Genomic DNA, 116,059 nt, shown 5'->3' with positions numbered 1-116,059 from the left:
GAGGTTGTGGACGGACATATAAGGTCCGTATAGATTCGTGGCTATTCGTTCTTCTCCGTATCAATTCGTTCTTCTCCGTATCAGACGTACTTATTCGTACTAAGCCGTGCTTATACCGTAGCAGACCGTAGTGTATCCGTAGTGCCTCTATCCTGATTCGTGTCGATCCGTATCAAACCGTGTCGGTCCGTAACAATCCGTGTCTCTCCCGGCGCTTTTGGTGATAAATCCGTCGAACTCCGTACTCATACCGTTATGTGTCCGTACTGGAACCGTAGCGAACTACGGAATTTCACTTTTCCATAGTAATCCGTGAACAATTCGAACATAGCTCTTCCATGGCATTATCCGTGAATATGTGACCGGGGCATATTTTTTAAGAACAAATGGCCCGGACAAAAAATAGGATATTAAATGAACAAAGGGCAATAACTCAAAACAAGTAAGCAGAGTAACAATTCATGTGCACTGCACTTTGTGTCATAAAAGAAGCATGCATACCAAGTTTGAAGTCCATCTGATTTATGTTCCGGGCAAGCCTAAGGGACGCAAAACATAACAAAGGGCAATAATACATTTATAACAACTTGACTTTGTCTTAATTAGATCTACATGTCATAGCATTCTCCGAATTATGATATTTTCGAATTTTCAAAATACATAAAAAATGACAACCCTATACCTTTGTTGACACCTAATTTTAGCGACATGCATTAACTTGGAAGAATCGATAGAGCGATTTACCGTATACCTCTAAAAAGGTGGCTCTATCGTTTACCAGGCGTGATAAGGACGCATGTAAAACCAAACCCACAAAAGAGATTTTAAAAGTCCGGAGAAAATAATAGATGCGTTAGCGATATTCTTGCATAAAATTTTACGGCTGATTTGGTTATTCAGCGTTCCGTTACAGGTTTGAGTAAAGAAACCGGTTCCGTCATACAGTTCACGTGTCAATGCGATGTAATTTGGTACGATGAAAAAACTTGGTCCGTCATTGCAGTAAGCGCTTTTACACTAGCCTCAAGGTTACGAAACTTTTTTCTGAGTTCTGTCTCAAATCTCAGAATTTTCATGAGAATTTCTTATAACAACTCGCATCGTGTCACCTTTATTAAAACGTGCACAGCGGAAATTTATCTATCTATTTTCTGAACATGCATTCTTTCTTCTCCGTAATTTTTATGCAAGAATATTACTCAAGAAATAATTCACGAAAGTGAAAATTAAGAAATTTTGGTAAAAAACACACAGCACATACCTTAACCGTGAATATCTGTTTTCCGTCTTGGAATACTTATAAGGTTTAAGAAGAAGGTATTTATATAAGACAAATACTCACATACAGTGATTGTAAATTTAAATAAGTTCGATGATTGTTATCAGTTTATGCTTACATCTTGCTTTTTTCAAGTACTTGAAAAAATATTTATGAGTTTAAAAAACTAGATTGAGTGTACGTTGTTGCACAATATATCAACTTCTGGAGTATAAGCTTTAATGCGTGATTTCCTTGAAAGAGCAATAAATGAGTCGTCGGTATTTACATATATAGTTGATTATTTACATATAGCAATTTAATATGTCATATTTTATAGTTTTTATGTATAAAATATTTTGAGCAAGATAACATTAACGCGTGTGTGTGTTTTCTTTTTCATTTTTTTTCCAGAGACTCACTTCAAAATAGAAAAGTTCTGAAGCACCTACTCCAATATAAAGTTTATAGTATGTAATTTACTCAATCTAAATAAGGTATACAAAAGCAATATTTTACTCTGAAATATCTCTTCTATGAATTAATTTGAAATATATCAAACTTTTTTTGCCATGCATTAAATCTGCTAAAAAAATTTCATGTATAATTCTACGTTACAACAGGGTCTTTCTAATAGAATGAAAATTACGGAAACGTATAGCGACCACCCCTATATGATATACGAGTATATCAAACGACATTTTTTCATAGTTTTATAATATGTTTGTTATATGTAAATATGATTTGAGGAAAGAAATACATATTTAAAAAGATGTAAGTGTATTATTTTTCTGTGTGGGATTTTTCTGTCCTCGTTATCAAATATAAACTGTAAAATATGTTATATTATAATAAAAAAAAACTCAAATATATATAGCTAATACATATAAATGAACAGAAAAAAACTCACATAAATTTTTATCCAGCAATATTAACAGCAGATTAAGTAAAAATATATATTCAATATCAAATAACAATTAAAATATTGGTCAAATATATATCATGTGTTAAATAAATTGTCTAAAATTCTGTTTTACTGACATTCAGAGGCGGTAGATATTACTAGATCAAGTAAGTTTGTAAAAATTGGTTAGGTATATAATATGTATTAAATAAACTGTCAAAAATTCTGTTTTAACTAACATATAGGGGTGGTCGCTATACGTTTCCGTAGAGAAATACCCTGGCTACAACTACAATTCTATTGAGTGATTTTACTTAGACATTTTGGTGATTTCACTTTCATAAATCTTTTCGTAAAATGAGCATGAGATTATTTCACTACGAAAAGCGCTGAATAATGAATGTTTACTCTCCTGTTTTATTTGGATTTTTTTTATAATTTAGTGTCATGCTTGTGTTTTTATTACATATCCAATGTTTACTTGTATTTTATAACTGCCTTTCACTTTTGTTTTATATCGGTATTATTTGCATGAATATATTTTGGGTTCGTGTTATTTGTTTAACCATCGAAATTCGGTTTATATAAATGCATTTCGGAATAACGGCGATTTTCACATTCATACTGCCATATGCGAAACAAAGTCATTCGCATATTGAAAGACCAGTTTACGTGTTTTTCAGTCTATCAGTAACGGGTTAAAACCCGGAAGCGACACGTGTTTCAATAAAAATACTTCTTGTGCAAAATTACAGAATTTTACAGCCGAACATTTTTTAAAAATATATGATGCTATGCGGGACAAATAAGTAGTACCAAAACGGTAACAGACGTATGGATATACATTTCTAAAATCTGTGTTAATTAATCTTATCTACATGGGCAAAGAATATTGGTAAAGGGACAAACATTTTGGTACATCTGGAAGACATATGAATAATGGTCAATTTGTTCATGTTCAAAATCGATTCTTGTACGAATACTCCCTCAATATTTAAATATACCTCCGCCATCTAATCATTCCCTCTCTATTTGCATAGCGCTTTGATTTTTTATTGTTTATTGTCGGAGTTGAAAGTAAAACTAATCTCTAGATTTTATCTAACTTATTTAATCTAAGTTGAGTAAAAGGCTATCATAATAAATAGAAAAAAAGTTGTTTAAAGCGTACCAGGTGTGTCATTTCTTAAAAGTATAGCGATTGTTTATTTTAGTTTAGAGTGTATACTTAGCTTTATAGCAAGAAAGATTAACATTAACTTTGGTTTTCGTTTAGTACTTTAAATGTGAGATTTAATTTATTTTTTACATTCCTTGAGTACATTTCATTATGATATGAAGGTCTGAAACAATTAAGCTTAAACTGGTGACAATTCAAAATATAAATTTTGTACATTTAATTCTCCTCTTAAATAACTTTTGATCATTTCCATAGCATCGTGTTCTTTTTTCATTTATTTATTTGCTTCTTACTTCAATTATACATGTAAATATAAGGAATTCAGTTCTGTGTTATTTGCATAATTGTTGATTAAGTTATTTTGTTGTATCTATGAATATTACTCATATTACTTTCCTTTACAAAGAATCAGTTGTCGTCTGTGGAATTCGTGTACAGTAGTGTAATCAGTATAACTTATTTATCATTATATATCTATATATAATCACACATTTTCTATCGATTTTATTCGATTCAAGACTAAATGAATGAATAAAAAACTTACCTTCTTCCCCGTTTTCAATAATTTTATAACACTATCTGCAAATTTACATAGAAAAGACAGAAACACAATAAGTGATCTTGAGTACTTATTAAAGTACAGTCAAACGTGTATTAAGCGACCGGGCAAGGGAAACACCAAAAACGGTCGCTTAATGAAACGGTCTCTTAAGACAGTCAGCATGATATAAAAGTCAAAATTTATAAATGACATCTTTTTTATTCGATGGGATTGTTTTTCAACTTCATTTTTATATAAATGTTGAATAATAAGTACGCTCCGATAATCTAAACGGATGCAAATGTAAAAAAACGTTCTGATATTTATTTGACAAAATCAGTTTTGATCCATTACGTACATGTTTGACGATTTTTTCCAGAATTTTATAACTCCTTGTCTCCAACACGAAAAACCCTATTAGTGAAGATGTTTTTCTGTTGTGCATTTTTTCATTAGGAAAATAAACAAACTACATCTATTTGTTACGATTAATTTAATGGCTGATCAAGTTCAAGGTCAATTCAATGCAGTCTAAATGTCAACAAGCGAAGCGTATACACCATCTCAGTATGGGCGGAGCGTTGCATTGTTTATCCGATATTATTGGGATAATACACGTCACGCGTATACTTAACTTCATTTGCATACGCTAAAACGGTATGGGAAATAGAGTTTTTCACACGTTTTTGTTGTTGTGTTTTGATTGCTGAACTTGTGACATAACGAGGTGGCGTTCTCTAAAAACACAATTACTTGACAGGTAAAAAAGGTCGTTTAATGAAAAAGATTTGATGTCAATTAGGTGACTAATTAGCGGTCGCTGGTCGCGTTGAGCAAAAGTCGCTTAATACATTAAAGATATAGAGAGAAAATGATCGGGGGAATTTAAAGTGGTCGTTTAAGACAAAAGTCGCTTAATACACGTGGTCGCATGGGCAAGTTAGACTGTATTTAAGAAATTCATAAACAATAAAACAACATAGCAAAATATGTACAATATTAAGTTTTAGAAAAGAAATTCTTGCGTAGAAAGGCGAACGAAGGTTTAAATTTACGAACCGAATAATTAAATCTTGTGACATGACTGTTGTTGCACCAGCGGGTGGACAAAATGTACACGAAAAATACATAAAAAAGAATCGCGGAGTTGGACGTACATTTACGCATGAAAAGCACTAATTCATCTTTTTTGAGCATTATCATCAGACCTCTGCGGATGTAAATGCACGAAAAATAGGTGCATTGGCGTGACATTTGTCAGACAAAATCTGTTGTTAGGCAAATCTTGTACCGTTTATATGACAATGATATTGCTGGAATTTAAAAAACGAAAATATCAATCTAAAATCATTCAAAGGCGTTTTAACGGAATCATGGATACATTAAAAATTATTAATGAAAAAAGTTATTCTTCAAAAACAGCGAGAGTTCCTTTGACGAATAAGGAAACGCAAAGCGATATCTTACAAACTGGCGCCACGTTACCAGCTTCAGTTGTATCACCGGCAGAATGTCTAGACAGGGAATCAACAAAAAGAACGCAGCCAGGATATCTTATTGGGGTTCTTTTAAATTATCAACAATGAAGGAAAATTCTCAAAATCCTGGCATTTTTTCCAAATAGGGACCGAACACTTCTGATTTGGTACTCCATCGTTAGAGGAATACAACCTAAAGGTTTTTTTTAGATGATTAAAGGTGATCGATATGTATTGCAGCGGTGCCATTCTGACGACATCGAACTAAATCAAAAATTAGATTTGACACCATACAAAACACGTCATTATTTTTTTGCGGGGGAAATGACGTCAGGTTCCAGGAAAACGCCCTGATCGTCACATTTTTCAAAACTGTTAGAGCTCACTCCTCTATTCAACATTTCACAAATGAAAGTGCACTCTGCACTTTCGCCGCGACTCGACGCTATGTTACGTTATACAACAAAAATGTAAGGGACATCTGTATTTAAAACAGGTGCTGAACTTTCAGACGCATTTTCATCGTTCGTTTATGGTGATGGACATAGTGAACATATTTCGTAGAGATGGGTACATCACAATAATATGGATCCAAAAACACTTGTGCAGCAATAAATCGGTGCGTATACATCGTAAAAGGGAAACTTGAATCATTGCTAAATGGAGAAATGCAGCCGAGATACAATGGAAAAAAAAACTCAGGTGCAGGGCCATCCGAGATACAGAACAATTATAATTTAAACAGACATGAAAAGGTTCACAACTTTTAGACCTAGGTTCCCTGACCAAACTTCATGGAGTGAGACTTTCACTTAATAATACTATATACCCAGAACCGGAAGTGTATTTGCGTACGACAGAAGACCCGAAAGTTTGAAAATTGTTATTATGGACAGAATAGCGTCAGAAATAAATAGGAATTAGGAAATATCCGACAGGCACTCAAATTTTTTAAAATCAACAATTTGAAACATACAATGTATTTATAGCGATTTTAAACTTATATATCAATTCATAATTATGTTACGATTTTTATTTGTATTCCACAATTGATATTTTTAATATATGTTTAAAATACGCCGAAAAATTATCGATTTGTAGTAAAAGAACGAAAATTGAATAACACTATTTGCCATCTGGGTAATCAAATTGTTACTTTTGAACAATTCATCCATACATTAAATACGGGATGATGAATATAATTTCAAAGTACTAAATAATGTTCACGCTCCAATAAAATCAAATTTTCCAGATAATTTTAAATTGTTCAGTTCTAAGTTTTGAAAAACGAGTTTACATATTGCACACCTATATGTTAATCACTTAATGCCTAAAATAGACGAAAATAAAATACAATCTATTTAAACAAATTAAATTTCGCCGGATATTTTCCTTTATGAGACATTTCTTTTGATGATACCCGATGAATTAAATATAAACAATTTCATAAAAAGTTGTCAAGTGATCATTATCCGATAGGTATTCAATTGCAAACCTTTTCTTTTATCAACGAAAGCATGTAGTACCCGATTGATTAATGATTTGATAAACATAATTATTCACAGATTCGATTAAATATAGATGTTTTTAAAAAGTGATCTTCAATGAAATTGATTTTTCAGGCAGACCTTGCTTTATCCGATCTTGAATTAGTCGAGCACATAATAAATCCGAATGAATCCCTTAGCTCATTTTACTCAATTTTAAATACTATCTTGAAAAAGCATGCACCAATAAAAGAAAAACGTATCAAACGTGAACACCGCCCGGAATGGTTTACTGATGAGATAAAATATCTTATACATGAACGCGATTACTATCATAAAGTAGGGAAACATGAACAATACAAATTGCTCAGAAATAAAATAACATCAATGATTAAAAAAAGTAAAAGAGATTTCTTTAACAATGCTATTAAAATAACAAAGACCCGGCATTTTTATGGAAAAAGGACGTTTCAAATCTAAATAAAAAAGGTTGTATTACAATGCCAGACAGACTAGTGACAGGTAATAAAGAAATTTACGGAACTGTTAATATTATAAATGAATTAAATAAGTATTTTGTCAATATCTCGAATGTCATACATAAAACAAAGTTTTCAAATACAAATTTTTCAAAATTGAAAGAACTTTAGACCAAAAGCTAATACATCATGAATTTTAATATTGAATTAATTACACCGTTTGAAGTAAAAAACTTATTATTGAAAAACTGAATATTAAAAAATCTACAGGATTAGATGGAATTGGACCAAACATCATCAAATATTGTGGAGATTATATTACACCAATAATTGCATCAATTATCAATAATAGTATTAAATCTAATATTTTCCCAGATGATTTAAAAAGAGCTCGAGTTATACCTATTTTTAAATCGGGGGATAAGAATGAAGCAAATAACTATCGACCGATATCAATTTTGTTAACTATATCCAAAATATTTGAGCGCCATATTGCCAAACAAATACACTTATTCTTTGAAAAAACGAACATTATTCATAATAAACAATCAGGATTTCGTAAAAACCATTCATGTAATACTGCACTCATAAGTTTAATAGATACTTGGTTAAAAGATGTTGACAGTGGAAAAATTATAGGGACTGTATTCTTAGACTTAAAGAAAGCCTTTGATTTGGTTGACCATAAATACTTTTGCATAAACTTAAACTGTATCATTTTTCTGAAAATGCCGTTAAGTTTTTTATATCATATCATATCTTTCTAACAGAATAAAACTAATTAAGATAGGTGATCTACAATCTCAGACAATGAAAATAATTTCCGGTGTTCCACAAGGCTCAATATTAGGACCTTTATTATTTCTAATATACATAAATGACATAGCTTTCAAACATTTTGGGAAAATATACACTGGAATACTCTCTAGAAGACTTAACTTTTTTGTAAATGTCTATGGAATTATCAATGAGGAACAGGCAGGTTTTAGGGAAGGTATTCTACTGTTGACAATGCTTTTATTTTGCAATCTATTGTAAGTAAACAGTTACAAAAAAAATCGTGGTAAATTGTATGTTAGGCATGATTGATTTTAAGAAAGCCTTTGATATGGTTAATAGAGATAAGCTTTGGAAAGTTCTGTGTAAAAATGGAATTGAAGGAAAATTATATAGGGCAATAAAATCTATTTATCATTCAGTTAAATCTTGTGTTAGAACTTCAGAAGGTATGACAAACTATTTTTATTGTGACAATGGACTTAAGCAAGGCTGTTTGATTTCTCCAACACTTTTCATTATCTATATAAATGAACTCATCATAAATTTGAAAAATAGTGAAATAAAAGGAGTTCAGTTATTTCCGGAAAAATACAGAAATTCTGTCTCTACTTTTTGCAGATGATTTAGCCCTTATAAACGAAACAGTTGTAGGTTTACAAAGATTGCTTAATAAACTTAAACTTTTTTGTGATGAAAGTGGCTTAGAGGTGAATATTGAAAAAACCAAGATATTAGTATTTAAAAAGGGAGGTAGACTTTCTAATAAAGAGAAATGGTATTATGATGGTAAACTATTGGAAACTGTTTCTAAATTTTCATATGTTGGTGTAACAATGTCAAGACAGATGTCAATATTTAAAATGGCTGATGAACAAGCCATTAAAGGAAAAAGAGTTCTTATTTCTATTTTATCAAATCTTTTACAATATGGTCAGCTTAAAAAACATGTATATTTTAATATATTTGATACTAAAATAGTTCCAATATTATGCTATGGATCTGAATTATGGGGGTCGATTGAACATAAAAGTATAGAAACCGTACATAATTATGCATGTAAAAGATACATGTGTGTTAAACAATCAACTGCAAATGCATCAGTTTTAGGAGATTGTGGCCGTTATCCATTGTACATAACTACTGCATCAAGAGTTTTAGTATATGGTTAAAGATATTAAGTTTACCAAATGATCGATATGTCAACAATGTTATAATATGTTACTTATATATGATAGGAATGGAATGAAAAATTGGGCTACTAACATTAAACAACAACTTTATACAAATGGTTTTGGATATGTTTGGAATAATCAGGGAGTTGATAATAAGAAATTGTTCCTAAAAATATTTACAGATAGAATGAGAGATCAATATAGGCAGAACTGGCAAGAAAAAATAAATCAAAGTAAAAGTTAGATTCATATCGTTTGTATAAATCTGAATTTATCCATGAGACATATTTATCTGTTGTTTTAATTCGTAAATTTAGAAATGCACTTGCAAAATTACGTACTTCATCACATGATTTAAATATTGAAAGAGGTAGATATAGACAAGAAGAGAGATCTAAGCGTATGTGTAATTTATGTAAAGTTTCAGTAGAAACAGAATATCATTGTGTAATGATATGTACGGCTTATAAAAATTTAAGATCAAAATACTTACCAAGTTAATATTTTGTTAATCCAAATATTCATAAATTTAATATCTTAATGAGTTGTCAGGCTGAAAATATTATAGAAAATTTGGCAAAGTTTGTGTTCCATTGCCTTTGAAGAAAGAAAAGATTATTAAGTGTTAGAACATGTACGAGTATACATAAATTATGATAAACACCACTAGATGTTTCAACATAATGACTATATTCCATTGTATGAAATTGTATTGCTATGTTTATGTTGTTTTGGGCTAGAGGCCTTGAATCAATAAACTATTTGTCATTGTCATTGTCATTGACATAGCTTTCATTGGTAATGATATGAAAATTGATTTATACGCAGACGATTCTACTCTTTATGAGTCCGGAGAAAATATATCAAAAGTAGAAATAAAACTTCAAGATCATTTAAATAACATTGACAAATGGTGCAAAATAAATAATATGGCCTTAAATCCAGATAAATCAAAATGTATGGTAATAGGAACAAGACAAAAAGTAAATATTATGAGAAAATTAATTCTTAAGATAAATGAAATAGCTCTTGAAAATGTAACTGATCAAAAAGTCTTGGGTATTTGCATAGATAACAACTTAAAATGGCACTTGCAAATGACAATGTTTGTAAAAAAACTTAACGGAAAAATTGCCTTATTGAAAAAATATATCGTATTTTTTGCACTTTGATATGAAATTATTGTTTTACAATGCATATATATTGCCCATTATGGACTATTGTTGTATTATATGGGGTAAAGGAAACACAAACTACATAAATAATGTTTGTAAGTTACAAAAACGAGTTGCTAAAATCATTTTACAGCAACCTCAAAGATCTCCGTCAACAAATCTATTCGAAACTCTTATTTGGTTACCGTTCCTTGACAGATGTAAATACCACACGGCGGTGCTTGTTTTTAAAACTTTAAATAACATGGCACCGACGTATATGACAGAACTGATGACTTTATCCGACAACAAAATATATTACTTAAGATCTAGGTCATGGAAAGATATTGTATTATGGACAAGACCTAAAACAAATTATATTAAAGACACATTTTCTTATTATGGCATGAACATTTGGAACAATATACCTTTAAATATTCGTAATGTTAATAACCTTAAATGTTTTAAAGAAAAATACAAAGCATATCTTGATGTTCATATGAATGAATGAGTGAGTGAATGAATGAATGAATGAATAAATAACAGAATAAAACTAATTAAGATAGGTGATCTACAATCTCAGACAATGAAAATAATTTCCGGTGTTCCACAAGGCTCAATATTAGGACCTTTATTATTTCTAATATACATAAATGACATAGCTTTCAAACATTTTGGGAAAAATATACACTGGAATACTCTCTAGAAGACTTAACTTTTTTGTAAATGTCTATGGAATTATCAATGAGGAACAGGCAGGTTTTAGGGAAGGGTATTCTACTGTTGACAATGCTTTTATTTTGCAATCTATTGTAAGTAAACAGTTACAAAAAAATCGTGGTAAATTGTATGTAGGCATGATTGATTTTAAAAAAGCCTTTGATATGGTTAATAGAGATAAGCTTTGGAAAGTTCTGTGTAAAAATGGAATTGAAGGAAAATTATATAGGGCAATAAAATCTATTTATCATTCAGTTAAATCTTGTGTTAGAACTTCAGAAGGTATGACAAACTATTTTTATTGTGACAATGGACTTAAGCAAGGCTGTTTGATTTCTCCAACACTTTTCATTATCTATAATATAATGAACTCATCATAAATTTGAAAAATAGTGAAATAAAAGGAGTTCAGTTATTTCCGGAAAATACAGAAATTCTGTCTCTACTTTTTGCAGATGATTTAGCCCTTATAAACGAAACAGTTGTAGGTTTACAAAGATTGCTTAATAAACTTAAACTTTTTTGTGATGAAAGTGGCTTAGAGGTGAATATTGAAAAAACCAAGATATTAGTATTTAAAAAGGGAGGTAGACTTTCTAATAAAGAGAAATGGTATTATGATGGTAAACTATTGGAAACTGTTTCTAAATTTTCATATGTTGGTGTAACAATGTCAAGACAGATGTCAATATTTAAAATGGCTGATGAACAAGCCATTAAAGGAAAAAGAGTTCTTATTTCTATTTTATCAAATCTTTACAAATATGGTCAGCTTAAAAAACATGTATATTTTAATATATTTGATACTAAAATAGTTCCAATATTATGCTATGGATCTGAATTATGGGGGTCGATTGAACATATTGTTGTCAGGCTGAAAATATTATAGAAAATTTGGCAAAGTTTGTGTTCCATGCCTTTGAAGAAAGAAAAAGATTATTATGTGTTAGAACATGAATAAATATGATAAACACCACTAGATAGTAAAAAGATTTTGTTTAACATAATGATATAATGTACTATATTCCATTGTATGAAATTGTATTGCTATGTTTATGTTGTTTTGGGCTAGAGGCCTTGAATCAATAAACTATTTGTCATTGTCATTGTCATTGACATAGCTTTCATTGGTAATGATATGAAAATTGATTTATACGCAGACGATTCTACTCTTTATGAGTCCGGAGAAAATATATCAAAAGTAGAAATAAAACTTCAAGATCATTTAAATAACATTGACAAATGGTGCAAAATAAATAATATGGCCTTAAATCCAGATAAATCAAAATGTATGGTAATAGGAACAAGACAAAAAGTAAATATTATGAGAAAATTAATTCTTAAGATAAATGAAATAGCTCTTGAAAATGTAACTGATCAAAAAGTCTTGGGTATTTGCATAGATAACAACTTAAAATGGCACTTGCAAATTGACAATGTTTGTAAAAAACTTAACGGAAAAATTGCCTTATTGAAAAAAATATCGTATTTTTTGCACTTTGATATGAAATTATTGTTTTACAATGCATATATATTGCCCATTATGGACTATTGTTGTATTATATGGGGTAAAGGAAACACAAACTACATAAATAATGTTTGTAAGTTACAAAAACGAGTTGCTAAAATCATTTTACAGCAACCTCAAAGATCTCCGTCAACAAATCTATTCGAAACTCTTAATTGGTTACCGTTCCTTGACAGATGTAAATACCACACGGCGGTGCTTGTTTTTAAAACTTTAAATAACATGGCACCGACGTATATGACAGAACTGATGACTTTATCCGACAACAAAATATATTACTTAAGATCTAGGTCACGGAAAGATATTGTATTATGGACAAGACCTAAAACAAATTATATTAAAGACACATTTTCTTATTATGGCATGAACATTTGGAACAATATACCTTTAAATATTCGTAATGTTAATAACCTTAAATGTTTTAAAGAAAAATACAAAGCATATCTTGATGTTCATATGAATGAATGAGTGAGTGAATGAATGAATGAATGAATGAATGAATAAATATATGAACGAACGAATGAACGAACGAACAAATGATGCAATATACATATATGTTTAAACAAAAATTGTTGAGTGCCTGTCGAAAGTATATGAGTTGTATTATTCTAAAAATTACATATTATACATTCATTTTTCTACCTATGCATGTCCTGTTGTTGTTGTTGTTGTTGTTGTTGTTTTCTTTTTCAGAAGGCCACTTTGGAAAAAATATATGATTGTTATTGTATGTTCTTAATGTGTAACCTTCTTTAAATAAAGATATTATTATTATTATTATTATTATTATTATTATTATTATTATTATTATTATTATTATTATTATAAACGTTAATACTTAAGATTTGATGTCTTGAAGTATAACGATTTGTATTTGTAGGTCACAAGTGCGAGAAATATTCAAAGGATAAATTCCGTGCTTGTTTGTTTTTTTCTGATGATAACACGTGGTCTTTTTGTTATATCTCAGCGGTCGATCCACCTAACGGACATTCCTGGAAAACTGTCCAGTAATAACCAATTTCTCCATAAGTGACCGACTTCTAATTCGGTAATTCAGTAGAGTCAATATCCGAGTCCATCTGTCTGTGTCACGGAGAATTTACGCATCGTAAACGACCAATAATTCGATGCTCGATGTAAACAAAGTAATACAAGTAAAATGGTTTCCTGCGGTGAACATTTTAATGATATAAAGATATTTCATTTAACTATTTTCAACATTATTTTTTTGGGGGGGGGGGGGGGTAAATAAACGTTTGTATCAGGAATATAGTTGACAATAATCGATCAATATAGAAGAAGGTCTTTGGAAACTGGTGACCGTTGAAGACCGGAGAAGGTCGAACATATAACAATTATTTCTTTTTAAGAAAATGATTAAATAGGCCTCCCATTTTATGAATAATTTTGAGCAAAAAAAACAAATAAAGTAAACACACAAGTTCACGCAGAAAATATCTCTATTTATTATGGCAGATGCCACTACGAATATTTTAATTTTGTAGATTTTCAGTATAAACAATTTATTGTTTGTAAAATTTGAGATAGATATTAAAGAAACATTGATAACTATCAAACACATCTTTCAAGTTTGTCCACCTTAAACGGTAAAATAATTATAGAAAATTAGTAATATCTCGTAATAGTTTTTTGTTCTCAATTAGGTATAATTCGGACTAATACCCTACAGGTAAATCCGTAAAGTACCGGCAAACGGTATTTAGCTGGGTTTTCGAAAAAGTCAATTAACCAATCATATACGGTTTACAGATCACGTGCTCCTCCATGTACCGAAAACAGGTCACGTGCTCCTCCATACGCGTACCAATACCCTGCGGTCTCATGACCGCAGGGAATAATTGAAATACTGCCGACTAGGTTTTACTGAGTGTTTGGTGTGGTTAATAAATAGTGTTACATCTATCGACACTTAAAAAATGAAACTTTATCAGAAATTAGCAACCTGAAAAAAAGACACTGATAACAATATTAAGTGGTAAATATAGCAGACTCAGTTCGGTAAGGTATGTTGTGAGATATTATAAAAGATGAAAAATCTCTTACGCCTCCTTGCAACGACTTACTCAGTATGTTATCCCCAAAACTCAAAATATAACAATATTGCAAATATGTAAGGGGAATAGCTGTACATTTACGTTTTTTACTATACACCTGATTTTGTGAACATAAAAAATAACCGTCTTATGCAGTATTAAATCATACAGACTAAAAGTATCAGACTCAATTAAAAGAGAACAAAGTCCCAATAAATATTTCCTATTATTTGTTATTATGCTCATTCTAAATTCTCCACATTTGTTAAAAATGAACGATTTTAAAGTTTATTAAGTACGCGTGGATTGTATGCTTTAATTTTATTGTGATAAACTTCTTCAAGTGAGATTGTAAACTATATTTTACAAACTATAATAAGTGTTGAGACGCCTCAGTCTAGAGTATTCTTATTGAGCCAAGTAGGTATTTTAAGTATCATAAAGATTTCGATTTTATTATACCAAATAAATTTTGATGATTTGTTACAGCGGTAAGTAATAAAATCAAAATAGATTTTGTTCATATATATGTATATGTTTTTGTATTATTTTATAATTTGAAGGCGACCTTTCTTTCCACGGCGTCTCTATAGTCCATCTTTTCTGGTTACTAATTGTTTTTGTGTTCATTTCTTATTATTTATTCACCATAAGGGAGTTTCAACAGTATTACCCACATTTATTTATATTATCAGGTTGTAATCATATTCGGCATCATCAAAAACATTATCAGCAAGCATCACAGCAACATCGGTGTAATCTTTAAAGTCTTCACTTTCAAATCACCAGTTATCATTTTTATTAATATCAGCTTCGGTTTGCAGAAACATCCGTAACAATCAGCACAAAGTTCAGATAATATGTTAAGCTAATTAAAACTATACACTGCCCATCTATGAGTAAAATACTTTATGATTCATTGCAAAACATAACAAGAAAAGCATTGATGCAAAGCATCAAAGGGCGTCCAAGCAAGAAATGCAGCAAGTGAAGATGAACTAGTACACATATGATGACAAGATATTCTTATAAACTACCAGAAATGTATACCACTTATGAATGAGCGGACGAAAGACATTGTTCATTATGAACTTTGATTGGCATGCTAGAGATTAGAATATTACTTGTTATTTCTTTATGATCGTGGTTATTAATAGCAACGGATATACATGTATGCAATCATTTATAATCCATATGTGTAACGCATGATCAACACGTACCACACATTTGTCCCTTATTATGTACATGTTATCGCTATTAGCGAAGACTCCCTTAAGGTATCTGTTCACACTTTAAGTTAGTAAAAATATGACACTGGTTATATTACCATGTTGATCATGTTGAGCATAATTGTTTATTATACAATAATTGTAATATCTATTAATTTTCATTTTAAAAAAAAATACAAATTTTATGAATATTGTTTTCTTTTATTCTTTTTTGTGTTTATGTGCTATTTTAATACTGAGTTTTTACTACTCTTTTTTATTAAAATTGTAAAATAAATTTTAAGAATTCAATTGTCATATTGACCGACGATTATAAGTCAAAGCTTAACTGGAAAAAGTCAGTAAATTATGGTTTATCTTTCAATATATAATATTGTTTATTCTTAAACCATGTACATGTACATTGTATTTTTCTTTATCATTTTTTAAATTATCGATCAATTGAATAATTCATAAAATCTAATTTGTAACTTTGAATAATTCCTCGGCATCTTTACTAAACACGGATAACAAATTGAATAATTAAATAAAATGTTTCAAAGTTGATAATGTCATTTTAATACCATAAAAAATGTACCTTTTTCTCAATTATTGTACATATCACGGATTTATATTACATATAAATCCGTGTACATATTTATTGTTTTTATCTCATATAGATAAAATGAAACATGCTATTGTTGTTTTTTTCTAATTGTAACGATATCAAACATCTACTCCAAAACCGGGAGAGACCGGACAATATAACGTGTGGTACTATTCGCCGGTCACTAGTAAATCCTGGTCAAAATAGACCGGGAGAGACCGGCATTTACCGATAGTAGTGATAAAAAGATATATCTATAAATAGGTTTTTGGAATATTTAGGTCATCAACTGATCATTCTAGGATACATGTACAACAATAACATACCATGACATGATAACCGACTGTGTACTACAAAATGATAAATAAAAAACCCCGAAGAGCGCGATTTATTGACGGAAAAGGTTATTTCATTTGTAAATGTTTGCATTGCGAAAATTCATTGTAACATATCGCGACATTTCATTCTTATTTAATAATCAAGCACCCTCATACCGATCGGAATTTTCGGCTTTTATTATGACCGACTAAAACGCTCGAGAAGTTGCTGTCGCCCTTTCACAAAATCTGATCTCATTCCATAAGAGCGCCGCGCTTCGGCGCGGACGCCAATTAACATTTAGGGGATCCTTACTGAATATGTTTTAGTTGAAAAAGAGAATGTACAAACTATATTTTGATTGTTGCGTTCCAAATAGCTGGTCCTGTTGATTTGGCCCTTTCTCTACACAATTCTACCATTTTTTAATAGAACAGCTTCCTGGATACGCTTACACATCCGGACCTCAATAAGTTCACATATCCGGAATTCTATGAAAATCGGCTACATTTTGTAGAGTATTTAGAAAAAAGTAAAGAGTTCAGTCACCTAGCACTATCCTTTTAATTTAAGATTACTTTAAAATGAGTGCTGGTGAGGCATTCAAAGTTGACTTTCCTGTAGGGTTCCTTCAATATGCAGTGGAATTTTGCTCTGCCATGGCATGTAACAAAAGCAGATTAATTTCCTTTAAAATAACCAAACATAACTGCTAAACCCTTTTCTAAATCTCTCAAAATGTTATTGTCAACTGTTCAATATTTCGTCTAAAAACTGTAAACTCTTAAGATGCTAGCCATTGTTTTCTCGTTTAGGGCACACGCATTCTTTTTCTTAGGGACCATACGCCGCTTTTCATGGAATGGCACTACTGTGTCACATTGAAGGTTCAATGATAATCGCCGTATGAACGCATCTGCGGATGTCTCTAAATTTAAAATTTCACCATTTTTGTCTTCAAATGTTGAATTCTGCTTTGGCCGGTAGGGGTATGGACGGTAACTTGCACTTTCCAGTACCGTCCATGAACAGACTCAATCAAACCGAGCCTGCAACATTTTTTAATTTTGTCGTGTTTGGCTTTCTTGAGGGATTCTGTATTCTCTTTCTTTTTTGACAAAATTGCTACCGAGTCAGGAATATTTATAACGCTCGAGGGTATTTTCTCCAGGTAAATATATTTGTATGTTAGTTTGATCTGTTTCAATATGCCCATTCATTAAGCCAATGTTCATGACACACTTGGATTAAGGTTTCAGCTTCCTAGCTTCTGCTTAAAAAACTATTGAAGATATAAATTGATGATATGCATATTTTAAGATTTCCCAATGGCCTTTTCTAGTCAGTTTATCTTCTCATTTATTTACGTCTGCAACTTTTTAAGTTGATCAAACACCACAAAATATGTTTCTGCCTCTACTGTGTCTAATGTTTTTCCACCTTTATTGTTGCTGTCGAATATACTCTACTTGTAATATTTAAATAATTTTTAAAACCGCTTGTTTTGTTTTATAAATATTTTAACATTTTGTTACAATAAATAAACTGTTATAGTTATCCGCTAAAAGGCAAACATGAGGGTGAAAATCAATAAATCAGTTTAATAGTGAGAGGTTACCGAGTAATTTATGTCTTTTTAAAGAAATTGAAGTTGATTATATGAATGCTTGGTGTGTTTTATTCAAGAATATTATTAACATGTGACGATTAATGATAACACAACACGCATTGCCTTAGCCTTACACCAATTTATTTACATCGCAATAATTATCTGTTTGATTTCTGTCCATTAGTCCAAATACGCTCTCCGAGAACAGTTTTCAACTTTTAGCATGTTTCCCCGTACCTTCATGAGATTTTTGTAAAAAGCTAAATTATTTGACCTTTATGTAGCAAAATAAAATAAATTTGAGGAATATTTGCCATTAATTTACACGTTTAATTTAGTTACAGTGAAAAGTAACTTTTAGTTAAAACGTACTAAGAAGTACACATTTATTAATGCTTGTCTATTAAACCTTAGATATATATCAATAACTATGTCTATGTGGAACTAGCTGTTTTGTCAGCACAATAACATCTTAAAACAGCTTCACATCAATTTGATTGACATATAATGCATTTTATTACGTCGTTAATTTCTTTAATTAAATCTAAATGCAGTTATTCACGTTTGATTCATTGGAGATAGATAATGTCATCTTAAATCTAAAGTTTTGCATTTTGAATGTATACACTTTATAAGAGCTGTGGTATTTGTATTCATATAACACTTTAGTAGTTTCAAAATGAATTGAAAGAAAAGAAATATGAAAGATTTCCCCGTTAAATATCTTTGTTTTGTTTACTTTGTATAATGAAAATTGATAGTATCGTTTACCAATTCATAAATTCTTCTCAAAACAGTGTACAATATCTGTAATAAAGCATAGCATATCACTTTAGGTCCTTTGAAACAACACTATAAAAGCATTTTTTACTTACTGTATTGCTGTGAAAACCTGACTTATTTAACAAAATATGATACTTCACCGTGAAGAAAAATTTACAATAACAAAAGCTCATTACCATTTCTCTAAGGCAGTGAGTAATTAACAAAAAAACGACATAAATTCCAAAGAGAAAGATAATATTAAGTCATTAAAACAGCTACTATTTTTATCACACTTAAAGGTCTCATTAAAAGCGATTACTCTGATGTTTCTTCTTAGACAAAATAAGAAGAAGAAGAAGAAGAAGAAGAAGAAGAAGAAGAACGTTTATTTCACTTAAACTACAAGTTTCTCGTGATTAACATATATACAAGCATACATATATAATGACATGAAAAATACAATGACATGAAAGTAAACATAATAATTATATTGGATGGACGAAACAAAATAGAGATGACACTAATATTAAAGCATAATGGCTATTACATACACAGTAGTATACACAATAAAACTTTTCATTAGTTTGGATCTGTTAGGTATACATAAAAGTAGGTTGAAATACATATCTAAGCATTAATAATCTGATATCGTAATTTGAAAGCTTCATTGACAGAGCATAATTGTTTCTTTATTTTTATCACTTTTTAATAATTGGGTAAACTTAAACATACTTGGTCTATTTCTATAATAATTCTTAATATATATTTTTCTTAAATTTTCATATGCAGGACACTTAAACACAAAATGGAACTCGTCCTCAATTTCATTTGTATTGCAAATTAAACAATATCTTAAATTTCGCTCTACTCTTTCACGTGAATATCTACCTGTCTGGATTCTAAGATTATGAGCTGAAATACGCAGTTTTGTCAAAGCTATTCTTAGTTTTCTTGATACAATATTTTCTAAATAAGGTGACATTTCAAAACTGTCCTTTACTGATTTATATAAAAATAATACATCATTACAATTAATACTAGCTCTCCATTCTTGTAAATATTCATCTATTAATCTCTGTTTAAAAACGACAATAAAACAATTTTGATTAACGCTTAAAGGGTTTAACCATACATCAAAAAAACCCTATTTTTCTAAAAGACTTCGTACATTTGCAAACCAGTTTGTATACCCTATATTTATATCAGACATACACGAATTAACAATTGTAGTTATAATAATATTACTTGAACTTATTATCTTAAACCAAAATTTTACAATTCGAACATATCTGTTTATATACAACGGATATCTTCCAAGTTCACCATACACAGCTGCGTTACTAGTAGATTTTCTAACACCAAGAATAGTTTTACAAAATTTCAAATGAATATTTTATAACTTTTTTGATTTGTGAAAACCCCATACTTCACTTGCATACATTAAAATAGAACCAATAAAAGAGTCGAACAACTGTAGGGCTATTTTTGGTTTTTGTTTCATATTTTTTCAAATTTGCCACTAAATTATTTTAGGGCTTTTAAACTTTTACCATATAAAGTTTGAGTATTTAAGTTAAAATTTCCTGTATAATTCAATGTAACACCTAGATAATTTAAAATCATTTACAATTTCTATATTATCTTGACCATAAAACCATTTTTCTCCTGCTCTTAAACCACCTCTCTTACGAAAAAACTACGATTTTGGTTTTGTTTACATTAACTTCTAATCCCCATTTATTGCAGTATTCATGAAGCTTATTTAATGAATTTTGAAGATCTAGAGGATTTTCATCAATTTATACCATATCATCAGCAAACAAAAGTAAAATTAGGCAAATGTCTTGAAGATCTATACCAGAATTTAAGTTATTTTGCAAATAAAGTTCTAGATCTTCAATAAACAAGGAAAACATAACTGGGGAAATTATCTCCCTTTGAATAAGTAAAGGTTGAATAAAGTTATCATCATATTGTGATTTGTTCTGTATGATCATTTTTTAAGAATTCCGTCGATTATACATTTATTATTGAGTTACCTGGTCATTATTCTATTTTTTATCTTAATTATCTACAATAGCCACTCATGGTATATTTACAAATGACTCTGACAATGTCTCTGAAGACATCAAAGGAAATCAAGCAATCAAACATATTTTGTACTTTTACCGTACTGAATTTATTAGTCTCAACAGCCTAAACAATTGGGTTGCATATGTTAAAATTTTACTTATGAGAAATGGATTTTTGTGCAAATTTGGTTTGATCAAAAGTTTTTGACCATTACACTTTTGGATCAGTGTCTTGTGATGTGAGAAATAGTTATAAACTTTATAGTATGTTGATTATAAGTTATTTTTTTAACATGAAATATATTTGGATTATATAACAGTTAAAAACTTAAGAAATGCACTGTGCAAGCTTAGGACTACTTTACATGACTGAAAAAATAGAAAGAGGGGGGTATTCTTACTCTGAAAGAAATGAAAAATAATATGTAAACGTTGTAATACTGAGATTGACACTCAATTTCATTTTGTTTTAAAATGTCACAGATTCACCTCCTTTAGAGAGAAACATATTCCATACAAGTTCTATCAGACCGACCCCTTATATTAATAAGGTGAATATTTTGATGTTATTTATATATGAAGATATAGTTATGAATTGGCTGTATTTGCATATTGCGGTTTCAGGAACGTAAAAAGCTACTTAATGACATTGTTTTAACGTGTTATAAGGTATGAATCAACATATATTTAGATGGTATATACCATACATATATTTTAAAATAGTTTTATTTATGTCACTTTATATACATTTATACTAGTAATTTGTAGTAAATTGGTATTTGATCTGTATAGTACACTGGCACTACATCATGTAATGTTGTTAAGTATATGTTTTGTTGATATGGGCCGGAGGCCAACATCGAATTGGGCTTTTGCCATTGTCATTGTAAAGATGAAAGTTTGTCCATTGATCACAAAAAACGTAACTGATTACCAAATTATAATTACACTGCTCACGGAATTTACGCCTCAATATTCATGGACTTTATGCCTTAACATTCACGGAATTTTTGCCGTAATGTTTCGGGATGATTTATGTCTCAATTCATAAAATGTGCCAAATGTTTCACTGATCAAAAATATGTACCTCATTGATTACAGAATGTTTGTAACATGGATAACAGAGTACGTGTCTCATCGATTAAAGAATATAGGCAACACCGGTTATAGAATGTATTCCTCAAATACCACAGAATGTTTGCCGCAAATATGACGAAAGGTTTGCAACAACTATCACAGAATGTATTCTTCAATTATGATCACAGAAGGTTTGCCGTAATGGTCACAGAATGTATTCCTCAATTATCACAGAATGTTTGCCGCAATTATCACGGAAGATTTGCCTCAATTATCACATAATGTATGCCTAAATTATCACATAATGTGCAAAGATGTATGTAAATTATACGCATCAATGACAATATATTTCATGCCATAATACAGCTAACAATGTACAGAGAAAAATGAAAAAAAATGAAAAAGAAAACAAATGTGTGCGGATATATTCTTTCAAACAGTATCCAGTACCACAGGAATATGAACAAAATGCAGAAATAGCACCATAGTAATCTAACCTTTTGTAATTATATTGGCAGAAATGATCACCAAGGTATAATATGGTTTTATTGCCCTGTCAATTATAAATACATTATAGCATTTATTTACATATTCCATCCCACTGCGGTTGTGTCCGTGTAGTTTACAAGAATTATTATGGAGTAAATGCCTTATTTCTTTTTGAAAAGTCACACCAGCTTAGGGTATAGGGCGTCGTCACATCCGCAATAGCGCATTCGGTTTAGTGATTGCCTAATATTTAGGAGGTCTGTGTTTTGACCCCAATTGTTCCCTTCTCTTTTGTTTTTGCAACAATATTTTAACGGAAATATTGGCTGCCAATTAGTCTACACGGATATGAAGCAACTTAAAAACACTGTTTTGTCTCGAATTGTATTGTGAATCCGAATGATTTTTTAAATATTACTTCTTAAACAATGTTATTTCAAAAGAGTATATATAGACTTCAAAACATAATAATTATTAATACGAGCAATTCGTACAAAACAAACAACATTAAAACAGTCATAGTCTAAATAATGTTGAAAAAAAGAGAGAAAAAAAGAAATAAAATGAACATTCGCGGTCTCGATCTTACTACACGTAGAACATTTATATATTATAAACCGTATAATCAGTATGCAAATGACAGGTTAGGTTAATAAAATCAAATAATAATTAAATAAATCACTATATTTTAGAATAAATTAATTGAAAATATTATGCGCATACGGTTGCTTAAAAATAATTTGTAAAACATAATGTAACATATTTCCAAGATCATTCGTGAGGATGACGACCTGGTTAGCGTATTGAAGGCGATTTGTGTGTTGCTAATTTTGATGTGTCATATAACACCTCAATTGCACAGGGGATCAACTTTATATAGTTCATCAAAACTTGTAAGTCGTTAAAAAGATATGTTTGTTTTTGGTTAAATGATATATGATACCAATTATAAACAGTAAGTTTTTTAGGGGTTTTGTTAATTTGGGATGTTAAATATAAGCTTTATTAAAACCAATCAAAATGCTATGCAACCCTTTTATTGTTCAGTTATCCATTTATCAATTGTCGTTTGATGCGGACTGTTTTCAAAAAGAATGTTGTCGTGGGTTTATGTGTGTCAATCATTCAACGTGAGTATATGACTGACAATAAGATCAAAATAATATACAATTAATCAACCTTTGTCTGTGATGACGAGAAATATTCACAGAATTGAGAAAAATGGAACCCCTTAATGGAACACTCAAAAACTAAAAAATTGAACATGTTGCGGATCATAGACGGTACTGGAAAGTGCAAGTTGTCGTCCAAGCCCTTGCTCGATCAAACGGATGTAGTCTTGACATTTAGCGAGGTAAATATCCTGCATCTTTTCACATAGATGATTAAAACGATTGGAAAAAGAAGATAAGAATATATGACAGACTGCTTTTTAACAAGAAGATTCTTATCATTTTACATATAATAAGTTTAATCCTTTATATATCTACCATAGAAAGCGACCGACGTTTCCATACAGTACACTTAGACTTCATTCCAGTTATGATTTATTATTTAAAGAGTTAGATTGAAAGGGACATTATAAGTATTTCAATCAAAACTAAAAAGTTTGTCTGCAAGGTTTTAAATTATGTTCAAATACATGATAATGTGTGTGTCACTGCATATCATTCAAAGCATATCTTGGCATACAAATTATATTCCATGTCAATAATTCCAAAATGTAAAGTAATATTAACATTAATTGCATATGAAAAACAACATTTTCAAAACAAAATAATTTTAAATCAATAGATTTATTTATTTATACACAGACATCGAAAAGTTGAACATGTCAAGGTTACGTATTTGTTCTTTCTTAAAAAACTTGTTAATCACCAAAGTATTTATTTTTTGTATTTAGCGAAGAATTATAGCGTATTTTATGTTTGCTTATAGAACACATATCCAAAACTTGATCACAATCTGAATTTTGGCCAAGTTACTTTCTTTTGATTTCCATTTTAAATAATTACTTGTCAACAGTGTGTGATTGTTAATAGTACTTTTAGCCTCTCTTTTATCATGTTCTTGATCAATATGTTAGATGTTTGATATAACTGAACCAACGACAACAAACATTTCACAAAAGACTGCTTCAAATGACAATACATGACTTAGCTACTATCAAGGAACTACGTGCGGGTCGAATAGCATTTCGATTTATTTTCAGTTATACATATGTACTTCATATTTACAAAAATAATTCAAAATTTTAAAACCTACTGTTCATTTTCTTGACATGGCGTCCGCATATGTTTTTCCGGAAACCAACGTACATAACTGATGCATATTTCGGTGTACTGTATGAATGTGGTCCTATATGAATTAGCAGATGAACTGTGACTAAGACATTTTTTTGGAGTTTAACCAAATTCGTGAATGATACATCAAAGTTTTGCTGATTAGCCCATTAATAGTACCTGAATCATAATTTATCTGATTTCTTTTAGTATTATACGACACTGGTATATTAGCAAATATCTAAGGTTATTGGAATATCAAAAATATTGAGCGTTTAAATGCGTTATTGTACTACAGTAGGGTGAACGTTTCAGTTGTCAAAAATAGTGTTTTTTGTGCGTGCGTTTTTCGTATATCGTGCGTGCGTATATCGTGCAACGAGGGTTTGTTGAAACACTTTCTAAAGCGTGCATAGTTTACCGTTTAGTTTGTTTACCGTGCGTTTGAAAGTGTGCATTTGTTATTCCCAGTGCTAAACGTTTTGCGTGCGTCTGCGTTCGTCTAAACGTTTAAGTACCGTGTTTTTCTTCTGTTACTATTGAGAAGTAAGAGAATATCTTAGATAGATATATTTTGTAAATTTCGGGTTTCTTTAACGTGTAAAAGATGTTCAGTGTCCCTATCAAAGAATAGAAATATTCTATAAAGAAATATTAGTGTGATCTTTACATTAAAATTTTAAAGTTTGTGACCTCGTGGTGAATATCAGATTTCTACGTGCTTTACGCCGAAGATTAGTTTTAATCTTATTTTACATACGCTTAAGATTTAATTACTATTTAATTTTTGATATTCAATTCAGCAAACAGGTGTTTATATGCGTAACAATATATCCGATATGACGTTCGTCAGACATCATATGTGATGGTAATTAGACTAGCACAGCCCCCCCCCCCCCCCCCTCTTACCACTTCATATTCTGACGTTTCATCAAAGACTGTCCGAATCCTATTTATGGTGATATTTTTTTTTAGACAGTTCCTTCCCATTTTTCTTAACAGATTTATATTGATATGTAACAGCATGGCAGGGACTCGAACCCCTGAAACTCGGAATACCATTCCGCGGCTCTTCCCTATGAGCTATTCGGCTGCTTATACATTTTATGTGTTTAAATACAGAATAGTTGTAAACCTACTGTATATGCAAGTCACAGGGTGATAATGTAAGTCCCAGGGTGAGAAAAATGTGGACTCGAACCCGTGACCCTCAGAATACCGTTACGCGGCTGTACCGACTGAGCTGTCCGGCCGCTTACACATTGTATGTGCTTAATAGTGACCACCTCTAAATCGTGACAAATACGGCTGAATAGTTAAAAAAAACAGGTAAATAAATTCTAAATTAATACAATTTGAAAAAAAAACACACACACACACACACACACTCTTGACAAAAATTACAATAAAATATATTACGAGTTTTATAATTATTGTTTACTAAAATGGAATGAGACATTTATTGATAGTTGTACTATTTCTTTATTTTTGTACAAATAAAAATAGCTAACCTTTTTTTCCTAGATAAGAAAATTCTATGGTGGCTAATATGTACCATGTCGTACTTTTTCTTCCCTAGGCACAAGACGAAAACTTGAAAACTTGAAATTACGACTAAGAAGTTTTGTTCTATTTTTGTCCGGCGCTCATGGCATTTTGTCGTTTTTCCAGGTCTTTGTAAAAATAACGATATACATGTATATAACAAAAAAATATATTTTAATCTGGTCCGATACATCCCATACATAAGTATAAAGTGTCTAAAAGATTGGTCCGAAGTGTCCAATGTATGGGCCAAAGTGTCCAAATATCTGGTTCGAAATGTCCAATAATCTGTTCCGGAGTGTCCCAAAATTTGGTTTTACGTGTCTGATAGGAAATGTCCATTGTCCGGAATGTCCCATTACCAACTCAGCCACCATAAAATTTAGTCCACAAATTTATTCAAGAGTGCAAGCAAACACCCACTCTATCAGGAGTCTGTAGTGGAATTGACTCAGTCTGAGAACTGGATGTTGAAACCAGTATATAAATTTGTAAGAACAGGTTAATTGGTACCCATTTTGCATACTAATATCCCTTGCGACTTGTACAATTTCAATTGATTGTATAAATTTTCCTACAATATCAATTTCATGCTTCATAGGTAGGTCAATTCATTAAAAAGGGAATAATACGAGATCTCTATGAAAAGAAATGTAATTGATAACTCAATCAAAATAAACTTTATTAATTAAAAGCTTTAATTAGATGACTTAAAAAAGAAGATTCCAATAATTCTCCATTTAAATTCCAAATGTTATAGAAAATTCCATTTGGACCCCAACTATTAAAGAAAGCGCATAAAATGTCGATACACCGGGTATTTCACCTTAAACCTAACCTCTTAGGAAATGATACAGAGTTTTTCATATAACATAAATCTATTATATTAATTAACAAACATATTCAATTGACTAAAATAAGGGAGTCCTAGCAAATTTTATTACAAAATATAAGAATTATGGCATATCCCCTAAGATGCCTTACTGTCCAAGATAATACACTAAATCACTACAAAATATGAAAATTTTACCTTATTATAATAGATTTGGAAGTTAAACAAAGCTATAAGTGCAACATAAATCTACGACATGTAAATTAACTAACAAACATATCTAATTGACAAAACTAAGGAAGTTCCACCAAATTTCATTACAAAATATAAGAATTATGGCAAATTTCCTAAGATGCCTAACTGTCTTAAAATAGTACACATTCTCTACAAAATGGGGAATTTGACCGTATTATAAAAGCCTAGGAAATGAAACAGAGTTATAAGTGCAAGATAAATCTATTATATTAATTAACAAACATACATGTATCTAATTGATAAAAATAAGAATATCTTAATAAATTTAATTGAATATTAAAAAAATATGGCTAATTTCCTATGATGTATAACTATACAAGCTAACACACTAATTCATTAAAAATGGGGGATAATTTTACCTGATTATAACCTCGTGGTAAATAAATCAAAGTTAGTAAAGCAACATAGTATTATAATATTAAGTAATACCTAAATCAAATTGACTTATATAAGAACAAATTTCATTGAAAATTTAAGAAATTATGGCTTATTTTCTATGATGCCTTATTAATAACTTCACCACACTAAATCATTGAAAACTGGGGTAAGTTTACCTAGTTTAAAGCTTCTGGTCACTGAAACAAAGTTAGTAAAGCCACATAATGTTATACTATCAAGTAACTAATACATCTAATTGGCTTAAATAAGAAAGCCCAGTTGAATTATATTGACTATGAAGTTAAGGTAAACTTTCTATCAAGCAAATACATTAAATCTTTAAAAAATGGGATAATTTTACCTTATTATAACCTCCTAGGAAATGAAACCAAGTTAGTAAGGCAACATATTACTATAATATTGAGTAACAATTACATCTGTTTGATTATTATGAAATAAATCCACCAAATTTCATTGAATAATAAAAAGGTATGGCAAATTTCCTATGATGCCCAAAACCAGGACAGACAGAGGTGTGCAGATCCACTATCAGCCTTCCCTGTCCCTGCACTTATAATACAATAGTTTATTTGGAGTAGAGATCCATTACTGGCATGGTATATGGAATCACAAAAATATACCGTAAAAATGATTTATTCAATTCTTTATAGTAAAGTCACAGCTTAGAACTGTTCATTATTGAGGGAAGAAGATGTGCAAGCGGACTGATAGCTTAGTCGGTAGTCAGCTGCGGGACAGTATTCCAGGGGTCCCTGGCTTACGTCCCAGTCAGGCTGCATATTTTTCTCACCTTTTGACATTTGACTCCCAACGATAAGTAATAAAACAATGAGAAATTGGTCTTTAAGTTTCATACCATCACCTATTCCAAAGGGGACAGTGATGGATGGTATAAAACTTTAAAAAAGTCCTATTTCACATTGTTCACTGTACCCATTCAAGAACGAATTTCAATAATAGAATACAGGCTAATACAATATAGTTCAGTCGGTTGAGCGGCAGAATTGAGGTTCAAGTCCTGGTAAGACAGCGCCTTTTTTAAAACTTGTGACAGTAACAAAAAAGGAAGGTATTAGGCATTTAATGTTGCATATTAAATGCATATAATGTCAACAAATTTCAATTTCAACTGCTATGAAAGATATTTTATGATGCGCCGCTCTTTTGGTAAATCAATATACTTTATAGTTTACACATGATTCAAAAATTATTGGAGTCCCACACTCCTCCCCTCCTAGCTGGCACTTATGGAGGTGCATGAAGTTGACAGGTTTCTTCATTTTCCTCATTTTTTTCTCACTTACAGTTTCGGGCCCAAAATGAAAGTTTAATTATTCTTAATATTTTACAATTATTCATTAAATTTCATAAGGCTTGTGGGGACACATCACCGATGTAATTGTTACCTAGTATCAGTTACACACTTATAAATTAAAGGTTCTTAATAATAAACCAGTGTTTATAATAATTAAAATAATATAGCTTTATTCATTTTTTTTCACACTTCTAATTGTTCTTACCTGTTATATAAAAAAACATATTTTAATCAATGTCTTTTAATGGTATTTTTTTTTTTTTTGATAACAAAAAGAATGAATAAATATATACATGTAGATTTATAGCTGATAATTCTTTCAGAACTCATATAAAATATCATATCAGTTATTATTTTCCCAGGGAAATTTCATTATATTTATCACCAAAAAATCTTCTTTATATCAATCATGAATACAATTGTTTGCAAGTATGTGTTATATAATATTATAACCCATAATACATGGTATTTATTTAATATATTTATCAAATTTAAAAAAAGGTGACGAAAAGACCGTGGTTTTAAGGCCGAAACGTTCATGGCCTAAACGTCCAGGAGGTGTAAAGTCCTAAAACATATAGCTTGAAAATATGTTGGGCTGCCGGTCTGCAAAGTATGTTTTCCTTTTGTTTACAAATGTCATATTAATTTCGTTCGCTTCTATGTAAATGACTTGATAGTTTGATCGCTAATTTGCTAAAGTTTCTACCATATCCGTTTTATTTTGTTTACGCCAGAAGCGGTATCGACGTAATTAACGTCTATCTAAGAGATTTCTGGGCTAAAGCAAATTATTTTTTTCAGAAATGTGCATAAAGACGAACCCGTTCAGTTATTTTTTGATATAAGCGCATGATAGTTTATAATGTCAAAAATCATTTGTTGAGGCTGCGCGACAAAGATAATGTTGTGCCAGGTTGAGTGCATTATAGCTCTAACACAGACCCGTTTGAAATACATGATTGCGTAGCTATCATCTGCGTATTTCGTTTCGTAAAGCTTGCGTGTTACGATCGTTCGTATAGCGTCTAACGTGCGTGCGTTTTTTCCGGAGCGTGCGTTTTGCGTGTAAGCTTAAACGTTCATCCTCCTGTAATATATATCGGTGAAACAAAAAGGTCGCTTTTACAACGGTAGCCAGGCAGTCATTTCACGAATGATCTCAGAAAGTTAACATATTCCTTCAAATAGTTGTTATGCTGATTAAAGTATAATGTCATAGCAGCTTTTTGAACTTATTCATTTCTTTTAATTAAATTCACTCAAATATTTTCGTCCGTATACTCATTGTGTTTCTTGTTTCGGAAATAGCTTTTCACAGATTGAGGCGTTCCTTTGCGTGATTTCTGCGAAAGTTTCACATTCCTGCTTTACTCGATTTACACGGTGGAATAGATAGAAAAAGGAAAGTAAAATGTTACAAAATGGTACCTAACGAACTTTCACTGAAAATGCTTTAGTTAAATGATGGACGTAAACACATAAAAATCATACACAATAAGTCCAATGAAATCAAAAATTGTAAGAGACAGGGCAAGTTTGATAAAATGGAAACCAGAGCCGGGGCATTCCTTGCTAAAGTTGCAGAAGTTTCCCCACATATATATCGCTCCTGAAATTTGAGTAAAAGTAAAAACATTATTGCGTAAAACACCAAATTTGAAAGCTTTCTTGTCTCTTAATAAACAATAATGTTTCATTCTTGTTGTTTCTATAATAATTTTTGGAATAAAATAAAATTTAATTTCAGTTACCATCTTTTATGGCCATCGCTTAAATAATTATAGAAGCTATTCTTATACGTTTGCTAATACCTTAATCGTTCCAACTTTGTCATTTTGATTAAATTGATAATTTTGAGCATTCCCCAAAACATAAAACAAATGACTTATTTTACGTACCAACAAATAACCAGGTTATATATATATGTATAAAAGTGTAATTTGGTAGTTTTTTAGTTTTCCGTCTGAAGATCCATACAATATGTGCTCCCCAGAAAACGGCATCAACGCACATCCTAATAAACAAGAATACTGCAGCTTCATGTTCAAGACCACAGTTTGATGACAACTTCGCTGCCCCTTTTATGATAAGCAAGAACAAATTTACTTAGATACATTGAATGTGAGTATTAAAATAATTCATATTGAAAATAGTGTTTTAAAATTATATATGTATTCAACAAGCAGATATAATTGAATATTTATTGAATTTATATATTAATTATTCGCTACATTTGCAATCAATGGTTATATTATTTTAGCTTTCAATGTCTCCTTATTCTTGAAGAAATGATATCAGATATTTTCATTTGCTCATTTTTCACAGTGACATTTTAAACATAACTAAAGCATAATCAATAAGTACCTGCAACGAATAGACTGGAGGTAACAAATTCGCATATGAATATAGATAAGCAGTACCCTGAAATATATTATTAAAACAAATACACTTATAAGACTGTTTAAGAAAATAATCGTTTTTTTTTTAAATACATGTACATCAAAATAGCCAAAACAGGCAATCATGATTAAGACCAACAATGGCATGTTGAAATTATTGCAGACCCAGTTTCAATTAAACTCTTTATTGACGACAGTGGCTAATGCAGACTGAAATCAACACTCTTCTTGACACACTTCTTGTTTAAGTATACTTCAACATTTTTATATGGAAATTACAGAAGATTGAATGAAAAAGAGATATTTTCTTATGGCGGTGATCATAGACCGTTTTATGTGACACTTCCATGAAAGGGAAGGTGTATGGACCTGTTGTTCATCAATGCGCGGATAACACAATTGAATAAAATGAAATTATGGATGTGAACCCTGAGTTTCACAGGCAGCTGCCAAAAGCAGGGAGCAATTCATATCTATGATTTAACAATATAAATGAAGGAATATTGAAACTACCTGTAATAAAGTATTTCTGTAAATTGAAATAACACTCTACAGCAATGGGAACAAAATTAAATTAGTGAAAAGTGCAGAGACGTTACTATTGCAGAACATGAAAAGTGCAACGCCTCTTCTGTCCTCTAGCTTCAGCTTAAGCAGTGTCGTCACAAATACTAATGGAAATTCAATTAAAAAATAAAATTCATGACGAGTAATTGTATTATTTCTTGTAAATATGTTAAAGGTGTATGATGACTTGCTCATTAAAGCCGACATTAAGGGAGTATTAGCTTATCTTTTGTTTGGTATACCTTATTATTTGGCAATGCATTACAAACTCTTTTTTTTAAAAAAAATGGCTGTTGGTGTTAAATCATTCGTCCCTATTTCACAAGTTTTACTAGCCTTTATTAAATGAAGAATGTTACAGTGAAAGACGATGAATGCTTCCACTCCCTGCACATTAATAACAATGTAGTCAATGCACATAAGGCAATAAAGACTCAAAAGTTTATTTTTAATCAATAGTGATGTAGACCTAAGTTATCCCGTCTAACATTACGTTAAAGGAAAACCGAAGGTACCTGCCTACCATATTTGCAATAGAGAAAACATAATCCGTTAAAAACACAAACACGGCACAATTGAAATTGTTGCAGGCTCGGATTGATTGAGTCTGTTCAAGGACGGTACTGGAAAGTGCAAGTTACCGTTTGCAACCACTAGCACCGGCTAAAGCAACATTTAAACACAAAATGGCATCAGTCAAAAAATTAAGAATGCATGAGCAAAATCTTAAAAGTCTTGTAACCTAGATCAATAGAATGATACTGCATCATCGAACACCTGATTAATGCTCCCAGTCAGACATTTTATTTTTAAAAAATCCGTCGACTCGAATGTAAAATACGATCTTATTATCAGTGTTAGATATAATGCGTATTATTTTTAGACCGTTGGACGTGTTATAGATTTTGGCGCTATTTTGGAACAAAGCATTTTACTGCGACGTGACGTTGGCGTCACTTTTTATGTTTTGTAAATTTGAAATCAGAGTTGAAAATACAGTCATTGAAATCAGACGTTCATTCAGTTGTTATGTCATTCAGACATTTTGGTCTTGCGAAACGGATACACATATTGTGAAAATAAACAAAATACATCAGAGAAAAAAGAAATCTTACACAAATCAATTTGTCAAAACTACGAGCGCTAATAAAAGCATCACAACACTTATTTCAAAATTTGACTAACTCACTAACGGATTATCAACGATGTTCATGATCAACTTTTAGATGTACTTTCGATGGTCAATAATGGCAAGACGGAGGAGGAGGCGATCATACAGCACGATTATAGTTACATTTTGCAGTCAACAATTAACCAATTAACAAGATCAAGAAAAATTTAAAAGTAAAAACTTCTAACTTAAATTCAACATCACAACCTTTCGAACACACAAGTTACGGTCTGGACAATTTTAGTACAAATACACCCTTATATGGTATAATTCAAACACATCCGCACGCTGACAGAGGAAATATTGCTGCCATGTCTTACCATCAGGTCTGAATTCCGACTCAATATTTTCTGTAAACAGTTCGGTGTTTCACAAATTACCGAAGTAAGACCTTCCCGTTTTCTCCGGAAACAGTCTGGAATTGCATGTATTCTGGGAATCGAATGAATCGGCAAACATTCAAATCAATCACTCTCGGAGATTTATTTATTTGAAATCACTACTTAGAGGAGAATCCCTTAAGGCAGTTACAGGTTTTAGCCGTACCAATACAAATTTCCAGAAAGCAGTCTAACTTTTGCACGAGAGGTACAGGCAACGTGAAAAAAATATTCAAATTTATATGAAAGCCCTACTTGATGTTCCCGCCCCCCTTGAAATCATTTTCATCTCTACGCGACTTCTATTATGCAACAGAATCTTTTATCAGAGGTCTTGATTCATTGGGAAAAATGAAGATACTTACGACTCTTTAAAGGTACCAGTGATGCAGAATAAACTTCCCGACGAGATAAAAAAAAAGAACATGGTACGTGAACATAGCTCTTCCAATTGTTGATTAAGTGATTTTAGAAAGCTTTTGCTGAAAGAATTAACCATCATTGAGGCCGGAAATGAAAGTCCAACAAGTAATTCAATTACAGATGAATTACAAACCCCTATGAATTATCCAGCTACTGCGGCATTTATTACGAAATACAAGCAAAATAATCACCGTGGTATAAAGTCACCGAGGTAGTGCATATTCTGCAAAAACTCTCAACCCAGTGCAACCAGTGTCACAGTGAAAACATGTTCAGACAGAATCGACATTGTAAGACGTGATAAATTGTTTTTTTAATAGTTTTGGAAAACATAGAGTCCCTGACTGCGAATCCAAATTAAGCTGTAAGCATTGTTCACGACGTCATCATACAAGCGCTGGAATTAATCTGTAAGGGAACAATTTCCTGAACAGAAGACAGTAAACACCAGTGAAAACAAGAAAGCAGAAAAAGCATAAAAAGAATGATGCGTCAATATTACACTGCGCAAACACACAAACAGTTAAACCTTTACTTCTCTAGACACCTACAGCCAGCGTACAGTCAAACCCCACAAGCTGTGACGTAAAATTACTTTTTGACGAAGGAGCTCAACGGTCATTCATCACAGAACATTTACCCCAGATATTAAGATTGTACCCACATGAACAGAGTCTCACTATTTATCTGGATTTGGAGTAGCTTAAGGTCTTCAGCGTACCCGTTTATATACTATGACATGACGTGAACGCTGAAGACAACCCTGTAGGGAAAGTCCACCAATAATCGTGCCAGGAATCTGACACGCTCGTTTCATTCATCGAACATGTCATGAAGTAAAGTGAAGCATACCTTGATAAAACTATATATAATCTGTTAATAAGCCAAGGATGGACAAATAAAAATCTTTTTATGAACATAAACTACCTAATAGTTTCCGACAAGTAAACCTTTCGGCACTTGGACGCCATATTGCCAAAATGTTTGACCACGTGATTACGAGATTGACCTTTACGAACCCATGTGCTTCCAATATTTTTATAAATTATTTGTTTTAAAGATATTGATAAAGGTGATTAACTGACTTATATTCAATAAAAGCATATTTAAGTACTAAAAAATTAATGAAAATAAATAAAAACATTGTCTTGAATAAAAATATCGAAATCATGTCAACAAAATGTTCTAAATATAATACACGACTCTATTCGAATCTGTTCCCGCGAATGACGTCATACGAGATCTCGCGTGGCACCTGAATGTCATGGCCGACTGTAGTCGGCGTAAATTGATGTTTTACTGTTAAATAGGCAATTTTAATGACGGTATTAATATTTTGATACTTTAATTGGTATAGAACGATATTAAAATAATTATTTTATCGTAAAATGCACAAGAATTGATTGGGTCAAGTGTATTTGCAAGTGAAACATTAAATGAAAAAAGTCCGCCATTTACAAACAACTACCATATCTATATAAACAAAAGGTCCTTCATTTACAAACAAGTACCATATCTTTATAAACAGACACAGAAATTATACATATCAAAGTATATATTGTTCCAGAAATCGCCGTCCAACTGAAAACGTAGAGGAATGCGTGACATCCCGTACTTAAAAGGATTGAAATTAGCTCATCCGTTGCACAAAGATTATTTTTTAACATCACTCGTCTCATAGGAGCCGATTATTACTGGCAGATTGTGCATGATAAAGTGATCAGAGGAAATGGGCCTACGGCAGTGCAGTCAAAAATAAGTTATCTACTATCAGGACATAGAAAATAGTTCCTCCCATACATCCATTCTGAATCTTATGACAACGCATATCAAGGAAAAGATAGATCTGGAAAAGTTCTGGAAAGTGGAGAGCTTAGGAATAGATAAAACAAAACTGAACAAAGATTATGGAGAATAATTATGCAATTACCAGAATTCGTGTGTCGCCTACAGTAATAACGAGAACAAATTCATCGCTTAGTTGCGATGGAAACAAAATCATCCTCATCTCAACACAAATTAATACATCGCCCACAGAAGAACACATAATGTTATATTCAGACTCCAGAAGGAACCAATATTGTTGCAAGCATACGGAAAATCAGAGAAGACCAGTATAGTAGTACTGACTTTTGAACATAAATATTTGAAAACAAGTCTTATGTATTATACGACGTCGCCCCTCCCAAAAAGCCATACTATATACCCCACCATCCAGTTAAGAAAGATCACCAACAACGCCCTTTAGAGTTGTATTTGACTGCAGGTGCAGAAGTTCAAATAATTCCACAAGCTTATATGCTTGTTTAGAGAGTAAACCTCCAGTATTGAATGACCTGATGTCAGTCTTTATAAGCTTCAAAGCAAATCGTTATGCCGTTACAACGGACATTGAAAGCCTTGATTATTGGACTTGATGCAGACGACCGTCACGTCACAAGATTAGTTTGGTTGTCAGATCCATACAATCCTAGCAATACCTTGCATACATACTGTTTTAAATCAGTGTTATTTGGAGCCATTTGTTCGCCATTCATACTTAACACAACAATTCTCAAGAATATGTCTACAGTAAAGCGTGACTTAACAAAACGGTTGCGTTCTTTAAACGCCGCCTTTCCTTCTTTATCTTGTTTATCATATTTTACAAAACAAATGTCAAAAGATTTATCTGTTGATAACATACTATCAAGTGCCCCTGCTAAAGAAACCTTGATGAACTTCTACAAATGTAGTAGGGAGTTATTCCAGATCTAAGGTACCAGATTACGAGAATTTTTGAGATATTGCTAGAACAGACAATGTTATAAATGAAGAAACAACGACAAAGGTACTTGGAATGCGATGGGATTTGGAGAATCATTTAAGAAGAAGTAAAATGATTAGTACTTCACATCCCTTGACCAAAAAAGAAATACTAAAACAGACTGCTTCAGTATACGACACTCTAGGAATATTGAACCCAGTCATCGTTAGGAGTAAACTTATTTTACAGTCGCTATGTCAGCGACAATTGGAGTGGGACGAGATATATCTGAAGATGTTACTGCAGAACTGACTCGCATAAAATCGGTTTGTGACCAAGGTATAACTACGGAAACCGCTTGAAACTATTTTCGGATAACAAAAAAACTGCACGTGTCAGTCACATATTCACATAAGCAAGTATAAAGGCCTAAGGGACATGCGCATTCACAATTGCCGGGAAGGAGAGTTCATTCGTTTTGGCAAAATACAGAGTTGCTAGTCAAGAAAATGACAATACCAAAACTAGAATTGATGGCAGCATTAATTGGTGCAGAAATTGCAGATCAGTTTATAAACAGCCTAGAATGTGAACGCGTGACACTCTGGAGTGATAGCCAAGTAGTTTTAAGCTGGCTTGTATATTCATAACAACCTGATGTTCTTGTGAAAAATAGAATCAAGCAAAGTGATAAATTGACAAGTACATTCAAGTGGCGATACTTTCTGACAGATTTGAGTCCGGCTGATTTACTATCTAGAGGAGTTACATTCAACAAGTTCCAAGATAACAAACTATGGATACAGGGACTGAAGTTTTCAACAGCAAAAAATACCAGTATTTAACGAATTATCTACTATGACACTGTCTTTTGTAAAAAATAAGAGCCCTATTGAAGTCCCCCAAGCTACAGTTAAGAATATGTTCCTGGTATCAAATGTAATGAAACCTTTATGACACATTGAACAAAAAATCCAATATCGTAAAACAACTAGACCTATACATTGATGAAAAGAATGTTATACGATGTGGCAGTTGTATTTTTAATGTGCCTATAGATGGTAACAGCAGGTTTTCTTTTCTGTTACCGAAAGATCACAGATTGACAGATTTCATTGTAACCTCTGCTCATAGAAACCAGTTACATTCCGGTTTTGGATTCCGCGTATACTTCAAAAAGTAATTCAATAATACACGGGGCGTCCGTGGCCGAGTGGTTAAGGTCGTTGACTTCAAACCACCTGCCCTTCACCTCTGTGGGTTCAAAGCCTCACAGGGATTTTGGATTCTTTCTTGTGGGGAAGCTATCCAGCTAGCTTACGGAACGTCGGTGGTTTTACTCAGGTATCCGTTCGTGCCTGAAATAATGCACGGAAGGGCACCTGAGGTCTTCCTCCACCAGTAAAGCTGGAACGTCGCGATTTGACCCATACTGTGTCGATGTGACGTAAAACCCAACACAAACAAACAATAATACACAAGTGTTTTATCTCCAAAAAAAATTACTGGCAAACCTTATCATGTCCCCAACGCCCAACCATTGCCAAAAGATAGAGTAAAGGGGAACCACTGTTTACAGTGACAAGTGTTCACTTTTCGGGAGCTTTAAATATATAATGTAAAGACGGTTCTATCGGAAAGGCATTTATTGGTTTATTTACATATGCACTAAAAATCATGATGTCAGATAATGCACCAGCTTACACCGCTTACATTTTGAAAAGAAGAGCGATTGTACAGACAATGGCATCACTTAAAAGTTCATACCGCCACGTGCCCCTTGGTATGGAGGCTGGTGGGAAAGGTTAATCGGATTGACTTAGCCATGTTTAAGGAAGTTACTGGGAAAATCACTTGTAAGCCTCGAAGTGCTACAGACGCTTATTACAGAAGTAGAGTGTAACCTTAATGACCGCCCCCCTTACATACGTATGGGATCCATTAGGTGAAGATCCACTAACACCATCCTATCTTCTTTACGGTCAAAGAAGTGGTCAATTTTAATTCAGTAACATTACAACATTTTAGGACCAGACAGAAAAAGGAATTTTTACACCCCTGAGGGAATACCATAAACTCAACAATAATCAAGACATATCCATAATAGGAGATGTTGTGCTTATACAAATCGATAATACCAGCAGAACGAAATAGCTTCTGGCAGTTATACATAAACGTATTTTTAGCGGAGATGGCTTGGTGAGAGATGTTAGAGTTCGAACCAGTATTGCCTGACTTTCCTACCCATTTCTACGCTGTATCCCATAGAGACGTCTAATAAACATTTATTGTTATAAACCGGTGCTCGCGATTGCAAATTCATACACTGATTGGCATTATAGTGAAGTTTTAAGAACAAGTGATTTTTTAAGAACAAGTGATTTGATACTCTGTAGACTTATACTTTTTTAAAGTTTTTAATTAATTTCGCAGCCCGGAGTATTAGATATTACGCGTATCATTATTAGACAATTGGACGTGTTATAGATTTTAGAACTATTACGGTACATATCATTTTATTGCGACGTGACTTGACGTCACTTTTGTTATGTTTTGTACATTTGAAATCTTCGGACTCAGACAGTTTGCAGTTAAAATATATCAATAAAGACAAGAAATAGACTTGATCTAGCATGTATAAATTATCTAAAGCTGAGGTAACATGGAAATGTATTATCTTTATTTATCTTTACTCTATGTTTTTCTTTCAAGTGAGAAAAAAAAGAAAAATATGCACTTGTGTTGGAATTAAAGTTTCAAACAAGTTTGCATTTGTGAAAAATGCTATGCCACCGCATAAATAGAAAACTAAATGATAGGATTAGAAGTTTATTATTTTGATTCTATAATATAAAACATGGTCATATTGCAGTAGTGTCAAAAGAATTCGGATGTCAATGTAATTTTCCAGCATGTCAAATGACTAACAGTTTGCAGATTTTTATTATGTCCACATACAAAAACCATGTATGATAATTGATTCAAAATAAAAGTATTCTCACTTGAAAAATATTAGATATCATTTGTATTTCATAGTTGTATTAAGCTTTGAAATACAGTTACAGTTATTTTTCTTAAATATTATTCTTTCACTTAAGCATTACCTGTCTCTATTACCTGTTTCTGGAAACATACACAAATCAAAAATTTTAAATCAGCATTACATACAAGGTGTGGACCATAATGTCCTTACAATAAGCTCAAAGTATTTCATAAATATCCATGCACAGCATGCTAGAGATCATAACCTAAAACGTTTTATAAATATTTCTGAAATGCAAAAATCTCTTTTGCTAGATGAAATGCCCTTTAAACAAACTCCATAAAAAAATTGCATAACATGTACACATGTATAAAAGACTATTAGATCACTATTTAGATATGATTTGGAGATAACCATGGCCTGGGGCAGGGCCCCTCTTGACTCTCAAGCTTAAATTTAAACAATCTTAATAGAATTTTTTCAGACAAAGTTTCATGCTAAATATCTGAGCTCAGCCCTTGTCGTTTTGAAGAAAAGGATTCTAAAATTTTACTTTATACATTTGAAAAATATTGGTAGAGGTCTACGCAAGACAATGCATTGTGCACAATATATGTGCTCTAGATCTTTTTGGTTTTTCTCTTAATCCATTATTTTTTCTTTGGGTTGTCATGGCAATCAGATTTCTGCATGGAATCAAATCCTTTAAACAACTTCGGAAGCCTTTTACCCAAGAAACAGTCCGGGCAAGAATGGTTGAAAAAATGTAAGTTTTACCAAAGGATTTGTTAAGGTCTCTTTAGAATCTATATAACAGATAAACACACATACACATACACACATGATCGCGTGCACATACACGCACACATACGCGTGCGCGTACATACACGTAAGTGAATCGCTATATGCAGCTGTTGCAATTGAATAAATCAAATGTACAAGCTTTCACTAGGTTTAAATAGTGAGAATATGTGTAGAAGACTAATGAATCAAACAACAATCTTATTAAAAAGGAAATGCCATTGGAATGTCGAAGAATAAAATTTTACACACCATCGAAATCTTTCCACGAAATAAAAAGAACCTGTACAGTTTTTCTTTTGTTTTAATTTTCTTCCTACACAAATTCAGAACTGAATTTTCCTCACTTGATAAACATTAAGATAATTTACAAAAAAGTATATAAATGATAATTTTTTTAACTTATAAGCTTTAGATAATTTACTGTTAGTGTTTTGTTTTGTCAAGGTATGCTTAAAAATAACGAACTAAAAGAGTATTCCATTTCTTTCTTTCAAATATAAGTAGAATGCCAACTTTCTGGAAGCATCTCTGAAATAGTGTTCGACTGGGGGAATTTTCCATTTTTATAAAAGAAATATAGGAAATACTGACTTTTGAACATAGATATTTGAATTAAAGCTAACAAAATATTTAAACAGTCCTCGGTTTATGCTCTTGTACGTTAAAAAATCAAGAAGGTTTTTAAATGATATTTGAAAGATATTGGGAAAGTGTGAGTTGGCCATTGCGACCCCAATATAGGTATGAATCTTTTATTACCCCCGCCGAAAGGCGGCGGGGGATATATTATTAGTCTCCGTCCGTCCGTCCATCCTTCCGTCCGTACATACCAGAGCTTCATTATGGGGTTTGGTCTATTGTGCTCGTAACAATAGATGTCTTTGATGTCATCCATTCCGTTTCTCTTGTGGGGTTATTTTCTGCATTGTGGGATTAAAAAGAACAAAAGAAATAACAAAAGAAAACCCCATAATGTGGTTCTGGTAAAAATGTCCGTCCTTCCATCCCACATTTTTGTCCGCAGCATATCTCAAAAAGTATTTGAAGTAACAACTTAAAACTTCATAGGTGGATATATCTCAATCAGGAGGTGTGCAGTGAACAAGAACGATAACTATACCCTTCATATTTTTAGTTATTGCCCTTTGTTTATTTCATACTTATTTTTTCTTCTGAGTGGAGCAAAACTCAAAACGTCTTTGAGTCAACATTAAACTTCATAGATGGGTATATCCTATTTGGGAGTAATGCTGTGCGCAAGAATGATAACTTTACCCTTTATAATTTTTGAGTTATAGCCCTTTCTTATTTTTCATACTTTTTGTCCGGAACATATCTCAAAAAGTATTTGAGGTATCAACTTGAAACTTCATAGGTGGGAGGAGTGCAGCACACAAGAATGATAACCTACCCTGCATCATTTTTTTGTTTTTGCCCTATGCTATTTTCAGCCATCAGTATAAACATAGGTTTCAAATCTGTACTCACTTCAGCCATCAGTTTTCATGAACAAAATTGAATTATTCTGCTCTACTTAATATACATTCTTCCAATGAGCAAACACATTCGGCGGGAGATGGCCATGTTAATGTGGCTCTTGTTCGATATAGGCAATCATCCTATGAAGTTTGAACACTGTTAGCCAAATGGAACTTGTGTTATGCTCCAAAACACCACAATTTTCAGTGTTAAGGTCATTGTGACCCTGACCTTTGGCCTTATGACCATTAAATCAATAGGGGTCATGTATTGGACATGGCTGTTCATCCTATAAATTTTACAGCTGTATGTTGATTAATACTTAAGTAATTGAGCGAAAACAGCTTTTAGTTTTAAGGTTATAGTGACCGTTACCTTTGACCTTGTGACCCAAAAATTAATAGTGGTCTTCTACTCAATATTGACAATCATCCTTCATGTGTTAAGTTTGAACAATGTGGGCTAAATGGAACTCAAGTTATGCTCCAGAAACCTTCATCCTTTGAATAAAGATCATTGTGACCCTGACCTTTTGCCTTAGGACCCTAAAATCAAAAGGGGTCATGTATTGGACATGGCTGTTCATCCTTTAAAATTATACAGCTGTAGGTTGATTGATACTCAAGTAATTGAACGGAAACTGTTTTCAGTTTTAAGGTAAGTGCCTTGACCTTTGCCCTTAGGACCCGAAAACAAATAGTCTTCTACTTAATATGGACAATCATCCTATGAAGTTTGACTATTATGGGCCAAATGGGACTTAAGTTATGATCCGAAAACCAAATTGCTAACGGACGGACCGACGCCAGCGATGACGTCATATCCTACCATTGCTAGGTCTTGACCTTAAAAAGTGACCAAGACCTTGACCCAAGTAACAAAAGTTAGTAGACCATCAAAGGTATGTGCTCTAATATTAAAGACATCGGTTAATGAATCAAGACTTAAAATTATATCCAAAAGTGTTACAAGCATTATCAAGTATTATTTGGAAAGCAAGGATCAAATAAATGTATTTTACTGAAAAATAATTCAAAAAGTTAGTAATCTAGAGTTATGGTTCTTTGACATTGCATTTCCTCTTACCTTGTGAACTGTCAAGAGATATGTTTGATATTTAAGAAGGTACCCTCCGGGCAAGCCTTTATTGATATTCTTAAATATCATAAATATTGATTATTACCAAGTTGAACAAGGTAGAATTTTTGGTTTTTTACACTGCATTTCCTTTCAATGATTTTTATCACTGCGAATTTTTAATACGTTCCTTCAATACTTTTCAAGCTAATTTCTGGACAAACATTATTATTTAAAGTGTATAGGTCTTCAATTGGGCACATTTCAAATATTTATGAAAATTATATAAAAGAATCATTTGGACAAACTACAAAAAGCTTTTTGAAAACAATGTATATATAGTTCAAATATTGACAACATATATATATTGTTGTGTTTATGTTGTCAATATCTGATTGGTGAAAGTATAAAACAGTTAAAATACTTACATGAACAAGAATCATTCAGAAGAGCACGCTGTTCCATTCGTCTTATTCTTCCTTCAAAAATAAAAAAAAATGTTAAAGCTGAGTTACGAAAAAACAAAACTTTAAAAAACAAAAATATGTTTTAATAAAACCGTTATTGTAGAATTGTTCACCTCTACATTTCAGCCAGCATACGTTTGGAGAATATTTTATTTTTATTTTATTTTTGGTGCATTTTCAATATGAACGTTATCAATAATTTCAATAAAAGTGTTGTACTTAGATTGCTTTCTAAACATTTCTTGCTTGGAATTTCTCCAGTCAAAAATCCACTTCTTTCTTGCTTTTCCGCTTAACCATTCTGATTTTACAAATAAGTTTCTTTTCTAAAAAGTCACTCCAATGTTTGCAACACTTACTTGTAAACTCACAGATGCCGGCAATAATTCCACAGATGCCAACAATCAAGCAATTCCCCCTTAAATACAATTTTAGGTAAATTCAGTTTGGTTGTATTTTTATTTTAAGGAAAAACACAGAGATGAATATTTAGAAATTTAATATATGTATACAAATGTACATGATTTTTTATAAATATAAGCTACAAAACATCTCAGCTTGGCAAAAAGAAATTGTCTTATGCTTAAAAGTAATGGTAATGTACTGCATAATTGCCCAAAATCAAGTAATGGTACTGGTACTGATAATGCACCAAACCCCAAAATAATGGTAATGGAATGCATTCATTTTGCCAAGTAATGACCCCAACCCTGCCTTTATAACAGTACTAATTTAGATGACTAATGGCTATTTTTCTCTTAACAAAATATAAACCATGAACACAAAAATGAATCGGTAATTGTATACAACTGACAGTACAGAATTCTTTACTCCAAACTTTACAGACTAATGTGTAACAATGAAATCTTTGTTAATTTTTTTTGTTACATTTACCCACATTATCAATATCTTTAAATTGATGATTTGTAAAGCAAGTATATTTAACATCTTGATGATCTATACAAAATTTTAGGATATACCAGACTGATGTTCTGCTCATACTTGGTTGGAAACCAAATTCTGGCGGTCGGCTTCTTGATGGTGCTATGATAATAAACAGAGGACATGATGAAATAATAAATTATATTCGTAACCTTTCAGGGTATACAAGACTAATGTCCTGTTCATACTTGGAAGCCAAATTCTTTACATTTATTATTCTAAGATTAACAAGAATGTGAAAGAGTGATGCAATAAAAGAGTTTTAAAATCTTACATTCTATAATAAAGAGCAGAGGAAAGGATGAAATGTGATATATATGTTTAAAACAAAACAAAATATTGCTGGAGTTGAAAATTAACAAAAAGGGTTTCATTTTCGTGCAATACAAACCGGACAAACGTTATACATACAATTGTACTAAAACAATACTATTAGCAAACATTAAGAGTCTATTTAGATAGAAAACATACTGTAGAATGTGAATGAGTAAGTGTAAATAAACATTTAACTTTGGCAATTTATAAAGCATTATTTATTTCCGATATAAATTTCATTGACGTGTTTCCATATCTAACGTTAGGAATTTAACATTAAATTGTGTTTATTTTCAAACCTACCCGTTGCCTATTATCATACACGTTATTTAGTCTAAAACTAGATAAGAGAGTTGATATACTTTGTACCTCGTAATCGTAATTTGTGTCAAAACCGGCTACACCAGTTGACGGAATGCTATGTGTGGCTCGACAGTTGGGACATCCGATGTCGTTTGAAGAACTGGTCAAGTTATAAATAAAATTACAAGAATAATATTATTCAATATGTTGTAGCACATTTCGTTACATAAAACCTATATGTGTGCATCCAATAGCATAACTGAAACCATATTTTAAGAATTCACTGTTGATAATTATAATAATTGACACAAATAAAATGTTTTAATAAAGCTGGCGAGGATAAAAAGAATTCACTATTTTAATGACAATGACCATATTGATTCAAAAATGTTTTAATTAATATCATATAAAATATTAATAGACTTCACATTTCAATATAAACGCCTAAATGTAACCAACGATAGTTTATATTTTGAGAAATAACGTAAAGGTACAATACGAGATCATCTTTAAATACTTATTGATTGTATCTCTCCTTGGCGTGCTTGGCATATATTCGCAAGAATGATTTTTCCTATAACTTATGATTTAAATTTAAGGATTGTATTTTGACGTACTTGGCATACATTCACGAGAATTGTTTTTCCTGTAACTTATTATTCAAATTTAAGCATGGTATAATTGACACATTGAAAGCACTATACGGCGTATTTTAAATTATGGAAAACAACAGATAAGGAAATGTTTGAAGCAATAAAAATATATATCTTTCGTGTAATGGATCTTCCCATCCTTGTATTTGAAATAGTACAGTCGAAATTTAAATTTTTTCAAGTACCAACATTTTTGTGCTAAGAGTGGTGTTTGCTTCATAACCTCTGATGCCCTTTCAAAATTCCATTTTATTGAGTTCCGCCCATTGTTTGCTCGTTTAGGGCAAACGCATTTTTTTACTTGGTGACCATAAGCCGCTTTTCATTGAATTTCACATTGAAGGTTCCATGAAAACCGCCATATGAACACATCCGCGGATGTTTCAAAATTCAAAATTGTACTACTTCATGTTAAATATTGAATTCTGCTGAAGCCGGTGCTAATGGGCGTGGACGGTAATTTGCACTTTACAGTACCGTCCATGAACAGGCTCAATCAAACCGAGCCTGCAACATTTTCAATTTTGCCGTGTTGGGCTTTCTTTGGGATATTTATTTTCTCTATTTTACCACCACATCGGCTTTGTTTGTGCCATGTGGGGGCTGTAAAAAGTCGTCCCGTACATTCAAACAGAGATGCTATATACCTGATCCTTAAATATCGTTCAGCACGACATTATTGTTGGGTTTGTGGTAATTTAGTTCGTTCTATACGGCTATTTCCTTGTTTGTTCCAGTATTCCTCACTTTAATACTGTTGAATCATCCTTAGGATATGTGGCCTGCTTTTTAACTTTGTCCTTTGACGTATTATCTGTGATATGCAGATATGTTGGGATGTGTGAGCTGGTGCATTGTCATGCAAGAGCAGAACGCCTTGAGTCAGTTTGCTCCTCCTTTAACTCGCGATTTCTTGACGCAGACGTATCAACCCGTCCGCATAGTACGTACCGTTTATGGTACGACCTTGCTCAAGTTAGTCAATCATGATTATCCACTGACTATCCAAAATTGAAGTCATCATCTTCCTTGTTGATGGCACTCTTTTGAATTTCTTCCGAAGGAGTGAGCCAGGGTGCTTCCACTGCATGCTCTGTTGTTTTTTATTCCGGATCGAAGTGATGGACCCATGTTTCATACTTAAAATAGATAAATACAGAATCCCTAAAGAAACCCCAACACGGCAAAATTGAAAATGTTGCAGGCTCGGTTTGATTAGTTATGATCCGGTAGATAACATCAGGTTCATCCTCGTAGCGAGACAAAACATATCTTGAAATGTCAAGCCTGGTAAGTTTCTGGTCAAGTCAACTTCCTGGGGACACATCTAACGGAAACTTTTGACATGTCATAGACATCGGTCAGAATTGCCTGAACTGAATCAAAGATATACCCACTTCCCTAGCATTGCTTCGCAGGTCTAGCCTTCAGTCGCACACGAGCAGATCGTGAACAGTTTCGGTAGTTTCATCGTTGGTGGCCTCTTTTGGCCGCCCAGGCCGCTCGTCATCTCCATTGCTTTCCCTGTCCCTCTTAAATTCAGTGTATCCATGAAGTCTTTATTGATTTTCTTGGGGGACATCCCTTTCTAACAGAGGTACTTAATGACGGTTCGGATTTCAACTTTCTCCATTTGGTCTAAATGACACACCCCTCTACTGATCAAAGTGGATTTTATGTTACTTAATCTGTGTAAAACCGCGTGTAACTCGGTCAATAATCCTCAATTGGATATCGGTATCGACGTATCGTGTAAAAATGTCAGTGTAGTGGCTAGAAGTATATCGGGCCGAACATTTTTTAATCATACCTCGTATGTATCAATTATTGATTGCTCCCAAATAAACATTTTATTTCCTTCAAATAGCAAATGTGTTGTTAGAGACTTCTCATTCATTGTATTTACAGTTTTTTCTTTTTCAAAATTGATGTCAGGCTAAAAAAAAACACTTAGCTCCTAATCGATATCAGCTTCTTTGAATAGGTCAAGTGCCGGACAGCACAAAATTGCGTCTTAAGTTATCTAATGCAAATACGACCCTATAATTACACTAAATTTTATTGTTCAAAAGCTGTCTCCGCTCCATTGCATTTAACATTTAAATGACTTACAAGCTATTCTGTCTCCTTTGTTTGAACTGAATAATTTCAGTCAGTGAGAAGAACGAACCCTATTTCAGTTATATAAATAAATTAATTGACGGACTAGAAATTCGTGTTCTTCGCTATGTCGCGCAATTCTCTCTCTATCATGCCATTCCAATACAATATTTATGATATTAAACATGCCAAACATAAGAAAAATATGATAGATAAGTTAGGTTTCGTACCGCTTAGCAGATTTATATATTTTGCTTAACGGATTTATTGTATACAAGATCATTTATTCTGTGTATCTATATATATAGAACTGACGAAAGTTTTGTTTGATTAGTAATAAAATCTACGTAATAGACCACATCTGTGTTTACTTTTCCTTAACATCTTAAGCTTTTTATAACGCATTATATATTATTGTTTTTAAACGAGTTGGATATTGTACACTTATCTTTTAACACATTCTGATTATACCTCGGTTGTCGATCAACTTTTCCTTGATAACTTCTCAGTAAAAACCTGTTTCTCTGCAAACGACCGACTACAAATCAGACATAATTTTTAAATCAGCGATCATAAATCAACTGACACACAGTAATGCCGTCTCGCTAACATTATTTTCCCCGCCGAAAAAGAGGCTGAGAAAATGGAAATAATCGCTGTCATTCCGTCTGTCCGTCTCACATTTTGTTACGACTTTGAACTTGGAACTTCAAAGTTGGATAATAATTATTGAAGGGAATGCCGGCACGTTATAGTTCTACTCAGGCCAGTGCTAGCGGGCGTGGGGGTGTTGCACTTATTCATGATCCCTCATGTACAGACTCAATCAAATAGAATAGTGACAAATAGAATCCCTAAAGCAAGTCCAACACGACAAAATTGAAAATGTTGCAGGCTCGGTTTGATTGAGCCTGTTCATGGACGGTACTGAAAAGTGCAATTAACCGTCCCCGCTCCATAGCACCGGCATAAGCTGAATTCAACATTTACCACGAAACTGGTGAAATTTTGAAATTAGAAACATCCGCAGATGTGTTCATACGGCGGTTATCATGGAACCTTCAATGTGACACTTCTGTGCCATTCCATGAAAAGCGGCGTATGGTCCCAAGTAAAAGAATGTGTGTGCCCTTAACGAGAAAACAATGGGCGGAACTAAATAAAATGGAATTTCGAAATGGGATCCGAGGTTATGTAGCCTGCATATTACATATAAGACATCAAAAGACAAATTTAAAAAGCAGGTATCATATCCTAAGGGTAATTAATTATACAGTATTCAAGCAGGAATACTGGAACAACCCAAGTTAAAAAGGCCAAAAAGAAGAAACAAAATTTGTGTTTTCTATTACCCGTAGCTCTTAAGAGAAATCAGCTTGAAATTACTTCGATGAATAACTGTTATATCCAGAGATACTGCCCTTTCATGTTTTTATGACTGTCAGTATGTTCAAATTGACCTTTCTCTTCTTATAACTTTTCTCCTATTTGGTGAGGGGAATTTGGCTGTCTGTGACTGTGGTTTAATTATTCTTCTATTGTTATTGTTGAAAAAATCAGCTAATCATTTTTGTGATTTTATACTCAAGAACAAAGATACTTTCGGAATGAAAAAATAAATTTTAACAACGTCGTGTACGTAGGATGTTAATACCTACAACCAACATATCAGTAATCCCTGCATATACCAATCTTTTCCAAAATAACCCAATTAGTTTGTAAATATCAGGTTCATGCGATAAATATTTATATTATATAGTGCCGGGTTAACTAACATAGATTTGTTTTAAAGATAATGAGCTATTCTAGTGTGGTTGAAGAAATAACATAACCAATATCTTATCGACAAGAGTATGTTAGTAATAACATGAATGTTACGGTAAAAGGGAGTTTCATTTAGAAATGTTATGTGGAGGTAACGTTAACGTTGAGATCGACATTACATCTTCTTGAAGCCTTGACAATAAACATTCTAAAGAAGAAACCTGGTTGTAATGTTGTTAAAATATTCGTCGTAAAGATTTGAATTATGTTTTATAAGCTGCCTCAATTATATTCTTCACGATAATAAATTCGCAAATGAAATACATCATTCATTTAACGGTGATAAATTAATTAGCAAGTAATATATATTTTAAAGTTATTAGAAGTGGTTACATGAACATTTGGTTATATCGTCTTTATAAAAGAATATTATTCACAACAATAATACCAGAAGCATTGTTTCAAATAAACAGTTTTTTTTAGTAAATAAGGTTTCAGACAAGTATAATTGTTAGCAAATTTTATAAAAGATCTAAACTTTGACACCAGACTTTCACACAAGCAACTGCTATTCAACTGTCGTTGTAAATTAAAATGTCAACCTAGTAAATGGTAACGGAAGCGCTGTGTAGATCTATACGAAGATTATATTAGGGTGAATTCCGTCTGTCTTCAATGTATTGAATGAGCTGAAGAAAACGGTATCTAGCGATATTTATGTAAGAAATATTGCGAACTTCGTTGGAAAATAACATCGAGTTCCTTACTTGGGGATCTTTTAATAATAAAACAGCTTCCGTAATAAATTTGAAAATCCGGAATTTTCATAAAATCAGCTACCCTTTCTACAGTAATTAGAAAATAATTCACGAGATCAGTAAATTATGGATTTAGCGTAAAAAGTCACAGGCCTTCTTTTTTCAAATACCCTTGAAATGAGGGCTGGTGAGAAATTCAAGGCTGCGGCTGTATCTAAAATGAAAAGTAGCTAGTAAGATTTTCCTGCATATCAGTTGAACATAAACCAGATCTCTTTCACAAACATTAACTTTAGGATAACTTGATAGTCAGGTGTTATGTATTTTATTTACGACGGTTTTTAAATATGAATGCATTTAAACACTTAGAATTTGTTTCTCCAAAGGTTCCACTGATTTATTTTTGTATTTTCGTCCCTCTTAGTCTCCGGATCAAATCTGTAAATGCAATTTCATAGTGTCCTTTCAGAACCGATGTGTTTGCGCTGAATATTTTTTTAAGTTTTGAAAACAAAAAAAGCACAAAGGGCAATGTCAGGTGAATGCGGAGGATGGGTAGCGAAACGACTTCTTCTGCTTCAGAATCTTTTGCACTGTGGACGCCATGTGCGAAGGCGTTGTCATGCAGTAATCTGACATAGACCAATCTTGTTGCGAGTCTTTGTTGTCGAAAGTATTTGTTTAGTTTTGCCTCCTTACATTTCGCATAAACACATTTGCCTTTAGGAACAGTAACCTGAATAGGGACTCTGACTTGTAAGAAAATGGCATACATTACCTTCTTTAAACTGATGATTTTGTTTGCAATACATGCTCTTTTGGGAGACTTTGTAGTCCAAATCTTGTTTTTGTGTTTTCGTTTGGGCCCATAAAACTGATCCCATGTGTCGACATTTGCAAAAGACCGTGCAATGTAATTTGATACTGTTTAAGCAAAACCTTAGAGCATTGCACGCGAGCCTCATTCTGCTTATCTGTCAGCAAATGAGGAATCTATCTAGAACAGTTCTTTTACATTTTCAAATCACGTGTGAGAATGGAATGAACTGCTCTTAAAGAGAAGAGATGTTAACAATTCTTTGCCTGTTGATGTATCTTAAATGCGTTTCATTATGAAACTATTTCTTTCACTTAAGCATCCATCTTGACAAGCATTGGGTGCATCTACAGACGAAATTAACAAAGAATTAAATTTATTAAATCAACGAATAACTGTCGAAAAAGACATTTCATTTTGTAAAAAAAACAGAAAAAATTTCATAAAAAATTTCATTATAACCGACGTTTGAACACATCTGCGGACGTTGTTAAGGTTGTTCAGTCAAGTTGTTTAAAAATTTGTCAAAGTTGTGTTTGACCTTATATATAGAGATCTAGAATTAAAGCTGAATTTATAATGTCTTGGGATAAATAGAGAAAATAAGAATCTCTAAAGAAAGCCAAACACGGCAATATTGAAAATTTTGCAAGCTCGGTATGATGGAGCCTGTTCACGGACAAGTGCAAAATAAGTCTGTTTTGTTACAATCTTTAGATTTAAATGAAGTATGGTTTTATAAGGGTCTCTGAGATTTTAAATATATTTTAACGCTTATAAAACAAAGAGTAACAGGTAATTTTATACTAAACTGGTTTACAGAATTAAGGAAGAAGTTGTATTATTTTGTAACTTTGAAATTAAACATGTCATTAGTAAATATTGAAACGTTTTGGATATATGAATTACATTTCATAAAATCTTCAAATACATTAAGAACTAGCACATGGCATAAACCTGAAAGAAAATGTAATATTTTCACTAAATAAGCATATAAATTTCAATTTTATTGGAATGTACTTATGAGAAAATTGCAACCAAATCATTTAGTAATTGTAAATGAAAATTGAGTATCGGGTGTATCTTTAAAATTGCACAAATTGTACAAAACTTTATTGCTATAACAATGAATTGTATACAACTGGATAAAGATCCTTAGATTGTCTTTTATTAACAGTTTAAAACAGCAATGTGTGTTTATGTTAACGAATATCAAATGATAAAATTGTTAATAAACAACTTGATAAGGATCTAATAAAGTGTCTAAATTTTTGTCTTCTGCCTTTGAGTACTTTTAAAAGTCAGTAGGTTTCCTTTTATATGTGCATTTACAATAGCATTTCAGTCGTTTATCTATTTTATTTATTGATTGTAATCATAGCAACTTGGCGGGAAATTTTTTATTTACATCGTCACATCTCAAGGATTATTTTAGGGCTCTGAAAAATTGGTTAAATTTTAACCTTTCTGAACTAGTCAATGGTAGCCTTGCTCTGCTGACTATTCAAAGGTGGTGTCCCTATGTGTTCCTAAAGATGCATGACATGTGCTTTTTTAATTGAGGTTACACCTGTTGTGTTCAAGTGTGTTATTTGTCGCCATCACTAGTATCCCTTGGCCTAAGGTTTTGATAATTACTTGCAACTAGCCACCGAACACATCCTGTTCCTGCTCCATGGCACTCCGATCTCCTTTTCTCTTTCATCCTTGTCCATGTCTTTTAAATGAATACTTTCTTAAGATTTTCTTGAGTTTCCAAAATGGTCCTTACTTAACTGTTTGCTTTGCGACGTTTCGTCTTAGCTTTATCCTTGTGCCCTCTCCTACGTTTGTACGATGTATTGCTTGATTCCTAGTCGGCGGTTCTTTGTTGCCAGAGATTTTATGCGTTCATAAGGTGCCGTTTGATTTTGTCTATATATGTTCTGATAATTGTCAAGACAAAATGAAATAGTGAATATTGTGTTACAGTTTCAAAAGCACCAAAATGTAAATTGTGTTTAAGTAACCTTATATTTTTTAACAAAAACCTTCTTAAAGCCCTCTTGTTGCAGGTTTTACTGTTACAAATACGCACTCAAATGTCGTAATTTATTGTTTGGTTTTATTAACCTGTCAATTACATACTGATTACACGGTCGATGCACACAGTATATTAATCTTCGGTAGATGTTCGGTAAGTTCCGTGAGATGTAAGCTGTACGATAGAATTTAATTTAATTTGTATCTCTAAACTAAGTGTACTCAGCGTTATAGCGCAATAGGGTAAATCATGAGTTTATAATCTAAGTGCCACACGTGTATTAAGTTCGAGGCCGCGTTGGTCCATGTTTTTTTCTTATCATAACTTTCAACAGTATTGAATCTATATATGATTATTTTATGTTGTTCGTTTTTTATTATGTTGAACTTAATTTTGTAATGTATATACTCTATTTAAATAACATGTTTTTTTTTAAGAATTCATGTTTAAAAAAAAAAACGGATTAAAATCAATAAACGTCTTTTCAATGCCGTAAATCACACTACAAATCTGTTCCATTAAAATACTGCAAAAATAAAGAAAGAGTACTAAAACAATGGCGATAGTAAGGTTCGAACCACAGACCTCTCAATTATCAGGCATTCTCTTTACCGACTGTCCTATTGTGAATTAACGAAAACTTTCACATTAAGCTGGCGTGACTTTCAATCCATGACTAATATACTCCACATTTATTCTCGTAAACTACACGGACCAAACCGAAGTGGGATCGAATATTTAAACGAGTCCTATAATGTATTCATAATTGACAGGTCAATAAAATCAGACTATACTTGTGGCATAGTGGTATATTTAAGTATGTTATGTTTTTTATTGTCAAAATATAACTTCTTAGTATTTTCTGTATGATCAACATTGTAAATGTTTTTTGATACCGTGCGTAGTTTGATAAGAAGAGATGTCTTTATTTATTTATTATTATTGTCATTACCGTTATTATTATTATACTACCGACTTTTTCAGTGTAATAAATCTGCATTTTAATATCTAATTGATAAACTTTGCTTCAGACAGTGTTACACTACCGTTATTGAACAGATTGAATCAAGACAAGGCTGTAACTGTTTCAACTTGACCATTTCGGATACTAGTATTCTTTTAGAGTTGCGTACTTTTCATATTCGAGCTTTGTAATATGGTTGCAACAAATAAAATTGATGTGATGGCTGCCTGAGCGTCAATGATAGGTTCTTTTACACTTGTTCAAGTTCCTTCTATCATCGTGTCTCTTCAGATATATTCTTGTCATTTCAGTTAAGCTCTGAATAGTGTTTCAGCAGTCAATGAGGCGTGGTCACCCCCTTGAAAATTCCATCCACAAAATACATCGAAACATATGGTATGACTTTGTCTTGGAGACTCGAAGAGTTTTTGTCATGAGCGTAGAGTATTATAAATCTGTCACCTTTCCTAACTATGCGGGGAGCCAAATTGTCCTATTCTGTCAACATTTTGGTACAGAGAGAGATGAGTGTATGTATCAACAAAATATCGATTGTTCCCAAATAAACATTTCATTCCCTTCAAATAGCTAATGTATACTTTACAAAATAAGTTTTATGTATCAACAAAATATCGATTGTTTCATTTCCTTCAAATAGCAAATGTGTAAGAGACTTCAAATCTTTACAAAATTGGTTTTCTCAAAATGGATATTAGGTTAAAAACACTTAGCTCCTAATCGATGTCAGCTTCTTTGAACAGGGGTTGGTAAAAACTCAAGTGTCGGAGGAACAAAGTTGAAAAGTTATTTTTATGCAGTTTCGGCCTTACAATAACACAACATTTTATTGTGAAAAGATGTCTCCAAAGATAAACCCTATTGTATGGAACATTTAAATGGATTGCAACCTTTTTTTTCTGTCTCCCTCGTCGGTGGAGGCTCAGTATTCGTTTGAACTGAATAGTTTAAAAGTCAACGAGATGAACGAACCATCTTTTAGTTATATACATGGATTGATTGACGCACTAGATATTCATGTTCTTTACTCTGTCCCATTCTCTATCTTGCTCGCTCAATACAACATTTGTCATATTAAACGTGACAAACATATTTGCAGCAAATAATGCATAAAATATAATGGAAAGATGTATAATTACTTTATATTGTCAGGCGTTGTGTTATATTATAGATAAGTCAGGTTTCAAACCGCATAGCGGATTTATATATTTTGCTATAGTTAAACGGATTTATTGTTTACAAAATCAACTTATCTTTTGTTTGTTCTATGTGTCTAGTTTTAGAATTGACGAACGTTTTGTTTGCTTAGTAATAAAATCTACTTAATAGACCACAACTGTGTTTAACTTTCCTTTACAGATCTTAAACATTTTGTAACGCAATATATCTTTCGCTTTAATTATCGTTTTTAAAGTTGAATTATTTACAATCTTTGAACAAATTTTGATCTTACCTTTGCGGTCGATCCACTTAGAAAAATTTGTCTTGATTACTTATCAGTAAATACCAGTTTATCTGCAAGTGACCGACTACAAATCAGACATGATTCTTAAATCAGCGATGTGAGACAAATGATCATAAGCTTAACTTTCGAGTCAACTGACAAGGAGTTATGGCGCTTCGCCGAAAATGGAAAAAGTCGCTATCGTTTCCTCTGTCCTCATTTTTTGTTTAAACTTAACTCAAAATATATATGAATATGAACTTAAAACTTCAAATATGGATAACAATCATTGCAAAACAATACTTCTTTCCCTTATTTCTTTTCAATTACTACCTTTTAATATGATTCACAATTGATGTCCGTAGTAACTCGAAAAGTACATTTTTAAAAATGTTTATATTCATGTTTTAAGTTTTTCCATAAATATATTTAGATTTAGATCTCAAATACTAAGAAAGGTATGCTCTGGATAAACTTAAAGCATGAAAAATGCAAATGGCAATTACTCAAAACTTTATGCATTGTACTCCTCCTTAATGAGACATTTTCAGATCAAAAGGTTCAAGATGATATATATATATATATAGCAACTTGAATTCTTAATAAGATAGAGTCAAGACTACACAATAATGACAGCCTTGTACTTCATTCTTTCAATATTAATGCCCTTTACTTCTTTCCTTGCAAAGTTTTGTAAGAGTCCTAAATTATAAGGTACATGAGATATCAACTTGAAACTTTTGATATACTCTATCAACGTTTAAGATATATAAATTAGAAACTCCATTGCCAGTAGGTTTTTGTTATATCAACTTGACAGTCTATATAGATGAATTGATCTTATTTAAGTCGCATTACCTAATTCAAAAAAATGTATGTCGTTATTTTTTAAATTCTTAATCAACTTAATATTTCAGATATCAACTTGAAATATCATCAAGTTAAATGATCTAAAAGAAGATAAGTGAAGTTTTTGAAGAATTCAAACTTGACACATCATTCTCCTGAAGTTACTGCCCTCTATTTTTGCATATTTTTGGCAGGTTCGTAAAAAAGTATTTGAAATATCAACTTCAAACGTTATAATTTTAAGAAATATTATTTTGAAACATCATTGAAGTATAGATCACAGTGATGGTAAATTAGGTGGATAAAACAACTTCATAATTTCAAGTCATTGCCCTTTATTATTTTTCATGCTTCTATGCGATTTGCAGTTTCTATTACTCATAACGCTTAAGAGAATACCTATTGAAATTTCTTCGATAAATAGCTCATGTCCAGAATTAATACTTTTCGAGTGTTTGCCCTCTCACGTGTTTATAAATGTCTGTGTGTTCAAATGTACTTTCCTCATAAATTGTCTCCTGTTTGGGGGCAAGGGGGGATTTCTAGTGTTACATGATTCATATGTTTTGTTGGAAAAAATCAACTAATCATTTGTGCGATTTTTGTTGAATTATAACCCTTCACATACTTTCGAAATGATAAAATGAATATGGACACATTCGTGTAAGTAGGACTTAAATACCTATAATCAACGTATCAGTAATGCCTGCTCATACCGATCTCGAAGATATTTTTTGAAGAAATTAAAATGAAAAAGTGTAAATGTAATTAACAGACTTACCTATACTGCCTTGAAAGAGTATGCCTTACTAGATCTTCTAGTCACCGTAATCAAAACGTGTGTCCACAGGGAAGCGTTTTTGGTATATTGAGCCGTTCCAAGCAAATAGAACAGTCGAGAGAAATTTGTTCTAGTATAATTAACCGTTAATTAAATTTAACCTTTGTTATCACTAATGAAAATCGGCGGCTATGTTTTCGAAACTACTACCTTATATTTTAAAACAGATGTTTCTACTTAACACTAAATTCAACACTAGATCTTTACCATGAAGATGTATACATTTGTATGCTGTAATAAACCTTATCGGTAAGCAAATAAGAATTTGACCTTTGCACTTTATCGAAAATTATTACTCAACAATAAAGACGTTTGTGTATTTGTCAAAAAAGTAACATGTTTCGCAGGGGTTGATATCATTATCATAATTTAAGGAGAAAATTTTACTTTACTGTCAGACATCGAACTTTTTTAAGAAAATATCTTATTTTAATGTGGTTGCAGTAGAAATGTTTTGAATAACAGAAATGACCAGTTAGCGACAAGATAATAGTACAATTATCAACTACACAAAGTTTAAACCTCCAACGTTTCGAGGGGATAAAAACGTTGGAGGTTTAAACTTTGTGAAGTTGATAATTGTTATTTAAATGTTTCCAGAATGATTTTAAGATAATAGTAGTATATGTGTGTATAAATCACAATGGATAAAAAAGGGAGTTTTACTTAGCAATGTCATGTTGAGGTAACATAAGTCTTGCAATTCACATGATACCTTCTGGGTGCCTCAGAAGAAATCACAAATATAGTCTGTACTTCTTTGGAATAGAACTACCCACAGCTTCACAAGACATTTTCATTTGCTTTATGGTACTCCAGCAATAGCAAAATGTTGCCGTTTGTTTTCCACTAAGCCGCCTGAAGCCGCCTGTATAATTTGATAAAGTATTGGTAGAATTTAAACCTATATGTATGAACTATGAATAACCGTATATTGTCTTGAAAGACATCACTATAGAAAATGTGTCATTTAACACTACGTTGAATCTACAGACATGTTAGTTCAAACATGAACATTCTAGATGTTTAAACAAAAGTGTTACAATCAAAGTTGAAACTTGTTCACTGAGAGATAGATCAACGGGACAAAATAAAATTATACATGATCTATTAATAAAGTAATACACACAATCAAAGTCTTCTTGTTAGTATCACGAAGTCAAAATGTAATAAGCGGGAGTTTACTCAAGCACCGTCCTGCTTTTTCTTGAATGATTGATACTGAGCAAAACAATGTGCATTAACAAAAACCATAATGTACAATTTTAGCCTTGCTTATATGTATGCATAGTATCTTTTGGTTTTATATAGCTTCTGAGATCTATATATAACCCTAGCTAATCCTTGAATCATACAAAATTATTAATCTATATTCTCTTTTCTAACCCGTCAGCAATTTTATAATACTGCACTATTTTGACGTCGCATTTCATTGGATAAATGTTCTATATACATGGCTGCGTAAATTTACGAAGAAATCTTTTTCTCTAAAAAGGAGGTTTGCTATTTTATAAATTCGTTATAAAGATTTCTGACAGGTTATGGTGTATATAAACGGTTGTTTGCAATATGAATAAATATATGCAAACAACCGTTTATGTTATTATTTATAAAGATTGTTGACAGGTTATATGGCCCTATATAAACGGCTTTTTGTAAATATAACCCGAGCCGCTAGGATATATATATATGCAAACAACCGTTTATGTAGGGTCATATAACCTGTCAAAAATCTTTATAGCTAATGATATACATTCCTGAACAGTTATTGTGTTGTAAATGATATCCAACAAATATTTGTGTCTTTTTGAACATGTAACTTTTCTGAAAATACTTACATTCATGTTCTTTTTATAATACTACCTGCATAAAAAAATATTGATTTCAAGCCTTGATTGATAACATGTCGTCGAATGTTTTTAAACATTCTAAAGAAGGAACCTTGTTGTAATGTTGTTAAAATATTCGTCGTAAAGATTTAAATTATGTTTTCTAAGTTGCCCCAATTATATCATTCACGATAATAAATTCGCAAATGAAATTCATCATTCATTTAACAGTGATAAATAAGCAAGGTATATATATTTTGAAAGTTATTAGAAGTGTAACAGAAACATTTGGTTATAACGTCTTTATAAAAGAATATTATTTACATCAGACGATTAATAATAATACAAAAAACATTGTTTCGAATAAACAGTTTTAGTTTTGGTAAATAAGGTTTCAGACAAGTATAATTGTTAGCAAATTTTATAAAAAATCCAAAACTTTGACACCAGACTTTCACACAAGCAACTGCTATTCAACTGTCGTTTTAAGATGTCATTTTAGTACATGCTTTTTAAATTGGTCTCATGAAAATTGTCTTGATACGCATAATTCATCATATCTGAACCCCCTATAGATATGTATAAATTGAGTTCAACCTCATGGTACTTGCGTTATTCTGGTTTCATACCCTGCTACTTTTGGAGAGACTCGAAGGTGTCTCATTGGAGGTTCCTCCATCACCGCCTAATGGACGGAACGTCAGATGTAACTAAAACATACATTACACTTTTTTTCTTATTTTAATGTAGGAAGTAATGCTGTAGCTGGTAACTGAAGCGCTGTGTAGATCTATACGAATAGTATATTAGTGTGGATTCCGTCTGTCTTATTTATTGAACGAGTTGAAGAACATGGTATCGGGCGATATTCAGAAAGCAAAATTGCTACTTTAGTTGGAAAAAAATATCGAGTTTCTTACTCAGGGATCTTTTAATAATAGAACAGCTTCCGTAATAAATTTGAAAATCCGGAATTCTCATAAAATAAGCTACCCTTTCGTTCTACAGTAATTAGAGAATAATTCACGAGATCAGTAAATTATGGATTTAAAGTAAAAAGTCTCACAGGCCTTCTTATTTCAAATACCCTTGAAATTAGAGCTGGTGAGAAATTCAAGGCTGCGGCTGTATCTAAATTTGCCTGATTAAATGTTGAATTTTGCCTTAGCCGCTGCTAGGGCGTGGACGGAACATGCACGGTAACATGCACTTGCCAGTACCATCCATGGACAGGCTCAAATCAAACCAAGCCTACAACATTTTCTATTTTGTCGTTTTGGACGTTTTTTGGGATGCTTTTTTCTATTTTATCCTAACATCAGAGTAATTTGTAACATGCGTCGACAGTAAAAGGTCAAACATATAATTAAAGACGTTATATCTTATCCTGAAAGATCGTTCAGCGTGACATATTTTTTGCGTGCAAGTTTATTTTTAGTTTCTTCTTCTATGTAATCTTTTTTATTTACGTTTTTCCAGTATTCTAGCCAGTAATGCTTCGGTACATGTTTGCACTTTACTCCTTATTGAAAGTTTGGGAACCGTAGGTTATGTAACTCGCAGTTGTCTCCTTATAAAACTGAATTTATAAAAATAATTATATATATTTCAAGTCGTCATTTATTATATTCTACCAAATGTTCTATACTTGCTATATCGAAGATCCCGGTGTTTTGTGTATAGATAACAGTAAATATCATAAATTATTTGGCATTAAATGAGCCGTCATAGTACTCCACTAGTCGACAAACAAGAGGGTGAAAATCATCAATTCAGTTAAATAGTGGGAGATTACCGAGCAATTTATATCTTTTTAAAGTAATTAAAGTTGATTACATGAACGCTTATTTGTGTATCATATTCTAGAATATTATTCACATCTGACGATTAATGATAACACAGCACGCATTGTTTCTATTAAACAGTAATAAGCTTACACCAATTTATCCAAATCGCAATAATTATCTGTTTGATTTATGTTCAAAATCCCCAATACGCTCTCTAGAAACATTTTCAACTTTTACCATGTTTTTCCCCGAACCGTTATGACATTTTTGTAACATGGTAAAACATTCGATTTTTTTAGCGAAAGTAATTTTGAGGAACATATGCAAATAATTTACACATTTTATTGAATTACACTGAAAAGTAAAGTATTTAGTTTTAGTTAAAACGTACTTATAACTATCTTTAAGAGGTAATATTTAGGCTTCAGCTGCTTTAATAATCGTATTTGAGCTAGTCTATAGCACCTTAGATATATCATTAACTCTGGTATCGGCTGTTTTTGTAAGCGCAATTACATCTTAAAACAGCTTTACAACAACTTAATAGACATATAATGCATTTGATTACCTCGTTAATTACTTTAATTAGATCTACGTGCAGTTCTTCCTGATTGATTCATAGGAGATAGATAAATTGTCATCATTAATCTTGAGTTATAGTGATAGATTTCATAATGAAAATTGATAGTATCATTTATTAATTCTGTATCATTTATTAATTCTGAAATTCTCTCTAAAATGTGTACAATTTGTAGTTGGTATTGTAATAAACCATAGAATACCATTTGCAGTCCTTTCGTACAGCACTATATAAGCATTTTCTACTTGTATGTTGCAAACACCTGACTTAATTTATAAAATATAATACTAAATTGGATGTAGAATTTACAGTTACAAAAGCTTATTACCATTTGACACAATCAGCAAGTTCTAAACAAAACAACGACATAAATTATACTAAAAGGTCTCATTAAAAGCTATTACTCTGATGATTCTTTTCCGCAATAATTAAAAAGATTAAATAAGTTATCATCGTATTGTGATTCTGTATGAACATTTATTAAGAAATCTTTCTATCATAAAATTATCATTAAAAAAACAAATGTAGGTACCTGATTAAATATCTTAATCATCAAAAATAGCAACTTGTTATATATTTACAAAGCTCTGAACATCAAGTCAACATAATATAGAAATCAAACATAATTTGTACTTTTACTGTACTGAATTAACCAGTCTCCATACCCAAAGAAATTTGGTTGCAGATGTTAATAATTTACTTATGAGAAATGGATTTGTGCAAATTTTGTTTGCTCAAAGCATACTCAATGAAAAGGTATTCATTTCACAATTCACTATTAGACTTTAGGATCAGTATCTTTAAACTTTGTATTTTGATGTAAGAAATAGTTCTAAACATTTTCGAACATGAAATATATTTTAATTATGTAACAGTTAAAAAATCAGAAATACATTGGGTATGCCTTTGAATTTTGCACGTGACTTAGAAATAGAATGAGAGACAGATATTCTTACTATAAAAGAAATCAAAGAATATGCAAACGTTGTAATACAGAGACTGACACTAAATTACATTTTGTCAAAAATTTCCCAGATTAACCCTTTTTAGAGAGAAACATATTCCATGTAAGTTCAATCAGTCCCCTAATGTTAATGAATCAATACTTTGATGTCATCTCCATATGTGCATATAATTATGAGTTTGGCTGTGTTTGCATATTGTGTTTTTCAAGAACCTGAAATGTTAATGAATGATATTGTTTTAACGTTTAATTATGTATGAATCAACACATTGTAGATGGTATATACCATACCTATATGTTAAAAAAGTTTGATTTTTATCACTTTATATACATTTAAACTAGTACTTTGTAGTAAATTGGTATTTGATCAGTACTACATCATGCCATGTTTGTTATGTACAAGTTTTGTTGATATGGGCGGGAGGTCAAAATCGAATAGATCTTTTGTAATTGTCATTGTAAAAATAAAATTTTGCCTTCCTGATCACATAACGTTTCTTTGACTGATCTCCAAATTTTTATTACACTGTTCAAGGAATTTACGTCTCACTGTTCACAGACTTTATGCCTTGAGGTTATGCCGTGCTGTTTCGGGATGATTTATGTCTCAATTCATAGAATGTGCCAAATGTTTCACTGATTAAAAATATGTACCTCATTGATTACAGAATGTTTGTATCATGGATAACAGAGTACGTGTCTCATCGATTTAAGAATATAGGCAACACCGTTACAGAATGTATTCCTCAAATACCACAGAATGTTTGCCGCAATTATGACGAAAGGTTTGCCACAACTATCACAGAATGTATTCTTCAATTATCACAGAATGTATTCCTCAAGTATCACAGAATGTTTTCCGTAATTATCACAGAAGGTTTGCGCAATTATCACAGAATGTATTCCTCAATTATCACAGAATGTTTGCCGCAATTATCACGGAAGATTTGCCTCAATTATCACATAATGTATGCCTAAATTATCACATAATGTGCAAAGATGTATGTAAAATATACGCATCAATGAAAATATATTTCATGCCGTAATACAGCTAACAATGTGCAGAGAAAAATGAAATGAAATGAAAAAAAAAACAAATGTGTGCGGATATATTCTTTCAAACAGTATCCAGTACCACAGGAAAATGAACAAAATGCAGAAATAGCACCATAGTACTCTAAACTTTTGCAATTCTATGGCAGAAATGAGCACCAAGGTATAGTATGGTTTTATTGACCTGTCAATTATAAATACATTATAGCATTAATTTACATATTACATCCCACTGCGGTTGTGTCCGTGTAGTTTAAGAGAATTAATATGAAGTAAATAACTTATTACTTTTTGAAAAGTCACACCAGCTTAGGGTATAGGACGTCGTCACATCCGCAATAGCGCATTCGGTTTAGTGATTGTCTAATATTTAGGAGGTCTGTGGTTCGACCCCAATTGTTCCCTTCTCTTTTGTTTTTGCAAAAATATTTTAACGGAAATATTGGCTGCCAATTAGTCTACACGGATATTAAGCAATTCAAAAACTCTGTTTTGTCTCGATTTGTATTGTGAATCCGTAAAATATTACTTCTTTAACAATGTTATTTCAAAAGAGTATAGACTTCAAAACATAATAATTATTAATACAAAACAAACAACATTAAAACAATCATAGTCTAAATAATGTTTAAAAAAGAGAGAAAAGAAAAAAAACATGAACATTCGCGGTCTCGATCTTACTTCATGTGGAACATTCATATACCGGTATTATAAACCCGTATAATCAGTATGCAAATGACAGTTAATAAAATTAAACAATAAGTAAATGAATCACTATATTTTAGAATAAATTAATTGAAAATATTATGCGCATACGGTTGATTAAAAATAATTTGTAAAACATAATGTAACATATTTCCAAGATCATTCGTGAGGATGACGACCTGGTTAGCGTAATAAAGGCGATTTGTGTGTTGCTAATTTTGATGTGTCATATTACACATCAATTGCACATATATGAACTTTATATATAACATCAAAACTTGTGAGTCGTTAAAAAGATATGATGGTCTATTGTTAAATGATATATGATAACAATTATAAACAGTAAGTTTATTAGCGTTTTTTTTTAAATTTGGGATGGGGATGTTAAATATAAACTTTATTTAAACCAATCAAAATGCTATTCAACCCTTTTATTGTTCAGTTATCCATTCATCCATTGTCGTTTGATGCAGACTGTTTTCAAAAAGAATGTTGTCGTGGGTTTAGGTGTGTCAAACGTGAGTATATCACTGACAATAAGATCAAAATGATATACAATCAATCAACCTTTGTCTGTGATGACGAGAAATATTCACAGAATTGAGACAAACGGAATCCCTAAAAACGCTCAAAAACGACAAAATTAAAAATGTTGCGGGCTCGGATCATAGACGAAACTGGAAAGTGCAAGTTGCCTTCCATGCCCTTGCTCGATCAAACGTATGTAGTCTTGACATTTAGCGAGGTAAATATCCTGCATCTCCTATAGATGATTAAACGATTGGAAAAAAGAAGATAAGAATATATGACAGACTCCTTTTTAACAAGATGAGTCTTATCATTTTACATATAATAAGTGTAATCCTTTTAATATCTACCATAGAAAGCGACCCAAGTTTCCATACAGTACACTTAGACTTCATTCCAGTTATGATTGATAGATATTAATAGAATTAGATTAAAAGGAACATTATAAGTATTGCGATCAAAACTAAAATGTTCTTCTGCAAGGTTTAAATTATGCTCAAATAAATGATAATGTGTGTGCCACTGTATATCATTCAAAGTATATCTTGGCATACAAATTATATTCAATGTCAAAAATTCCAAAATGTAAAGTAATATTAACATTAATTGCATATGAAAAACAACATTTTCAAAACAAAATAATTTTAAATCAATATATTTATTTGTTTATTCACAAAAATCGGAACATTTTGAATATGTAAAGAATACATATTTGTTCTTTCTTATAAAACTTGTTAATCACCAAAGTATTTATTTTTTGTATTTAGCGAAGAATTAAAGCGTATTTTATGTTTGCTTATAGAACACATATCCAAAACTTGATCACAATCTGAATTTTGACCAAGTTACTTTCTTTTTTTACTTTCCATTTTAAATGCTTGTCAACAGTGTGAGATTGTTAATAGCACTTTGAGGCTCTTTTTGATCATGTTCTTGATCAATATGTCAGATGTTTGATACAAATACAACTGAACCAACGACAACAACCATTTCACAAACGACTGCTTCAAATGACAATACATGACTTGGTTACTATTGAGGAACTACGAACGGGTCGAAAAGCATTTCGATTTCTTTTCAATCATACATATGAACTTCATAATTATAAAAAAAATTCAAATTTTTAAAACCTTGTTTTCATTTTATTGACATGGCGTCCGCATATGTTTTACCGGAAACCAACATACCTTTATAACCGATGCATATTTCGGTGTACTGTATGAATGTGGTCCTGTGTGAATTAGCAGATGAATTGTGACTAAGACATTGTTTAAGAGTTAAACCCATTTCGTCAATAATACACTGAAGTTACGCTGGTTAGCTCATTAAAAGTACCTGTGTCTGCTTCCTTTATGTATTATATGACAGGAATATCAAAATAATGAGCTTTCAAATATGTACTTATACACAAAAGTCTTAACAAAGGTAGGCAGGTAATCATTTCATGAATGATCTCAGAAAGTTAACATATTTCTTGAAATATTTGTAATGCTGATTAAAGTATAATGTCATGGCAGCTGTTTGAACTTATTAGTTTTTTTTTTAATTAAATTTAATCAATTATTTTCCTCCGTGTGCTTACCGTGTTACTAGTTTCGACATAGCTTTCCACAGATTGAGGCGTTACTTTTAAATGAATTTCTGCTTTATTGTCACATTCCTGCGTTACTGGATATATACGGTGGTATAGTTACAAAATACATAGTTAAAAACATGGAAAATAAAATGTCACAAAAAGGTACCGAACTTTAACCAAAAAATGTTTTAGTCAATTGACTCACAAAGAACGTAACCAGAGAAAAGGATAAACACTACAAGCCCAATGTAATCCACAATTGTGAGTGTCAGAGCAAAATTGATAAAATGTTCATCCCAGAACCTTACAGAGCCGTGGCATACATTGTTAAAATTGCTGAAGTTTCCAAAAATATACGCCGTTCCTGAAATTGAGTAAAAGTAAAAACATGATTGCGTATTACACCAAATAAAAGCCTTCTTGTTCCTTACTAAACATAAACGTTTAATTCTTGATATTTTTATGATAATATTCGGAAAAAAAAAGACATTGGATTTCAGTCGCAATCGTTGATGGCAAAAGCTGTAATAATGATGGAAGCTAATATTATACATTTGCTTATAAATTGATCGTTTGTACTTTTGTATTAAGATTCAAATGCGATAGTATTCAAGCATTATCTAAAACTTAAAACAAATGACTTTATTCCACGTACCAACACATAACCAACAAAAAGAAAATAACAAATCTAAAAATGTGTATGCTTCTATACAAGGGTTGTTCAGTATTTCTTCAGTATTTCTTCTGCATATCCATAAAGTATGTGCTCCCCAGAAAATGACAGCAACACAGGCCTTAACAAACAAGTATACTGCAGCTTCACGTTCAAGATCACAGTTTGATGACATCTTCACTGCCCCTTTCATGAAAAGTAAGAAAAAATATGCTTAGATACATTGAAAGTGTTAGAATAATCCATATTGAAAATTAACTTTTCTCTTAATCAAATTTTAAAAAAAAGTTATAAAATTATATAATATATTCAACACAGCAAGTATAGTTGAATATATATAAGGTATATCATGTTATTTTTCGGTACATTTGCAATCATCTTTTTCTGTTATTTTAACTTTCAATGTCTTTTTATTATTTATAACATGCTATTTGACTTCTTTCCATTTTTCTCAGTATGCTTAGTAACATTTTAAACTTTACTATGTCATAATCAATAAGTACCTGCAACGAATCGGCTGAAGGTAACAAGTGAGAAAATAGCAATTAGCACTTTTGGCACTGAAATAGATTATTAAAGCATGTGCAATGTAAAATAGGGAAAATACGAATCCCTAAAGAAAGTTAAAATCACCAAAATAGAAAATGTTTCAGGCTCGGTTTGGTTGAGCAAACAAATGCCCTGTTAAGTGCAAACTACCGTCCACGCCATCAAGCACCGGTTTAAGACAACTCATTACGTCATAACATGAAGATTGTGAAATTTTGAATTTAGAAACATCCGCAGATGTGTTCATACCGCGGTTATCATGGAATATTTAATGAGACACTTCAGTGCGATTCAATGAATAGCGGCGTATGGTCCTGTTGTACAAAAATGCGTGTGTAACACAACTACAAACCATTGTTGGTATAAAACAAAATAAGATAATGTTTGATTTTCAAATAGCTGCAAAAGCTAATGAAAGAATCTTGATAAGGTCGTTTTGAACTTTCTTTAAACATAAAAGGTAAAACATTATTTTTTAGATATATTGGAAACTTTTTTATACATGTAAATTAAGTAATATCTTTACAATAATGCTTTTTTTGGAACATGCAATATTGATAAATCTTCATTTACGCATCATATTACCCCCATCGGGACAGGACCAAAGTTGTCTTAATGGCGGAGTGGATTGAGACTGGTCTGATTTGAGGATTTAATTATTATTGCTTACGTACTTTATAACCATGATGTACTCTAGTCATTTTGTATGAACATAAACCTACAAGTACAATATAAAATTATGTAAGAGAACAAAACATACTTCTGAAGAAGTCTTATTCCAGTATCAATCATTATATGATGTACATAATCACCTATCATAAAAGAAATTAATTCTTCACAAAATAAATGTGCTGAAAGCAATATATAAATAACACATGGGTTTGTGGGTAACCGTAAAAATATCATCCCGAAAAAAATACTGTTACCCGAGGCGTAAGACCGAACAAATCGTTTTCAACTAAAATTTCAACTAAATCTAACTGTAACAAAACTGAACCAAAAGTAACAATAGCTCAACTATCCTTGCAAGTTGAAAAGAGCATGTGACTAGATTTTTATACTGTTAAAAAGTACTTTTACCCTGTAACAGTACAATTGTCTTAGTCACAAGGTACACTTCAACAGTAAGAATAACTCCCAAGGGCCTATGGGAAATTAACATTACAAAAAAAACGTGAGGGGTTAAATTACAGTGACTCTAAATTTACTTTCTCAACATATTTCATACAATAACAAAATAATGACAGTTTTTTTGGCACTTTGTGACATCAAATGTCATTCCTAAAAGCATTAAAGCAGATACAAGCAATTAATTTGTTACCTTCGTAGGTGTTGACTTTAACATCAATAATAGGGTGTTCAAAAACGAATAAAACAGGGACTGAATCTGGTAATCTTAAAAGTTGATAAGCAGACTGGTCTTAATTCTGGATCAGGTAACCATTGACATAATTACTCGCATATACCATAAAATTCCTTTTTTTAATATGGTTTTAATAGTTGATAGTCTTAGATCCAGGGTAGTCTTTAGTTGGGATTCTACTGTATATGTAATATCGGATCATCTCATTCTTGCTAAAAACTTCCATATAAAGATCGCTCGTAGTCTGTTCGTATGTCTGATACTACATTGTAAATACTTTTAACGTAATTATTCATTGTATTTCAGACCTACCATTACAGAAGACCATTCACGTTTAGTATTATAATGGAGATAATTAAAAAACTAATGATGTTGAGTAATGATTTTTTAGTTTCAATGAGATATCATTAATGGTTTAAAAGTTCTACTCCTGACAAAAGTGTGGCGGACTGACGGACGAAAGAAGGACGACAGGGGGCAGGGACGGACAAGGCGGCAACGATATGCTTTCCTTTCAGGAGCATGACAAGGATATGGTGTATTCCTTGTGTTAAATGTATTGAATCACACCTTATGCCATTAGTTTAAAACTACACCGTAATGATTCGGTGTATAGGGAAATTTAACACCATACAGTTGTTTTTGTTTTCTGATGATAAAACATAAATGATAATAAAACTTTTATACTCAATGATTAGTTTTAATCTTGATTAATGAAGAATGTTTTGAATAATTATGGCATATGTCATGCAATTAAATATATGTCATAAAACTGTACGATCCAACTTAAGTTTATGTCAACTGGTAACTTCTTTTAAAAATCAGATATTGACAACATAAACACACTCATCAAGAAACAATATATACTTACATGACCCATAATCATTCAAAATAGCATGAACAACACGCTGTTTCTTTCGTCTAATTCTACCTTCAAAAATAAAACAAAAATGTTAAAAGTTAAAAAGAATCTTTAAAAAATTAGATAACTTTGAAGCAAACACTACTATAGTAGTTTTTTCAAGCATTATTTATTATATACGAGTTTCACCCCTAGTTAACAGAAGTTGGTACATGCTTAATTAATTAATTCAATAATTTGAATGAAAAGTGTTGCACTTATATTGCTTGCAAATTTTTTTCTTTTAAAATTTTCTCGGTCAAATTATCTGCTTCTTTCGTGCTATTCCAGCTTTAATGTTTTGATTTTATATATATAAGTCAGCATCACTTACTTATTAAACCACGGTTCACGTGATTCTCTCTTTCTTGTTGTTGTCTTCTGTCTATATTTTGTGCTTGTCTTATGTTGTTAACATTAACATTTTGAGCGTTCGACCATCTAAATTGAAAATTATACATACAGCAGTATATAAACAAATTTAACTCAAAGCAAAACCTTTTATAAATAATAAATATGAATTAAAAACAATAGGACAAAAAGAGTCGTGAGAAAAAAGCAATTTATCGTAACTCTTTGGCAAAATGCCAGAAAGTCAATTTAAGAAGAAAATATTCATGGTTTTAATAATCGTCTGACTATTTAATACAGAAATATTGTTAAGTTGTTAACTGAGACCCCCTTATACTTTTAATAAACAAATATAAACAATGAATCAGTAATTTATACATTTAACAATACAGGAATCGTTATTCCGAGCTTTACAGACTAATGTGTAATAATAATGCGTTCTTTGTTTCAACATTAACTGATATCATCATTATCTTTAACTTGCTGGTATGTTAAACAAGTATGTTCAACATCTTGATGATCTATAAAACCTTTTAGGATGTACCAGACTGATGTTCTGTTCATAGATGGAAACCAACTTCTTAACATTTATTATTTCTTAATTAAAATTTCTTATTTAAATCTTACATTTGCATGGCAAGCTGGTGTTCGACTTCTAGTTGTTGCTATAATAAAAAGCAGAGGATGTGATTAAATGTGATATATATGATAAAAACATAAAAGAAATATTACTGGAGAAAATTGAATCTAGATAGCATTTGTGAAAATACGCTATGCCTCCGGATTTATACAAAAATAAAATAGCAGGAACAGAAGGATTTTTTTCATACAATTAAACAATATTGTGTATTGAATTTAGGGGTCAAGGTCAGATGTTTACAAAAAGCTTAATTATAATTATTGATTCAAATAAAATATTCTTACTTGATAAAACTTAAGACATTAACGTCGCTGTATTCAACTTAAAAAAAAAAAGTTACAGTTATTTTTCATAAATACTATCTTTTCAATTAAGCAACATAAAAACATAAAAAGAAGTATCTTTAAAAAAAAATACTGAAATCAAAATCTTAAAAACAATTTGGAAGCCCTTCACTCAAGGAACAATACTGGCAAGTTTAATTGAAATCTTACTTATGGTTTTTAAGAAAAAGATAATTTCAATGTTGACAATATAACACTCGCACACACGCTGAATTGCTCTTTTTGGGTTGTTTATGGTTTCATTTATGGTAAATACAAAACAAACCAAATGTTTGCAAACCTAATACTAAATTAAAACTATTCGTAAACATAAATATAATATTTAGAGAGGAAACATTCTATAGAAGTTTTAATTCACATTTTAATTTGACAATTAATTAAGCAAGACTTATTTTCAATGATTTTGCAAACTGTAGATTTCATTGACTGCTTTTGTTATCTAACGTTAGGAATTAACATTAAATTGTGTTTATTGTCGAACCTACCCGTATCATACTATCAAGCACGTTGTCCGGGCTATCGACAGTAGAGGAGACAGATGGTATACTAAGTGGACTGATAGCATTAATGTTACTTGAAGTCGCTTGACGATAGCGGCCAATGTGTCGTTGGGCTCGAGTTCTACCGTTGGTAGTCTCCGATATATATGGTACACCAGGAAGAGTGTCAGCTCTTATTATTCGTTGTACATCATAATTTGTGTTAAAACCTGCTGCACCAGATGATGGTATCCTATGTATGGCTCGACAGTTGGGACACAGCATATAGTCTTCTGAACTGGTCAAAGCATAGATATAATAACATGAATTACATTATTCAATAAAGTACATTCTTTTAAATAAATACTGTATGTTTGAAGAATCCTGTGGCATAATTGATACCATTTTAAAAAGTAATCTCATTTGTTAATAATAATAATGATAATGGGAACACAAATAAAAATGTTTATTATGAAACTGACGATGATAAAATTTACATTTACTATCATAATGACAATGGTACGGTGGCACAAAGGTGACATGTGTGTGTTTTTATTTATTTCGTGGCCACGAGATACTATGTCGTGGCCACGAGTTACTAAAATATGACAAACAAGACCGACAAGGAAAGGCGGCATCCAACGAACGCAGCCCCCACCCGACCCAGCAACAAGCGCCAGCGGCAAGGAGCCCAGGAGGACCCCAAAGAAAAACCGGACAGGGCACAAGGCAGAGTACGGGCAGGCAAACCACTACATCAGAATACATAATTATTAACTTATAAGGAACTAAAACAAAACAAATAAATGATTTAATATAAGGCCCATAATGTCAAAAGGCACAGGGGAAGGGGACATGAGACACGGGAAGGGGGGGGGGGAAGGGGACATGAGACACGGGGAAGGGGGGGAGCTAAAGCTAAATTATTAACTAAGTCGTGGCCACGAGATAGCTAAGTCGTGGCCACAAGTAACTAAGTCGTGGCCACGAGTTACTTAGCCGTGGCCACGAGATAGCTAAGTTGTGGCCACGAGATACTATGTCGTGGCCACGAGTAACTAAGTCGTGGCCACGAGATAGCTAAGTCGTGGCCACGAGATACTAAGTAGTGGCCACAAGTTACTAAGTCGTAGCCACGAGATAGCTAAGTCGTGGCCACGAGATACTATGTCGTGGCCACGAGTTACTAAGTCGTGGCCACGAGATAACTAAGTCGTCGCCACGAGCCACGAGAAAGCTAAGTCGTCGCCACGAGATACTATGTCGAATGCCAAATGAGAATACACTATATATATTATGAATTTTTAGACTTAACAACTTACTTTTACATTAATCTTTGAAAATACTGAAGATAATCACTTTGAACTTGTCTTTAGGATCATATTAGAAAGTCACCTTCCAAAACCCATCAGACATTTATTTTGACTATATAAAAAGGTCTTGTTTATTATAGTGTCACCCCTACTGAAAGGGCCAGCCATTTTGACTTATGAGACACCTTTTGGTTGCATACCATGTACCTCCCAATTCCTACCACTATGCCAGGCGCCAGGCGGATAGAAATCGGTAACCATTCATTTTAACTACCTCGCGGCTCACGAAGCGGCCATTTCGGAACGAGTCCCACGAGAAACATTCATCCTTCAATTAACGCTCCCCGTGGGGCTCGAACCTTCGACCTCCCGATCCGAAGGCGGACGCCTTAACCACTAGGCCAACGGTACCGGCTATATATATAGCTCTTTGTTGGGACAATTTTGTGATCGAATTGGTCAGTTTGTACGTACTATGGCCTGTTAACCGTTTACATGATTACATCGGTCCTGGTTTATTTTATTTGATAGGGACATTGCCAATGGACAGTTGATAGCCTATAAGGTAAAATCCTTGTCTGATGAATAATTTAGAAGGGATAAGCCATGGTTTATATAACCCAGAAATATCATTGCACCTGATCGGTAGATGACATTTAATAATTTCGAGGTCATTGGGTAAAAAATCAGGGTCACATTGACGCTAAATGTAAAATTATTGACTAGTCAATATGAAGTATAAATGGCACTTTAACAGGCTGGTGAAGTAGGGGCATCCTTGTACTATAGCACATGTGGGAAATGTTATATAAACAATAAGTTTGTGATCGAATTGGTCAGTTTGTACGTACTATGGCCTGTTAACCTTGTTTATATGATAACATTGGTCCTGGTTTATTTTATTTGATAGGGACATTGCCAATGGACAGTTGATAGCCTATAAGGTAAAATCCTTGTCTGATGAATAATTAAGAAGGAATAAGCCATGGTTTATATAACCCAGAAATATCATTGCACCTGATCAGTAGATGACATTTAATAATTTCGAGGTCATTGGGTAAAAAATCAGGGTCACATTGACGCTAAATGTAAAATTATTGACTAGTCAATATGTAGTATAAATGGCACTTTAACAGGCTGGTGAAGTAGGGGCATCCTTGTACTATAGCACATGTCTAGTTAATTATGTAAATTCATATGAATGGTGTAATCTGATTGGAAATTTATCTCGTGGCCACGACTTAGCTATCTCGTGGCCACGACTTAGTAACTCGTGGCCACGACATAGTATCTCGTGGCCGTGACTTAGCTATCTCCTGGCCACGACTTAGCTATCTCGTGGCCATCACTTAGTAACTCGTGGCCACGACAAAGTATCTCGTGGCCACGACTTAGCTATCTTTTGGTCACGACTTAGCTATCTCGTGGCCACCACTTAGTAACTCGTGGCCACGACATAGTATCTCGTGGCCACGACTTAGCTATCTCGTGGTCACGACTTAGTAACTCGTGGCCATGACTTAGTTACTCGTGGCCACGACATAGTATCTCGTGGCCACGACTTAGCTATCTCGTGGCCACGACTTAGTAACTCGTTGCCAGGACATAGTATCTCGTGGCCACGACTTAGCTATCTCGTGGCCGCGACTTAGTAATTCGTGGCCACAACAAAGTATCTCGTGGCCACGAGATAAATAAAAACACACACACATGTCACATTTGTGCCACCGTATGTATGGTCATCTTCATTAAAGAATGGTTTAATCAATATCAAATAAATATTGAAAGACTTTGAATACTGCAAAAGAAACGCTTAAATGTTACCAGATGGGTACAATGTTTTAAGAACAATACGAAATCAGCTATAAATGTTTATTGATTTTATCTCTCCTTGACGTTCCTGATATATATTCACTCGAATGATTTTTAATTTTTCCTCATGTCTTTATAACTTATGATTCAAATTTTAAGGATTGTATTTTTTCAACAGTTTCGCATTGAACACACAATATGAAACTCAAATTCTGGCGTATATTTATGAAGGAAAACAACAGAAAAGGAAACGTTCAAGTAAAACTTATATAAACAATAAGTGTAATGGATTTCCAATCTTTGCATTTGACGTTTAAATGATATAAGGTACCAACAATATAGAGCCTTGTCAGAGTGTGCGGACTTTGTAATTTATTAAAATTCTTTTACGATAAGGAGCAAACATAATTTGGAAAATTGCTATACTTTGCAATGCTAAACTATATTCGAAATGTTAAAGGCACTTATTAGATGTAAGTTAAACACAAACTGATATCCATCGTGACTGATCTGTGCCATTCGTGTTTCGCCCTGCGCCCCGCCAAGTTTTTTCTGTTTGTTTGATTGTTTCATTTTACGCCTTTTCCCAACAGTATTTCAGTCATATAGAAGGGTAGTTTCCTAACCATCGTTCCTGGAGTGATACACCAGTACTAGACTACCTTCCTCCGGCCCCGAAAAGTGAAAAGTCTAGTTAAAATGGTAGGGGCGCGGAGCTAAACACGCTAATTAGCGGGGTCGCGGGCGAAGTTAAAAAGTAAAACGTCGCCGACCCCCGGGGGGTGCAGATTGACATTTAAGAAATTAAACGGCGGGGCGCGGAGCGAAAACAAACTTATTAGCGGGTGAGCGGGGCAAAGATTAATAAATAAAAATTCGCCCAGTGACCACGCTATTTTAGCGTGTTTTCAACCCGAGACCACGCCAAGTGAAAATTCTAGAATTAACAATAAATGATGGTGGTGGCGCGGAGCGAAAACACGCTAATCAGCGGGGCGCGAATTCATATATAAAACTTCGCCCCATTTTGTTCCTTCACCTCCAACAGATAAACTTTCTGCTAATATGAGCTACCCCTAATGATATGCCAACGAAACTGCTTTGCCTAGTGGTGTATCTTGTTTGGGTATTACATTTTTAACTATTTCTTTCATTATAGCAATCATTTTGACCAATGCTGTCGTTTTAGTCCTACTAGCCCTATACAGTGGGTCGAACATATAGCGGTGTCATACTTGTTAAAGCGGTGTGAAATGATGCGATACAAATTATTGGCAAAGGAAAGTGACAAATAATGTGGGTTAGAACCAGTTTGCATCAAATATTTGTTGTATGATGTAATGTTTGTTCGAATAATAAAATGCATGCTGAGCGGAAGATATATTTGTATATGATAGTCAAAATAAATAATCTATTTCATGGAGAAAGTACTTGAGGTATTTGAAGATATACTTCAAATGTCACCGGTAATCTTACATATTTATAAAAAGAATACATTAACAGACGTTATGGAACATATATTTAATTAGTCATAGCATCAACATGTTTACTATAAATAGCAAAATAAAATACACGAAAAGTTTTTAGCTATCTATATAGCTATTTCGCATATATCTACAATATTTTCTTATTTCTTACTGTACGCATGATAACTAACTGTACTCGACAATTTTGGCTCCTTACGATATGTTTTCATGATCTACTGAACAATATTATTGGCAATTAGACAATTAGATACTGGTATGATGAAAAGCAGTTTCATTTAGTGAACAGTTATATCATACTTAAATTATGCCTATGGTCAAAGCATTCAAAAATCGATATAAGGAAGCACAGTTCTAATTCCATGTACTGAAACAGTGGAATTTAGAAGACTATCTAGGTCGACATGTGTGTGTGTTCTTTAGTAAAATAGTTGTAGTGTGTGTGTGTGTGTTGGTGCGTGCGTGCGTGCGTGCGTGCGTGTGTGTGTGTGTGTGCGCGCGCGCGCGTGTATGTGTGTGTGTGTGTGTGTAAAAAAATAGTTTAGCTCTAGACAAAGCTTCCTACTGAAGATAGTGCCCCTTGATTTTTATGGAACTTTGTTTCGTTTTCTTTTAAAAATACTGTATGCAAAAAATCACATTTATTCATCCTTGATAAAATTATTTTCATTAACATTCAAATATTCACACATTTGCATTTTTTCTTGGTTTGTTTGTTGATGTTTTTTTTTTTTTTTTTTTTTTTTTTTTTTTTGGGGGGGGGGGTCTTTTCTTTCTTTTTAATGACACTTTCAACCACAAATTCAGCTAGACGTTGAAAGAGAAAACCATAAATATGACTAAGATGTTATAATGATTTTATAACATATTTTACATTCATTTTAATATTCAGCATTTGTAATAGTGAGTGAAATAACATACATGTATATAGCACTTAAATTAAAACTATCCAAATTGAATATACATCGCAAACATTATCTCTCTTGCATTCATGTCCATTATTGCTTGAGATGTTTGTTTGAAATAAATTGCTCAAAGTAGCGAGTTCTTTCTTTTGATTAACTAAATAGCATGCCCTTGTTTTGTCCTTAAAATCTGAAAACAAAGTGATCCCTCGGAAGCATTAATCACAACAAAATTACAAGAGAATTGCATACTCGGTTTGATTGAGTCTGTACATGAGGGATAATGAATACGTACAACATCCCTCACGCCCCCTAGCACCGGCTTGAGGGGTACTAAATTCTCAAAAAAGATAAATACAGAATTCCTTAAGAAAGCCCAACACGACAAAATTGAAAATGTTGCAGGCTCGGTTTGACACTCAATAGTGCTGGCATCAAAAAACCAACAAAGGTAATATCAGTGTTTCTCAAACCTTGTAACGCATTCTAACATATTGCAACCCAATTTTCATTTCATTTCTTCAAAGTGCTTCAAAATTCTTTCTTATTTTTTGTTTTTTTCCTGATGGTCGTACATCAGGCTCATGGATTCTGAAAAACTTTATAAAAGTTAAAGATCCTGTAACACAATTTTTTCATGGTTTTATTTCATAAATATGATGCTCAAATTAAGATTTGTCAATATTGTAAGTTCCAATAAGCATTATTTATAAAGATATTACCCAATTTAACATTTCATGTAAATAAAGGGAGGTAATTAGAAATTTATTTTCTATAAATTCTAAGTCAAATTTTCCAATAAGAAAGGAATGCCTGTAATTTATTGATTGAATATAATGTGCACAAATATTTGCAGTACACATTTTACATATTCTTCCATGTTTGAAAATTGTTTTATTTGCATAAATATGTACATATATAATTTTTTGCTAGTGTGGTATTCACACAGTAAAAATATCAATCACAAAACATACAGGATCTTTAAAGATCCTGTATGTTTTGTGATTGATATTGTGAATGTGTGTATACCACACATGCAAAAAAATATATAATACACATGTAATAATATGTATATAATTATGCAAATAAAACAATTTTCAAACATCGAAGAATATGTAAAATGTGTACTGCAAATATTTGTGCACATTATATTTAATCAATAAATTATATGCATTCATTTCTTATTGGAAAATTTGAGTTAGAATTTATAGAAAATAAATTTCTAATTACCTCCCTTTATTTACATGATATGTTAAATTCGATAATATCTTTATAAATAATGCTTATTGGAACTTACAATATTGACAAATCTTAATTTGAGCATCATATTTATGAAATAAAACCGTGAAAAAAAAATGTGTTACAGGATCTTTAAAACATTTTAGTACAGAAGGATGAAAATTCAGCTAATATGATAAATATTTTACCATTCTATATGTAGAAGTTCTAGTTTCAGACATGAACAATGGAAGTGAATTATAGATTGTAAAATCAAATTTCTGTTTTGCACACCGATAAACTGCATAGAATTCGATGTAAGTTGTACGGTAAAACAGATAAAAAGGAGAATAGAAAATCTACAGAGTGAATGAAAGATTTCATCACGAAAATCAAAGATCAAAAGGAAGGTAATTCTTGAAATAAAGGTGACAGAATTATGTTAGTACTTCCAAGTGTAAGCAAGCTAAATGTCGTCAATAATCAGTAACTCCCTCATTCCCCCACCCCCACACCTGAAAAAAAGATTATTTATGGTATATTCTAGAGTACCTATAAGCACTTTCAAATTATCGGAACTTTTGTGGCATATATTCATCTTATCGCAACAAAACCAGTACACATGAATATTTTAACAACAATACGTAAAAGTATTTCTTAGCACAGTAAATTCTATTTTATTTAGTTCCGCCCATTGTTTTCTCGTTTAGGGCACACGCTTTTTATCACTTGGGGACCATACGCCGCTTTTCATGGAATGGCACGGAAGTGTCACATTGAAGGTTCCATGAAAACCGCCGTGTGAACACATCTGCGGATGTTTCTAAATTCAAAATTTTACCATTTCATGTTTAAATGTTGAATTCTGCTTAAGTCGGTGCGTGGACGGTAACTTGCACTTTCCAGTACCGTCCATGAACAGGCTCAATCAAACCGAGCCTGCAACATTTTCAATTTTGCCGTGTTGGGCTTTCTTTAGGGATTCTGTATTTATCTATTTTGCTATGCAGCTCTATAATGAATATTTACGTTAGTTGTCAGTAGAAAAAGCAACTTAAATTCACGATATTGGCTTTAATCTTATGACTTTGTCACGGATACAAAATCAGTTACTGCTAATTATTTACCTTCAATTACTTTTTTACAATTGAACCTAGACCTCTTTGATTTCGAGGAAATCGAGGAAAGTCAGAGCCCCACATCATGATACATCCACATAAAATTTGCAATTTCAATAGTCAATGTTTGTACATTTTATAAAATATACTAACTCTGACGTGTGTTTACAATCCAAAATCCGCCATTATCCCGTGTCGCACCATTTTATCTCGCTTAAAATAAAGTATCCAACCGCTAGACGTTCGACCCCCTGATAGGGTGCATCTTCAGAAATTCTCATTTGAATTTCTTAAACCGACGAATAACCGATGAAAGAGACAATTCATTTTGTTCATATACAGAAGGGATTTCAAGACGAATGTCATTATAACCGACGAATGAGCACATCTGCGGATGCTTCTAAATTAAAATTTTCACCATTGCCATGATTTAATGTTGAATTCTGCTTAAGTCGGTAATAGGGGGCGTTGACGTTAACTTTAACATTTTCAACAATTCGTAACAATTTCAGTTTTGTCGCTTTATTGGCGATCTTTAGGGGTTCCATTTTCCGTATTTTCACCCTATACCAAGGAAACACTGGTTCTTAATCTAAGGCCGTATTTCAATGACATACCAACAATTTTTACATAACTGTATATGAGTACACAATATGCATGTATAGCGAGCTATAAACAGTTTAAGTACGTATTTTGTTGAATGTAAAATTAATATGTATATCTACCCGATAATCTTCATTTCCCGGATGTTTTCGCAATATCGAACAATAAAGCGTTCTAGGTGCAGTCAAATTTGAACACTCCTATATTGTAAGAAACTTTGAACACAAAATGTTTATCTATGGTGACCAAGAAAGAACATCTTTGAATTACTGATGTTTATGTTACCAAGTACTCAGTCAAGTAGTACAAAATATGTTAAAATAGATAAATACAGAATCCCTAAAGAAAGCCCAACACGACAAAATTGAAAATGTTGCAGGCTCGGTTTGATTGAGCCTGTTCATGGACGGTACTGGAAAGTGCAATTTACTGTCCACGCCCCCTAGCACCGGCTTAAGCAGAATTCAACATTTAAACATGAAATGGTAAAATTTTGAATTTAGAAACATCCGCAGATGTGTTCATACGGCGGTTATCATGGAACCTTCAATGTGACACTACCGTGCCATTCCATGAAAAGCGGCGTATGGTCCCCAAGTGATAAAAAGCGTGTGCCCTAAACGAGAAAACAATGGGCGGAACTAAATAAAATGGAATTTTGAAAGGGGATCAGAGGTTATGAAGCCTGCATATCACAGATAAGACGTCAAAAGACAAATTTAAAAAGCAGGCAACATATCCTAAGGGTGATTCAACATTATTCAAGTAGGAATATTGGAACCACCCAACTAGAAAATGCCGAAAAGTTGAAACTAAAAATACCACAAGCACAACAATAATGTCGTGCTGAACAATCCTTAAGGATCGAAAATATAACATCATTGATTAAGTCGGGTAAGACCTTTGTTGAGAGATCTAGAACTAAAACAAATTCCAATGTCTTTGACTAAATCTGATATGTTTTTGTTACAATCTTTAGGTTTCAATAAAGTATGGAAAACCAAGGATGTCTGAGATGTAATTATATTTCAACAGATTAGTCTCTGAAGTAAAATAAAGAGGAACAGATACCTTTATAAAAAAACTGGTTTACAGATTTAAGGGAATCATCAAGAGCTATTTTGAAGTTTTGTCTTGAAATCATATCTGTTATTGGTAACTATTTAAAAGTTTAGAAAATCTTTATCACATTTCACAACGTTTTCGAAAAGATTGAGGGAAGTAACTAGCAGATGGCATAAACCTGAAAGAAAGTGTAATACTTTCTCTAAGTTAGATGATAAATTCCATAAACAAAATAAGAATGTACTTATGAGCACATTGCCCACATGATTTCACATTTAAACCATATCAAATTAAATCATATAGTAATTTAAAATGAAAGTTAGAACTTGTACAAAATTTTACTTTTATCAAACAACTGTACAAAACTGGAAGGAGATCCTTATTTTGACTTATGTACAGTTTAAACAACAATGGATTTTTATGTAAACAAATATCAATCAATAAGATTGACCAACTGCATCTGGTAGTTAATAAACAAGAAAAGCATTGATGCAAAGCATGAAAGGCGATGATAAAATACGGTATATTTGATTAAAATGTGATAAACAGGATCAACAAGGAAAGGCGGCGTTCAAAGAACGCAATCCCCATACGACCCAGCAACAAGAACCAGTGGGAAGGAGCCCAGACGGATCCCAAACAAAAACAGGACAGGGCACAAGACAGAGCTCGGACAGGTTAATCACTAAATGATAAATAAATGGACACTGATTAGGAATTCAAAGAAACCAAATAAATGATTGAATAATAGGCCCACAAAGTCAAAGGGGGAAGGGGGGTTAATCAAAGAAATAAAAACTAGGGTTAAAGGGGGAAGATACTTACCGTAGACGAGAAAACAACAAGGGACACAAGCAAAAGTGTTGTAACACTTGTACCTAAATACTTAACAGAAGATGTGGACTTTATATCAGTACCATTACATGTGATATGGAGGATAGGATATACACCAAAACATGAAAATATTGGGATGCATGCTTTCCATGCTATCTAGACGAGTTGTAACGGATTAGTCAACACGGATTCATGTCAGAGGAATATCTCAAAACATTGCTGAATCAGAATCAAAACTTGGAAAGAAACCTGTTTTATACTTGTGATATTATAAAAATAAAATTATGGTGGTTAGCAAAAGTTGAGTAGCATACATCAAGGCATCGTCGGATACCCACGGCCGAACCATTGATTGCATGTTATGTGACATGTTTATCAATCGTGGGTATCCGACGATGACATCAAGGATGTTATCATTTCTCTGTTTCAATATTACATTGACATAAGCATCTATATGCATAACTTTAATTTTCTACCTTTCATTTTTACCACGGGTTATTTTATTCAAAATCTCAATACAAACAAATAAAACATAATTGTAAGTGATCAGAAGATTCCTGTAACAGAAAACCTGTAGGTATGTACTAACTGAACAAACTAGAAAATCAAGTCTAAGGTATATAGTTAGTTGGCAGTAGTTACAGTGCAGAAAATCGGATAGCTTTCAATATCCGGATACTGGTACACTTCGTAAGAACAATCATTCTGGGCAAAGAAGGATAATCGTCTGCAACGGTTCCATAACCAACCTTACACTCATTTGCAGGTGAACGTTCTTCTAATCAAAATAAACTAATTAACAAAATATGACATTAACTGCTAATAATAACAGCTCCTTCCATGGGCCAAAAAACGAAGCATTCCATAAATGACGACATCGCTAACCGGCGTCGCCAACAACTTGATGGGAATCGACTAATTGTCTTAATTTTCGTCTCCTGCCTTTGCATACTTTTGCAATGGCCAATAGGTTACTTTAATATGTATTTACGAAAGCATGTTATTGTTTTACTTATTTAACCTACTGTTTACGTAGCAACTTGGCGGGGAATCATTTAATTTACATATCTTGTCTCATAGAAACATTTTGGTGCTAAGGTAAGGTTTGGTGCACCTTTAACCCACGTTGGTGCACGTTTAAAACTCATCGATGGTAGATTTGCTCTGCTGACCAGTCCAATGCGGTGCCCCTCTGTGTTCTTCAAGATGTATCTCTTGTGCTTTGGTAATGGAAGTAACATCTGTTGTACCCGAGTGTATTATTTGTAGCCAACGGTAAGTATTCCTTTACCTTAGGATTTCCTACAACTCATCACTACACTCCCTCCCGCCCGACCCCTACTTCCTGACACTCCGGTCTCTTTTCACTCATGTCCCTGAAGTCTTTTTTTTTAATTCTTCTTTAGCTTTTTCTTGATTTTCCTAATTTTTTCTTACTTTACGTGTTTGCTTTTGCGGCGCGGCGTCGTCGATACATTCAGTGAGTGCCGCTCACCGTTGTTTATCTTTGTTCTCATAATTGATAAGACAAAATGAAATTGTGAAAAAAATGTTTTACATCGAAATGTAAATTTTGTGTGCAAATAGCTTTATGTTTAAAGCTGCACGCCTCCAGATGAGTAACAATATTTAAAGAAAATTGATATTGAGAAAATTGTACGTAGATTTTAAGAAAGGTAACAATATTCAAGATCCAAGTTATATAAATTTCATGATATGTGCGATATGTACGCTTTTTATTACTTGGGGACCATACGCCGCTTTTCATGGAATGGCACTGAAGTGTCACATTGAAGGTTCCATGATAACCGCCGTATGAACACATCTGCGGATGTTTCTAAATTCAAAATTTTACTATTTCATGTTTAAATGTTGAATTCTGCTTAAGCCGGTGCTAGGGGGCGTGGACGGTAACTTGCACATTCCAGTACTGTCCATGAACAGGCTCAATCAAACCGAGCCTGCAACATTTTCAATTTTGCCGTGTTGGGCTTTCTTTAGGGATTCTGTATTTATCTATTTTAAGACTGATTTTGCAGCATTTTGTCACCATACTTCTACCAACACAGTAAATGCTGTTTTTTTTGCATATGTTGACCTTTTTGGTAATTTTCATGGACTGTAAGTGCCGATTGAAAAATATTAATTGTTTTATTTGCTCATCTCACAATATTTTACTTTTAAATACTTTTCCAAAATTTTCATGAAAATTAGCATGAATCTGGAGGTGCGCTGCTTAAATAAAAGAAAACTTCTTGAAACTCTCGGTGCAGGTTTAACTGTTACAACAACGTACTCAAAGTGATTATTGAAATCCTAAATTTGCTTCTTGTATAGTGGTTAACTTAAATATGTTATGTGTCACTATCATAATATTTTTACCACGTCACTGCCCAGTATCAAATGCTTTGTTCTGTGTGATTAACATTTGTAAATGTTTTGTTGTTGTTTTTTTTGATTATCGAGCGTGGTTTGATAAGCAGTGATATCTTAAGATTTATATATAAAAATAAACAATTCATTTATTTCTTTCTATTCTATCTTTTTTTCTTGTTGGGGTTCTATTATTTCTCATTGAATACATTAAAGTCATCCTTAGAAATATGTTTTCTGGGTTTTTTTTGTTGTTTTTTTTTAATTTTTTACTTAAGTACTTAAGTATTTCCTTTCAGAGTTCCATTGTATTTAGTTCCGCTCATTACTTCATCGATTAGGAAACACCTACTCGTATACTTTTTGACCATATGCTGCTAAAGATGAGCATCGCCAGATGAAAACGATCGTCCGACTGTTTTTAGATAAAAATCGCCATTTTAATATTAATAAAATTTGATTAAAATGGTTTTACACTACCGTTCTTGAACAAACTGAACCAATCTGAGGCTGCAACATTTTAAATTTTTTGCGTTTCGGGTATTCCTTTGGAGTTACTTATTTGTTTATTCAAGCTTTGAAAAAAATGATTGCAACAAACAAATGAACACTCGGATATAATGGCTGCTTTATGTTCCATTATGATCGTTTCCCCTATCATTGTATCACTTCAAATATGTTCTTGTTATTTCAGTAAAGCTCTGAATTGTATATCGACAGTCAAAAGAAAGCAGCACCCAAGCACCTTGAAAACTCCACAAAATACAACAAACCATATGGTATGCCTTGGACATTCATAAAGAGTCTTGTCTTGAGCGTTGAGTATTATAAATCTGCCGTTTTTCTAAAGTATGTGGAGAGCAAATTATGCTATCCTGGTAACAGTTTAAACAGTAGAATTATAACACTATAACGGTATGCCCTATGAATATATACATGTTAACTATAAGTACCAGGTCAATATTCGGACAGTTGAACTGGTCAGGCAAATGCGCATATTTCATACATGTAAGTTATTTGTGCCTTATTGTGGCCGGGAGGGTTAGTATATTTCCGCCTTCTGCACAACTGTTGACCAAGAAGCAATCCCGTCAGCATCATTTTGCACAAAAGTTCGGTCATTTCTAAATATGGGATACTTTATAGGTTTGGCCGGGGATTGAGCGTAAATCGGTTAAACCGATCCGATTGGTCAAAATATGGATGCATGATCAATTAACCTTGATGAACTGCATGATTAACTGAACTCCATAAAATAGGACCGCGCTTCTTCAAAGTGCGCTTCTGGGTGAAACGACTTAGTTCGCATTAAACCAAGATTGCCAATTTAGCGTCAGGGCGACTTTGATACTTTTTGACTAATTCATTTAAGCTACTACTTTTCTGTCCGCATTTTACTTTAAGAGACGGAGAGTTATTTTGTTTGTAAAACATTTATTTGTAATTGCGGTATAAGGGACTTATTTAACCGAAAAATAAAAAACTGTTTAAAAGTTTATTTGAATTAGTGTTTTAACAAAACTTGTGCTGTTGTCAAACAATTGCACTAGACACAACGCAAAGTACACAGACAGCAGCTAACAAGCGACAGCAGCTAACAACAACAACAGCTCGATCAACGAAAACGTAAGTGGTTATTTTCTTTTTAAACCTTAGGTGCTTAAAAAGGCTCTAGCTAACCCGATTTCCAAGGACTGGCAAACGAAATTGCTATTCTTAATTATAAATTGGTACGCAGGGGATAATCAATCCATCCCACATTATGGGGGTGATCCGAAAAAGTTTAAAGAATGGCTTAAGGAAGTCGAGAAATACGCTGTCTTAGTTCAGGCAAATCAAGACAGGACTAAACTAATTGCTTATCAGAATTGTAGGGGGCCTGTGCCCGATTTTATTCAAAGATATTTAACAGTACATCCGAATAATGCTTGGGCGCAGTTAAGAGTTGAATTTACTAACAGGTTAAGTGAGATAAGTGACGCTCAACATGCATTACGGTTATAAAGGGACATTAAACAGGGACGGCATGAGTCCGTCTACATTTATTCTGAACGTTTATTAACGTTAGCAGAGGACGCTTTTATCGGACAACAAGGGGGCTTAGCAGCTGTCGTTACGTACATGTCGCAATCAAGGGACCGAGCGTTCTTCTGCACGTAATGAAACCTCTGAAAGTTGACCATCTGCGACCGGCACGAATTTGTCAGTTATGTAAGTTGAAGGGTCATACGACAAAATATTTTCGCGTAAATAGAGATAGGACAAAAAGCAAAAATGTCAATGCAATAGACCGCGGCAAATCTGAAGATTCGAACCGAATATGTTGGGCATGTGGTGAGCGAGGCCACATTCGCGTAATTTGCCGGGAAAAAAACGCAGAGTAGTAAAAACGGCGAACGCCAACCTTTAAACTAGATAGCTCCTCGTATGCAGAAGCCGATATGGGGAGTGTTCAAAATAGTACTTGCAAAAAATAAAAACAGTAAATTTGGAAATAATAAATTATTTAATAGAAAAAATAGAATAAAAGTAATTGTAGAGAAACTAGTAGTAATAGTATAAAATTATCTTGTAACCCTGTATCTTGTGTTATTAAGATTGGAAAATGTAAAATGAGGGCTATAGTTGATTCAGGCGCAGAAGTTATTTTATTACATAAACGTATTAGGGATACTTTGTCTAATCAACCTAGGTTAAATAAAAAGCAAAATATAACTTAACAGTCGGTTAGTGGTAATCAACTCAAAGTTGTAGGTAGTGTAGATTTACCATTTAGGATAGGGGGAACTAAATTAAATCATTAGTTTCTTGTGGTATCTGGCATGACAAAAAATGTTATTTTAGGAAAGGATTGGTTATTTAAAGTTGGGGTTCGTTTGTATTGCGATCTTCAAAGATTAAGAATAGGTACAACATATGTTCCGTTAGAAGAAGATTTACATATTCACTTAATAGTTAGATTAAAGTCAAATAGTGTTCTGAAACCTCAATCAAGTTATACTTTACTAGGCAAAATAAAAGAAAATCCCCATTTTTAACCAGCATTGTACGAATTGACACCAGTCAATGAAAGCTTCATAACCTCCGAACCGGGTTTAATTGTTTCTAATTGTGTAGTAAACGTAGGTGTCGATAGGGCGTTACCGTTACTTGTCATTAATAATACTAGTGAACCGTTTGTGTGTAGATTTCCGACAATTAAATAAAGTTAGAAAAAGAAATTCTTGGCCGTTACCTAAGATTGATGAAATACTTGCACAGCTTGGGCAAGTTATTTCATTTTCGAGTTATGCCATTTGGTCTACGTAATGCTCCCGTCATATTCCAAGAACTATGTCAGTAGTTTTGCAAGATTATGAATCTTATTCATTAATTATGTTACTAAGATGATATGCTTATCATAAGTTCTACACTTGAGTCTCACTGAGAGCACATTCAAGTAGTTTTCAATAGATTTAAGGAACACAATTTAAAGCTTAAAGTTGAGAAATGTTCTTTTCTCCAGCCTGAAACAAATTAGTTAAGTTTTTTTGTTATTAGTGAAAAAGGAATTAAGCCTGATCCCGAGAAAGTTAAAACTAAAGAAAACATGGTTGCACCGGCTTGTGTAAGAAAAGTCAGAGCTTTTATTGGACTGTGTAGTTATTATCGAAGAATAATAGCTGGGCTTTCCGAAATAGCCGAACCACTTTTTGCTCTAACACGCAAATTTGTACGCTTTAAATGGACCGATGAGTGTCAGAAAAGCTTCCAGTCTCTAAAAGATGCTTTAACCAAGAGTCCTTACTAAACTTATCCATACATAAATAAAGGTTATATAATCTATACAGATGCTTCAGATATAACTTGTGGCAGTGTACTCTGCCAGGGAATGAACCGGAAGAAGGTGTTCTACCAGGTGTGACCCCCGAAAGACCGATACATTATCTTTCGCATAGTAAGTAAGTAAAACGCAACAACGTTATATTACTTTTGAAAACGAATGCTTCGCAATTAAGTATGCACTTGAGATATTTCATAAGTATATACATGATACAAAAGTTATAGTACGTACTGACCATTTGTCATTTAAATACAGTCGACATTGTATTAAGAGACCACTCAAGGGACTGCCAAAAAGTGGTCTCTTAATAAAGTTGTCTCCCAATAGAATTCTGGAAAATTCGAGACTTTTTTATTACAAGTCATAGATATTATAACATCTTTTTTATAAAAACAACAACTATAGAATAGTATGTATGTATTACAGTTTTATAATTACATGTATGCTTTTTTTTTTTTAAAGTCATCAATATTGTTTGTTTTTGTTTTTTAGTAGAAATGTGTGTACAAATGTGATCTACGCTCATAATACTGTAAACAGGTCATTTTAACCATGAAACAAAGCAAATTGTCTTATATTTTTCATATGTTCATACACATCTCCTGCTGAACATACTTTCGAATCATCAGCCAGAGCTCCAGATAATTTTTTATGCAATGAGTTTTAAACTTCTTGATTTTTTCAACAATTAGTTTTCATACTATTCCGATTTCAAAATTTAATCAGATTTTTAGAGATCTAGGATGTTTTGTCTTTTTTTTGTAGAAGGGCCATATTTAATTGGATACTACATGTATTTTATAAAGCATCAGATTAGCACCTACACCATCAGCAATGAAAGGCTCGGTTCTGTAATGTTTAGTCCACTACGTTTCACGATTTTATTTCGACTACAACCGATGACATTTGCTATTTACTCAGACTCAATTCCATGCACGATTTCCTCATACAATTTATCCGGTCTTATTAGTTGTCTGTCATTTTTTCGCTCTTTCCGACGTCATTTTCAATAAGGGGGTCATTCTGAGCACATGACAAAACTATGCAAATGCGGTGTTGTGATATGTTATTGCTCTGACAAAATATGTCACAATAAATATTACGATCGGAAAATCCGATTTTGAAACGATTGCAATTGTTATCCATTTCGTTTTTAAACGACAATTATTTGTGGTATTATGACCATGAAAAATGTTTGTTTGTTTGCTTGTACACATCACACCTACTCGCCGATCACACAGGTGAGAATGCCCGTAGGGACGTTTGTCTGTCACGGCCGTTTAATAGATACTCTAACACTTAATTTTGTACATTTGGGCCGACATTTAGTGGCCGCTGGCCGCGATATAAAATCGTCTTTAATGGAATTAAATTATATAGTAAAAATCATCGGGAGGGATTTTATGCGGCCGCTTAATAAAAAAGTCGCTTAATGAAGGTGGACGCAAGTACGATGTTAAGCTCTCCTATGCAAAATAGAAAAGTTCAAATGTGGGTACAGTCTAGCTTGCCCATGCGACGTGTATTAAGCGACTTTTGTCTTATGCGGCCACTTTCAATTCCCCCGATCATTTTCTTTCTATATCTTTAATGTATTTCAACGCGACCAACGACCGCTAATTAGTCAGTTAATTAAGATAAATCTTTTCATTAAAAGACCACTTTTACATGTCAAGTTATTGTGTTTTTAGAGAACGCCGTCTCGTAATGTCACAAGTGTCAACAATCAAAACACGATATATAAATGTGTGAAAAACTCCATCTGCCAAACCCTTTTAGCGTATGCAAATCAAGGTAAGTATACGCGTGACGTGTATTATCCAATAATATTGATAGAACATTGCAACGCTCCGCCCCTACTGAGATGTATACGCTTCGCTGTAGATATTAAGACTGCATTGAATTGACCCTGAACTTGATCAGCAATTGAATTAATCGTTACAATCAGATGTAGTTAGTTTATTTCAAATGAAAAATGCACAACAGAAAAAAAAGCTTCACTTATTAGGGTTTTTGTGTTGGAGACAAGGAAATTCAACGGAGAAGTTTAAAAATTCTGGAAAAATGTCAAACATGATTGTCAATAAATTTTAAAAAGTTATATTTTTACGTTAGCATCCATTTTGATTATCGGAGCGTACTCATTATTTAACATTTATATAAATGAAGTTGAAAAACACCCCACTGCAAAAGAAAGATGTCATGTATAAATTTTGACTTTTTATCATGCTTTGAGGGCTATGGTGTTGAAATATAGTACATTAAAGGTACTGCTAACACTTGTGCTGATATGCTATCTAGGATTATTCAGCCAGCATTGACTCCAAAAAAGGAGTTGGAAATAGATTGCATGGCCAATATATCCGATCAAACCTTGAATGTTAGTGCGGTTAACACTGATCGCGTGGATGTGCAACGAATTACCGACCATGTTGACGATGAGTCTCCGATGAAAATCGATAAACCGTTATTCGATTTATTAGATATTGACATAAGCAAAAAGCAAGAAAATGAGGATTAATTATTGACTATTAAGAAACAGCTTAAGCAGAACGATCCGTCTTAATCGATTATTTGATATGTTATAATTGACGATATCTTAAACTTTATATCTGAACCAGACAGTGACCCCATATTAAGGTTATGTGTACCAGTTCAATAACAAGAATTAGTTCTTAAACAATATCATTCCGTAGGTCGTTTAGGTTTAGATAAATGTTATAACGCAATCAAGAGAAAATATTTCTGGTCTAATGTATATAGACATGTCAATGATTATATTTCTAAATGTGTTGATTGCCAAATGAGAGCGCAAAGTAATCAAAATGTCCCAGTACAAGATACAACTGTACCAAATTATCCATTTTCTCGTGTATCAATGGATCTTACAGGGCCGCTTAAAACTACACTTAGTGGACATAAATATGTTCTAGCTTTTGTAGATCATTTAACGGGATATGCAGAATGCTATGCCATTAAAAAGAAAACAGCAGAAGTAGTTGCACAAATAATTATTGATGAGTTATTTCCTAGACATTCCGCTATTACTCTGCTCATTTCCGACAACGGTGATGAATTCACTAGTGACGTCATCTCCTATGTCACATCCGATTTTAAAATTGCACATATTAAAACATCTTCTTATAATCCTAGGGAAATGTCAAAAGTAGAAAGATTCTTTAGAACTTTTAAGGATATAATGTCAAAAACTACTGATCATGATAATTGGGACACTATGTTATCCCTATGTGTGGCAGCAGACAATATGTTTCCGAGTGAAAGTACTGGTTTCTCACCGTTCTTTCTGCTTTATGGAAGAGAGCCTTATCCCTTAGACACAATATTAAAACCCCGTCGTAGATATATGGGTGAAGAAGAACATAAGATTGCTCTTGAACAACAGCATAAAGCGTTTAAGATTGCCCATCAAAATCTTAAGAAGGCTAAAAGAAGACGGAATTTTTATGCAAATAAAAACGTAACAGAAGTAAACCTAGACGTAGGTCAAGCCGTACTTCTTAAAAATAATCCCCGAAAAAGTAAGGTACACTCCTTATTACCGTATAATTGAAAAGAAAACGCCCGTGACCTTTGCCATAAAGAATGTCTTGACAGGTAAATCTGTGCATGCTCATGCAAGAAACATTAAAAAGCAACGGTCGACGATTGGGATGTAAGTGACCTAAGAACTGATGAGAGGTTAAGAAGGGCAGCCTATTTAATGACACCCTCTGAATCAGATTCTGATAGCTCAGACTCAAGCTCTCGTGATGAACGACCGAAACGTCTTAATAATCGTGTCAAACGATTGCAAAGAGAGAGATCTGACTCCTCTGCCAGTGACACGAGTGATATTCCGCTTGCAGAAGTGCAAAGGAAATCGAGACGTAAAAGGTTAAGAGAAATTCAATTTCTGACAATTACACTCCTTTAACGAAATTAAGAAAACAGGTGGAGCTTGAGCGTTCTGTTAAGCTACCTGATATAAATAATTCTTACTCAGGTTCCAAGTATGAATCTATGGACGAGTGAAAATGATAAACCCAGTACTGCTCAAATATATGCCGTACAACAAAAGTTTGATAATTCTGTAGCTAATGATGTAGGCTTAGGTAATAACAGAACTCAGCTTAAGAGTCTGTTTGAGTCAATTGCCTCAATATTGTGATGTATATTAAAATTTTGTGGTACTCTATATGTCATTTAGATTAGTTGATTCTCTGTATACCGATAATGGTTTGAGCGCTAATATATTGTATATATCTAGTTTGGTGTTGTAGTTTAAGTTATTTACGTGTTAAGGTAAGCAGTAAGATTGTAAAGTAATCCCGTACATTACGATAGTGACAAATTCATCATTCAAAAGAACTCTGCAATTGTCATATTATGATGATTATTGTTTTGTGATTGCGTTAATGTCATAAGTTATGATTACGCGTGATTGATATTTGGACTTAATTAATGCGATGCGTAATAAACGTCCGACATTTGTATTTCAGGTACGTCACGATGAAACCGTTCGTGGTTCTCTCTTTATTACTCATGTGTTATCTTTCAAATTGTTGTATGTCTTATTTGTTAAGAGAAAATGTCTTATTTTTCAAAACAAATCGTGTTAGTCTCACGCATGATTCTTGGCGCATAGCTTTAACATTAGATTTAGAGCCTTATGATATTTTTATAAGAAAAGTATCGGAAGATTCGAAAGAAATAGAACAACTCATACGAACAACCGTACAAAGATGCCAAGGAAATAAAGATAATCCTAATTTTGTAGTCACCTTTAGGGAACAAGAACAAGAAGTATCACGTTTGACGCATACATATCAAACATTACGAGCAAAATTTCAGAATAATAAGTTTATTAGGCAGAAACGTACTTTATTACCGTTTGTAGGAACAACCATCGTTTGGGTCGCCGGTATGTCAACCGATGACGAATTAAACTCTGTTCGTAGAAACGTGATAAATTTAGAGAAAACACAAAAAGCGATATTACATGTTGTCAACAAAAATTTTAACCGTCTTAAATGTAACCCGCCGATCGATGATCGAAAATCGTGAAACAATCAATCAGATATTGACGTCTTTAAAACAAATGAGTCCCGACTCTCCTAAATTTAAAAGACCCTTTTTTTCATCTTGGGGGTTAATAAAAAACTGCTTTATTAAAATTTATTTAAGAGTTTCGGTTTTTGACTCAAGAGCGTGGATTTTCATTATATAAACACCAATTTCCAAGTTGAACGAATAGCTTATCTCTTTTATCCCGTGTAATAAACCGGCGGAAAAGTTTAATATTAATGAGATGAAACAACAATTACCTCGTTTTAAAATAACCTTTTTAACCGAAGAAAAGATTTTTGGGTTATATTACCATAATTACCGTTATAGGGGTGCTTTAATTGAAACCAAAATCAAATTTTAAAAATATCCCGGGGGCGCGGAATGTACGAGCAATTTTATGTTTCCTTGGGTCGTTACCGCTTCCGATTAAGTTACGAAAAAAACGAAAAGACAATGTCCGATATTAAATTTAAGATGTAGGTTTAACTATTAATGAACAAAAAACAAAATGTGCTATTTTAAAAAAGGACGAATTAAGTAGTTGTTCCGTTCAAGGACTTCCATATTGTCAATTTAGTTCTGCACTTTATTCAGTTGCTACAACTGAAAAATGTCCGATTTATCTATTTTTACACAGTAAGGATAAAATTAAGAAGTAATGTCATAAAACAGTAATACCTAATGTTGCCTTGCCAACAGGCATAAATGTAATTGGCAATCTTTGGCTAATTGCCGCAACAGATACACTAAGATTTTGCCATTATTTTAGCCACATTACTAGTATTAGGGGTGGCCATGTTCGTCTTCTGTAGATATGTACGTTTAGGCAAATTCAAGGGTTGTATAGGCAATGTGAAATTTGGAACCTTGGGTGTAAAGAAAGAACCTTTTTACGCTGTGCTAACGAAATGTCACCTCCTTTAGAGATATTTACATTTATCTTTTCACGAAGTGTTGAAATTGATATAATGATGTGAACTATGTATTTATGACATATATATCATTAATATGACAATAATAATCAGTGATGGACACTTCCAAAGATATCTACATAATTTACGATATAACGTTTATTTCAATGATGTTGACCTTAAACTAATAATTACCAGGTCATATTGTGGACAATTCACGTTGCCTATGGGCGAAAACATTGATACAAACTGTTGTTAATAACTCTCATAATCTCATGCTACGTATTCATGAGATTATTTCAGATGATTTCGGCGCACTGGTTTCTCGATGACGAATGACGTTATCCTGTCTCAGATGTCTAACTACCGTAATAGATGACTACAGATGTCTCATTGTGGTATAACCACTTCTACGGTGTACTTCCGATGAACAGCAACAACAAAAAAATGCGTGGTTTACTATGTATATCAAATAAAAACAAAAATCATTTTGAAATGTTTTATACGCGCGGATTGTTTATTCGATTGTATTGTAAAGCTCTCGTACTATGTAAGGTTGTCACGTATTTTTGGAGGCATACTTCACGCTTATTTTAAATTCAAGTTTAAAATAAATTACACTTAAATTTATTTTTTTAACCAAAGGAGGCATATGCCACTATAACGGTATGCCACATGTATAAGCATGTTAACTGTAAGTACTAAGTCAATATTCGGACATTTGAACTAGTCAGGCAAATGCGCATATTTCATACATCTAAGTTATTTGTGACTTATTGTGGCCGGGAGGTTTTTTGTATTTCCGCCTCCTGCACAACTGTTGACCAAGAAGCAATCAAGTCAGCATTATTCTGCACAAAAGGTCCGTCATTTCTGAATATAGTTCTGCCGGGGTTTGAGCTCACGAGACGTGCGTAAATCGGTTAAACCGATCCGATTGGTCTAAATATGAATGCATGATCAGTTAATCCCGATGACCTGCATAATTAACTGAACTCAATAAAATAGGACCGCGCTTCTTCAAAGTGCGCTTCTGGGTGAAACGACTTAGTTCACATTAAATCAGGTTTGCCAATTTAGCGTCAGGGCGACTTTGATACTTCTTGACTAATTCATTTAAGCTACTACTTTTCCTGTTCGCATTTTACTTTTAGAGACGAAGAGCTATTTTGTTTGAAATACATTTATTTGTAATCGCGGAATTAGAGACTTATTTACCCGGGAAATAAAAGATGTTTTAAAGTTGATTTGAATTAGTGTTCTATCAAAACTTGTGCTGTTGTTATACAATTCCACTAGGCACAACGCAAAGTACACAATTAACATGCTTTACAATCAACAAAATCGAGTGTTCCAAAAATATTTTATTTTCCTCAAATTACTAGCTGTAATGTGTTGTAAAAGACTTCACAACCTGAAAGACGGAAGGATGTTTTAGTACTATACATTGTCAGGCTTACATTATGTTATAGATAAATCAGGCTCTCTTTATTTTATATTAAATCTTATTCTAGAGTTAAATGAATTTATTGTATACAAAATCAACTAATAGTTTGTTTGGCCTGTGTGTCTATTTTTAGAACTGACAAATATTTTTTTTGTTAAGCAATACAATCTACTTAATAGACCACAACTTTATGTAACTTTCCATTATTATCTTCAACAAATTTTACGCAGGATGTATTTTGTATGTATTATCAATTTCATACAAGTTGAGTTAAAGATACAATTTAAAATATACGTGGGGTTTTATTGATTTCTTTTTTGGTTGTATACCAATTTGAACAGATTTTGATCACACCTCGGCGGAAAATTTTCCTTGATAAGTTATCAGTTACAACCTGTTTATATTTACTCTTCCTGGTGATGAAGTAAATTTATTTGACAAACACAAGTGTAAGATTGAGCATGTCTCAAACAGACGTTTTAATCAGGTTTAAAACAATGTACTGGTAAATAAAGTTAGACGAAGCAAAGTCCACGTTGAACTGTTTAACAAAATGTAAAAGATGTGACATAAAGTTAGATAAAACAGTATCAAGAAGGATTTTACTTCATTTATCAACAAGGCAAATATATTTATGACTTGTGAAGAGCAAGACTAACAAACTACATTTGTAAGGCACATGATATCACTTTAAATAATCGTGACATTAATTATATGTCACTTAGAACTGTTTAAGTTTTATTTTTACATATATACAAAAACATTTAAAATTATACATAAAACACAGTATATATGGCAGACAATTTATTGTATAAGATGATGGAGGTGTCACAGGAGACTGTAAGGTGAAAGGGGGGAGGAGAGCGGAAAAGAAAAACTTGTCTATAGGTATTTGAAATATCATATTGATGGTAAAAAATATAATATATATTTTATTGTAGTCACATTACTTAATGTTAAAATCTTTCAAAATATAACTGAATGTTAAAATCTCATCTTTGAGTAACATCTTTAAATCAAAGAAATCTATTGAAATAGTATGAAATTTTACTGAATACGTCTAATTAGAATAAATGTATAATTTATATGAAGCTGCGTTCCCTATTACAAGTCCGGCAAAGTTGGTCTTTCCTTTAAAAAACTGCCATTTTTTTATTGACACTATATCATATGTTCATATTATGAATACATTTAATCATAATACATCTACTTCCTGTGAGTAAAGTATATCTTTAAATAATTTTATTTCTTTATTTTCTGATGCTTAATGAGCTAAATATTTGATATATCAGCTTGAAATAAGATAAGTTGAATGAAGCATGAGTGATTTTTTTAAGAATAAAAACTCACCATATGATTCTCATTTAGTTTTTGCCTTTTTACTTGCATATTCTTTGAGGATCGTAATATAAAGAGTATTTAAAATATCAACTTTAAAAACACAAGAAATATTAATTTGCAACTGCATTGAAGGATAGATCACAGTTTTGATAAACTCAGTTAATCCGAAAGACAACTCTCAATTTCATAATTTTTAAGTCATTTCGACTTTCCTATTCTAATTTTTTTCTACTGTTTAGGTAAGTTGGTAGTCTGCCACTTGGGTTTAATGAAACTGATTCTTGTGTTTTTGTTGAATAAATCAACTTATCTTTTTAACGATTCTTGTTAATTCAATAACCTGCACAAACTTACTTTCGGGATGATAAAAAATAAATTTTTAAACTTCGTGTAAGTAGGATTTTAATACCTACAACCAATATGCTAGTAATTCTGTAATTTGTTTACATATTCCAATTGAGAAAATATATTTTGAAGATAATGAAAAGTTATAAGTGAAATAAACATTCTTACCTATAATTATTTTCGATCAGATTATCTAGACAACGTAAGCAAAAACTGTGTTGACATGGAAGCGTTTTTGGTCTGTTAAGCCGTTCCTGGCAAATAGAACAGTCGAGAGAAAGTTCTCGTGGCATAACTTATCGTTATTTTAGCTAAATCTTTATATTATCACAAATGAAAAAATATTAGCATGTACAGTTCCGAGGTTACTATTTTATTTAAAAACAAAACGATTTGTCTTCTTAAATTCAACACTAGATCTTTAACATAAAAATATATGTTTGATTAACTGTATCGATCAGCTGATAAAATGTGACCTTTGCACTTTATCGAATACTATAACAAACCTTGTACTTGTAAAAAACGTAAATGTTTAGCATTTTGACAACAATAAAATTCAATGAATTTAAACTCCACATGATTTAAGGAGAATAGTAACGGGTTAACTTACATAGATTTGTTTTAAAGATAATGAGCTATTCTAATGTGGTTGAAGAAATAACATAACCAATATCTTATCGACAAGGGTATGTTAGTAATAACATGAATGCATCGGTAAAAGGGCGTTTCATTTAGAAATGTTATGTGGAGGTTACGTAAACGTTGAGATCGACATTACATCTTCTTGAAGCCTGGACAGAAATCACCAATATATTCAGCACTTCTTTGGAATAAAACTACTTACAGCTTCACAAGACATTTTTATTTGCTTTATGGTATTCCAGCAAAATCAAAGGTGCGCGGTTTGTTTTCCACTAAGCCGCCTGAATAATTTGATAAAATATTGGTAGAATTTAACCAACATAATAAAACTTATATTAGTGATCATGTAAGTAACATCGATATGTCACATTTGCAAATTAGTTGTGTCGCAAATGACCTTTAAACCTATATATATGAACTATGAATAACCGTTTATTGTATTGAAAGACATCACTATAGAAAATGTGTCATTTATCACTACGGTGAATCTACAGACGATGTTAGTTCAAACATGAACATTCTAGATGTTTAAACAAAAGTGTTACAATCAAAGTTGAAACTTGTTCACTGAGAGATAGATCAACGGGTCAAGATTAAATAATACATGATCTATTGATAAAGTAAAACATACAATTAAAGTCTTCTTGTTATTATCACGATGTCAAAATGTAATAAGCGGTAGTTTACTCAAGCCCCGTTCTGCTGTTTCTTGAATGATTGATACTGAGCAAAACAATGTGCATTAACAAAAACCATAATGTAAAATTTTAGCTTTGCTTATATGTACGATGTATACATCAAAAATTCAAAAATTTTAATGTTGTAGAAATGTTATTTTAACAATAAAACGGCATTTAATGAAGTTTTAAAGATAATTTTTGTTATTTAAAGGATATATCAAAAGAAAAAATCACTTTCAGAGAACTTTTTATTTTGTCATGTTTGTGAAGTTGGCGGCACTGGCGGCCAAAAATTTTAATGTTTTAGAAATGTTATTCTAACACTAAAACGGCATTTAAAGAAGTTTTAAAGATAATTATTGTTATTCAAAGGATATATATAAAGAAAAAATCACTTTCAGAGAACTTTTTTATTTTGTCATTTTTGTGAAGTTTGCGACCGAGTGGCCTGGCGGCCAAAATTTTTAATGTTGTAGAAATATTATTTTAACAATAAAACGGCATTTAATGAAGTTTTAAAGATAATTATTGTTATTTAAAGGATATATCAGGAGAAAAAATCGCTTTTAGCGAACTTTTTTATTTTGTCATTTTTGTGAAGTTGGCGGCCCAGCGGCCTGGCGGCCAAAAATTTTAATGTTGTAGAAATGTTATTTTAACAATAAAACGGCATTTAATGCAGTTTTAAAGATATTTATTGTTCTTTAAAGGATATATTAAAAGAAAAAATCACTTTCAGAGAACTTTTTTATTTTCTCATTTTCCATAGGGAACGAGCCTTGGCGTTGGGATTTCCCTACCCTCTATCTAACCCAATGATTTATTATTTTTCTCACTCACCTGGACACACATCTACTTGCTACGCGCATTACAACGTACCTAGTTTTGAAAAGAGGGGGCTTAGGCGCCTGACTTTCTATGATTAAAAAGCATTATGTACGTCCTCAGAAATTCTACTGACCAAGTTTATGTGTGATCCCTCATCAAAAAGCAAGGTTATCGTGATAAAACACATCAATTTTAAAGTCGGAAAGTGTCATAATAAAAGTGTTTATAAGGAATTCAGTCGGTTGACAAAAAGCGTTTACCGTTTACAAAGCTGTTTCTACTTATTTGGTTATTTTGGCCGAATATTCAATTAAATTATATCAAAATGAGATTCGTCATCAAGAAGCATCTATTATTGGGAGATAATAAATTATAAACCCCCCTTCATTCATTTCCGATAGAGGACCTTTTCTGTTCTTATGTTGTTTGAAACCGGTTTGTACCTTAAGATTAAAGTGATTGCGTTTGTGTAGATGAGCTACGCAATTCGCGGGTCAGTGATTTCCCACAAATATTACGAAAATTTTCAAACAATATTTTTTGTGTTTATTATTTATAACAGATACATAGGGTAAATGTGTTGAGTACGTTTAAGATAATTATTTAGTGTCGCAGTGGTCAAGTCCACTATAAGGGTGTAAAACAGTTATCATATTGTATTTTTATCTTTTAACGATATAAATAAACAAAAAAACTACCAATTTGCCAACAGTTACTGTCAACTTAACGCAGTAGGTAAGACTGTCAGTTTAAATTTCTAGTTGAATATCAATGCAATGCAGGTTCGATTCGCAAAAAATATTTCTGTATGAAGAATATTTAAACGCACCACGATTACATAATATTTATAATTTGAATATATGGATCAATATATAACATTATATTTTTACTTTTCTGAAAATGCTCTCTCCCGATGTGTGGCGTTTTCTCTAAGTATATGTTATTGTTCATCCGTGCTGTTCTACAGAAATTAGAAACTTCGACGGGAGCGATAGCGACAGGAGAATGTTTCTAATTTCTGTAGAACAGCTAAGGATGAACACTAACATATTTAGTGTCAAGCTTTATTTGGCCCTTGATTACGTCACTACGCCGGTACTATGAAGCACTATGAAAAATAGAAGGCGACTATGAACGGATTTCAATATAGTATCGACTTTTTTTTTTCTATTGAAAATTAACACACATAATTTTAAGAAATACAGCGTTTTCATTGGATGACAAATAAAAGCTGGACACTAAACTGTTCACAAAGTGCATATCAACCCGTGTCCACATCCTGATGCATTGTAACTATTTGAAAAAAAACCGGCCAACTAAGAAAAAGATACATAAGATTTTTAATTATGATTTCGAAATAAAACTAAAACGGTCGCTGTTGCCTACTGCGCTAGGCACATAAAAATCTTGACGTTTTACATTGGATGGCTTGTCTTATATTGTTCTTTTTCAACTTTATTTAACCATTTGGATAATATATAAGTTATGTTCGATATGTTAGTGTTCATCCTAAGAGAAATTAGAAAACTCTGACGGGAGCGATAGCGACAGGAGAATGTTTTCTAATTTCTGTAGAACAGGCTACGGAATTGAATACTAACATACTTAGTGACCTCATTATTATCCACGATTATTACACTCACTACGCGGTTCTATGATGTACTATGAAAAAAAGAAGGCGACTATGAACAAGAATTAATTTAGTACCAGAATTTTTAGAAATACAGCGTTTTCATTGGGGGATGACAAATAAAGTTGGACACTAAATACTGAATTTTGAAAAAAACCTTCTTAATTAAAACCGGAATCCATTATGTTAATCCACCAAGCCAAATATATCGAACACCAATACCGTCGAGGTGTATAAACAGACGTAGCAATAATAATAACTTGATTTTGTCGATTATTATGATTCAGTTCTTCAATATATGGTACCAAAAGTAGCCATATATATGAACCAAAGACTATTCCTGAAAATTAAAACCCGTTTTTTTCACACATATTAATTCTTTTTCAATATTTTGAACCAATGTACCCAATTTATAAAACCCCAAAAGTAGAATTTAAAAATTTGGTTTTATCCCCATTTTTTGTTTACAAATTCTTCAATTTAGGGTACCAAAGTACCCCCATATTTTAAACTAGGTCCCCTTAAATAAAAACCAAATTTATTTTTCCCAATATAAAAAACCATTTTTTTAATTTTAGGGAAACCCCAAAGAAGCAGTTTTATAATTTGATTTTACATTCTATGATAGCAATTTCCAATAATATATGGAACCAAAATACATTATTTTTCAATCAACAAGCCAAAGGCCCGAGGTCACTGGTTTCTGTTTTAATTACAAGGCATACCTTTTTCATGAACGATCAATTATTTGAGAGGTTATTTTTAACAAACTTTGGGAAAGCTAGATTAACCTTGATGTGTCCTACTTGGCCATGAGTCCATTTTTTGATCAAAAGGTTAAAGGTCGAGATAAACTTATGTTAAAATTCATGTTCTTGTTTATGGTCAGTACGACTCAGTACCTAAATTTATTGACTTTGTTTTTAGCCTGCCCAGGACCATTTTAAGGCAAAAGTAATCTGAATGTGACGTTTTAATTCAAATATTTTCTTATTTGAAAATGTTTGCAGTTTGCCATTTAGTTGAATCACGCTGGTCTTTTGACAGTTTTTCAAACAAGAATATTGGCGCGAAATGTAATACCGGTGCCGAAGGAAGGGAATTACAGCCTTTAAAAAAGTCCCCGTCAGCTATAATTGACATTTTTGGTTCACGAATTGCTCATTTGGTTCCATGATTATTGGAAAAAGTGGATTCATAACATACTAGAAAACCTATGCCAAAAATATTAAAGGAAATTGGTCCATAAAAATTGAAAAAAATCAACATTATAGGGGAAATTTTCAGCCCAAAATAAAATTGAAAAAAAGGGTTTAAATTATATTGTAAAAAAAAAAAATATTTTGATTTTGGGTTTTATAAAAGGGACATCGGGTTCCAAAATTATTACTACTTTGTACCATATTTTTGAAAAAACTGAAAACATATAATTGATAAAAATCTTAAAATTTTGCTATTTTCGGTTACAATACATTAATAAACGGGTTTTTCATTATATTTTTTAAAAATAAATTTAATATAATTGATAATTGGGTTTTTCATATCAGGACTTTGGGTTCCTTTGTATTGCTATTTTGGGTTTACAATATATAAAGGGAATTTGGGTTTTCATAAAATGTGAAAACCCCAACCTTTTAAAATTTTACTTTTGGTTTCTTTAAATTAAATTAAATTGGGATTCATAAAAAGGGGAAAAAAAAAATTTGATATTTTGGGTTTAATTCGGATTCTTTTAAAAGGATATTTTATTCCATACATGGCTTTTGGGACCTTTTTAAAAGGAACTGGAATCTTTATATTGGGGAAAAATAAAACTTAAATATATTGGTTTAAAACTCGGTTTCATACATGAGGGTATGGTTTCATTATTTTTAATGTGGATTAACATAATGGATTCCTTTTTAAAATTAAGAAGGTGTTTTTTAATTATATAAAAGTCGAAGTGAACTTATGATATTTCCAAAATGGTAAAATAAAAAGGAAAAAAGAACAATATGTAAGCGACAACGCCATGGCTTTCAATATTTTTTTCGCTCTTTATTGTAAACACAGGTTCAAGTCGAAAACCGATAACTTTTTACATTTACGGGTCATACCATAACTATGATTAATGGGTTGTGCAAGTTTATTCAGTTATTTCACTTTGCATTTTCTATTGATAATATAAAGGGGAATAAAGGTGGATTGGATACGTAAAACTGAGAGCGTAGTGGTTAGAGAGTTCTGATTTTATGAGGGAGAAAGGGTTTGAATGATATAATTTTATTATTCATTTAGTTGTTAAAGTGTCTTGTCAAGAAAATAACGGCTTGCCCCATAACTGGCTTTTCTGCAAACACGGCGAGCGATACATAACGATTTGACTAGTCCGACGCGCTAACCACTCGCCTAAAATACTTTAATTTTATTTTTATAAATATACATGCCATAAAAGTACTTATAAAATAGTAATGATATGGTTATTTTAAAGTTATTTATTTCTTGTACAAGTTATGTTTTTTTTTTTTAAAAAAATTTATGGTTTTTAGGAATAATAATGACCGTTATAAAATAAGGAAATTTCTTTCCAAAATATTGGCATCATTTGTAACAAAATGTTTTTTTACCATAATTCATTGGCAGTGTTGAGGTATAAACTATTTATGCGATTGCAGATCGAAAATGGGTGCAAAAAACCTTAAATAATCTTAATAAGAAAGCAAAGGGACTGTACCATTTATTCCGGGAATATTCTGTATATTACAACCACCCATAAAATTTAAGTGTTGAAGTGTAAAAGCAATAAGCAAAACGATATTATTGATAAAATGTGATGCATGAATAATAATTTAAACAATTACATACCATTTACAAGACAACAACACATACAAATGTTTAAAAAATTTCAATGTTTAAAATTACAATTCACATATTGAACTTTAAAAATTAATAGCGGTTAAAAATGAAACATGGACACAATTCAATAATTTTCACCCGAATAACGACTTATTTACCTTGGAGCTTAGCAATTCGGAAAACCCCGACCTTTCAACATTTCAGTTTCATCCAATAAAAGGAGGAAATCATTTAGGGTTTATGACCATAACCCCATGCGATAATCATAAGTATTGTTTTAAAAATGTGTAAGGGCAAAAATTATTTTGTAAAGTCAGTTAAGGTGTTACCTGACTTATACTCATGGTTTGGGGACGGGGGAATAAATTTTGGAAATGGAGACCCGAAAAAAAAAAATGTTTTATAAAACTTCAATAAAGGGACCATTCATTTTTGTTAACAGAAATTGTACACCCATAGATTTAGCCTGTGTTTTCCAGTCTTATTCATCTCTTATGGCTTTCTCTTCGGCCTGATCGATATTATCAAAAAAACGCGAACAAGTAATGAAATAAACGCCAGTATGTAATGAATTAAATAAGCAAAAAAATATCAAACGCCTGAATGTCCCAAAGGCGTACCAACATAAAAAAATTTACGCCGCTACCATAAAAGATCTCTGAAAGTGATCCTTTGCTTATAATCTTTTAACTAAAAAAACTTCATTCAATAATAAACATTTTTTATATTCTTTCAATAAAAAACATGTAAAAAATTTTTAAAATTCACCAACTTCAGAAAAATTAAAAAAATAAAGAACCCAAATGATATTTCAAAGTATTTTTTTTTTTTTTTATCCTTTAAAATAACAGGAGAATTGTCTTTAAAACTTAATTAAAAATGCCCGTTTTATTGTTAAAATTTAACATTTCTAAATATTTAGAATTTTTGGCCGTTCAGGGCTTGGGCTTCCGGCCGCCAACTTCACAAAAAATTGAGAAAAAAAAAAGAATGTTTCTGGCTGAAAGTGATTTTTTTTTTTTAAATATCCTTTAAATAACAATATTATCTTTTAAACTTCATTAAAATGCCGTTTTAGTGTTAAATAACAATATTCCTAACCCAACATTAAAAAATTTTTGGGGCCGCCCAGGGCGCTGGGCCCGCCAACTTCACAAAAAGTGAGAAAAAAAGAAGTTTTCTGAAAGTGATTTTTTTTCCCTTTTTATTATCCTTTAAATAACAATAAAATTATCTTTTTAAAACTTCATTAAATTGCCGTTTTGGTTAAAAAACCATTTCTACAACATTTTAAATTTTTTAGCCGCCAGGCCGGCTGGGCCGCCAAACTTCACAAAAATGACAAAAATAAAAAAGTTCGCTTAAAAGCGATTTTTTTCTCCCCTGATAATATACCTTTTTTAAATAACAATAATTATCTTTAAAACTTCATTTAAATGCCGTTTTATTGTTAAAATAATATTTCTACAACTTTAAAAAAATTTTGGCCGCCAGGGCCACTCGGTCGCAAACTTCACAAAAATGCAAAAAAAAAAAAAGCTTCTCTAAAGTGGTTTTTTCTTTATTTATATCCTTTAAAATAACAAAAATTATCTTTAAAAACTTCAAATTAAATGCCGTTTTTAGTGTTAAAAATAACATTTTCTACAACATTAAAATTTTTGGCCGCCAGGGCCGCTGCGCCGCCAACTTCAACAAAAATGGGGAAAAAAAAAAAAAAAGTTTCTTCTGACTTCGAAATTGCTTTTTTTTTTGATTATATCCTTTTAAATAACAATAATTATCTTTTAAACTTCGATTAAATGGGCCGTTTTTAAGTGTTAAGAAAAATAACTTTCTAAAACAATTAAAAATTTTATGGGCCGCCAGGGGCCGCTTTGGGCCCGCCCTTCACAAAAATGACAAAAATTTAAAAAAGTTCGCTAAAAGCGATTTTTTTCTCCTTATAATATCCTTTAAAATAACAATTTAATTATCTTTAAAATTCATTTTAATGCCGTTCTTATTTAAAATAAATATTTTCTAAAAAACATTTAAAAATTTTGGCCCGCCAGGCCATCGGTCGAAAACGTTCACAAAAAATTGAACAAAATAAAAAAAGTTCATCCTGGGAAAGTGATTTTTTCTTTAAATAATCCCCTTAAATAACAAAAATTATCTTTATTAAAACTTCATTAAAATCCCGTTTTTAGTGTTAACAATAAAACATTTCTAACAACATTAAAATTTTTGGCCGCCAGCCGCTGCGCCGCCAACTTCACAAAAATGAGAAAAATAAAAAGTTTCTCTGAAAAGTTGCTTTTTTTTTTTTGAATATATTCTTTATAATAACAATAATTATTCTTTAAAAAAATTCAAATTAAAGGGGCCGTTTTAGTGTTAAAATAACAATTTCTACAACATTTTAAAATTTTTGGCCGCAGGCCGCTTGCGCCGCCAACTTCACAAAAAATGAGAAAAATAAAAAAGTTCTCTGGGAAAGTAGCTTTTATTCTTATTGATATTATCCTCTTGAAATAAACAATAATTCATCGTTTAAACTTTTCAGTTAAATGCCGTTTTAGTGTTTTAAAATAACATTATTTCAACCATTAAAATTTTTTATGGCCGCCATGGCCGCTTTCCCGCCGACCCTTCACAAAAAATGGACAACATTAACAACTTTATGAAACATTTAAACTTTTTTGGCCGCCCCAGGCCGACCGATTTCCCCAAAAAAAAATTGAAAAAAAAATAAAAAATTTTTCCTAAAATTTTTTTTTCCTTTTTTAAAAAAAAATTTTTTTAAAAATAACAAAAATTTAAAATTCCTTTTTTAAATTTTCATTAAATCCCTTTTTAATTTTTAAAATAAAAAATTTTCTACAACTTTAAAAAATTTTTGGGGCCGCCAAACCGCAAAAGGCCCCCCGGGGGCCGCAAATTTTCCACGCCCCAAAGACCCTGGGCCCCCCCCAAATTTTTAAAAAGGGCCCCCCCCGGGCCCCCGCTGGACCCCCCCGATTAAAACGCCGCCGGGGCCCGGTGGAAACCCCCAAATTTTCCAAGGGCCGCCGGGCCCCCGCGGGGAACCCCCCCCCAAAATTTTTCACGCCCCCCCCGGGGCCCGGGCGGGGAGGGCCCCCAAAATTTCCCCAAGGGCCGCCAGCCCGTTTTGGCCCCCCGGCCAACTTCCACAATCTGGATAAATTTTTTCCCTTTTATAAAAGGGCCTTGGCCGAAAATTTAAACGAAAAAAATTTTTTTTTTTTAAAAAAAGGATTTTTTGTGCCCCTTTATAAATTTGGTTTTAAAAAAAAATTCCCCTAAACGGGTTTTAGGTGAAAATTTTAAAAGGGTTTTGAAATCCCAAATAGGGGGTTTATAATATAAAAATCCCAAAAAAAACCCGTTTTTTAGGGGCCCCAGGGGAAAACAAAAATTTTTGGGGTTTAAAAAATGAAAAAAAATATTTTTTTGGTTTTTTTTGGGAAAAAGGGCCAATTTTTCCCCTGAAAATATTTTACATTTATTTTTTTTTTTTTAAAAGTCTACCTTAAAAAAAAACTAAGGGAAATTTTACAAGAAAATTTTTGGGTTTAATATGCCCTTTGGGAAATTTTTTTAAAACTTTCCCTAAAAGAAGGAAAACCCCGGGGGTTTTGCCCTTTTTTGTTTAAAATTTTTCCGCCCTTTAAAGATTTAAATTTTAAATTTTTTTCTAACCCCCCCTTTCCCAATTAAAAATTCTTTCACGTTTTAATTTAATTTTTCCCGCAAAAAATTTCCAAAATCTTTCTTTTTAACGGTGAAAAATTTAAAAAGAAAAATTTAAATTATTTTTTGGGAAATTTTTATTAAAAAATTTGGGTAAAAATAAAAATTTTTTGGGGTTTTTATCGCCCTTTTAAAAAAAAAAAATTTTAAAATTCCCCCAATCAAAAACCCCGGATTAAAAAAATAAACAAAAAAGTTTTCAAAAACCAAAAAATTTAATTTTTTTAACCCAAAATTTTTAAAAAAAAAATCAAAAAATTTAAAAACCAAACCAAAATTTTTCAACAAAGAAAACTCCCTTTTCCAACTGTCGTTGTAAATTAAAAATGCCCCAACCCTTAAAAAAAGGGAAACCCGGAAGCGTTTTTGTGATCTAAAAACAAGAAATTAAATGTTTTTTGGGGAAATTTTTTTGGGAATTTGGGAAAACCCGGGAAAATTTCCCCCATAAATCGCCCCCCCCTTTTTTTTACAGATAAAAATTTTTAATTTTAAAAAAAGGAAACTAATTACAAATTTTTTAAAAAACCCATTTTTCCAACCCCCCTTTTGGGGGCCCCCCTTTTAAACCCAAAACCCCTTTCCCCAACCCGTGGGGTAGGGCTAATTTTTTTTTCACAAAACATGGTAAAAAGCCCCGGAAAAGGAAAACCTTTTTTTATTTACGTTTTTTTCCCTTAGGTACGACCCCCCAAAAAGAAAATTTGGGCCTTTCCCTTTTTTAAAGAAAAGGGTTTTGGGGGCCCCTTGTGGGTTAAAAAACCGGTTTTTTTTGTGAAATTTCAAGCCCCTGGGGGTTTCCCCTTAATTTAAAATGTATAATATGCTAAAAGCAAAAAATTTTTTTTTAAATTTCAAAAAAGTTTTTTTTCAAAAAATAAAATAACTTTTTTTTTTAAATTTTTTTTTTATTTGTTTTTTCCCCCTTTTAAAATCCCAAAAAAACCCCAAAATAGGGGAACTCAAAATAATGCGCTCTAAGTAAAAAAAGAAAAACAAATAGGGCCCAAAATTTAACCGCCCAAAAAAAAAACGGGTTTGTAATAACCCCAAAATTTTTTTTGGCTTTTTTCCTGCAATTTTAGAATTATTATTAGTTTTAAAAAAAAAAAATTTTTTATTTAAATCCCCCCCCCATTTCATTTTAAATTACATAAATAAAATTTTAAACGGTTTTAAATTTAAGGAAAAGTTTGGGAAAAAGTTTTTTTTTAAAAAACCCCCCTCTCCGTAGAAATATTTTAATTAACTTTTTGGGGAAAACCCACCCTTTTTTTTTTTGTAAGCCCCAATTTTAACCCCCCCTTAAAAAAGTTTTCCAAAACTTTTTTGATTGGACAAATAAGGAAATTTAATTTACCCCCGGCCCAATTTTAAACCTTTTAATTTTAGATCTAAAGGGCATTTTCCCCTTCCCCTTTTTTTTGATTAAAAATAAAGAAAATAGAAAATTTTGCCCAACCAAAAAATTTCCTAAATTTTTTTGGAAATTTTGTTTTTCCCCCAATACACAAAATTTTTTATTTTAAAATGTTAAAAATTTAGGATTTTTAAAAAACCCAAATTTTGAAAAGAAAAAAAAAAATGAAAATTTGCCCCCCCGTTTAAATATTTTTTTTTTGGAACATTAAACGAAAACCCAAAAAATGGGGGATCCATTATAAAAAAATGAAACTATCATTTTTTTTAAATTTTAAAAAAACCCTTTAATTCAAAAAATTTGTTTTTAACAATAATTGGTAGAATAGTTTTAAAAACAGAAAAACATAAAAAAAATTTTAAATAAGCCCCCTTTAAAACAACCCTAAAAATGAAAATTTTTCTACTTGTTTTTGGGAAAAAAAGGGACTTTTTTAAATAAAATTTTAATAATTTTTTAATTTTGAAAAAAATTTGGGGACAAAAACTTAAAAAAAACCCCTTAAATTAAAACCTTTTTGTTTTTAACCCCAACCCAAAAATAAAAAAACGCCCAAAAAATTAAAAAAGAGAAAAAATCAAAATTTTAAGCCCCTTTAAAAAAAAGCTAAACTTTTTTTTTTTTTCCCAAATACAAAACCCCGGTTTCCCCAAATTTAAAATAGCGTTATTCCCTGTTTTTTTTTCTTTAATAAAAGAAAAAATTTTGAAAAAATTTTTTCCAATAAAAATTAATAAATTTTTTCCTGAAATAATAAAAAACCCAATTATGTTTCTTTTTTTTATAAAATTTCCTGTCAAATTTTTAAAAAGTTTTTAAATTGCCCCGAATCAAATTTTATTTTTACCCGGGGTCCTTTAAATTCTTTTTTTAATTTTTTTAATTTTACCCGACAATAATTTAACCCCAATGATTATATTTTTAACAAAGTTTTTGGGGAAAACAAAAAAGGAAAAATTTTCCCAAAAAAAACCCAAAAAAAATTTTGGGGTTTTTTTAAACTGAAAGGGGAATTTTTAAAATAAAGCCCCCCTCAAAAAACCTAAAAAAATTTTTGGGGGTTCCCAAAAGGGTTAAAATGTTATTTTTTACTTATAAAAAAAGGGAAAATTTTGGGGGCCAAATTTTTAGCCCTTAAATTAAAAATTTTTTTTGACCTTTAAAACATTTTTGGGGGCCCCAAAGTGCCCTTGGGGAATTTGAAAAAAATAGTTAATAAAAAAATTTAAAATTGTAGGGTAAAATTTTTATTTTAAATTTTTTTTTTAACAATATTTTTTTAAAATTAAAATGTAACTAAGAATTTTTTTTCACATGAAGAAAAAAAAATGGGGAATTCCTAAAAATGCCAAATTTTTTTTTAAAAAAGCGCTCAAAAGCGACCAAAAATCAAAAAAATGTTGCGGGCTCGGTTTGGTTGAACCTAATCATAGACGGTACTGGAAAGTGCAAGTTGCCGTCTATGCCCTTGTTCGATCACACGGATGTAGTCTTGACATTTAGCGAGGTAAATATCCTGGATCTTGTCACATAGATGATAAAAAGGATTGGGAAAAAAAGATAAGAATATATTACAGACTCCTTTTTAACAAGAAAATTCTTATCATTTCACATATGATTAGTGTAATCCTTTTAATATCTACCATAGAAAGCGACCTAATTTTCCATACAGTGCACTTAGACTTAATTCCAGATATGATTGATAGATATTTATAGAGTTAGATTAAAAGGGACATTATAAGTATTTCGATCAAAACTAAAAATTCTTCTGCAAGGTTTTAAATTATGTTCAAATAAATGATAATTAATGTGTTGTAAATGTAAATTTTATTAAAGTATATCTTTGGCATTCCAAAAATTTTTATTCAATGTCAATAAAATTCCCCAAAAGTAAAAAATAATATTAACATTAATTTTCATTATGAAAAAACATTTTCAAAACAAAAAAATTTTTTAAAAACAAAAATATTTTTTTGGGTTTATACAAAAAAATTTGGGAAAACATTTTTGAAATTAAAGGTTACTTATTTGTTCTTTCTTATAAAAACTTGTTAATTCGCCAAAGAATTTATTTTTTGTATTTAGCGAAAAAATTAAATAGCGTTATGTTTGCTTATAGAACACATATCCAAAAACTTGATCACAATCTGAAAGTCTGGGCCAAGTTACCCTTCTTTTGATTTCCATTTTAAATACTTGTCAACAGTTGTGAGATTGTTAATAGAGCACTTTGAACATCGTTTTGATCATGTTCTTGATCAATATGTTTGATACAAACTGAACCCAAAGGACAACAAACATTTCACAAAAGACTGCTTCAAATGACAATATATGACTTGGTTTTACTATCGAGGAACTACGTAGGGGTCGAATAGCATTTCGATTTCTTTTCAATCATACATATGTCCTTATATTTACAAAAATAATTCAAAATTTTAAAATCCTACTGTTCATTTTCTTGACATGGTGTCCGCATATGTTTTACCGGAAACCAACGTAACTTTATAAACCGGTGCATATTTCGGCATACTATATGAATGTGGTTCCTGTGTGAATTAGCAGATGAACTGTGACTAAGACATTTTTGAGTTTTAACCCATTTCGTGAACGATACACCAAGTCATGCTTGTTAGCCTATTAAAAGTACCTGAATTGTATTTTATCTGATTTATTTTTTGAGTATTATATGACACAGGTTATCTTAGCAAATGTCGAATATCAAAAATAATGAGCGTTTAAATGCCGTTATTGTACTAATATATTTTGGTGAACACCAAAGGTCGCTTTTACAACGGTAGCCAGGTAGTCAATTTCACGAGGTGATCTCAGAAAGTTAACATATTTCCTTCAAATAGTTTGTTATGCTTGATTAAAGTATAAAGAATGTCATGGCAGCTTTTTTGAACTTATTCGTTTCTTTTAATTAATTTAATACAATATTTTTCGTCCGTTTACTGATTGTGTTACTTGTTTTCGGAAAATAGCTTTTCACAATTGGGGGCGTTTTTTTTGAAAGATTTTTCGAAAGTTTTACATTTTCCTTTTCGTTACTCGATTTACACGGTTGGGAAAATTTTGAAATTATTAAAAAAAAGGAAAAAAAAATTTTTAAAAAAAGGGGAAAATTTAAAAAACTTTAAACCCAAAAAGCTTTATTTAAACCGGGAACCCCAGAAAAAAATTTAAAAACTGCAACCCCAATTTTAAAACCATAATTGTTTAGAGTCAGGGCAAAATAATAAAATGTTTTATAAAAGCCCCGGCTACATTGTTAAAATTTCTGAAGTTTTTCCCAAAAAAGTACATCGTTCCTGAAAATTTTAAGGGAAAAAATAAAAACAAATTTTTGCATTTTAACACCAAAAAACTTTTCTTGTCCCCTTTAAAGAAAAAATAACGTTTTATTTGTTTTTTTATGATTACATTTTGGGAAAAAAAAAATTTTCAATTAGAATCTTTGATGACCATCGCTTGAATAGTTATAGAGGCTATTATTACACATTTGCTAATAGCTTAATCGTTCCCACTTTGGCATTAAGATTTAATTTGATAATTTCGGGCAATACCCAAATTTTAAACAAATGACATATTTTACGTTCCAACACATAACCAGCATAAAGAAAATAACAAATCTAAAAATATGTATGCTTCTATAAAAGGGTTATTCAGTATTTCTTCAGTATTCCTTCCGCAGAGCCATACAGTTTGTGCTTCCCAGAAAACGGCAGCAACACACGCCTTAACAAACAAGTAGACTGCAATTTCATGTTCAAGATCGCAGTTTGATGACAACTTCACTGCCCCTTTTATAATAAGCAAGAACAAATTTACTTAGATACATTGAATGAAAGTGTTAAAATAATTCATATTGAAAATAGTGTTTTAAAATTATATATGTATTTATCAAGCAGATATAATTGAATATCTATATAATTTATAAAGTAATTGTTCGATACATTTGCAATCAATGTTTATATTATTTTAGCTTTCAATGTCTCCTTATTCTAAAAGGAATGATATCAGATACTCTCATTTGCTCGTTTTGCACAGTGACAATTTAAATATAACTAAAGCATAATCAAGTACCTGCAACGAATCGACTGAAGGTAACAAGTACGGTGAGATATATGATCACGCAATGCCCTGAAATATATTATTAAAACATATACACATATAAGACTTATAGGTAGCGGCTTATGCAGACTGGCATCACTAACTTGTTTAAGCATACTTCAACATTTTATATGAAAATTACAGAAGAGTGAATGTATGTAAAATAAAGATATTTTCTTACGGCGATGTTCATAGACCGTAACGAAATTATGAATATGAACCCTGATTTTTAGAGGACCCTGCCAAGGCGGGGGTTTTTGTAAATTAACAATAAAAGGAGGAATCTTGAAAACTCCCTGTAATAAATTAATTCTTAAATAACAAAAATTAAAATTTAAAGTGAAAATTGAAGAACATGAAAAGTCAACGTCTTTCGTCCTCTAGCACCTTTTTTAAGCAGTATTGTCCCCAAAGACTCAATGGAGGATTAATAAAAAATAAAACTCATACAAGTGTTTGCTTTTAATTTATTTTAAATATGTTAAAGGTGATGAAAACTTGTTTATTTAAATGATATCTATGATTATTATTCAAACCATTACCACTTATTATTTTCCCAATGCATTGAAATTTCTATTTTAGGACGTGTTCCTTGTTTTTAAATAAAAACCATTTTAACATGCCTTATTAAATCAAAAATTTTAATTAAAAACTGTGCTTAGTTTCAAAAAACAGTGAACAGTAGTATATTAAGACTAAAAAGTCTTTTTTATCACAAGTGATCTGGACTAACTCCTAACAAAGTAAGAGTACCGACATTCGCCAATAAATAAAGTCTATATGAGCCACATTTTAACAATCTGATAACAGTGATATTGACATTAAAATCACTTTATAGCACGGATGTCGTTGGACAAGAGCCCAAAATATTAAAAGGCCACCCAAATTATCTACAACTCAAAAAAAAAATAGCTTTAGGGAAAAAAAATGTACAAAATTAATTTTTTAAGCACCCTCCATTGGGGAAGGATAGTTCATTGTTATTTTAGAAATATATCCCGGACATGAAACTCATCGCCGATATCGGTACAAAAATTACATTTACTATCATGAGTAAGTATGTTCTGCCATCGTCCTATTTAAATTGGAAGTTAAAAATAGTAAACATATCGTAGCTGAATTGCCTGGTAGTTTATCTAGGTAATATCTACTTGAAGAAAGATATTTGATATACATATATTTGTAAACGCTTGTATATCAAGTGTTATTTTGTTCAGAACGCCAATTATGCGCATTAATATCTTTTATCTTTTGAAATGTAGTGTTTGGCAGCGATTTACTACTGCTTAAACGTTCTATGTACCAAGCTAGAAAAACTAGTTTCACATAAATATTGTTTTACATTTTCTATCCACAATCTGTTTTCTAGCTGTAATTTATTTTCTGTATGTAAATTGCGTTAGAAAATATATACATTTGATGAAAATATTGTTGGTTCAACACTTTAGATATTTTTATTTAAATTGGCATGCCGGGGCGTTGGTAACTTTTGGATATTGCTAAAGTGTCATACTTGTTTGATTTGATATAACTTTATTTGTCTTGTTGCAGACATAGTTTAATATTGACGATGAATGTTTCGATACATGTGTGAAAGCTAAACAGTCAGACAGCGACTCGTACTCATTATAAGTATTTTGTTTTGTTTTTTTAGGCTTGAGTCTTGCTCGGTGGAGAAGTTGCCTTTTTCCCCAGCATACCAAGTACGAGAAGACATCCCTCGCAATGGCGGTGCAATCGATAACTCATCGAATTTGTTTTCAGCGGGATGTCAATATCAGAATAATCATACAATTAATATTTTCCCTACAACGATGCATGCATTGTTTGAGAGTAGTGTAAATATCATGTGTCAATGTACAGTTATTTTGAATCTGTTGCTGCTGAGTTTTTAGTGGAAATTACATCAGTTAAGGTAAGGTACTCTGGGTGAGTAGCGTTTATTTTTAGAGATATTATTGTTGTTTTAAAAATAACGTAGAATATTTCAATTTTAGGTCAGGCGGTTCTGCTTTACCTCCATATCTCGGAAATTGGTGTATTTATATTATTAAATCCTTTCTTTGAGATTAAATAACATCCAAACCGGTCATTTTCCTGATGGCCAAATGGTTTGTCGTGGTCTCTTTATATACGTATTAACATCGCTTGTTTTGTTTCGTGATTGGTTTGGCTTTGTGTCTTTGTTAAGTGTGTTTCTAAAATTTTGAATTTCTGTATGTTTTAGGTCTTGCGCTTGTGTCTTTTCCGGCTCCTGTTGCATATTATACAACGTGTCGTCGCTGTAAAGTTAATCCTAGTCTAACTTTATTTCCCGAGATATTCTGGCAACTTCATATAGAACTTTTCGTTTACTTTCTATTCAGGAAATTT

The 116,059-nt window shown here is 32.1% G+C and overlaps 1 protein-coding gene and 2 long non-coding RNA genes across 3 annotated transcripts in view; all 3 read right to left on the bottom strand.

Annotated features, from left to right (window-relative positions):
- Positions 1–23,552: 23,552 nt before the first annotated feature.
- On the bottom strand, positions 23,553–57,978 carry LOC132741234 (uncharacterized). The gene is made up of 8 exons (XR_009627257.1): positions 57,742–57,978; positions 45,637–45,730; positions 44,991–45,054; positions 44,370–44,428; positions 43,972–44,022; positions 31,879–31,935; positions 31,413–31,592; positions 23,553–31,123 (listed from the first exon to the last, which is right to left on the bottom strand). It is a non-coding gene; the product is annotated as an uncharacterized LOC132741234 (long non-coding RNA).
- A 7,958-nt stretch (positions 57,979–65,936) lies between these two features.
- LOC132741236 (uncharacterized) lies at positions 65,937–72,408 on the bottom strand. Its single transcript, XM_060729362.1, has 7 exons — positions 72,130–72,408; positions 71,288–71,325; positions 70,644–70,750; positions 70,280–70,339; positions 68,000–68,056; positions 67,479–67,682; positions 65,937–67,187 (listed from the first exon to the last, which is right to left on the bottom strand). The coding sequence occupies exons 1-7, from the start codon at positions 72,406–72,408 to the stop codon at positions 67,012–67,014; spliced, it is 921 nt and encodes a 306-aa protein (XP_060585345.1). The 3' UTR covers positions 65,937–67,011.
- A 42,327-nt stretch (positions 72,409–114,735) lies between these two features.
- The window catches only part of LOC132741232 (uncharacterized), a 4,596-nt gene continuing 3,272 nt past the window's right edge, over positions 114,736–116,059 (bottom strand). The window contains exon 4 of the long non-coding RNA XR_009627256.1: positions 114,736–116,059. This exon is cut by the window's right edge and continues 989 nt beyond it. This is a non-coding gene — a long non-coding RNA (uncharacterized LOC132741232).

Source organism: Ruditapes philippinarum, unplaced genomic scaffold (genome assembly GCF_026571515.1).
Source record: "Ruditapes philippinarum isolate M1 unplaced genomic scaffold, ASM2657151v2 ctg255_1_1_1_1, whole genome shotgun sequence".
Classification (NCBI taxonomy): domain Eukaryota; kingdom Metazoa; phylum Mollusca; class Bivalvia; order Venerida; family Veneridae; genus Ruditapes; species Ruditapes philippinarum.
Note: the sequence above shows the minus strand (reverse complement) of the source record. Positions and strands in the feature narration are given on the sequence as shown.

What these genes read in the sequence shown, in the direction of transcription:
- LOC132741236 (XM_060729362.1), bottom strand. Translation starts at nt 72,408, where the DNA reads ATGCTGTGTCCCAACTGTCGAGCCATACATAGGATACCATCATCTGGT. An exon ending in TTTGAATGATTATGGGTCAT is followed by an intron (nt 68,057 to 70,279) that starts GTAAGTATATAT and finishes AATCTATTTCAG; the next exon opens with TGCCAAAAGTGCTAATTGCT. An exon ending in CTTCAGCCGATTCGTTGCAG is followed by an intron (nt 67,683 to 67,999) that starts GTACTTATTGAT and finishes TTTTCATGAAAG; the next exon opens with GGGCAGTGAAGATGTCATCA.